This window comes from Anas acuta, chromosome 1 (genome assembly GCF_963932015.1).
Source record: "Anas acuta chromosome 1, bAnaAcu1.1, whole genome shotgun sequence".
Taxonomy (NCBI): domain Eukaryota; kingdom Metazoa; phylum Chordata; class Aves; order Anseriformes; family Anatidae; genus Anas; species Anas acuta.
The window spans coordinates 172,053,462-172,197,640 of record NC_088979.1 but is presented as its reverse complement, the minus strand read 5'-3'; the positions used below and the strand labels follow the sequence as shown (position 1 = coordinate 172,197,640).

The window sequence follows — 144,179 nt, the reverse complement described above, 5'->3', positions numbered from 1 at the left end:
AAAAAGCTGTAATTACACTAGATGGTCAGAATCACCAGAGTCACCAGGTTGAGGAGAGAAATGTTTTTTCCATTAGGAAAAGAACAGAAATTATATCAGTTTGATTATTTGACAGGAGTCTTGGGAATGCTTGACTAATTTTGTCAGATTTCCCCACTGTATTCAGCTGTCTTAAGTAGTTTGTAAATCTGAGATACTGTTCTTAAGAAGACAAGTAGAAAAGCAACTTGAGATACCTGATCACAGTGCATTGATGAGACACTTTTACCCTGGAGCAGCAAACACTTAGGAGGACTCACCCATTTTAAATTGGTGGCCTTGGGTCAAAGGGGCTTTTTCATTGATTTAAAGAAAAACAAATCTATGCCCTATTCTGCTAACCTTGGTTTCTTTGAAAACTCATTATAAAATCTTTAGGGAGTTCAAATACTTCAACAGAACCCTGCACTGAAGCTCAGTTTGAAATTGCAACTGCTGAGTCACAGAAGTCAGAGGGATCACTAACCTATTACATTGTTTATTTCTCAGCCTCTCGGTGAATTAGTCCCAAGGGATACCATCTCCACTTCTTCCACTGAGTGATTATTTTCTAATCATCAAAGAGTTCATTATCAAGAAGTTTTTCTTGATATTCTGCCAAATTATTATTTTTGAGCCTTTTCTTTTTTTAATCTTTTTTTACTCCCCCCTTTTTTCCCTCTCTTAATGTAAGTATATCACACTGAATGCCCTAAAATTACCCCATAATGTTGGTAGGAAAACTCTGAGTCAGAGAATAGCATTTTTGAAAAGGAAAAAGTTGTCTTATTAATTACAAAGGAGGAAACTGGTGATTAAGTTTTGCTAAAGCTTGAGCACCTGTGAGAAAGCAACAGAACTATTTATGTGGTTCAGCTGCTTTATATATATATATATATTTATTTATTTTTATTAACATATTGTCTTTAAAAGCATCTGATTACTGTCACAAAAAATACCGCCTGCTTTGTTGTACTTACACTTTAATTTGGGAGTTGCACAGCTTAGTATTTTTCCCAAATATTAGTTGCAATACAACATCGTCTCCATCTGTTCTGAAAAAAGCAACATGGATTCTAATACCCTCCCATCTGTAGGTATATTTTTAGTCATGTATTCAGATTTGTAATCTCTATGGTCCAATCTGACAAAAATCTCTCTGCTCCACTCCCAGTACAAAGCATAAATCTTGTTGTTTGTTTTTTTTTTTTTTTTTTTTTTTTTTTTTTGTTTTGTTTTGTTTTGTTTTGTTTTTCTTGTGTATGTGCATGTCCCAATATTTTAAATTCTTTTCATACCTTGGTGGAAATTATTTAAAATTCATGTGTCTGCCATTAGACACTTTATGTTTCTCTTAAACTTTCAAAAGTTTCTGTTCTTGACTGGTGAGTCATATAGTTCCTAGATAGCTGTTAGGAAAACACCACAAGATGGAGAAATGAGAGGAAAGAAAACTCTGAGCTGAAATGTCACTAGGCAAGTGTATCAGTAAGCACTTTTTAAACATAGTCCAAGCTATTTTCTTTTCACCTTTCCATACCTCTGACTTATTTATAAGGGTTTGAAGGACAAGCCTAAGGATTAGAGTGATTGACAGATGACCAAAGGTGGAAAACAATCCCAAGTGAGGCTTTTAGTTTTGTTTTTGGTTCAGAATAAGGAAATAGTAAACCTTCTAGGTATCTGCATATGGTATGAAAGGAAATAAAGATTTCTACTGAATAAAGAAAATGCAACCAAAGGAGAAAAGCAGCCTGTGTTCAGTACTCATACCCTTTGCATTGCCCCATGTTAATTTTGGTGAGACTCTTTCTACAACGTGAAAAACTGCCTATTTAATTAACAATGGGAAGCAGATATTCCATCAACTGAGATATTAGTACAGCTCTTGAGAACCCCAGGGTCAGATCCCTGGGCTACTTTAAGGAAGCTGGAAGCTTCCTGTATCCCAAATTCACATTCCCCGGGGACCTGAGCTTTAAGACAGCCTTCCACAACTTTGTGAAAGGTACTTTTGTGGTTTTCAAAGAGCTACCCAGTCTCTGTGCTTCAGTTTCCCGCCTCCTTATTTTAGAGAACTGATGAGATGATATATCCTCAGGATTACCTTGCCCTGGTGTGAGGTCCTTAGTCTCTGATGGTGTAGGGTCATCATTCCCTATAAAACATCCCAGTGCAGCCATCCATCAGAATTCTGGCCCAGGAACCAGCTCATGCCATGTGTTTTATAGGAAGGAGCATGACACTGGGTAATAAAGAGTTACACAAAAAACTTCCCATTAAGGTAGTTGTTCTTTTCACATAAATTCACAGTTGCCTTATGCCCTGAAACACAAGTTTTATATCCCTTTATTAACATAATTTCACAAGTATGATGGAAAGCTCTCGTAACCAGAGTCATTAGCTAATCCTTTCCCCACCCCAATCTGCTGAGGCAGCTATGGGTCTTTGACAGACATCTAACACTAAACAATGCATAAATAAATAAAAATATTTCTCTTTCTCCATTATAAATTGTAGCATTTTACTGGAGTTTCTTATGTCTTTATATTATAAAAATACCAAGCATGAAAATCTAGTTATATATTTTTTTAATCTCTTCTTGATTTTTAGTGTCTCTGTTAAATTATTTCTAATAAAATGGTCTTTCTCCTGAGATCTTCTTCATATTTGCTACCTCTTATGCTGCTTCTCCACACTTCATACTGGGGTGAGGTTTACAGACTTACACCCTGTATTGCAGATATACACGTCCAGTGATAGAAGCAGTGTAGAGGCATGTAAATATATTTTTAGGTTATTTTCCATTTAACTACCTTACCATTCTTGTGTTTCACTAGCCACTGCACTTTGGGTGGAGTTTTCCAGCTGGATATTGCAGATGTGCTGGAGCTCAGAAACTCAGAAAACCATGTGTCTGAAGAAATTGTATAGTAAACTTAGCAGAACACAAATGTTTAACTTCCAGAAACACAGGGATCTTTAAAAACACCAGACCATTGACCAGATACCTTCTCCCTGAGAATGGATACTACCAAATATTTTGGCAGAGACTCTTGGAGAAGAAAAGCAGAAAATTAAAAAGAGAATTTCAAATGACTTCTCTGGGCTTTGAACCAGAACATACAGAGTGCATATTATTCAGAAATATGCCAGTTATTTTAAAAAAGATACCAATTATCTAGAAATCATTTCTACTACTCATCAAGTTTTTCCTTTTCTTCCATTCAGCACTTTAATTATTTTAGGTTTAAATGCCACAATCAGCTTTGAGAAGTGTAAAATTAAACCCTAGCATTTGTAAGTTTCCACTTAGAATAATTACCACAACTTTTTTTTTTATTTTTTATTTTCTTTTAAGGAAACTAGAGACTTAGGAAAAAAAAATGAAATAATACAGAAAAAAAAAAAAAAAAAAAAGCAGATGCAATAATTTTACTTGTAGCATGCTCCAGATGAAGTATTTGAAGTATTGTGACAATAACAATACATTGCTACAGGTACTGACTAAGCACATTGTGACTTAGAGGATGGCTTAAAAGGAAATGTCACAGGCAGGTTAAAATGTCAATTAGTGCAACATTTCCTAATATCCCACAGATGCGTTTCTTCCCTTGTGAATTTTAGAGAAACAGATAACATTGCACATTTAATCTAGTCTCCACTAATTTGATCCTTTGGGGCTCTTCATAGTATGTTTTGTTCCAACTTATCAGAGTGCAAGTGAGAGAGGACTTACAGATGAACTGCTAATTCACTATGACAGCATGTGGGAAGAAAAGTTCATTCAGATGGCAGATCAAATATAAGGTAAACAAAGCCATATCTTCTGCTTGGTTCAGGTTTTGCTCATGAAAGTAGTGGATCAGAGCATGGTGGGAGGTGGAGAACAACTGCCACCATCAGTGCTGAAGGCACCAAATATCACAGCCCTGTGGCTTCTGTTCAACATTTCAGGTGTCTTCAGTGCTCTAGCTACAGCCCTTTTCCTAAGCTGTATCTTGTTCAAGAAAGTAGGCTGTGACACTTGGAGACTACTTTCCTGTGTGCCTACGGGAAATAGTATGAGTTGGTTTAACTGTGATCTGATGAAATACTAAGAAAAGATTTTTTATTTTTATTTTTATTTTTTTTAACCTGTAACCTATTATAGCAGTGAGCCTGTCTATACAGGAAATTATTCAGAAAAGGCTATTGTGGTGGTACAAATTCACACTCAATAGAAATGGGTTTTAACTTTCAAGTGTGCTTTATTACCTACATAGGGGAAATAATTGGTGTGAAATCAGCAAGAAATAAAAAACAACAACAACAACAACAAAGGAAACTAGGCTTTGAACAGGAGATGCACTGAAAAAAAAAGCAGTTATTCAGTTTATTCTCCCATTTGAATAATAATGTTTTATTCAGGTGGGAGAACTACTGATTCGCCCTTCAGGTAAGATGACCACTATGACGCTGTGCTCAGCAGAGGTAAGTGTTACCAGAAGCAGTTATTGCTGCCCTACTGCAGTGCTGGCCTTATTTTAGATACTTAAGAAAAGACTGTACGTGCAGCTAGACAGTTTCTAGGGGCATGACATGTTGTTGTGTTGTCTAGCTGCGTTGTCTGCTGCTGTTTACAGCTTGCTGAAATCTGCAACCTGACCAAGTCGGGAGATCAGGCTTTCACAGAAGAGCAGAGAGTGCATGGACTCTAAATGGATCATGTCAACAAAACCTTTGGGTCTTAAGTCTGCAATGATTACTGAGCAGTCACAGAACAGGTCAGCTGAAGATATTTCTGTGTTCATGCCCTTCCCATTTGCAGTGACCACAACAGAGCTTTTGGGGTGTCCTCAAGTACCTGCCCTTCAGGTCCTGGAAAACTTGCTGAAAGCCACCAGGGTACAGCCCATAAACTCAGCTGCAGCACAACATGACCTCTCTGTTGTCTCTCAATCTGTATGACTTTGCCTGTGCCTGTACATGTTGTAAAATATCTTCTGAAACTTGACAATAATAAGGCAATTTTTTTTCCTTGATTAAAAAAAAAAAAAAAAAAAAGATCTTAGATTACCTGCATATAAGCATGCTGCAAACATGTTTGTCAGCAAGACTGCAACAGTAAATTACTCTGCTGCCAATTGTGACTGTTTTTTTGAGTCTTGCCTAGCAGCTACTTTCCTTCAGGGCTCCAAGAGGCCTGTGGAAATCTCAGCTTTTACATAAAAATAGGTTTCCACCTGGGATCTGAAGGAAATCCTACACAGAAAATGCTATGGAGAAGGATGGAGATCAGAAGTTAAGCAGAAAGAACCCCTAATGCCTTTCTTACACTGTCAAGATTAAATAAAAATCATATGATTCTGCACTGAAAGACATTCACCCTGAATTTCAGACATTCTGGGTGAACAATACTGAAACTGGCTCTATGGAAACTATCTCAGATTCTCACTGAGTATTTTTAAGTCTTCCTACAGTTTTACATCACTTTCAGGTGTTTAAAAAGATCTCAGAAATATTTAAAGGACTGGCTTCAAAAGTTTTGGGGTGAACAAAGTCAGCTGTCCAAATTTATTGCAAAATAGCATGGCATTTTAAAGGAAAAAAAATATGGCAACGTGCAACATCCAGTTTAGTCCTACTTCAAAGAAGAAAAGTTGATGGGAAGAGCAAACATGGAAATGAGCTAATGTAGACTTTCAGTTCTGCTGGAAATGATGGACGAACTCTGCTTTGTGTTTTGGCTCAAAACCAGTAGAAAATGTGGCCAGCTTTTTGGAAGGTCCGTCATTCCTCTCTTGGAATTTCTACTCTCCCAAGCCACTAGAGGGCCCCGAAGTCCACCTTAACTTGGCTTGGCTTGGTGTTCTTGAAAACACCATTTGAAAAGCAAGTGCAGAGCTCTCACACATTCAAGTATTGCTCTTTCCAACGCAGTTGTTGTGTAGGGTGAATACAATCACAAGGAAATAAGGATGTAGGGACAAAGATGCCTTGAAGGTAGCATCACCAAATGACTTCTACCCACTATGGAAGAGCAAGTCTTTCTGGAGTTTGGTGGAGAACCTGTGTCCTCTCTCTTTTTTAACTGTCACACAGCTGCGTAGTAGATTCTGTGTGTGTGCAGGAGGCCAGTGATTTCATAATAACCCCTTTGAAGATCTTCGCCTGACATTAAGCCTTACTTCCATAGCTTGTCTTTTGGTTGTGGAGGAGCAAAAATGTCTGTTTGCCCTTGCTTTTGAGCATGGGGCATGGACTGAGCGAATGCTTAAAGAAACGAGAACTGAATGTTGTGGGTGAGCATGCTGATCTGCTCTACATTTGAGTAATGAAAAGGCTAATGTATGCATGCAGAGAATTTCTCCTGTGTCTTTGGTCCTCTTGTCAGAAGACTACTGCCTTGTGCTCTGTCTCCTTGTAATCCAGAGAAACACCCAGGCCTTTGAACATTCTCAGAAACAAATGGTTTAAAAATAATTCCAGAAAATTGTCCTTTCTATTCCTTTTTCCATTTATTTTTTTTTTTTTTTCCTAGCCTCTTTATTAAATAGGCCTGATATCTTACTTGCCATGGTCTCAACTCTAAGAAATTTAGACGGAGTTGTAAAATGCTATTAAATTATTGGCAACACTTTCAGGACTGAAACTGAACGCTGGATGATATGAAGAGAAAGGATGTCAGTGGGACCAACCATTCACTCTCTGTTGTCCTGAAGTGTTGGGCACTGAAGTACAAAAATGTCACAGTGAGTTTTATGTTTTTTGCCAAAACCTATATCATCTGACGGATGAAAACTAAAGGAGCTGACTCCACAGTCCAGAGAAGGCAAACTGGGTGCCAATAATAAAATGTTAAAATTGCTAGAAACCTTCCTAGAATACTTTGCCTGTGACACATAAGGAGACATACGACAGTGTAGAATGGCTCTAGTGACTTTTGCTTGAAATTACCTGCATGATACCTGTGACCTTTTCATCCTGGAGTAAAAAGTAGCTGTTCACAACCTCACTTATTCACTTGAGATACTGTAGATACATAGTCCAGTTTCTTGGAGGTCTGTTTCTGGATACAAATGAGGCATAAACTCTGTGCTTTCCCTCAGGGTTAATTTTGTCTTTCCAGAGAAAATGAGTTACATATTTGCATAAGAAAGTATGCTTCAGACAAATGTATGTCTGCCAGGCTAGTGATTGTGATTAATGATAATGAATGAATGCATGCTAAAGGATAAAAGTCCCCTCCTGTTCTTTCTAAGCAAATCTTCTCCTCATTAGCAGTGATATGGAAGACACTCATGTATATGTGAGTAGACTTTGATACCATCTTGTTTACCCTATACAAAGATTTGCTAATTCTCCAGCAAGGTAAAATGGATGGGATTTATCTCAGGTAACTTTAGGATCTGACTCAGTCACCTGGACTCCTACTATGGTAAATGCAGAAAGAAAAGAACTTCTGAGAAATTATTCACTTCATCCTAATGTGATGTAGCTTACAGAAGTACTTAGAAGTACACGTTCCTGTCCTTTAACCACAAGAGAAGTCTAGATGCCTACGTGGTTTGTTCATAATATACATCTAACCTTTGTCAAAGATGAATCTCACCTGCCCTGTCCGTGTGGTCATGCAAATCTCATATTTGTTTGTGTTAAATCGCTAGGTACAGTCTCTGTGCTGTGTATGTGGTAGCTGCAGTAATTGGGACAGACAGGCACAAGCAGCAGGCAGCTGCTAAAGCAGATAGGGTCTTGGGAGAAACTGCAGCTTCTGGGAATATTTGGATAGAGCTCAATTATTTCAAAGGAGATTCCTTTCTCAGTTTAGGACTCTTTGGAGATTCAGGAGCATAATATGGAGTATTTGCAGGAACTTTCTGGCCAAGTGAAGTACGGCCAAGCTGAGGCGTAAGAACCTTCCTAAGCTTGGCTTGGATCATGGTAACTCATTTTCATGTCACAAGCACTTTTTTGGGTTCCCTCTCATGGCCCTTCTCAATCCCACCTGGACTCTCAGTCCGTCAAGGAGTGATGAGTGCCCTCCGCCCAGCTGCCTGCCTTGGGACACAGGGTATGCAAAGAGGGTGACACAGGAGGGAGTGGAAGGATGGAGATAGGGCTCTGGTAAATCGTTTAAAATACTCTGCCACTCTTCAGAGAGTAGTTTAGTGTGCTGTCTCCTTTTTTGGTTAGTCTGCTATTGTTCTATTTGTTTTATGAGTAATTATTTTTTGAAAATAATAAAGCTTTCCTACTAAGGATTGGTTTGAGTTAACAGTAACTCAGAACATATATATATATATATATATATATATATATATATATATACGCATATATAGAACATATATATATATAGAGAGAGAGAGAGAGAGAGAGAGAGAGAGAGTGCATAAATGGAATTATAAAGTGCTTTATATTATTTTAATTCCTTCTGGATTTCTTTCACAAACACTTTTTGCGTCTTGAGGGATGTTCATACCAAACATGTGGCTTAGCTCCAAGTAGCTTTCTTCTTAAAAACCTTGTATTTTGGGGCAAAGCCAGACAGGATGACAGAATATCTATTATTTTTATAGCTCATATGTTGAATTGACAGCATGAAAAATGTTTTATCCTTCAGAGAAAATTAAACATTCTCGTCCAATTTAAAAAAGGGGTTTTCTGAAGGACTTGCTTCCTCTAGGCTCCCATATGCTTTTGGGATCCCCTTCCTGTTCTTTAGGAACTATTATCTGTTCTCTTGAAAGCTGCACTCATCACTTAGGAACTCATTTTGTCATTTCAATTGTAAGTGGTTTACAAACTAAAAAAAACCTCTGTGGACATTTAGTGCATTAAAGGGATATGGAAGAGGTGTTTTTACAGTGGGATATTAAATATAATATAAAATATCCCTGGGCAAGATACTGCAGTTTAGTGGCTGACTATATAGTTCATTCAATATTGTATGAGGAGCAACATTTTCCTTCAAGTAATGGGTGTTTATTATGTGTTGTGTTTTTTGTTTTGTTTTGTTTTGTTTTTAAATGCCCCTGGGAAGTCTAGAAAAAAATCAGAAGCACATTGAATAAAACTATAATTGCATTCCCGGAAAAGAGAAAGCTTTCCGAAATAGCAGTGAAGTTTGTCTCACCCTCCTTCAGGCTAATGAATGATAATATATTCAACTGGCAAAAGGTGTCTTTAGAAACATGATATCATCACAGATAAATCTTGTTGATTGATTCCCATGCAGTAAGCAAGACATTTGTGACATTCTCGTACAAACTAGTCTCTCCTTGAACTTCACATCCTCATCACATTTCTTTTGATTATTTCTTTCATTGCCAGAGGTCACTGGGCAGAGTTTATTCAATTTCCCTCTGAAGGGACTAACACATTTTGCAAGATTGCTGCCATTCACCCCTCAGTCTTTTCCTCCCCATGCTGAACACCCCAACCCCCTATCCTCTACAATTCCTTCAGACTTTTTGCACTAAAGATACAGAAAATATCACTACAGGGACTTTTCATCCAAGGACTGACACATGACTATAAGCTGTCTGCCTAGTCTTAAGTGCTACCACATAACTTCTCACATTTCTCAAACTGGCTTAAAAACAGCCCATGGTTTTGTGTGTGACCAGTGCTGAAGCAAATAATCTGCCAAACCCATTTAGAGACTACAGGAACATGGTATCAAGACTACAGTTCGTGGTTAGGTCAAAACTGTGTGTGGCCCAAATGAAACAGTATTCCCCACAAGGGAATATTAGTGGTGGCTGTCCAGTCCCTGGTGTCCCTGTGCTCCCCACCTCATCAGGTGGTACCTGCATCTTAGGAAGGTGATTTCACTCTAGGTTCCTAACTGGGATGCTTCAACACCTTTCTTTGAGGAGGAAGCTGCCTCCCTCCCTAAGCTACACCAGAAGTATGGGGAGAACTGCCTCTTGCTCCAGGCATGCAGCTGTGTCCCCAGAGCTCAGGGGGAGGTCTCATCCCCAGAGGCAATATTAGGCACTGTTGCAATGTGGAAGCATGGTCACCCATGAGGTGCTATGAGTTGAACTGTGGCCACAGAGCCCTGGAAAGTCTCACAAACCCAAAGCCATGGCCATCTGCCCTTCTCCAGGGGAGGAAATAGCATCCGCCAAGCACTTGAAGCATTTTCTCTGCTACCTCAGGCACCTTTTCCTCCAGCCACCTGGAGAAAGTAGGAGAAAGCAAATGGATGAAAACAGGAAAAAAAGAACAGAGGAAAATTTATGTGGGGAGGAAGCTCCCTTCCTCATGCCCTCTCCTCTCAGCCCAGTTAGTCAATAAAGGCCTTGAAGGATGAATTTTACTTCTGTATTTGTTCCAATACAAAGCTGAAGGAGTTATGGATACACTAAAGTCAACACAAGCAATTCCACTCTTCCTCAGGGACAATAACATTTACAGGTGGACAACTTAAAAAAATACAAAGAGATGAGGCTTAAATGCTGAGTTAATGAAACCTGTAGCTTCTGTAAAGATAATTGGGCTATAGACAATAAACCAGGAAAACCTGTAAGAATTTGCAATCACAAACAAACAAAAAGTTTCTGATAAGTGGAGTATCAAAGAACAAGAGTCTGCTCTTATTAAAGTCTGTGTGACTTTTTTTTTTTTTGCTGATTTTGAAAACTGTCATTTTTGAAAACACTTCAAGAAAGAAGTTAAAGTACATTCTGACATCAAAATTCTGCAAAATCAATATAAATTCACAAGACTTTTCAGTGTCACCAAATTTGTGTTTTTATTCAAGTGGTCTCATTGAATAATAGCAGACAAAAGAGTCCTAAAGTGCTTTAGTAGTTGAAATAATGTACATGGAAACTGTGGTCTATTAAAGTAGAGCACACAGTTAGATGTTCAGAAATGTACTGATGCTTTCAATTTCTCTCACATTTTACTGAAGTGTGCATTATAGTATTCAAAGAGCTATGGTCTAGTTCTTTTGTTAAACTCCATTGATTTTAATAGGCTGTCACTGTTGTGCACAATTAGTAGAAAAAATGTTCTAATGCAGGCATTTACTTTTACAGACCACTTTTAGATGTCCTTGATAATGATTTGCCATGATCTTGCACCTTCTCAACCTACTCTGCAGACCTTATGGGCTTATTCCCAAGCCCCCTGGGCTTGTAACTGGAAGTTCTTTGAAATGGGCTTATATGGCAATTTGCAAAGTTTGCATTTCTCAGGATACTAAGTGCACAGGCTGTGACTTTAGGTGCCTATGGATACAACAGCAGGACAAATAGGCTTTGTGGGAGAAAGCCTACGTTTCTACATGGAACTTAGTGTCTGCTTTGACTTCTTGTTATGAGACCTGACAGAAGAGATGCAAGATCAGGAAAGCAAAGGACAAATAAACTTGATAGTCCAACAGAGTGAAAATTATTCAATAATGGTAAAGGGTCTGAGCTGTATTTAAGATGTATGGGGTTTAAAGTTCTCTCTGACAGAATGTCAATTGTAGTATATTTATAACTTGAGAAAAAAATATATATATAATGTTACAGTAGTTTAAAGAATGAGACATTGGGGAAAAATGCTTCTAGAACAGAGAAAAAAAGGAAAAAAAGGAAAAAGAAAAGAAGAAGAAGAAAAAAAAAGCTTCTGACATGGTGACATGGACCAAAAGCTTTTCAAACCACAGTCACCTCACTTGCAGGAACTGATGGTATCAGTGCTCTATCATGAAAACATATTTGGAACTAGCACTGGGTTGATTGATTTCTTTCCTCTATGTCTTACAAAACGCAGTGCTGTGTGAAGGTAAGAAAACAATTATAATTAATGTTCCTGATAAAGTTATTGAGCCCATGCTTTTCATTTGGCATCCATAGCTAACCTTTGCTGCTCTCAACAGCCAGGAGAAAAATAGCTATACACTAAATTGTATGGATAAGAATACAGAAACAGAGTTATAGAATATACTTTGAATTAAAAATATAGAAAAGTGGTTTGGGGGAAAATGAAATGAGAGATATTGAGAGATATTCTGAGCTTGTGTTATTTGGCAAATTTGAAACAGTAATCAAAGGCACATGTCACAATACTTCATTTAAACTTTTTTTTAAGTGAAATCTTTCACTTTCCAAGCTGAAATGATTTTTCTGTCCTTTGACTTCATCAAAACCACTACATTGTTTTAAATGAACAACACTGAAAGCACATTGATTTATTGTTTCTGGAAGAAAAAAAAAAAAAAAAGAAAACCAAACACATAACAACTGTTCAATTAGTAATAATTCAAACTCTTGATGTTGCAACATTTTCAAAAATTTCAGTGTTTAAGCTGGCCAGAAAACACCTCATTTTGTAGCTGCTAATGAATTAAAAAAAGTAAATCTGCTGTTTCCTTATTTGCTAATGTTAGGTGGTGGTAACATTGCATATTGCCATGAAGAATAAAACAAGCTACACTCAGAATTAAAAAGGGGAAAATACATGGAAATACATGGAAAAAAATCAGCATAAAGCCTGATAGTAATCAAGTGTGTGGTAGGAAAAACAGTTGCATTGATTTTGAAGGTAACATAAATAAAGGAGTGATAAAAGTGGTACAAAACTAACATCAACAATCCTGTCTTTTTTGAGAGAAGAAAAACAACTTTGTGACCTAGGGTACAAAGGGGAATGCTCAGGATGTTCTCTGTAGCTGTCTCCATATTTGCTAGCCAAGGCCATCTTCTGCAGCCTTTGCAGGATTTTTGTAGCACTAGAAAAAGAACTAAAATAAAAAATATGAAAAAATAAAAATAATGAAAACTTTTCTTCAAAGATGCAGGTCAAGAGGCAATGGGCACAAACAAACACAGGAGGTTCCCTCTGAACTCAGTATCATTTCTGTACTGAGTGGGTTCCTGAGCACTGGCACAGTGGAGGTTGAAGAGTCTTCCTCCTTGGAGCTCTTCCAAAGCCACCTGGACATGGCCCTGGGCATCCTGCTCTGAGTGTCCCACCTCAGGCAGGGGTTGGAGCAGGTAGGCAGAGGGCTCTGCCAGCCTCAGCCATTCTGGGATTCTCTGGTCTCTTGACAATAAATTCTTGTCTTGTCCCATCCTTTCATGTGGTGTGAAGGGACCTGAAGCTGGAAGTGGTTTCCCTATTACAGCCTAGAGCTGATAGTGTCCCCACTGCATGCCACCTCTGCATATTACACTGCACAGATATCAGAGAGCAGTGGTGTTAGGAGTGTTGTCTTCTGAAATCTTACATGCTGTCTACGTGAGTAGACTTCACTACTGTTGGGCTTTCTTGCTTTCTACTTATTTCTGTGACATAGTAGCATAGGTGGTCTGTATGATGACTGTATGGGTGTGCTCTGTACCTGTGGGAAATCAGAAAAGTTAATGCAGCTAGGTCTTTTATGAAACCTATGGGATATACATATATATATATATTATTTTATTATTATTATTATAATGGTTTACAAGGTAAAATTAGATTAGATAATTCTCAGAGAAGAAAAATTTCCCTGTCATGATGGGAGTCACGATATTTCTCTCCTAAAAATATAAGACACCTAACCTAGGCAGTATAAGACAAAATATAAGACACCTAGACAATATAAGAACAGCTAAGATATTTTGATGGGATTTTTCTCACACAACGCTGGGCAGGTTGACAAAGAAGGAAATGAAGAAACAGTGTTCCTATATACTTTCTTCAGTGTTGGAAGTTGGAGTTACTGGAAGAAAAGCTGCTCTATGAAGTTTTTGATCAATATCTAAAAATTTGTTTGACATGTAATTAAATCTGAAAATGCAAGTAGAAAATTCAGAAAAGAGTAGGACTGATCCAGTTTAAAGAACAGATTTGACAATATTATATAACACAAGGTACAAGAATAGCACTTTGATTCAATTCTATAGTACAAGAACAAGGAAACTTATTGTGAAAATGAAAAAAAAGCCTTTTTAAAACTGATAAGATAAAACTTGTTACACATCACACTGTTGACCTGTACTCCTCATGATCCCTATCATGGGCAGCTTTTGGCTGGACTAACCATAGCTTTCTGGAATACTGAGCTAGATGATGGTAAAATGCTGAAATAAAATCAGCACTTAAATACGTAGATACTAGTGATTATTAAATCAAACATTCCCATGTTTTACAATCTCCTTATTAACAAAGGTAAATGGATTTTGCCTTCAATGAAAAATAAAATAAATCAGTAAAAGACACTGCCCTTTGATGGAGCTAGTCCTTGTTTGTGTGAAAAGCTTACAAAAATAGTTATTTTTCCATTCTGCTCTAATTTCAAGCCTGTTGCTTAAATTACATGTCTAAACAATAGGAAAAGACAACTCAAAAAAACATCCTCCCTGGTATTTTAGATGACAATAATAAACTCCTACAATAGCAATGTAAATTTTTCTATTATTTTCTTTTCTGTGTAGGAGACATATTATGCTATACTTCTTTTTCACATTTCTAGACTTCTACATGCCTTTTTTTTGTTTGTTTGTTTATTCAGGGTTTTTATCTAGTATGCAAAGGATATTGTATACAATTAAATATATATATATATTTGACAGCTGAGAAAGCAGAAAATGATAAATCTCCAACTACTTTGGCTTTTCCATGGTTAAAGGAGTCTATAAAAGAGAGGTGAATCTACAACATTGTTCATTTCCACTAATTTATGTTCTGTACTTGTTGTGTCTCACTGCCATTCCCTATGTTTATCTGAAGTGTCTGAACAAGACACATTGGAGACCATCTGCCATCGATTTTATTTTCATTGTACTGCACTAATAGCAAAGTTGTTTATCTTTCAGGGCCTTATTCAATAATAATAATAAAAAAAAAAACCAACAAGTCTAGCTGTGACTGCATGTGGGGTGGCTGTCTGCTGCTGAAAACAGCTCACAGAAATAGCTTGCCTTTCCATCTAGTACAATGAAGTTAAAATCTGTGTCCAGACAACTTGTGAGCCATATGTAGTACCTGTATGTTTATTGACTGAATGTGGAATGTAAAGATAAATGGCTATTCTGCCACTGGTGCTCAATGGGATGAATATGAGGCACAGGGTCGTGGCTGGGCTCCATGACTGGTGCTCTGCACTGCTTGTGTGAGTACCACTGGATGTGCAGGGAAAAGCAGAGGGCCACCTCCAGTTCAGCTGCTCCTGCCCAATATCCAGGTTTGGAGATGGACAGAAACACTCCATTACGTCTTCAGATGGAAAAGTCTTCTCCTTCTCTTCTCTCAAGCTCCCTGCCTCAGGGAATAGAACAACTGCTAGTTTGGAAAATATTGTTTGGAAATTTGTCTGGTTTGCATTGCTGTTTGTAAACACTTAAAGAAAGCTTATACATATATATATATATATATATATATATATATATATATGTATGTATATATATATTTAATCTTCCTTTATTGGTGGAATTCTTTAATTAACAGAGAGGGGTTGATTTTTTTATCTATTTCCATATTTTTCTGTGTTCAATGCAACCATTTATAGTTTGTTCTATATATACTGTTTTGTAATACGTGACTACATATTTTGTTTAATTCTATCTATTCTCAAAAGGAAGTCAGTTCACAATTACTCATTTAATGCTTAATTTTCAAATGGTTGCACAAAGAATTTTCTTGGTAGGAAGAGTACTTACAGAGCACTGGGCAGCATTAAATAGATCAGAAAGCAGCTGCTTCCAAAGACATTTTTGTTCACCTTGCGTTTCCAGTAAGCCAGATGCAAAATATCCTTTGCAAAAAGCTCTTTTGGTAACAGAAGACCGTCATACCATTATTCTCATCTCCTCTGGCCTCTTGATAGACCCTCTCATCTGTGTGGACAGGCAGCGATCACCAGGCAGAAGGGCCAATAAATTTGGTAGCTTTATCAGCAGGAAGAATAGGATGCAGAAGGTGATGCTTGTCTGTGGGATTAACACATCTTTGCTAGGAGAATAATGTTCTTGTGATGAGCAGCCCCAGGCCATGGACACACCAGGGTGATCTCTCTGGCCATGCCCACGGACCAGCTGGGACTGCAACGCCTGGTGCCCTGGGACACCCAGTCGCACTGATGTCTAGGATCCGCTCTGGCTCAGAGGGTGTTTGCACCACAGGACACCACAGACTGTCTGCCTTTGTGTTCCCTGAACAAAGCATCATTGATTTCAGGTACTTTTACTGAAATAGAGTGAAAAATCTGACTTCAGTAGCCTGTTGACCTCCTTTCTTAAAGTGCTCAACTGGTAAAATAATAAACAGATTTAAGTGGTAGGGTACTGAATTCTAACACAAAAGTGAAATACCCTGGAATTCACCAATATCAATATTATTTTGAAAAATACTTATTTACCTATTTTGATTTTTTCACTTTCTTATTTATACACTGATGTGCAGTACTTGGAAGCACTCCTGCATGATTGAAAAACTATGGTCAGCAGAGTTCAGTGAGCTAAGCCTCAATTCTGAACTAGTCATCTGTGTGTTTATTGTTTCTACTGTAAAGCCCATGTGTTAGATTTTAGATTGTTTAATCAGAGGCATGACTAATTGCAGGCAATGAGGTAAAACACAGCAAGTGCAACACCACTATTTTTTCATATTAATCTGTGTGAATGCACTTGTCTTCAAAGCCTCAGTGAATGTGGGTAGCACACACATTTTGAAAAAAAATAAAAGTAAACAAAGTAAATATGTAAAGAAAACCAGTAAAGGAATAAAGAAGACACACTGGCTACTCCAGTAAAGTCTTTGTGGTAACATGACCTGTCTGTGCCATACCACACTCCCAGCAGTAGCCCATACTGGTGTGAAGCACCACTTGGAGCACTGCCCTGTGGGAAAAGCCACCTGAGAAGTGTACAGACTAGTCATCTTGCTCACTCTGCACACAGGGAGTTGGGGAGAGAGGTTTGCCAGAGGGACTTAATATTTTCCAAAGGAAGAAATGGTGCAGACCACACTAAAGGTGATTCATATTTGCACCTCTTGTGACCTTTCAGTAAGGCCCACTGCACACAGGCTTGACCTTTCCATGGTCCAGCTGCTGCAGAGTTTGCAAAGAACGTGTTTAACTCTGCTATTTGCAACAGGAGCTGTGTATTTGTAATGCAGGGTAAAGTCTTGCACGAAGACCAGAGGGCCAGCCACCCTGTGTTCTGGACCAAGATTGCCTTAATTTGGTTTTACAGCTGTGTTCCTTAAAGTAACACAATTATTTTTAAAAAATAATCCTGGGTTGAACTATATAGGCATGCAAACATCTCAGATGAGTAACATTTAGTGTACTATTTGCATTAAATAGGAATACCAATAAAGTTTAATTATTAATATAGCTTATTATTGCAATAGAAATATTGTGTAATATATATTACTAACTAATGCCTCCTAATTGGGGTAAGTATTGTTTGTGCATAATAGTGATGCTGTAGTATCTCAGGGGAGCCTTTCACATCAGGCTCATTCCTTGTGTCCATCTCCATCCCAGCTGTCCCCAGCATGACCCCAAGCCCTCCTGATATATTTTCTGCTGTTGCAGGGATTAGTGAGGACCTTGTTCTCTTTTGCTTTCCTCTTTTGCTATGTTTTTGTTGTGACTTTTAGAAACCTGGTGTGTGGCAACCTTGCGGGTAGTTGTGCTGTGCTCACAGGACTCCTGTTGATGTTGTTGATGACTCAGGTTTCCCTTTAGTCACCCAAAGAGAAGACTGGGGCCGGAGAAGTGAGCTGAGCTTTGGCTGGGTGCTGGGTTAGTGTGCACTTCAACCCCTTGTGTTGCAAGAAGAATCTAGCAGGGATCCATGCTACCCATATAGCTACAAATGTGTCTTATTCAATGGTGAAGCCAGGATCAGTTGCCAAAACAACTGGAAGCCTAGGTAAGTCCTGACTCATTCTATTCAGTACTACTAACAAGAACCACACAAATAATACACTGATGGATGTGCAGATTTGTACATACATAATACCACTTGGGGGAAAATTTTCATAGGTGACTTTTTAGTGGTGTAAAAAATGATCTGAATGTTCTTGTTTTCTCAAAAATACATCTGAAGCTCTAAACTACCACAACTGTTTTTGTGACTTTCCTTGTGTAAGTAGCTATAATATAAAGGATCAACACCTTTTCATATACTATGAAACTTTTTCTATATAATACTAGTCTGAATTCGTGTTATTGATGATAGCAGCAGTAAGAGAAGGAATTAGGCTGATGGAGACCCTACCTTTGGGAGACATTTTTTTGAACTACTGCTTGCTCTGAATTTTCCATTGGCATTCCTGTAAGAAGCTGGTTATGCTTATTTCTGCTGTCTTTATCGTAGAGTCACAGAATATGCCTCTGGACCTGATTCTTTGTTTGCATTGCATCACTAAGAGGTGGCATAGCTCTGAAAGGCCAATGTAAAGGGATAAATTACCCAAGCAACTGATTGCTTAGAATAATTAGTTTTAGGGGGAAGAAAAAAAAAAAAAGAAAAAGAAATAAAAGAGCTTATATTACATGTGCTAATTATAACAGATCACTGAATATAAAAGTCAATTTAATGTTTTAGTATGGAATCTGTCATGCCTAACTCTAGCTGTCAAAACTAAATTAGGGACACACAGGGGATCTAGACTAACAAAGATAGTCATTTAGCTTCTTTCATAAAAGTGGAGAGAAAAAAGATACCTTCACAGAGCAAGTTTTTCAAAAATATTTATATACATATTTTAAATGTACTTCACTAGTTATGGAAAAACCCACCTGATTAGCCTAGACTAAATGATCAACATATTTAAATTAGATGTAATAAATCAGCACTCAGTGCTATAGCAAAACAGATCAAGTGGCAAGAGAATGGCAAGTTAGAAACAGCCATTGCTAGCAGTAATGACATTTGAATTTCTGAGGTAATACTAATATTCAATAATCAGGGAATCAGCCATGAGGGATCAGGACAAGTGTGTCATTAATTTACCTGTTTACAATCTGTCTTCCTGCATCCATATTTGTATCATGGTTCATAACCGCAAAGTCATAATGTGTCTTCTGTCCCTCTGCATAGATATTATTCTTTCATTTTCTTGTCTGGTCAATAGGATACACTAGACACAAGGCTAAGCTGTGTGGAAATTAGTTTATTTGAATCTGTCTATGGTGTCTAAATTGACAGAGTTACGCCAGAAACATGCTTAATGTGAAAAGGGGGAATCGATTCAAGTGAAAAGCCAAAGGCTCATCTTGAGAATTGAGGAATGAGCCAATTAGCTGTGACTGGAGGAAACACAAAAGTGCTGATGTGTAACCTCAGAAGACTTTCAAATATCTGCTGTTTTCCTGCATTTTATTTTAACTCTGAATATGAGGTTGCCACAAATGGGGCATGGTAATTAAAGCGTATTACTGACCATGACTCAACAGCAGAGGTTTCTAGCTGCAATGAAATCAGAGATGCTTGTTTAAAAACCTTCTCCCAACATAAAATCTAGTACTGTATAGATAAAATATTCATTTTATGGTTTCAGAATGTAATGGCTTGATTGACTGAATGTTTAGAATAGAACAGAATAGTTCACTTGTAAGGAACATACAAAGATCATCTAGTCCAACTGCCTGACCTCTCAGATCTCAGAAAAGTTAAAGCGTATTAATGACGGCATTGCCCAAATGCCTCTTGAAAACTGAAAGGCATGAGCTTAACCACCTGTACAGGAAGCCTGTTCCAGTGTTTGACCACCTTCACAGCAAAGAAATTTTTTGTGTTACCCAGCCCGAACCTTCCTTAGTACACCTTTGTGCTGTTCCTGTGCATCCCTTCATTGGTTTCCAGGGAGCAGACAGGCAGGTCCTTCTGTGCCTCCCCTCCTCAGAAAGCTGTAGGGAGCAATGAGGTTGCTTCTCAGCCTCCTTCTCTCCAGACCAGATGACCCAAGTGTCCTCTGCCTCTCCTCACAGGACATGCCTTCCAGCCTTATTATGAACTTTGTTGTCCTCCTCCGGACACTTTCTGGATGCTTTTTTGTGATATGAGTTATTCAAGAAATACAAAAAAATTACAAAGAAAATTCCAATGGAACAAGGGGGATTCTCAGATTCTAAGAAATAACATTTCACTTGCACTAGATCAGCAATATGCTCTGTATACAGTGAAGGTATCCTGCTGGTTACTTTTGATTGGTGACTGTTTTTTTCAGTTGAGTGTTGGCAACAGAATTAAGGAACCATTGTTATTCCTCATCTTTGTGTCTGGAGGAACTTGAGATACTGAGACCATGAGAAAGGTGACATTTCTATAGCTTCAGTTTGTGGTAGGGAAAGGCTGAAAATCTTTGCTTTGAGTGTGGGGAGGCTATTTAAAAGCTATTTAAAAGCAAGGTCCCCAGTGTAGCCAGAGTATTAAATACAGATCTTGGAGACTATGGAGGGGTGGAGGGGAAAAGAAAGAAACAATAAGAAATTTTTGTGGCACAACTCTAACTTGCCTATGGGTAACATTTTGTTGAATTAGCTGTGAATCATAGGAACTCAGCACTGCATTGCACTGTGACTTTTGCCCTCTATCAAGCTGCAGTACGTGCCTGTGCATTTGGTGGCTGTATTTCCATGTTCCCTCTGATCACTTCTTGCATGTCAGTCGTTTTTTTATTGTGTTAGAGGCTAAGCTTGAAGAGCAAGCTATATGCAAATCCTGTGACATTGCTGACTTTCCATCTGTGCTAGAAATAACCAATAAAGCAAATATAATGAGAGGGGTAACCCTGCCAAATACCTGTATCACATATCCAGAAAACATTTCTATAAAGGCCATGAGAAGTGTGAGGTGCGGTAATAACTAGGAAAAAACAAAAACAAAACAAACAAACAAACAAACAAAGCACAAAACCTAATAATATCCTTAAAATAAACACAAAATGGATATCTGTTTTACTCCTCTGCCAGTCTTCAAATGTGCTGGAGACAAAACTGCTGTTTCCTCCAGAGCAGCACATGAGGAGAGAGAGGCTGACTTCTTTCCTCCAGTAATTAGGAGGGTTTCACCTGAGATGAGAAGGGCCTGCACTATCTCAGAACTGAAGGCATGCCTACTTTCTTTGGTGGACATACTGGTCCCTTCATACTCTTCTGCTGTGATCCCTTGAGGTTGATGGTCCTGCAGTTAACAAAGATACATCATACATTTCCCACCTTTCTGCTGTTGTTTCTTTCTGCCTATAGAAATTCTTTGTCAACTTTGCCAACTTTATTTTCAAGGAAAGACTTCCCTGTTTTCAAGGATTTTTTATTTTTTTCCATTAATGGAAATCATGATTTAGATATGAACACATGTACCCAGAAGCTAGGTCCTATGGGCCTCTATAAACAGACTGCAGCTCAACAGGGCCACCTATACAAGTGGATGGAACTTGGGAATCTTGAAAATGCAACAGATTTCCAGTGCCTGACCATACTTTGCCTATTCTGCTTAACTGCAGAATCCTATGTTGGCAGGGGATGGACATATGATGTTTTGCACAATGACAAGCCAGAACTATAAAATGTGTTGTTCTAATGTCGCCAGTATCAATGGCTTATAGTGCAAAATTGATGAGTCTTTTACTAATGTAAGTTAGGATAAAGAATAAAAATCAAATCAAAATCAAGATTGTCAGTCACTAAGCTGGAAAGAACTGCCTAACACATGAATTTCATTTAGAAGCATGAAACATTTTTCTGGTTGTCAGTCTCTTTGAATGAAAGACACTACAAATTTTACAGTACTTGTATAAGAACAAGTTCTATATTGCCTATGGAAATCATTTCTCTAGTCTGTAAGCCTTCATTTCTCCTGGTTTGATGTTATTCTTCTGGAGGATTGTCTCAGATACACTTGACTTGGAGATAACCAAAACTTGGGATTTCTTGTTCCTAGTAAGTTTGGTCTCTTCAGATTTTGCTCTTGAGTGATGTGGAATAAGAAAATATTTTCTTAAGACATTTTTTTGTTTTCCAAAAAATTAAAAAAAAAAAAAAAGAGATGATAATTTTTAATATTATAATTTAGAGAGCATTAAAGCATTTCTATGCAGCATGTATTTCCCCAGACTCTGGCAGCAACTAAAAGGAACTGACATTTTTGACAGCTGCCTGCTTTAAGCAAAAAAAATAAAAATAAATGTAAAGTAGAAAGTTTAGGCAACAACTGAGGCATTTAGGTTTCCAGAGTTTGGAAGATTTTCCACCACAAGAACTGACCTTCATCACTTCTGAGGAGATGAGGCTTCTCTGCAATCTAATGACCGTGTTTTCTGTAATATTTTACAATCAGTGAAACAGTATTTTGTAATGAACATCTGGGATTTTTTAGTGTAAACACTTTGGTTCTTCTGCAATTATGAGTGAATGTACCCCATAAAAAAATGTGCCAAAGCCTGATCCTGTAGATGAGCCTCAAATCACAGACCTATGTCTACCACAGCAAGACTAATCCTTCTCCTCCATCTGTGAACAGGTTTCACAGTCTCTCTTAGACATAATCCTGTGCACAGAATAGAAGAGGGGGCTGATGCTTCTCCCATAGGTAGTCTTGTACCCTGGTACCTTTATTAGACTTTTGTACTGGCATATGTTTCACTGAAGTTCAGACCTCTGCAGTGCAGATATCTATGTGTGACCTAATCAAAGGATGTGTTTTGTAGTCAGCAGAGCATCCTATGACCTATGACCTGTGTTGGACAAGTGTTTCTCTTCACTAGCTATAAAGGAAATCTAGACAACCAGCTCAGATGCAGACATCAGCCAAACACAGGGCTGGGGTTGTCCACTGTATTTCAGTGTGTGGGTCTTGGTGTGCTCCCCTGCTTGCACATTGCCTGATCTCTACAGCTGTGAACTAGACACATGCCCCACATCAACAGAGTCGCTTCGCATGGTGTCTTTGCTTTCAGTTGTCATACAAACACCCCATGGCCCTGGAGACACGATGCCCTCAGTGCTTGCATTGGTCTGCTGACAGACTGACTTCTCTGATGATTTGTTGGGGTACATTTGAATATGTACTTACTGTGAAAGTTTCTCTATAAAGAATAGCATGCGTCAGTAGGACTTTGACAGAGCTCATAACAAAGCAGCTCTTTCATAATTCTGCATGTTTAGGGTTTCTAGGTAGATTAGATGTTATAAATTCTCACAAAAGTTTTGTGAAGTAAGACTTTTTAAGCTTTATGTCCAGGCTCAGTACAGATGGAAGTGTATCTGGTCTGCTTGCCTGGCTGATTTGCTGGAACATCTTTCACTACTGATCTGGAAAGCAGAGGCTTTTCTTTTGAAAGATTGGCATGCAGAGGCAAATCTGGCCCCAGCACTGCAGATGCATAAAGCACTTTGGCAGAGGGATAAATGTGGTTCTGCTGCACAGACGGTGCTGCTTCTCTCTGGAAACCAAACTCTCCTCTCCAAGTAGTTTTTGCCGAGGCGATCGGCTCCGGGGCAGACGCGTTCTGCAGCGGAGCGGGGGATCGGGCCAGGCAGGGCTAACTTTCCGGCATCGAGCCGACTTCAGGGAGCCGCCAGGAGCCGGCAGCCCTCGTGAGGGAGGCTGACGAGGCGAAGGCGGAGCCAGCAGCGTCAGCGGCGGGCTATTTAAACCGGGCGCCACCGCCATTTCACTGCCATTTGCCGAGGCGATCGGCTCCGGGGCAGACGCGTTCTGCAGCGGAGCGGGGGATCGGGCCAGGCAGGGCTAACTTTCCGGCATCGAGCCGACTTCAGGGAGCCGCCAGGAGCCGGCAGCCCTCGTGAGGGAGGCTGACGAGGCGAAGGCGGAGCCAGCAGCGTCAGCGGCGGGCTATTTAAACCGGGCGCCACCGCCATTTCACTGCCATTTGCCGAGGCGATCGGCTCCGGGGCAGACGCGTTCTGCAGCGGAGCGGGGGATCGGGCCAGGCAGGGCTAACTTTCCGGCATCGAGCCGACTTCAGGGAGCCGCCAGGAGCCGGCAGCCCTCGTGAGGGAGGCTGACGAGGCGAAGGCGGAGCCAGCAGCGTCAGCGGCGGGCTATTTAAACCGGGCGCCACCGCCATTTCACTGCCATTTGCCGAGGCGATCGGCTCCGGGGCAGACGCGTTCTGCAGCGGAGCGGGGGATCGGGCCAGGCAGGGCTAACTTTCCGGCATCGAGCCGACTTCAGGGAGCCGCCAGGAGCCGGCAGCCCTCGTGAGGGAGGCTGACGAGGCGAAGGCGGAGCCAGCAGCGTCAGCGGCGGGCTATTTAAACCGGGCGCCACCGCCATTTCACTGCCATTTGCCGAGGCGATCGGCTCCGGGGCAGACGCGTTCTGCAGCGGAGCGGGGGATCGGGCCAGGCAGGGCTAACTTTCCGGCATCGAGCCGACTTCAGGGAGCCGCCAGGAGCCGGCAGCCCTCGTGAGGGAGGCTGACGAGGCGAAGGCGGAGCCAGCAGCGTCAGCGGCGGGCTATTTAAACCGGGCGCCACCGCCATTTCACTGCCATTTGCCGAGGCGATCGGCTCCGGGGCAGACGCGTTCTGCAGCGGAGCGGGGGATCGGGCCAGGCAGGGCTAACTTTCCGGCATCGAGCCGACTTCAGGGAGCCGCCAGGAGCCGGCAGCCCTCGTGAGGGAGGCTGACGAGGCGAAGGCGGAGCCAGCAGCGTCAGCGGCGGGCTATTTAAACCGGGCGCCACCGCCATTTCACTGCCATTTGCCGAGGCGATCGGCTCCGGGGCAGACGCGTTCTGCAGCGGAGCGGGGGATCGGGCCAGGCAGGGCTAACTTTCCGGCATCGAGCCGACTTCAGGGAGCCGCCAGGAGCCGGCAGCCCTCGTGAGGGAGGCTGACGAGGCGAAGGCGGAGCCAGCAGCGCCCCCTCCCCGGCCGTTCAAAAGCAGCCCCTAGGGAGCGCGAGCGACCAGGAGCGCGGCGAACAGGGCGGGCAAACAGGGCGTGGCGCGGCAGTTAGCGCGGCAGTTCGCGCAGGCAGGGCGAGCAGGAAGGGCGGAGAGCTACCCCCGCCCACACGAACGCCTGTTAACGACAGTCGTTAACTAGGCGATAATGGTCTCCACCAGGCAGGGAGCGCTCTGCAGGAGGTCGGTACACACCCAGACCGAGTACCCGCTAAAGAATGCAGCGGTTCAGGTCACGGGATGCAGGGAGTGTCAGAGCCTGTTCCTGCCATCGGCGGGAGGCAGAGACGCTGCGTGTGTTAGGTGTGAGCAAGTGGATGACCTGATCCGCATGGTGGCGGAGCTCAAGGAGGAGGTGGAGAGGCTGAGGGCCATCAGGGAGTGTGAGCGGGAGATAGACTTCTGGAGCAACTCCCTGCAGGGCCTCAAGGAGAGGTACCGGGGTGAGACACCCCAAATGGGGGTGGACACCCTGCCCAGTCGCCGTCGGGCAGAGGGAGGGGACCTGGGAGTTGAGGAGGAATGGAGACAGGTCCCTGCTCGACATCGCAGGCGATGCCCTCCTCTTCCGACCCCACCTTCCCAGGTGCCCTTACAAAACAGGTTTGAGGCCCTGGAGAATGAGAGATCAACAGCAACTGAGGAAGAGGTAGAAAGTGTTCCCAGGAGGATTCCTAGGGTGAGGAGGTCAACTCCACGCATCAGGACTGCCTCCACCAAGAACGAAAGAAGGGTGATTGTTGTGGGAGACTCTGTCCTTAGGGGAACAGAGGGCCCTATTTGTCGGCCTGACCCTACCCGTAGAGAGGTCTGCTGCCTCCCTGGGGCCAGGGTCAGGGACATGGCCAAGAAGGTCAAGCGCCTGGTACGGCCCACTGACTACTACCCGCTATTGGTCTTTCAGGCTGGTAGCGATGAAGTAGCAAAGAGAAGCCCGAAGGCGATCAAAAGAGACTTTAGGGATTTGGGGCGACAACTTAGAGGTTCAGGCGCACAGGTTGTGTTTGCCTCTGTCCTTCCGATAGGGGGGATGGAAGCTGAAAGATGCGCTGTTCGCATAAACTCGTGGCTTCGTGACTGGTGTGACCGGCACAACTTTGGGTTTTTTGATCACGGGAAGGTCTATGCTACACCGGGCCTGATGGCACCGGATGGGATGGGCCTCTCTCGGAGAGGGGTAAGGATCTTGGGTCAGGAGTTGGCAGGGCTGATAGATAGGGCTTTAAACTAGGTAAGAAGGGGGATGGGGCTGAAACAAGGACTGTTGGGGCTGTGCCAGGGGGAACAATGGCAAGGCCGGAGGATAAGGTAAAGGCCCAGCTGAAGTGCATCTACACCAATGCACGCAGCATGGGTAACAAACAGGAGGAGCTGGAAGCCATCGTGCAGCGGGCAGGCTACGACTTGGTTGCCATCACGGAAACGTGGTGGGACCAGTCTCATGACTGGAGTGCTGCGATGCCTGGCTATAGGCTCTTCAGAAGGGACAGGCAGCACAGAAGGGGTGGCGGTGTGGCTCTCTATATTAGAGAGTCTTTCGATGTTGTAGAACTCGAGGCTAGGAATGACAAGATCGAGTCCCTTTGGGTTAGGATCGGCAGGGACAACAAGGCTAGTGTCCTGGTCGGGGTCTGCTATAGACCGCCGAACCAGGATGAGGAGACGGATGAGGAGTTCTACAGGCAGCTGACAGAAGTTGCGAAATCGTCAGCGCTTGTACTCGTGGGGGACTTCAACTTCCCTGACATATCCTGGAAGCACAACACAGCCCAGGGGAAACAGTCTAGGAGGTTTCTGGAGAAAGTGGAAGATAGCTTCCTGACGCAGCTGATTAGTGAACCTACCAGGGGTGGTGCCCTGCTAGACCTTCTCTTCACAAACAGAGAAGGACTGGTGGAGGATGTGATTGTCGGGAACAGTCTTGGGCAGAGTGACCACGAAATGGTGGAGTTCACTATTCTTGGCGGGGCCAGGAAGGGAACCAGTAAAACCACTGTATTGGACTTTCGGAGGGCTGACTTTGGGCTGCTCAGGACACTAGTTGGTGGAGTCCCATGGGAGGCGGTTCTGAAGGGCAGAGGGGTCCAGGAAGGCTGGGCGCTCTTTAAGAGGCAAATCCTAATGGTGCAGGAGCGGTCTATTCCCATGCGCCCAAAGATGAGCCAGCGGGGAAGAAGACCAGCCTGGCTCAACAGAGAATTGTGGCTTGAGCTTAGGAGAAAAAAGAGGGTTTATAATCTTTGGAAAAGTGGGCAGGCCACTAGGGAGGACTATAAGGATGTAGCGAGGCTGTGCAGGGACAAGATTAGGAAGGCCAAAGCTCGTCTGGAGCTCAATCTGGCTACTGCCGTTAAAGATAATAAAAAACGCTTTTATAAATACATCAACACAAAAAGGAGGACTAGGGAGAATCTCCATCCTTTACTGGATGCAGGGGGAAACTTAGTTACAAGAGATGAGGAAAAGGCGGAGGTGCTCAATGCCTTCTTTGCCTCAGTCTTTAGCGGCAAAACCGGTTGCTCTCTGGATACCCAGTACCCTGAGCTGGTGGAAGGGGACGGGGAGCAGGATGTGGCCCTCACCATCCACGAAGAACTGGTTGGTGACCTGCTACGGCACTTGGATGTCCACAAATCGATGGGGCCGGATGGGATCCACCCAAGGGTACTGAGAGAACTGGCAGATGAGCTGGCCAAGCCCCTATCCATCATTTATCAGCAGTCCTGGCTATCGGGGGAGGTCCCAGCTGACTGGCGGCTAGCAAATGTGACGCCCATCTACAAGAAGGGCCGGAGGGCAGACCCGGGGAACTACAGGCCGGTCAGTTTGACCTCAGTACCAGGGAAGCTCATGGAGCAGATCCTCTTGGGAGTCATCATGCGGCACTTGAAGGGCAAGCAGGCGATCAGGCCCAGCCAGCATGGGTTTATGGAAGGCAGGTCCTGCTTGACGAACCTGATCTCCTTCTACGACAAAGTGACGCGCTGGGTGGACGAGGGAAAGGCTGTGGATGTGGTCTACCTTGACTTCAGCAAGGCTTTTGACACCGTCTCCCACAGCATTCTCCTCAAGAAACTGGCTGCTCTTGGCTTGGACTGGCGCACGCTTCGTTGGGTTAGAAACTGGCTGGATAGCCGGGCCCAAAGAGTTGTGGTGAATGGAGCCAAGTCCAGTTGGAGGCCAGTCACTAGTGGCGTCCCCCAGGGCTCGGTGCTGGGGCCGGTCCTCTTTAACATCTTCATCAATGATGTGGATGACGGCATTGAGTGCACCCTCAGTAAGTTTGCAGATGACACCAAGCTAGGTGCGTGTGTCGATCTGCTCGAGGGTAGGAAGGCTCTGCAGGAGGATCTGGATAGGCTGCACCGATGGGCTGAGGTCAACTGTATGAAGTTCAACAAGGCCAAGTGCCGGGTCCTGCACCTGGGGCGCAATAACCCCAAGCAGAACTACAGGCTGGGAGAGGAATGGTTGGAGAGCTGCCAGGCAGAGAAGGACCTGGGAGTGATGGTGGACAGTCGGCTGAATATGAGCCAGCAGTGTGCTCTGGTGGCCAAGAAGGCCAACGGCATCCTGGCTTGTATCAGAAACAGTGTGACCAGCAGGGCTAGGGAGGTGATCGTCCCCCTGTACTCGGCTCTGGTGAGGCCGCACCTCGAGTACTGTGTTCAGTTTTGGGCCCCTCGCTACAAGAAGGACATCGAGGTGCTTGAGCGGGTCCAAAGAAGGGCGACGAAGCTGGTGAGGGGCCTGGAGAGCAAGTCCTACGAGGAGCGGCTGAAGGAGCTGGGCTTGTTCAGCCTAGAGAAGAGGAGGCTCAGGGGTGACCTTATTGCTCTGTATAAGTACATTAAAGGAGGCTGTAGCGAGGTGGGGGTTGGCCTGTTCTCCCATGTGCCTGCTGACAGGACGAGGGGGAATGGGCTAAAGTTACGCCAGGGGAGTTTTAGGTTAGATGTTAGGAAGAATTTCTTTACTGAAAGGGTTGTGAGGCATTGGAACGGGCTGCCCAGGGAGGTGGTGGAGTCACCATCCCTGGAAGTCTTCAAAAGACGTTTAGATGTAGAGCTTAGGGATATGGTTTAGTGGGGACTGTTAGTTTTAGGTCAGAGGTTGGACTCGATGATCTTGAGGTCTCTTCCAACCTAGAAAATTCTGTGATTCTGTGATTCTGTGAAGTATCTCTGTAGGAAAGATAGAGCAGTGTTGATGGCAGTGCTGAATCTGCAGCTCTTCACATTCATCTCTGGGACTGATTCATTGCATTTGTCCAAAGACTGTGAAAAGGAGAGCTCTGAAACCACTTCTGCATTTAATGAAGATGAAAGGCTATTTGGAGACTTCAGGAGACATATTGTTATTAGTCAAGGGTTGGAAGAAACATCTGTCATCAATGCTTTGTATAAGACAGCATTTTGGGCTTGTTTCAAGTCTCTGAAAATATGTCTGTGAAGGGTACCTTTAAAAGACAGGAGACTGGAGAGGCAAATTTTGTTTTAATGCATTACCGTGAGGTATATCTGAGCAGTAACATTTCAGATTCCCTCTGAATAAAAGACTGAATGTCAGAAAACTAGGCCTAGGATGGGCACAGCATTGTCTTTAAGTGGCTTTCTTCTCAAATTATTCTGGGCTGAAGTGGAAAAAATGCTTTTCTAATGGTGGGTTGGGAATATAGAATCATTATTTTGTCCTCATGCTATTATGACCAAGGCTTAATGATTCTTCAGATGAACTGCCTCAGCTGAGAATACATTAATACAAATGTTCTGCTTATCCTGATTTGCTGGACTTTCTGAAGTAGAAATTGGGAATAGCTTAGGTTTATCTATTTCTCATAAAAAATGCGTTGAAATAAGTTAATGTTGCTTACAACGGGCATTGGAATCAAATCAATGAATAAAACATCACTGTTCCTACACAGTTTTGTAACTGAACAGAATTATATTTTAATAGTTAGCATATAAATATGAATGCACTGAGAGACAGGAAAAATAAAGGGAATTTGGTGCTTTGTATAGAGATCTTCACTAGCAAGAAGAAATATGTACAAACTTTGACCAGATGTGAAAATGCTGCCCATCATTTTGGTCAGAGCACCACATGTTGTCAGGCAGGGAGAAACAACCTAACATGACAATCATCTCACTCAGACAGGATGGTAAGAAGTTAAATATCTGTGTCAGTGGGATTTGTTTCAGTAGGGAACAATGGGCAATGGGAAGAAACAGGTGCCTTCAGTAAACAATTTATCTGCCCTGTTTTTAGGATTAAATATAGAATCCTCTGGAGATACCTAAGTTTTGTAAGGAAATTACCACAGTATGAGATGATGAATTTAGTTGTAAATGATATTATTTTAGGTCCTTAACTTGGGGTGAATCCCACCACTAAACTAATGTGAGATGTGGAATCTCTTTGAGATTAATTTTTCAAGCTTAAGCATTTTATGGAACCAAACCAAACCAAAACAACACAACAAACTACCAACAACAAATCTTAACTTTAAAGTGATCAGTAATGAAGAAACTATCTTTTCTAGTAAGTCAATCCAGATGTTAATTATGTTAATACTGAGTTTAAAGCTTTTTGCTGTACTTGTAGCTGAAATTAGTATAGCTTCAACTTTTAGCTGATAGATGTCATTGAAGCCTGGCCTGCTCCAGTGAGCTATCGCATAGCTTTGTTCCCATAGAGTAGAAGTGGGGATTAATCTTGCCTTAATTCACTTGTCTCAGAGTCAGGTGCCTTCTCTGAATGAATCATTTAGTTTCCACCAGTAGCCAAGGAAGACAGATAATGATGTATCCAACCTGTTTGGGACATTTATTTTATGCCAGAGGAAAAGCATTCTGTGATGATGATACTTTCTCTTTCCATTGGTTACAGAGGGGGCCTGAAGTGGGTGGCTTATGAGAGATGACTAGCTTTAAACAGCTAAAATCAGGTGGAATAAATTCTTCTCTGAGATGCACTCACACTATCCTTGACCTTTACTTCACTAAATTAAACAGACTAAGCTGGTGGAAGCAGCCTTTAAAGAATCTTTTTTTTGTCTCTTTTTTTTTTTTTTTTTTCCTTTTTTTTTTTTTTTTTCTTTCTTTCCCCTCTTCCTTCTCTTCCTTGGTCTGTTATGTTATTCTTCTTTGAACTCCCAGGAGTTTCTTAACACTCCTTTTGAGCAGATGCCAGACCTGCACACTGTTCCCACAAAGTAACATACTCTCCTTCTCCTACTTGGGATTTCCATTTGAAATTGTAAGGAAAGGATTGTGTTAGAATATTGCTTTAGGACCTCAGAATGAGTAAGTGGCTCCCATGACCCCCAAATCCTTTCTGAATAACCACGTCCTGGACCGTGGTTGTCCATCCGGTGCACATGGCCCACTTTATTTGAAAAGATAAATCTTTTGAGAGACTAAGCTAAGCCGATTTCTTTTTAAATTCCAGATCTCAAGACACGTAAGGCAGGCATTTTTTAGAAGGGTAATACTTCATCTGTAAAATTTGACCTTAACTGAAATCACAGGGATGTGGATCAGAGAAGGAGTAGTTTTTGTAAACCGTATAATCTCATCTCTCACATATTATTTTTCTGGATTTTCAAAGGGAATGATTGATTTTTGCCTCGGGAGACAGAGTGCAGCCACAAAAAATGGTCATAAATTAACTGTTGGAATACCTGACAGTCTCTGCTGCACAGGAATCCTGCAGAATTGGCCTCACGTTCACACATACCTCATATTCGCAATGGCAGTTCTGTAAAAGGAGACATATATTTTCTGTGCACATACAGATTGATTTGGCAGGAATCCGATCTCAGCTAAACTAGCCTGAATGCAGAGTAACACCACTGACTGTGCAGCTGTTGCTTTAGGTTTGTACATTTGTAACTCAACCTGTGCTGAAATCTCAGAGTTGGCATCTCCATGAGCTGTTTACTGGCCATTTGTTTGCTGAGGGAGGAGATAGCATAAAGGGAATACTGAAAAGTTTCTCCATTTAAGGGACGTCCTCAGAATTTTAGAAAGCTGTGAAATATTTTTAAAGAAAAGACACAGACACTAATCTGGCATGCTTTATTCCAGATTGTTTTACTAAAAGTGCATGAGTATTGCTGGGCAATGCCTACATGCCCAGTGGCAGACAAATGCAAACCTGATATCCTTCAGCACCATCCAGGAGACAAATGTCCATTACTGTTGCCTGTGCTCGAAATATAAGATCCTGACAAGTTTTTTTATTACCTGGCATTGAGTATCAGAATAAGCAGCCTATGGTGAGAAGAAAACAATTCAATGTTTCAAAACCATATTTTTAAAAAGAAGCCTCAAATGCTCTGCCACAAATGTACAGGTATGTATCAAAATATATGTAAAGTCTGGGCCCCTACCCCCCTTCTGTTCCATACTACCATACTGAGGTCCTGGAGATTTTTTATTTATTTATTTATTTATTAATTTAATTTATTTATTTATTTATTTATTTAATCTATTTATTTATTTATTTATTTTTTAAGCCCTATTTCTCGTATGTTCACTAAATCCTTCTGACTACAAACAACAAAAAATGTTCATGTCAATAAATGTACTGTTTTAAGTACCAGTTTTGTACAAAATAATTTTGTCAGAATATTTCTTTTTGTTTATTTATCGATCTTCCCTCTTCTCCTTTCCATACAGCCTATTATGCAGCTTTTCCTCTCATGGTCAAAACAGATCAGTTAGAGATGAAATTATTATTAAGCATTTTATTTCTAATCCATAACCTTCACAGCTTCAGACTTATTCCTTTGGGAATGCATTTTATTTTACCCAATAAAGTTTTGACTGTAGTTACAGAAGGTTAGCTTTAATAAAGGTGGCTGGAGAATTTTCTAGTGAATAATTTTCTTTTGGAAATGCTCCAAAGAACAAATCTTTCCCCAGAATGCATCAGAAGATGAATGAATTGTAACAGGAAAAAAAATTAAAACTGTCACAATAACATCAAAATGTTTTCTGCTGGTTATGTGGAAATACAGATTTTTGTGCTTCATTATTTTCATTTCAAATATGCTGTGAGTTTGGAGTTTGTGTATATAAAACCAGCATGAAATCTGTATCTTCTATTACGTAGTACTATATATTTTCAAAAACATGTTAAAAGTATGACAATAAATTAAAATAAAATAAATTATAGCTACCCAAATGCATACAAAGAGCATCCAGACAACACGAGAACAGCTCCTTTTGTACAGTGGCATAATGACTGAATCTGTGCATGAAAACAAAACCTGAGCCCCAGCACAGTTTCAGGCATCTGGAACAGCTTTTTTTTGGAGCTCAGACCTGAGCAAGGCCTTCTCTGAGCACTTTTTCTTTACATATTCCTTCTAGCATGATAGCTTTATTCTTTTTGTTTGTTTGTTTTTCCCCAAGCTGTCTCTGCCTTTCCTCCTGGTGTCTGCTCCCATGGCTGTCAGCGGAATGAAGCATACAGTCCTGGACTGCCCCGTTTCTCATGTAGGAAGCCAATGATGCCATCTTCGAGCACATGACAAGGACTCTGACAGTTGCTTGACAAAACAGAGAATTGGGACTGGCTCTGAAACATATTTTCTATAAGAATCTGGGCTTGAGGAAATACAATGAGAACAGGTGGCTTTAATGAAATTTGTTGTGGCATGATATGACTCAAAAGCCCTAGCTCTAGCCACCATTTGCCCTTGGTTATTTATATGCTAGTATCTAAAACAGGCAGATTTGAGCCAATTAGCAAGCATAAGTCACAACTGACTTGGGGAGGAATAGCTTATCCACTTGAGACTCTTTAGATGTGTAACTAATAAGAAGTTGTCAGCTTACATTAATTTTTACACATCTTGGCTACATCAGAGATGTAAAGGCAAAATGTAGCATTCAGGAAGCTGATGTGGAGTTGAAGACTCCACAGGGAACTTAATCAATGCACACATTACATTGATCACAAATAGTTTTTCTTTGTGTCAGGCGAGGTTTCTCTCCTTATATAATTCTTTCAGAAAAAAATGTGTAGGAGAAAAGATAATAGAATGGAAATTGCATCTGCAAAATACAAGAGGCAGTTGTAATATTTTGTGAAATGCTGCTAAGTGAACTGAAACATCTCTCACAAGATGAGATCTCTGTCGGGAAGATGCATCCAATGTGCATAGAGGTGAGTGACATTCAACCACAGGAACATGGATTACTTACGAAAGGCTGGAGTCTGATCTCAGCTACACCTGCACACCCCGAAATAAATTATTTGACTGTACTGTTGTAAACTGGATCTGAGTCTGACACCATTTTTAACCTGAGGATACTGTTGCCCTTTTCTGTAAGTGTTACATTTTCAAGATAAGTCGGTAAACATGAATATTTTAAAAGAAATGTTATTTATTTACAAAATAGACAGAAAATTGAAAAGTTGTCCAGAACAAACTTCCAGCCACCTACCTGACACCAGGAAGCAGCTCTTCTGCTCTTTTGCATCTGGATTGGGAAGACACGCAGCATGGGTTTCACACTTCCAGGTGGCTGGCAGAAAATTCTGAGTCTGGGTCCCACTTTGGTTTTGGATTGAGCTGAGGGTATCTGTAGCTGGTGGCCCCAGACCGGCTGCCTGCACAACTGCCCCTGTGCCCCCACTGCTGCCTCAGTTCCTGGGGTCTGACAGTCCTTACGAAGGTTTTATACCCACAGCACCACTGTGAAGCAGTACATGAACGTTCTTCACATTTTATCTATGGGAAATTGAGGCACAGGTGAATTTAGGAACTTTGTCTGAAGTTACAAAGATCATCTCAAGGTAAAGGCACATTCCTTGCTTAGAATACAGTTTCAGCGTTAGTATGGGTCTAAAGAGAAGCCTGGACCAAAATAGAGTCTTCTCAGCACCATTTTGTGCTCTCCAGAGTTGGCTTTATCATCTATCATGCTCATGTACAGCTTTCTGCAAAAGTGTCCCAGAGTGTCACAGATGTAAAATGTCCTTAATGTAAAAGATAGAAAAAATCATGTCACATAAAAAGACATAATTCAGCTGAATGTTGATAACTCTGAGCCTTTTTTTACTCCATCAAGTATGAAAAATAAATTATTAAGGAGCCTAATGTCATGCTTCTGATGACTGAATGTGCCCTGAATACTTCAGTGTACTAGGATATAAATACTGTGGGAAATCCAAAATGTCTCAGTCAAAGTTCACACTTGGGGTAAAAATTTAGAATAATATTACTAGTTTTGCAAATCTCCATCACATTGCTGCTTTGCTGTCAGGATCTCAGAAGAAAACAGACTGCACAGTGGGCCCTAATTCTGCTTTCAATCTAGTTTATTGTTGTTTTATTATGTTTAGTAGTTTCTTCTGAAGCAACCATATGAAAGAGAACAATCAAGCCCTAAATCAGTACGAGGCTAAAATATATCTTGTATTCTTTATGAGTTTCCACTTTAAAATGAAATGTAGCAATTAGCTTTTAATAAGGTCTCATTATTTTAATAGAAAGATCTACAGACATTAAGTTTTCAGACGTGTTTAAAATCACAAGCTTGTTCAGACTCCAGCTCTGTTTTTGTTAGATGATAACAAGATTTTGAGACAGGTCTGACTGCTTATACATGTACATGCCACTTATTATGGACATCTTGATGTCTACCACTGACAGGGTGAGAGATCTCTACCTCTGTTGTGGTTCCTCATTACTTCGCACTGTAAAAAGAAGTATATGATGTGAGCATAAGGTTGCTTTTCCTACAGAGGCTGGACCTCAAAAAAAAGGCAGAAAAAGTGGTAAAGAAATAGCTGTAGTGAGGTGGTTCTGCCTTGCTCACCCAGCAGATAATGCCCCATTTCAGTGAAAGTGCTAGTGGAAATGCAATAGGACTTGAGGATGAAATATTTTAATACCTGAAAGCACACCTACAGGCTATACCAGTAAGTAGTCAGCAGTTAAATGAGGTGTACTGTACACAATGAAGGCAACCCTACAGTCACATTGTTTTTGAACACTTTTTGCAATCACTTTTTTTTTTTTTTTTTTTTTTTTGTGGGAGAAGGAACATTTCTGTTCCATCTATGGTGACAGGCCCATCTTCTGAGCGAGGAAGTGAACATCTTTCATTTTCAGAAGCCCAGCCCAGACTGTGTATTTTCCTCCTTCTGAGTGGCACTAAACCAAACCAGCAACCCCCCTCTTTCATACTAGGCTTCCCTTACTGCAAGCAGACTCCAGACTTCCTCAAGGTCCCCGAAGTGTTTGACAAGTTTTCCCATCTCTGTACCCCAAAGACAAGTTAAACCTACTGGCTCTCACAGAGGCTATGGAACAGAGAAAGGTTCATGTGGAATGATCAGCATTCTCAGCCATGGCAATATCTTGGTCCAGTGACTTGGAAACATTTGAAATGTGAACCCAAATGACACTTGGTTTGTGGAGCTGCTTCCCACGGTGGCCCATGCCTTTCCCAAAAGCCTAATGTTCAGTGCAAGATGATTTCAGGACAGAATTGCATTCACTCTGGTGATGGAGTGACCACAGTTTGCCTGACAACTAATTTATTTAGCATCCTCTGGTACTATTTCAAACGCACTGTTGGGACAGAGGAGATTTCTGAATTACCATTTGTATGAACCTAAAGAGCTAAACCATCCCCCTTCCCCCAAAAAAGGAAAAAAAGATACTTCCATTTGCTCATATTTCTAGAAGAAGAAGAAGAAGCAGCATACATGAACCATTTCAATTTCCAGTCATTTTTATTCAAAAGAATTTGTATGTAATCCTAGACAGTCTTCAGTTGCCAACATCCAGGACAAGTAACCTGCAGGACAAGTCATGGGACAAGGCTAGGGGGACCTAAACAAACATCTCTTACAAAGAGCTATAGGGCCAAAAATGACATTACAGATCCTCTAGACCAACACCGTACACTGAAGAGAGATCAAAGATGCCTACAGCATTTCCAACACATGTATGTCCTACATACACGTTTGTATGTTTTTAAAAAACCTCTACTTAAAAAAAAAAAAATAATAATAATACAAGAGCCTCAGTCAATATCCTGTTCCACTGTTTTACTGTCCAGGTGGCCTGAAAGCTGTTCCTATTATCCAGCCAAGGCCAGTTAACTTGTCAGAAGGGAATCAGGTCAATACAATTTGTTCTTGTCAAATCTGTCAGCAGCTTTTATCATCTTAGTATGCTCCAGGCACTTATAAATTGGTTACCTAGCCACTTGTTCCAGAATCATTCCAGGAATTGGCTTTACACTGAATAATCTATAATTCCTGGGCTGTTTTTTAAAAGGCAGGTATTGTATTTGATCTCCTTGTATTATCTGGGAGCTATCCATGTTTTGTGAGTTTTAAAAAAGATAATAGTGAGTACTTCAGAGATTTCTTCCTATTTCTTCAAACAAGCAAAGGTGAAAGTCATCAGGCCCTTGTGGTTTCAATTGCACTTAGCTTATTCAGACATTTTTTCACCTAATTTCTCCCTATTCTGGCTATGTTTCTATTCTCACATTAAATGTGGTTAAGTATCTGATCAGAAATTAAACTTCGTGTGTGTAGACAGTGAACACTTCAGTACTCTGTTCATTGCCTGTTAAGTAAAGAGCTTTTACTTTTCCTTTCTTTTGTTTCTCATGTATTTATTACATCTTACGTATTTTTGCTGCCTTTATGTCCCAAAACAACATCAACACCTTAACCATTGTGATCTCTCTATGTTTTGTTTAACTTCATATCTAATTATATTCCTTATTTCTACTTGTTGTATGACTCCTTTTGATTTCATGTTCTTATCAAGGTCTCGATGCTGTGTAATGCACTTTGCCCCCCTATTTTTTAACTTGTCTCCTCTAAGCTTATTGTTGTGCATTTGATGTAGATATCAGCAATTCCTACCTTTCCTGATGTCCTCCATCCCTCAGATTACCTAATTCAGAGACTCAAGTCACACTTAATTTTACTGATTTTTAGGCTTCTCTCATTGTCCTTTCTTCTAAAATATGGTTGAAATCTTTTCTAGCTTTAACAGCTTCACTGATGTTGTGATTGCTAGATAGTGGGTGACTAAATTAGAGGGTTTTGTTACTTATATTCTTAAATTGGAAACAATGATAGAAAACTGCAGTGGTTTTGTGCTTCAGCTGCCAAAATTAAAATTGCTCACAGACACAGTGCATTTATATATATTATTCGTGTCAATCTGACAATCTCAGAGGATTTTTGAAATGTTCAAAAAATCTTGCTTTGAATACTAAGAGATGAATTTGGGCTTTGGCTTCAATACAGAATGATGTGTTCTATGTTGTCAGACTTTACCTGGATATTTCCAAATTATTCACCTTTACAGGGACTCCTCCAGGGTAAAAGACCTCTTTGGACCTCCTGAGTTCTCTTTGGACCTCTTGCTAGGTGCATGTCTCAACCTCAGGCTACCATGAGCAATGCCCATGAGATACAGAGAAAAGGAGATAAGGAATAAAAAAGGCTGCACAGGAGCAGTGCAGTTAAATCTGACTTATTTTCATGAATTCATGTAGAAATCAAGTGAAAACAAGAGCTTAAAAAAGTACTTCCAGATTCTGCTATTGTTCATAGAAAGAAGCAGAGATGGTGGAAAGCAAAGCCTGAACTCAGATTCTGTCAGCAGATTGGTGTCACCAGTGCTACTCCATGAAGCAATGAGTACTGACCGCTCTTTCTCAGCAGTGAAAGGCTTTGAATCCTTGTAGTGAAAATCAGCATTTTTGGCAGCTGGGAAAGGTCAGCTGGCATCAAATCCTCACTGATCAGCAGGGTTCCTTTCTGGCTACTGCAGCACAGATCTAGACTTCAAGGGCTGGCTTCATATGTCAGGTCTTGGAGAGTCTTTCAGCATAGATGTTAGAGAAACACATGTGCCACTGCCAATAGCATCATGACCTTCTGATTCAGAGAGTTAGACTATAGCATCATTTCCATAGGCTAATGTACATTCAATGACATTTGTCCTCCTAGATTTCCTCTCTCTACTTTAACTCTACAGGAAACCTAAGCAGATAGCAGCAGGCTACAGTTAAGAGTCTGTTTTCGCCTCTGTGAAAATATTATGGTCACAGCAAGTAAAGTCACCATTTATTTGAAAATATAGTCATTGTATATTGGTAACAATGGTAACTATCCATGAAATTGGTAACTGTGAAAGATTTTTTTTTTTTCCTGTAAAGTAGAAGGCAAACTTACTGTGCTGCCAGGAGACATTCAAGAAGCATCCATGGTGTGGACAGATCCTAATATAACATGAGCTATTGTAATGCTTTCTGACCCAAGAAATCAAAATGTTTTTTAGCTGTTGATGAATCAAGCTCCACAGGAATGCTCTGTGTCAGATATTAAAGCAGGCATTACCAAAATATCATTACACAGTATTTCTGTAGTTGTTATCCAAGGAGTCATAAATTGTGGCTTCCAGTTTCCTATGCATGCATGAAGATCCTTTTTCAAATCTTACAGGCCTGATCAAACTCCACTCATAAGTTCTGGGAAAGAGAAAATTTCCTCATCAGAAAGATAACGCTTATCCTAGTCTGCTTTATATCAGTGTATTAGAATACCTGAAATTTGTGCCATTTGTCAATTCTGGTGACAGCTGCAGTTGGCAAAAGTAGCAGACAGAAGAGCTGTGTTTCTTCTGGCCTTTATGAGGACATGCTTTCCCACACTGGCTGTTTGGGGAACCTTAGAGAACCATCCTTACCTTTCTATATTTAGCCACCAGGGATGTACACATTTCCCCATTAATGTGTCAGCTATTTTCCCACCACGAGGGTGCAATATTAATTGGTGAAGCTGACAGCAGCACACATAACCCGTTGCAATGTCACACAATCTAGTGAATATATTTTTAAAGAAGAAAATGTTACATTCTGTCTTTAGGGCACAATTAAGGTAGCTACTTGATTTTCTGTAGATGGAAAATAAAATCCTAAATGCTACTACTTCATTAATGAGTTTTTAGCATCTCTCCTGAAAGTTATTTATTTTTATAAGCAAGAGCTTGGAGATAGCTAGAGGTCTACTCAAAAGCACAAAAACTTAAGGAAATACCTAGGTCATTAGTCCTGTGCCACCTCTTACAAATCACTCCAATTATTCACTGCCTCTTAGGGAGATCATAGATTAATATTACAGTCATTTTCCTACTGTGAGCTAAGTTGCCTAAGCCCATGACATGATGACAATTAAAGATAAAACCCAGAAAGTATAAGGTTTGCTCATTTATGGGATTAAATGATCTGTATCTGCATTATTGAGACAACAAATAATGTTTCAGTTTGGTATACAGGAGGAAATCATTAAGGCAGTATTAAAATTTAATATATTTTCAAAAGCCTGAGTTCCTCCCAAGGTTCAGGTACTGCTCTTACTTTCCAGTTTTCACATCTGACCCCTGCATGTTATTTTCTCACGTTTAACTCAAAGGGTAGCATTTCCTCTGACAGAAAGGCCCCTGTATGGTGTTTCTATGTTTAATGTTATAAATAATAATAATAATAATAATAATAATAATAATAATAATAATAATAATAACAATGGCAGTGCAGGGACCAAGCAGAGCTCACTGCTTCTGGGCCACAAGGGAATGGGGCCATCCCTGAGCCTCAAACCTCACTCTGCCCCTTGAGCACCATTTCAATAAAAAGAAGTATTCACACATGTCACCCTAATGAAATGCATCCTACATGGTACAGAAGAGGACATGCCTGCAACAAGAATGAGAAATAGTCCATAATTCTTTATAATAGTTGAATGTATCCTTTACAATGCTTATGCCTTGTGCCAGGCTGTACAAGAGCTGTGGGAAGTTTGTTATTCCCAGAGAGCGTAGTATTTTGCATAGGTCTAATTTGATATTGTTGTATATACAAGAGAGAGAGCTCTATTTAAAGTTTTGAAGAATATGAAAATGGCACAGTAATAACAGGGTAGATTTATAACCATGCATCACAATGATGAGAAATTTAAAACTTCCTTCTGTTCCATTTCTTTATTATGAAACAATTACAAACCACCATGGATGTGCCAAGTAAACAGCATGTTGATCCTTCTGGCTTGCTTTCCAACAATTTCTCTCTGCTGAATGTGGAAGGAACAGGGTCTGGCCGCTTGTGTTCTTATCAACCCCAGGCACTTATGTGCCATGACAGGCACATGACTGAGCTAGGAATTCATCACAGGGACTCTGCATATAGCAAGAGGCACTTTGCAATGGCAATTTTAGAGGTGGAGCACCAATGAGAATTCATTTTCTCTAGTACAAAACAATGTCAGCAGCAGCCACAATGCTAACGCTATAAAATTCTTGCAGATTAAATGATGAGAATATGGCTTCTCCAGACCTGCTACATTTCTTAAACAAGACACAGACTACACCTAGGATGAAATTGTATGACAGACCTTGCAGATGTGGGTTAAAATATTGATATTCAGAAAGAAAAAAACCTGTTTGCATAGCTAGCTTAAGAGAAGAAGACTGTTTTCACAACTGATATGAAGTAGGTGTTGCTGAAAGCCAGACTGACTCTGTATTAGGTGCAAATTAATAGCTGGGACTACCAACGGAAAAAAAAATAAAATAAAATAAAGGACAAAAAAAAAAAAGATGTTTTTAGTAAATGCCATGATTTCTGATATATTTTCTCTCTATATATTTTTGTAGTGGAATAGAAATCTTAAGAAAATTATATACCACAAATGTAGCAACAATAATAGCTGCATGTCTAAATATATTTTTAAAATGTGAAAAGATGCACAGGACAACATACTCAACAAATCAGCTTATCTCTACAGCACATATGGATCACAGATACCATTCACTGCAACATGATCATTCTGCTTAAATTGTATGCAGTAATTATCTGTGCTTGAAAATAAACAAGCAAGGGGAGGCATGTGCATTGAAAAGCAGATCAGCTATCTTCTTTATGGAAGAAGAGAAAAAATTAAGGGAAAGTTCTCTCATTCCAGAATTACAAATCACTATAACCAGGTTGGATTGCAATAATAAATGTCATTCACTTATCCTCATAAATGCTAGTTTAAAAATTAGGGTTTGAAAGGCTTTCAGGCTTTAGTTCGAATATACTTTCTGCTTTAAAAAACAATATTGAGAAACATTTATACCCTCTTCTACTTTGATAAACATCTTCAGCAGGACTAGCCTTGATTGACAAACCTGAGCAGCATGCTAGCAGCAATAGTAACATCAGACTAATACTGTTCCCTCCACAGCTTAAATCAGAATCTCAGTTTTGGCACTAAAACAGGAGAAATCTAGCTTTGTTTCCTTTCCACTGAGTTTTCAGCAATAGCTGACTGCCTGGGGAAAGACTTGAGATTTTTTACTTGTCTTAAATAGTTAAATATATATATAGAAATACAGTGTTTTTCACTGATTCTGGTGCCAGTTAAAAAGAGCAAAGGGGACAAAAGTCAGATGTAGTCTGGTCTAAAGCTCTATCTAGTGCTATAAAACCCTTCAACTCCAAGTGCAAAAGGCTAATTGAACTGCTCCAGGCAACAGCGGTGCTTATCTGAGTTAATTTATTTTGTGGTGTATTATTGCCAACAGCACCTCAGCTACCAGGGAAAGTGCTAGAAATCCTTTCATTTCTGTGAAAGGACATTGTGTCTTATGCAAAGGGCAGTGTTTACACTAGCCAAGGCTCTGTGCTCTGCAGAAGGAGCACACAGCAGAGCCTCTAACCCCTTCTGGAGTTGTTGATTATGGCTTTTTTGGTCCTGGTAAGCATTTTGGTTTTAGACTCCATTGGCTATTAACCCTGGAGGAGAGAAGATGGCAGCTCTTGAATAAACATATTCCATCCCTCCCTGCTGCTTTTCCCATCTACTGACCTTCCCATCAGGGATACATGCTGTAGCAGCCTGTAGTGCTCCACACATAGTTCAAAAGTGCAAACAGAGGCACCGAACTGGAAAGGCAATCTGTGGTAGGGCTAAATGAGGATTTCAATTGAGTTTGTTGATTGAACTAATCTGATTGAAGAAAGCATCTTCCCACATGTCTAGGAAAGGTCTGCATGATGCAATTTGGCTCTAGCTTGCCAAGGAAATATTTTCAGATGATCCTTGACTGTCCTCAGAAATATTCATGCAGACTTCACAGTCTCTCTGCATACCAGAGTTGCAAAAGTTAATAAATGTTAACATAAATGTTAAAGGAGTTGTTTCACGTTATTGATGGTTTTTAGATCAATGAAGTTGATGCAAAAAGTTGCATGAATAGTCTTATTTACCTGAAAAATAAAAGGCTTAAAGAGACTAACTCATAGTAAGTTAGTCAAATGAGACAGAAAATTTCAGTTAAATTAACATAAAGTTCAGGTTGATGGCTGGTTAATCTCATGTCTGAGTAAAGAAAACAACTCAATTGCCAACTGACTTTTCCTGATACCTGTGTGTCACCAAACTGATTGTGCCATTCTTGACTGTCCTCTCCTCACATACCAAGCGTAGGTCACTTCATTAGAAGAAATAAATGAGAAGATATTTATTCCAGTTGATTAAGTTATTCTGCAAAGGAAGATACTATTTGTATAAGGAAAAAAAAATCTACCTAATATAACAGGAGAATAAAACAGTAATTCAAAAGAAAAATGTGTTCTCCATTGTATCGGTTCAGTTCTTTAATATTAAAATTAGAGCTTTATATTCAGTAAGGCAGAGCAGCACAGTCCTTTTACTTATGACATGATCTCCTCAGCAAAGTTAGGATGTTTTTTCTTCAGAAACAAACATTTATATTCTTACACTTTGATTTTTTATAAATCACTTTCATATGTGTATTATTGACAGGACCCTGTTAGAAACACCAATACCTTCCAGAACACCAAAAAAATCTGTATTTAGGCAAACTCATAAAGCGTTTGATCTAATGATTTTATCGTGTGCCCACTGAAGGTAGAAATTCAGATATCAGCTCTTCTAAAAATACTAACTTAAATTTGATCAAAATTATTTCTTGCTCTTATCCCCCTAATTCTCAAATTCTCTCTTATCCACATCTGAGCCCTACTGCACTAATTGCAAGGTATAAACATAGTGGAAACACAAAAAATGACTTGAACATGCACTTTTCCCCCCTATATATATAATGATTCAAGCATCATTTGCCAAAAAGATGAAAAACAAAGTCAGTAAAATCTAAATTGTCCTATCTGTAAATGACATTTATCAATTTATAAATTTATCAATCTATAAATTTATCAAATTTATCTATTTATCAATGCCAGTTCCCATCATTTAGAAGCCATTTGGAAATAACTGTTTGGAAGTATCAATTTAACTGATCCAGCAACTTTGTAGTAGGTCCAGACGATATTGTCAAAGAATCAGTCTTGACGTAGAGAACTATTAGGGACCAGACTGGAAACAGTCCCTGCACCTGCCACAGCCAAATGGTAAAGGATCAGCCTCTAAAGCCCCCTGACCTCACTAAAGAGAGAAGTGTGCTGGGAGGAATGGATAGTGTCTGTCCACAGAGGACTGTCACTTCGACATTGCTTTAGAGAAGGCCACAATGTGTTTATCTTCAGTGAAGTGGTCGCCTTCAGATATTTTATTGAGTTCAAGAGGAAAAGACTAGCAGTCTTTCACCTGCTGCTCTAGGTGCTGAGTAGGTGATATTGGTACAGTTACGCTTGCTATGCAGTTATTGGTACAGTTATGCAGTTGCTATTGCACTCAGGGAAGGCTGGAGAGGCTCCACGCTGGCCTCACATAACTGCTTTCCAGCACATGCACAAAAACTTATGACTTGCAGACATGGGCAGTACTAGAAACACACGGCAGCAATGACATTGCCTCCAAGAGCCACCTGTAGCTGTTATCATTATTTTTGATCTGTGACACAGCCGGAGGTGATGCAAGAGATCCTTGAGTAAAAGAAAAGCCACTCACCAAAATTAAAGTAATGGAGGACCTAGGTTTAAGGGAGCCCCGAGAAAAGATCCTGTATTCATCTATAGATTAGAGCCCTTTCCTATGACCTTCTGTGGCAAGATCAGGCACTGGAAGTAGACAAAACAGAAAAAAAACTCAACCAAGGTTATCTGAGCTGCACATGGAAGGCCACCTGCTGGACATCTGGCAGAGGCAGGGAGCAACCCCACACCCACCCAGAGACATTTTGCCAGTGGATTGGTACCTCTGCCTTCCTGCAAATGAGATTAAACAGCATGGTTGGATTGGAGCCAAAGCACTCGGCACCTTGCAGAACTAAGCTCACTCTGCATTAAAAATAACATCCAGCTCTTTGGAGCTTGCTGGAAACAGTAACTTGAAAACCAACATGTGTGCTGATGGGGATGGCAGAGCAGTAGTACAGGCCTGCCAGACCACACCAGAGCTTCTGGGGTGGCACCAGCCTGGAGACCTCCTGTCTCTGCAGCTCCCCTGGGTGCTGTGAGGTTGTGCAGAGGCCCAGCAGTGCCAGATCTCAGCTCAGAAGCCTCAGTGGGGCTGATTTCCTGGTGGGAAAAAAGGAACAGTTGCTTTCCCCAGGAAAAGACTGGGATTGTATATCCGTGGCATTTTTTAGGTATGATGAATATTCATTAAAGACTTTAAAAATCTTTATTAAAGCTGCACCTACTGAACTCAAGAGACTGTGATATGTAAAGCAGCAGCAAACAAGCCAACAGCTCCTCCGAAAATTCAGTTTTACCACCTTGCTCATAAATCACTATTGCAATTCTGAGCGCTTTGAAGCAGTCACTGAAACACAGTCAATTAATAACAACAGCAAATATCCACAGCTTAGATCAACACTCAGCTGCTCCACTCATCTGGCAGCGTTACTCTGATCCCAGAAAGCCTTATGCTCTTCCAGCAGGATAACAGCCCCACAGGCAAAGAAAGGGTGTGGGATCTCTCCATATTTTATAAGATTACATAGAGTTTTAAAAAGAATAGTTCAGTGCTCTGTGCCCCACGAGCAGGAGAGGGGGCACCTGCTCAGCCCCAGCTGTGCAGGAGATGACTGCAGCTGGCATTCAGCCACCAGGCACCAGGCTGCTTGCTTTTCCACTCCAATTTGGAATTGACCGTCAGCACACTTGTAAACACGGAAATCTGGGTCAATTAATGTTATGTATGACAACAGACCATGACATCTGTCCAGCACTGTTACTAATACACACAGCTTTCCACAGGAATATTTGCCTCTCAGTTTCCTACTCTGTCTCCTCTCAATTTCAGCCCAGTCCCTGATTCCCTCCTTAAAGAAACTGGAGTACAAGCAGCACAAGTGGGGCACATCAGAAGACCATGCAGCTTATTTAAGTCTTTTCAATTATTAAAAAAAATAATAAATCTTAAAAAGGAATCAGTGTCTTAAAAGTCAGGCCTTTCCCTCATTGCTAGATGACCCAATCGTAGTACTCATTTCAGTTTTTCCATCAGACCTTACATGTAAGCTTACTGATTTTGTTTTAATGTGTCTTTACAGATAAAAAAGAGCTTTATAAAAAGGACACTGACTTGCTTGATAGTGGAAGCTAGTTTTAAATTGACATAGGCATAAGCAAAAGACCCAAACCTTTAGTGATCCTTCTCTCCTAAATATTTATTTTGAGCCTAGAAAAAGAATTCCTATCTTCCCTGAATATCTGAATGAAAATCTCATGCAGTTTTTTAATTCCATGTACTTTGTGCACAACCCAGCAACACTGTTTCCTGATCTTATCTGTTTTCCAGCCAGCTTGCTTTCAAACAATTAGCTACATCAAGCCTTCCACTCAGCAAATCAATTGTTGATAGCTTTGGCTCAGCCAGATGTAAGCCTGAGCATGACAACAGGCCTCTCAAAAGAAATCATGAAAAATGGCAAGCAACTATTACAGTAAGCCTCACAAAAATAAATTACAGTTGCCATGTCCTGTGGCCCTTTGACTCTGATTTTGTTTATCCTTCTCCATTTCAGTATATTCCCCAAAGAACTAACAAAACAGACACTATCCAATTATTCTTTGGTAAGCTGTAATTCCTTCTAAAACGCCTTTGAAGTTGATAGTGTTCAATGTGAGAAAGACTGGCAAAGCCCAGCCCAGTCCCAACATAAGCAAACTTTAAGCAAACAAAAAAAAAAAAAAAGAAATGGAAATTATAAGAGTAAGTTCTCTACAATAACATGACACTTCATGTAAACAATGCTGCATGACCAGTCCAGGCCAATATTACTGAGTTCATAAACTTTGGCAGTGATACATTTGGGCAAGGAGGGAAGCAGTACATATAAGACTGGGCCAAGCATGGAGGAAAAGCTGTAATTTCTGAATTCACTGTGTGTTCTGCACTTTTCAGGAATTTGTCCAAGCACTTTTTCCTCCTTCAATAAAAAAGTTAAAAAAAGTAAGAAGCAAATTTTGTGAGACTGCTGGAACCAAGTACTCTGAAAGGATAAAATATTACCTCTCTTATGTGAGGTTACCCCTGAACAGAAGCAGCCCACCCCTAGGATGAAGCAGGAGCCCTGGTGACAGCATCAGGCTTGTTTACCACACGTGACACCAAGCATACTGTGAACACTGCAGGTTTAGACAAATGATAACAAGCAAACAGGTTATTGCAGCTTAATGAGTTACTGCAGATTAGCTTGAGTCCCCATGACTGAGAACTCCCCTAAGGCAATTAAAAAGGAGGTAACCTGTTAACTTTTACCAGTTTTCTTTATGTGTCAGTATTTGTAAACAAATACTACTACATTTCATAAACAATCCCTTGATTAAGATTGGAATAAAATGAACACACACATTTAAAGTTTTCACACAGTTCTCAGAAAACACATTATCAGTTTATGGCCATAAACTTTTATCCAGTACTGCTAGGCATCCTGGTGGCAAATCTAATCTTTTTGTTAAGATCAGTCTAGGAAAATTATTTTCCTCTATGATTTTAATGTGAAGATTTTATGGACCTGTGAAAGGAATAGCAGGAAGGCTGGGCACTTTCCTCTGTAGCCACCTCAGTTTGCTCGTATGCTCCTTGCAGAGAAGGGGAGCACTCATAAGAACCAAGAGTCTTGTGTGGGGGTCAGCATCTGCCCTGAGAAATCAGCTGTATGCACTGGAAGTACCTCTAAATAAGCACAAGAGATGGCTGCATACATCCTAGAGAGTAAAAACCAAGGCTAGGCTTTCACCAAAGGCATTCACATGAATGCCATGCTGTTTGCTTTTCTCAAGGTATCCCTGTTGCATGGCCCTGCACTCACAAAGGAGAGGAGATGCAGTTCAAGGACTGACAATAGATACTTTTTTTAAAACATTTTCTCTCTTTATTTCTTTTTCCTGATGACTGCTACAAGCAAAGGAGGTATTCAGAAATGTGACTGCACAATACGAACACAGGCAGCAAACTAAGTTGATGGCATGAAAGGTGTATCTGAGAACACAGAGTTGACAGAATCAGAGTCGGATTTTGTTCGAGTGGTTTTTAAGATACTCTCAGCTATGGCATTGTCATTAGGAAACAGTTTTACTTTTCCATTCTGACCGTGTTTTGGTTCATGTACAGGTTCCAGGAAAACCACACGTTTGCCAGTGCTGGCCTTCTTCTCATCGGCAGGCAGCTCTTGAGGTGGTGTGGAGTTCAGTATGGATGAGTGGGCACTGCTTTGGTTCAGCTTCCTCTTCCTCCTCTTTGTCTTGCATTGACACGGGCAGGGGGTCAGATAGAGATAGAGCAGTACTAAAACAATACTGGCTACACAGGCAGCAAGGGTGGTAAAAGCTGTATTAAATGCTTCATGAGCATGGGACCTGTTAACTGTGAAATTGCTCACATTTATTCTAACCTCTATGGTTTCATTCAATAGTCTTTTCTTATTTATTGCAATGCAGGAGTACAGCCCAGAGTCCTCTAGCTGGGCATCTGTTATCTCCAGGCTCCCGTTATGAAACACCCTAAAGTTGCCTGTGTCCCTGTCTGGCTCCAGCAATTTATTGTCTGGACTAACCCAAACAAAGTGTGTGCCTGCATCACTGATTCTGCTGTCACAGTGAATGATCAGCCTGTCACCAACCTGGGCATCATGAATAAACCCAAAGGCTTGGAAAGAGCTGTTGATGGTGCTTTCTGAGCAATTCAGAAAGTTGTCATGCAGTAAAGGCAGTTTATTGTAACCTCTTGGGTCCGATCGCAGCAAACAGGTATACTCGCTTTTGAAGTCCATGACAGAGTTGAAGTGCCTTTGATACCAGAAGATCAGCATGGAGTACAGTGTACAGTCACAGTAAAATGGGTTGCCGTGAAGATAAACTCCACTGAGATGCTTGGCTGGCACCGAACTCAGGCGCTGGATAGGCATTGACTGGATGTGATTAAAGGAAACATCCAGCAATATGAGTTCTGTCAGCTTGTGTTTGCCAACGTACAAGTCCAGCGGGAAATGCGAGAGCGAGTTATAGCTTAAATACAATTTCTGCAATTTGTACAATCCTCCAAAGGCTGAAGACTCTATCTGCGTTATCTGATTGTTGTACAGCAGGAGAACTTCCAGGGCCTTCAGCTCCTGGAACACGGGGCTGCCCAGCGTCTTCAGGCTGTTGGACGACAAGTCTAGGTACTTTAGATTTGGGGTTGTGGAAAAGCTTCCAGTGATAATGCTGCTAATGCTGTTATGATTGATTATTAAAGTGTTCAGCTTCTCAAACAGCACCGGGACCCATTCAGGCTCTAAGAATCCAATTCTGTTATAACTCAGATCCAGCCTTTTCATACTTTTATAGAGATTTCCTGGCACCCGAGAGAGGTTTTTACTGGTGCAGCTTACGATATCGCTGGCACAGATGCAGGCTGTTGGACACATCCCCGGGGCACTGCCACAGACACTCACTGTGAAGACCAAGAGGCATGCCAACCCTCTGCAGTTCACCTTACAAACTCCAAGTCGAGTAGGAAGCGTCCGGCAGTTTAAAGACATTGTCGCTGGCTCTTAGCTGGCTCCCAGTGCTTCTTGCCACAGATTACATGTGCAGCTAGCTTTGCACTAATCGCTGTCAAAAGAGGAATACAGAGGTACAGCACATTAACATTTAACATTCATACCCTGCCTGATTTCTTATGCATGCCTTCTGAACAAACACAGTGAATTAATCAATGCTTCATACAATTAGTTAGAAAATCTAGTTGTTAGATGATTTTAGCTTAGCGCTGGCTTTATGTAAACATGACGTTCTTCACTCATCTGTAAACATTCACATTAGAGACATGTTTTGCTCTTCAAAAAAATGCAACCGTTCTTCAGTCTTGGACTAAGGAATGCAATTTCTGACAATTTAAAATATATGTAAATAAAAAAAAAAAAGAAAAAAAATCTGAAATGCTCATCTGTGGAACTTGAATGGACAATGGCATCTCCTAGCTGTTTCCAAACCAGCCTAGGCAAAAAAACCTATGGTAGAGAGAGGAGGAAAACAAAAACAAACAAAAAATCTTATCCAAAAATATTGCCTTGTCTAGCAAGGAGCAGTTATGATATGTGTTTCTTCCCAGAGAATGCCTCACATTTTTAAGCAAAGAATTTTATAAGTCTCTTTAACTTTAAAGGTCATATGATTTATTATTATTTTTATTGTTAATTCAGTAACTGATAGTTCAGGAATCAACAGTCCATTTTTAAAGTTATTCAAGTTGTTCAACTGGAATGCTTCATATTCTGTTACTTCTACCTTTGCCAAAATAATTGTAGGGGAGGAAATTTCCCATGCCTGTGCCTACCTCAAGCAGAAGTTTTGGGACCTTTCAGTTAGGATGAGTCAGCCATTTCTCAAAACTCATTAAAGGGGAAAAAAAAATGTTTTGCTAATTTTTCTTCTCAAGTAATAAGAACAAAACCTATCATACTCTTCTGAGAATATTTTAGTGTCACTATAGTTTGAAGCAGGGACTTAAAATTTGTCAGGCTGGTGGTTCCATGCCAAGGTATATGTTTTTTGCCATCTCCTAGGAAAATGTACACATAATTAGCAGAACAATGAACATTTATTTTCACTCTTGCTCTCCCTGGATACCTGTTAAGAGTTTGCCAGTAAATTCCCAGGTGAATCCATATGCATTGATTATCCCCACCCCTTCACAGATCAAGCGTGGTATTCAGCTCCCACATATTAAACTTGAACTCATTCCTCCAGTCTCACCCACCCATTGGTACAGTATCTGAGCAGGGAACCCCACACCGACAGTTGCTCTGGGCTGCTGACAGTGATATGTCCCAGAGCTGGGAGATGGAAGGATGCCAAGGGGCAGCAGGGAGAATCAAATGGAAATTAAATAGAGAGAAGCAGAATAAAAGGAGTTGTATTCGTTGATGAGGGGAGATGGATGAAAAAAGGATTCAGATGTTAAAATCAAGACCTGGAAGGTGGAGGACTAATGCAGAGATACAGGCAAAGAAGGGGTTAACGGGAAAGGGAAGATAAGAGATGCATGGAAAAGGAAGGGCAAAGCCAGGAAAGGAGGATGCTAATGGAGCATCATCATTGTAGCTAATGGAGCAAGCGTGAGGTAGTTTGGATGCCATCAGGGCACAGAACTCAGCTAAAGCATACAATAAGCCTGGGAAAGCAGATAGGGAGGAAATAAATGACATAAAAGGGTTAAGCATAAGAAAGACAAGTGTTTCAAGAGGTGAACATTAAAACATACTTTTATGGAGAATTTGCATCTGGTACTTGTGAGTCTAAGATTACCTATGCAATCAATTAATCAATGTGAAATGCACTAATTTCCACTTGTCCCTCAGTTCCTTACTCCCCTCCTCCCTAACACTCTGCCAACCTGACAGGCTGCTGTCTTCTGCCAAGTCTTCTATTCTTAAGTCAAATGGTAGAGGTTGTGCTATGAATCTAGAGAGCCGAACCCTTCTAATGACCCATTAAAAGAAGAAATATGAAGGCAGCAGGAGGGGAGAATTCACCTTGCAAAAGAATTTATATATACATTGGATTTAAATGCTTGTGTTACCCAAAACTATATTAAGAGAATGACAGGGCAGCCATATCAAATATTCAAAAATTAGTATCACAATTAAGGTTTTCTGTGTCATTTAGATTTTTATATACTGCCCTTAGTTACATGCTCAGTTAGATTTCTCCCCTCCCAAAACCTTTTCTCATACTGTGCAAAGGATCTGTTGAAGAACATGGAAAAGAAAGGGTGATTAGGGTGATTACACCAAGAACTAAGTAAATGCCTGTGCATGACAACTGCAACATATCCTAGCTTCTGCTACACAATTCCTGTGACATCAGGCAAATTATGTGAACTGGTGACTGTTAGAAAATCATGAGCTTATTGCAGTCATCAGCCTGAGACTCAGCAAATAAGGAGCTTGTATATGTTAAATCTGGGAAGGGCTGATCTGAAGAAGTGTCGAGATGAAAGTCAAAATTTTACGACTCTAGCTGACAGCTTTGACTATTGAGTTTTCTCCTTGCTTCCCTGTGTATAAAAGAGATATAGAAACATAATGTTAAGTATAAGAATATTGTAAACATAAATTAATTGATTATGAATCTTGATACTAAGATTTTATTCTAAAGTCTTATAGGTTTTCAGGTCATTCTGAAGTATCTAACAATATGGGGTTGTCAGTGGGAAGCTAGGAACCAAGAGGAATTAGTTTTAACCAATCCTAAACACCTACCTGGGGTGTTTTTGCTAGACAGCTCATCGTTTATGGAAACAATTAATAGATATAAGTTCATCTAGAGAGTGAGACCTATGAAAGCATTAGAGAATTGAACATAAGGAAATGATTCTGTACTCCCTCCACTGTGGATTTGTGTGGCAAGCAGTACATAAGGCACAATGGAAACACTGAAATATGTAAAAAGATTTTCCTAACTGCTCATTTAGTTAGCACACTGCTCAAAACAAGGTATGTGAAAACTGTATATCATAAAACCAGGTGCATAAAGACTGAATTATAACACATTCGCAAAATGGGGGATAATTTAATGTTGCATAGGTTGCCTTTTCCACTAATATTTGACTGTCTGATTTTGCAGCCTCTGCAGACTAATTTCTCATGGAACTGCACTTGTAAAAAGATGAATGGCACTTTCAAAATCATCTCCTCTGTTGAATATAACTGCAATCCTGGAGATACTCCAAACAGAAAGTACTAGGTCAATGCCCAGCTTGAGAAGGCTTACCAAGTTGAATACACTAAATAGCCGTGCATGTTTGTTTCTGTCTACACCTACAATTAACTCACTAGAAACTCTGAGCTCACCTGCATCCAAATCCCAAGGGCAGATTTGGGGCTGGTGTAAATCATCATAACTTTGACTTCAGATGGACAAACTTGTTTGGCTTGCTTGGGAAGGCAAAGCCAAATTATGGATATCGCACATATACCAGGGGCCAAACCAGGTTATTCTGAAAGCACCCTACCAAGCAGAAACCTTCCTTGCTGTGCCCAAATCACAGTGCAGTGTCTTCAGTCTCAACGGGGCCTTTCCCTTTCTGGAGGTTTGGGCTGCTGAGATGCAGCTTGTTCCATCCTTTGAGTACTTGTGTTTCCCCAAACTTCTGCATAACTTACACAGGCTGGTAGCAAAGCTAAGCATACTGAACACAAATATTTATAATCTATGTGATCATCTGAACCCTTTCAAAATGTCTGCATAAAGAGTTAGGTGTTGGTTATGTGCAGCTGTTAACTGGCAAGGAAGAATAAGGCTTACAATCAGCCTTATGTTAAAAAGCATTTTGTTTCATCCCAATAACATTACTTTGGGTCTTATAAAAGTATCACTTTGTAAATTTCAATATTGCATATTTTCTCAAGAATTAATGTTATTAGATACTAGCAGCTAATGTGTCAACAGGCTCTGGCTAAGTACTTCACCATTTTCACTTCATTTCTGAATGGGCTTGGTAAATGGCTTTTTTGAGTGAAGGGCATGGTTGGGGGGACTTGCACTTGAATTCTTTACAAATAAATCATTTCTTTGTGGTGTTAAGTGTGATATTTTAAGTTAACTGCCAAAAACACAGTACTTCCTGAGATGAATCATCTGTGCAGTAATGGTGCACATGTTTTTTAACCATTTAAGAAGAAATGCAGGATGTATTCTCATATCACAGAGAATATTCTCTGTTGTCAGTAACAGTTGACTACAACAGATCAGCTCCTAGGTGATTTGGCTCCTGGTTTTGATTTTTTTTTTCTCATAAGTTTTTTGGGATTAACAAGCACCCAGAGCTGCTTATGGAAAGTGGCAATGCTGGATGCCTGTGAGTTTCCTCATTATCAGTTATCACAGCAAAAATCAACTAATGTCTTAAACAGTCATTACCATTTTCTCTGGGTTCTCTCTCCTACTAATGCTACATTTGTAATCTCTGCACCAGCTTTCTGTTTCTTCCAGGAAAACCTATATACTGAACTATCTCTCTCAGTTCATTTGAGACTTTGCTTAAAAATGTATATATGTGGCACCGTTTTTAATTTAAGTAGTGAAAGGGACTGGAGATTACAAGTCACCTGAATGCTTTTGCAAACACTGTCACTAGTCTTTTCAGTGTTAAAGTGGATCGATCTGCTTTCACAGTAGGAATAACATCTTCCTATACACTGGTGATGCAAACAGTCTCACTCCTGGCTGGCACTTTCTGCACAGTGAAAATGCAAATATTTGTATACACCCCCCACTCCCCCACCCCAATGTTGAGTTTATAGAATCACAAGCTCAAACACTAGAAAATATTAAAGACCTCAGTACAGACTTCTAAAAGGTCTGTACTGTTTCCACATCTCCTAGCTCTTTTTATGCCACATCCTTGCACTTTATACAGTCCCTTAGCCCATCTCACCAGCCCACAAGTCACTCACCCACCTCTGCACCTTCCCATTGAATTGAATGCCCACACAGTTGCTCTCCCCCTTTCACTTTTCTAGATATCAGATGAATTAAGGCCTTATTAGTTAAATAGAATAACAGATGAAACAAAATTGTGGTGTCTCAGGTGTCAAAACAGTTTCCTCACAGTCCTTTTTTTTTATGAAAAAAATCATAATTAAGAAAGCTTTCATCATGAACAATGGGGGGGGAGGGAGAAGACCATCAAAATGGGGTTTCAGTCATTTATAGCAACAATACTATAGAAGTACAATTAGTAATACTTTTAAGCCTAACTTTACAAATCCTGCTTAAGTACACGATAGAACCATTAATTGCAAACAGACTAGTGACATCTCACATGATTAATCTTTCTAAATGTTAGACTTACTAGGAAGGTCTGCACACACTTCCATTCTGTGTGTGGTGGGGAAAGAGTCCAAGGAAACATTGCTGTAGTGGCCACCTCACATATCTTCAGGTTTTGCTCTGCTTTTAACACTATAGGATGCGAAGGCAGTCTGTGTCGAACCTGCCTGTGACAGCTGGGCTCAGCATTTCTGACGGAGCAGATCTGGATTACCCAGACATCATAATCCATGATATTCAGTGACATGATGGATTGGGAAGCAGAGCCTGTTTGTGATCTACATCTGGGTGATGCCTTGATATACTGGACTAAATCCCTGAACTGGGCTAAGCTGTGCTTGGTGCAGGACCTAACAGAGATGAAAAAATGGCTTTACATCACCTTTGCAGCAAGCCGATCCTGAGGTCAGCCTGGCAAATGGAGTGATCTCTCTGGCCAGCACCTGGCCAGACCTCAGCAGTGCTGGACTGGGGAGGAATTTGTCCCAGCAAACCTGGCCAGCTAAAACTATTTTCTCCCACACATCCCTCACCAAAGACCGAATCTCTCTGAAGACAGACTTGTTTATTTCTTTCCACCCGTGGCAATTCACTTGGCTTAAAGAAAACTGAGCAGCTGGGTGACGTGCCACGGGTCTGAGCTGGGCTGATCGCGGCAATTTGGCTACGGCACCACCATCTACGTGTCAACACCCCACAGCTCCTGCTCCTCTTTAAGAGCGCAAGGGAAATATGCTCAGCGGACCAGCAACGCACCCCTTTCGCCATGCTTCTCTGTAAATCAGGCTGCGCCCTAGCTCCAACCTCGCGGACGACTTCAGTTGCTAAGGAGATCGCCCAACAATTAAGAAAAACGCAGTGACAAGCAGCGGTGCCTCACTTACAGCACCACCAACCAGTCTCCAAGCGATGCCAGATCCCACGAAAGTTTACTTGCCCAGCGGAGCATCCCCACCGCCTCCAGGAGCTTCTCCCACAGCCTAAACTTCAGAGCCCCCACCCCCGCGCCAAGGGGGCTTGGGGCAGCACCCCGAGGACCAGTGCTGGGACCCGGGACAAAGTTTTGGCAACCCTTTCGGAGGCGAGCCAGGCGGGGAGCAGCTCACCCCGCAGCCCACTGCTCCCTACTCTCCTCTCTTCTCCTCTCCCCCCGCCGGGCTGCGATTGCCTCCGGTCTCCCCCCCGTCTCCCCCCGGCGGGCAGCGTTACCTGCAGCGCCCGGCGGCCGCCTCATGGCCGGGGAGAGCGGTGCCGGTGCCGGCCCCGCCGCCAGCCCCGCATGCTCCGCTCCGCTCCTCTCCTCTCCGGCGGCTGGGGGAAGTTTGGGGCCGCAGCCAGCGCCAGCAGCACGGCTGAGGATGGTGATGATGATTATGATGATGAAGATGATGATGATGAGGAGGATGAAGATGATGAAGAGAGAAGGCAGGAGACTGCCAGCCACAGCAGCAAGCAGCGGGCTGGGGCTTTTATCCCCTCCTGCCCCCGCCCCTGGTCCCCGCCGCCGCTTCCCCTCGGCGGCAGCGGGACGGAGCCGCCGGTGCCCCGGGGAGGGCCGCGCCGCCCGCCCCGCTCCGCCCCGCTCCGCTCCGCACCGCCCCGACCCGATCCGCCCCGCTCCGCTCCGATCCGATCCGCGGGGATTTCCGCGGCCCTGCGCGGGGGGGCGCGCCCGATCCGCTCCGATCCGCTCCTCACCGAGCCGGCGGCGGCCCCCCCGGCAACTTTCGGGCTTGCCTTGAGCTGTGCGAGAGCCGCTGCCAGGTCGGGGAGAGGGAAAGCTGCAAGCTGCAAGCATCCAAGCACCCTTCCCTCCGATCCTGGGCGGTTGTTAACCTTCCCCGGTGAAGTTGCTGCCTAAATTTCCTCCATCGTTTCGAGCGCCCTGCGTGTAGAGGCTGAAGCTGAACAGGGACTGGCTTAGCGAATAGCAGGGGTTGGGGATTTATTGTCATCCGGGCATACAGTTTATAGAAAAATTCTCAGCAAAGAGGGCTTGTGTCTTAAAGCTGCTGTAAATCACACTTCTTCTTGCAAGGGCACATATCGAACTGGTGTTTAATATCAGTGTTTGTGGCTACATGTAATGCTCAAGGGATCCTTCTTACCCTAAAATTCATGCTACAAGCAAACTGAAATTTTTTAGTATAGTACAAGAAATCTGTTAAAAATTGGATTCCGTGCAGATTAGAGCCTTGTGAGCTGTGGGTGATACTGCTATCAATTTCAAATACTTTTGGATCACTATCTTATGATAAAAAATCAACTTTTTATTAATCATTCATATTCTGTGTTTATTTTCTGCAATTCTGCGTGTTTAGATGATGCACCATATATAATAATAATTTCAATCTCCAGGTTACTGATTTGACACTGTTTGGTTTCAGACACTCCAGCTGAATTTGTTTAAAGAAGCTAGTTATCTCCATTTAGAATAAACCATTAAGCATTTCTAGTTGCCTCAATATATAAAATAATGGGTAAAATTTAAATTGTTCACACTGTCAATAGACTCTGAGGAAGATGATATTAGTGTTCTGTTTCCTTCCCCTGCTATCAAAACTGAAAATGTTAAGCCTGAATTCTTTTTACAGTCCTTCTTGTGGAATGGTGATGTGATAACATATGGAGTAGCCATCCATTTGTACTTTGCATGCTTTCTTTAAATAACCTGGTTTTGAAATGATAACAGTTTTAACTGCGGTTTGTTCAGACCATAAGTGTGAAACACAGGTAGGTGCAGTGATGGCACTACTTGTAGCCAACTTAGATTCCAACCATGAAATCTTGGCATAGTGATAATTACTTTGGGGAGGCAGGATCCAAATCATAGTGAAGTGCCTAATACTTAAGGAAATAAAAATGTTGTTTTCCAGGATTGTTTTTTCTCATGAATGCTGACTGGGATTTGCTTTTGTGTAGGAGATGTCAAGGCCCAGATGCTCAAGAAATCAACGGGAGTTGTGATGATCTTTACATGACCTGCTCAGCTTATGGATGGAGGCCATCTGCCAAGGAGCAGACTTTGCACAGAAATCGTGATCAAGGGATGCATCAAACAGGCTGAGGGGAGTTCAGAGCTACAGGATTCTTGTAAGTCTGAGAACAGCTGGTTGTGAGCCCAGCAATTCTTTGTTCCTACTGAATGTTGACAAGTTTGCTCATGGCATGATGCAATCTAATGCATTGTGCTAATTCACAGCCTAAAGGTGCTTTTGACACTTGTTACGTACTAAATTACAATGAATATTGTTTTTAAAATTCTAACTTGGATGGGAACAATTAGTAATTATCTTTCTTCTAGCAAACAGTACTGGTGTGAAAACAGTACCTATCCAAAATCTTTGTTGATCGTATGTGGGCACAAGCTGTGTGAAGCTGACAGTCCATTAATTAGGACATGAAGCCTTTCTTGTGATAATCTGTACAAATGTAAGGTTTCTGGCACCACCAGTAGAGATTTTTTATTACAGAGAATTGCTGATAGCTGTCTCCTTCTTCCAAAAACATCAGGATCCTGCCTGTGTTTCCCTGCCCCTGTACAAAACTATCTATTAGTCAAAACTATCTATTAGTCAAAGCTTTTCGGTGATGGAACTGTTCTTGCTTTCATGTCCTGTGTAGTACCAGGGAGACTGATGGGCTTGAGATGGGCTTTTAATAACAGTATTTTCCCTGTGCTCTTGAAAGCCCCACAAATACTTAAATGCCTGTATTATCTTAAAAACAAAAAAAAACAAAAAAAAACACGTGTATATCTCTTTTTAGTAAAACAGTAACTTTATTACAGTTATATCATTAAACTGATCATTAAAGGACATTTTTTTCAAAAGCAGCATCCTGATTTGACTTGGCTTTAGGGAATTTACAGTCCCTTCATGAACAAGCAACAAAACTGTTCTGCTAGGGACTGACTAGGAGAAGCCAAGGGGCTGCTGAAAGAAAGAAATATCCTCCACCTCTCCTGTCATGCTCTGCTTCTGGCTGGAGCATGGTTTTCTACCATAGTGCTCACACAGAAAGAAAGGGTGCCAGTCTCCAGTCTAAGGTCTGCTGTATACAGTTACAGCCACTGGGTAACATGCAGTAAAAAGGGTTAGACAGCCATCTTCCTTTCTGTGATTCCTCTGCCTCAGTACTGAATTAATTCTGTTCCAGCGTAGGTCTACTCGGATGGTCAGTGTAATTCAGTGTGCTGGGGGCCATGGGCTGCAGTCCCACATGAATGAACTCAGAGCTGCTGCCACATGAGGATTAAACACTGATTTGTGTGTACCTAAGAGGAATAGTATCGCCTCTTCCCCCAGCCATGTTTTAGGAGAAAGCAATATCCAACAATATATTTTGTCTAAAACCAAAGAGCTTGGACAACACCTAGTGGATCAAGCCTCATGGGAGAGAGCACTGGGTCCATGGATTCTGTCTGAGCTTCAGTGTGAGATACATGCACAGGCACTGAGTCCTGTCAAGACCGTAATGCTTTTGGCATGCCCTGAAGCACAACATAACTGCTGTCATGTCCAGGGAGCTGGAGACTGGAGGGTCAAATACTGCCGTGCCTCAGGGATTGACAAGAACAAAGAGGTCTGGCAGTGATGGAAGAGCCAGGCCTGGGTTTTAAGGCTGTCCGTGTATGTCAGATGATGAGCAGGACTGTCACCTGAGGGTTGTAATCACTCTTTCCGGCTCTGTTTTCTGCCCAGTTTGGAAGAGCTGTGCACTGGGCCCAGCTTCATTCCACCACTGCTTACCAGCCTTCTCAGTCTCTAAGGGCTCAGCCTCTTTTCTTCTTTCTCCTGCTGAAAATGTCCTTATCACTCCCCCATGTGAATAACTATGTCGTTAGACTAACTTAGTCATTAGACTAAGGAGAAAGAAAATAAAAGCCCAATTCTTTAGCCCTGTGACTGGAACTCTTACCTATCAGGATTGTACTCACTCCCTAAAGGGACAAGCTATTCCTTGCTCCCCATCCTTACATCAGAAGTGTCTTTTGTTCCTCTCTGTCACTCAAACCTATTCTATTGCTCTTTATTTTCAGGTTTATAGATCTGCAGGTCTGGAAGGGATGCTCAAAGAGCTATGGAGTATCATCTGTCTGGAGTATCATCTTTCCCCACTCCACTCTCAGACTTGCCACCAGCTGGTAAGTACTGTTGAACAGGGAGACAGAGTGGCTGGCATTAAGTTGAGGTTCTCATTAGGGGGGGAGTATGCTACAGGATAAAAGCTTTTCAGTACTTCTGTTTATTGATTTGGCCCTGACTTCTTGCCCTTTCTCCATTCAGATGTTCCTTTAAAACCTCAAATGTCAGTTTCTCAGTTGGGCAGGTTTGCTGTTGTCACTTGCAGTCTTCTCTGATGTCTTTGCTACCTCTAGGATTTCATAGGACTGAGGATGGGAAAAAGACCATCAGATATATCTTAGATGTCTCTGTCAGTTAAATAAACTGATTTAGTTTAAGGGTTGTCTTATGTGCTAGTCCCATTTGTATAACTTACAGAACACACAGTTGATTTCTGCACGGTTGATTCTGGTTGATTTCTAAGACAATCAAAGAGCTTATACCTAGGTGTTCACAATACAGAGGTGTGCTTCCTATGTGTTACAAAAAGAAATGAGCATTCTAAGACACGTGTCTATTTGGGACTGGATTAGCCATTGAAACCTGAGGGTTTAGAAACAACACAAGTGAGTAAGTGTCAGTGGCTTGTGAATCCTCGTGTATTGTTAGGGTCCTTAAGACTTAGAGTCTGCAGATCTCAAATACACATAGAAACTTTGTTCAGTAGTCTTCAAGTCTTTGGATCGCATTTATATGCAAGGAAGGCATCTTTAAGCACTGGAGGATAATTTATTTTCATTTTCTATTCCAAAGGCAGCACTTCAGAAAATGTTACAAATTAACAGAAAGTTATTGGTTCACTGAATTTAGCCTTTAATAGTAAGAACATTTGGGAAAGTAATTTGTCATGGCCTCAAGCACTCTCTTTTAAAGCAGTACGATAGCATTTGTGTGATAACAGGTAGGTAACCTAACCTTTAAAATGCAGTTCTCCATGCAAATAAACCTTGCTGATGGACTTAAAAAGGTGATTTTTGAATGCAGTCAGATGTTACTTATTTCTTGAGACACCAAATGTCTCTCTCATACCCAAAAGCAGGAAAGCTTTTTAGAATACCAGATTCATTTTGCTGTATAATGGGCTGTAGTGACTTACTGCAGTAACTCTAAACATCTAAAAAGAGAATATGCAAGGGGATTTTTTTATTAAAGCATTAATACTACCCCGTGGCAATATATGCAGTATTTGTGAATAACCTCTAGATTTGCAATATGAAACAGGGAAAAGGAAGAAGAAAGATCTCCCCCTCTGGACTTTAATGGTTCATGAATGCAGCAGTGGGCTTCTTTGCACTCCAGTGGCTACACTTCTCAGTGGAAACCCATCTTGTGGATATGCAGCACTGGTAGGAAACTTGGGGAGGTTCTGTGAAGTGTCTCATATTGAGCGTGTGACTCATTTAATTAGCTCCTACCTCCTGCTCCCCCTCACACTTTTCATGGAGTTTCTGCACATTTTCCCTCCCACACCAAGACCCCACATGAAGTTATGGCAGTTCGGGAATGGTCAGTCTTAAGTCTGATCTCTCAGGTGACTCTGGCTTGTGCCTGGACTCACAGCCTAAGGGAGAGCACAGGAGGTGACATGTTGCAGACAAGGGTCCCATGCAAAACTAAAAAAAAAAAAAAAAAAAAAAGGATTTTGAAAGCTTGTCTACAAGATCAGTCCCCCCCCTGCAGCCTTCCTCTGCATCTTTTCCTTATCATATGACTGGAGGCGCTAGACGTTGGCCACCTCTCTGTGACCAGCACAACTTGCCTGAGAGCATGATGCTGAGGGTGTGTGGAGGCTGATGCGACGACTAGGTCTGGTACATCAGTGCTGAGAGTTTGCTCTGGGGGATGTAGTTATATGGCTGCAAAAGACAGATAATTTTCTGCCCACAAATCTCTACAAAAGGCAGTTATAGATCTGTGACTCCTCATAATCATGCACTATGGTTGTAAGGGATTGAAAATGTTCTTTGTGAGATGTGGACCAATGTCATATTTTTACCTTTTGCAAAACAACAAATTGGAATTCCTAACGATTACTATGACATCTTCTGCCAGCTGGTGTTCTTTTGTACTTTTTTTTTCTGTCTTAAGCAAACATTTTACTACTGGCACTTAGCAAGCATTTGCCAAATAACATAGGAAAACTATGCAGGAAATAAAGAAAAATATACAGTACTTTGGTGAACAACACATACTTTGCAAAAGCTTTTATGATCCGTATTAGTCCAGGCCAAAACTGGACTTCACTTGAACTAATAACAGGGATGAGAGCAACCATCCATTATCATTACTCACTTTTGAAAAAAAATAAATTTGATATATGAAATAAAGTCAGGAACTGACACTGTGATCCTGGATATGAATGCAGCTTCCCTGCTTATTTGTCTTGGCAATATATTAGCTGAAATAAACAAACACATTTTCCTGTTATTTATAGCCAAGCATCTTGAAATCAACAAGAGTTACTGTAAGGGTAGACTTTTGTGCTGAGTGTGCTGCTCATAAACAACATGGTCCAGCACAGCAGCGTGTCTCCATAATGGCCATGTGGTGCCTTTTCATTTGCAGTGCCCATGGGAGTACTGGTGTGCCCCATCACTCATTTGCAGTGCCCATGGGAGTACTGGTGTGCCCCATCACACTAAGCATGCTTCTGACCCATTTCAGATTTTGCAGAGGACCTTTCTGTTCTTTGTCCTGAGCCTTAGATTTCAGGGCTGAAAAGGTCAGTGTTATTCAGAACAGTTTATTCCAAAGTTTGAGTTTGCAGCAACTGGAATCTCCTGCTTTCTTGGTCTGCCTTGTGTCTTGCACTGAAGTAAAAATCACTGTCAACATCTAATCTAGGCAAAGTTTCATAATGAGGATTGGCTTTAAGTGTCCTCTAAATTTTTTATTGGTATAAAGGGCAAGAATTACATATGTATACATGTGTATATATATATATATATATATATATTTATTATTTGACTGTGTTTTGAGGCATATGATCTGGCAAAAGTTGAGACCAAATTGTGGACTTGACAGCATACCCTGTGATATATACATGGCTGATGGCATCTGAGTACTTTAGTTGTGAGAAACTGAGAACTGAGAAAAAGATAATGTATTCAGAATAATTTCAAAATATTTAGAAACGTCTTGTCATTTCAACTTCAAGTATAGTTGGAAAAAAACTTGACAAGCTTAGGACTTAAGATCAAATTTTAAATGAGGGAAAATAATATTCTGAAAAATGATTAATATTAAAGCACCATTTGTTCTTGCGCAAGAATAATTGCTGCAAATGGAAGCTTCCACAAGCCACTGCTGTAGCCACCCGTGGTAACATTAAGTAAAGCAGAAATGTTTGGGAGCGTGGAAGAGCATATGGTAAAGACTGGTTTGCTGTGCCTCCCCTTTCTATTCTCATTTTGGTGTCCTGAAAAAGCAACTAGTTCTTTCAACACCTGAAACAAGAAAGTTATTTATTTATTTTTAATCTTTGTGTCTTAAATTTGATTGTAAACTCCAACTGAAGCTTTTCATGTGATCAGAGCATCTGCCATGTGTCCTGTCCATATGGAGTTGCTAGTAAAGCCACAAAGCTCGCATTGACTTTGTCAGTATTTTTTCACACAATTAGAGCATTTGCTTGTTATTTCTACTTTATCTAGGTAATTATTTTTATGAGGCTTGTAGGTCTACCATTATGACAGAAGCTTCCACTCCCCTGTAAGTTTCACTGAAACTTGCAGTCCCCAGGGAGACAGAAAGCTACAGAGACAGACAGCCTGTCTGCATAAACCTTATTTACTTGGGGGTACCGCCTTAGAAACAGAACAGATGAGCATAAGACTACAGTACCCAGAGCCTGAAGAAGAGAAAGTGGAAGACTCCATGCATCATCTGTCATTCGTGCCTTTAACTGTGCAATCAGATGTGTTTATAGCTATATACATATGGCATAATTTATTTCAGTGGGTACCTTCACTTAGGAGCCAGTGTAGCCTCATTTACAGTTGAACTGATTGGCAAAAGGGAGTTACTGTGGCAGATATTTCTGATTTTAAAAAGTCATTGGATAATTCTGGTAAACAACTCTTGACAGTCCTCTGACCTGCTCAATTCAAAAACCTTTAAAAGTGCAGGGCAAAATGGACATCCCTCCATCCATTATTCATTCAGGTAAACTCATCCAATCATTACCACTATTCCCTGAACTCAGTTTATGTTTTCCTTTCTTGGACTATAATTTCACCTGTAATGCTTTTGAGATCTACCACAAATTTAAAATGCAAAATTTGAGACTGTCTAAGATCACGATGCCATTTTTTGCCCAGGACACAGACATCTCTATCATTCATGTCAGTAAGTAACCAGAGGGAAGAGATTTATAAAGCAGCAAATCTTGATGTTGGAAGAATGTCAGATCTGCCTTCAGATGATTTTTATAAGTTTATTATCGCATGTTCTACTGTGCTTAAGAAAAAAGAAAAAAACAACAGTAGTGCAATGTTTTATTTGTATTATTAAATAAAACACATTAAACAGGTATCCTGCATTTGAAGAAGTGGAAATAAATTGCCATTGTGATCTTTAGAAGGAGTTTTGCTCTTTTGCCCCTAGAACTAGATCAGCTTTTTTGAAGCAAATCCTTTATTTCTTGATCAACTCCCTGTGCCCTCATGGATGACCATGTTTTTTCCAGAAGACAGCTGACTGCTAGAAGCTTGAAAAACAACACACGTTGAAGTAAAATAACTGCTGTGCTTTAACCAGCCAAGCCTGTTTTTCTATTGCTGCAAGCTTCTGTTCTTTTGGCTACAGAGAGCATCTGCTTTTAATGAACACAAATAAGGCAGTACAATACATAGGTATGTTATTACGAACTTTCTTTCCCTTTCTATGCAAATATGATTAGCAGCATGAATTCCAAATGCCTTCTTTGTAGTTTAAAAATAACTCCCTATTTTGATGGCATAGCTACAATAATTCTGATCATACACATTGGGAGAAGCGGCAAGATGACAATCTGGGAATCCTTTCCGGATTCCTTTGCCTTACATAGATCCATTAATACCTCTCTGGATTTGCTAGTGCTGATTTCTGTAGTTGTGTCTGCATTCAGTAGGACATCATGAAATCTGGTATGGGTAGAGACAATGGTAAGAATCTGATTCTGTTTTTGCTAGTAGGGTTTTTTTTTTTTTTTTTTTTTTTTTTTCCCAAGTGAAATGAAAGAAATTTTCCCAACTCACAGAGTTAAATTTTGAGAGCAAGATGGATTTTTATACTGGAACACCTTTGTCTTTTTCCAGCTTTGGTCATTGTTACCTTTCTTTTCTTGAGTCATCAGCACCAGCAAGTTTTCTTTTATCTTTTTGTTACTTATGAGATTTATGATGTGACCCGTGGCTTGGACCCAGGTAAGCATCAAAGCATGTCCTCAGATGGTACATAAGAATGGTTTTTCTGAGGCTATCAGGTCATCTATTCCATAGTTTGGGTAGTGCTGTTAGCAACTGCAGGATGATTTTACCTTTCCATTTCTTTAGATCTTTTGGCTGGGAAACTGTGAAGATACAGTCAATACTCTATTTTCTGACCCTGTCTATTCACCTCTGGTGGTTAGTTTCCAGCAGTTATTTACTTCTCTCAGACTGTTCTGGACCCTGTCATAACGGTGGAGGAATAGTTCAGTTGTTTTTGAGGGGAATTTAATTTGGTATGATAGGAAAAAAAACTATTCCTGGAAGCTCTGTGTTTAGCAAAGCCACTGCAACTGCTAACATTACCTGAGCCAAGACAGTGCTTGTGAGATGCAGCCATTCTTGTTTAGAGCTTTCATTTAATGAAGACATATCAAAATTTAATTTTAGCCAGATTTGATTTTCAGTTTGGTTTGGTCTGACAGCATGTACCTGGAAGATACTTGAAGTTATAGAAAAAGTATGTTCTCATGTGACCTTATGGTCTACATTATTAGTCTGTCCTATCAATTAGTAAACAGAGACCAAGGGATTAATTTTGGAAGGACTGCTAACACCATTGTTTGTTATGGGCACTAAGCACTTACCACTGCAAGTCTCTATTTTCAGTTCCTTATAACCTTGTGAAAATCTCACAACTGGAGACGCAATATTCCACACTGGCCTAATATTTTTCTGGCCTAGTTTCCAGCTTTTCTGAGCAACAGTTCCTGTGTCCCACTTCAACTTGTCCAAGAGAGACCTAGATCCCCAGTCCTGGAAGAGGTGATTTCTCCTAAGCAGAAAACCTCTGAATCAGTCAGTGCTGCTTTGGTTAAGAATGTTAATTTTGGTGTAGGTATTCGCAGGAGCTAGCAGTTTACTATGAGCTTTCTGACAGTGATTTTCTGAGACAACCACTTGCATAAAGTGAAGCAAATGGGTACAGCACCTGTCTGGAGTCACAGAGCTCCTCTCTGTATTCCCACCATTTTTGCAGAAGACAGAAATGTACTTTTCTCCCTGCCTTCTCTCCCTTCTCCCAGTTTATGTGTTTCTAATCTAATGGGAAGGAGATTTTACTGGAAACTAAGCATTTGTTCAGTGAAGTCTGGCTCTGCATGCATTCAGCATTGGTTAAGAGAACCTCCTTTTGTTCCCAATAGCAGCCCCATTCAGCCTGAGGATTTAACTTGGGAGAACTCAAGGTTCTTGGGGAAATCAGCTTTACAATTTATCTTTACATCCACCCAAGCGAATCACAAAACACTGCCAGGTAGCAATATTTTTTTAAAAGTACACTTGGAAGGAAAAAAAAAAAGAAAAAAAAAGCTAATTTTATCTCCTTCCTAGTTTTACAAACTAATTAAGAATGTTTGAAAATCTTCATCAATATTTTGATTAGCAGTATTTGATTGTTTCAATGTTGTATGACAAAGCCTCCTAAATAAAAAAGAATGTGTATATGTCTTGCATCCAAATATTGCAGAAATTTACAAGTGTGAGCAATACTTACATCAACACATGGTTTGATTATGGCAGTAGGGTCTAAATAGACCAAAAAAAAAAAAAAAAGAGGAAAAAAACCTTGTTAAGATTCTCTTTGAAAGTGTAAGGTGATGCATGCAGATTTCCTGCATGGGTTTCATTAACACAGAATCATTAAGCAGGTTTCCTAAGGCAATAAGGATTACGCAGTCCCTAGGTCCCTGTGTGCATCTCTGTTCTGTGGTAACAAAGTTTTACTCTACTCTCCAATGTTAATCACATTTCTTAGATGAACAGATGCTTTGTTATTAAGTTACTAAAATTTATTGCATATCAAACTGTGTAAAAGAAACCCTTCCTGAGGGAAAACCTGTAGGACGCTCTTTCTGTCTGCTGGTCACCAGGTGAATGCTGAACAACTGAGCACAGCAGAGCTGTGAACCAGTCCCAGCACTGGACTTGGAGGACATGGATAGTGAGGGGTTGTGGGGGAAGATGGGTGGCATCATGGGGAGGTGATGGGGCCTCATCTAAAGGAGAGAACCTGGCATTATGACAGGGCTGCAAGACCTGTGAGAAACAAAGCCTCAGGAATTCTATCATTGAAAGAACTCAATACTTTGCAATTTAAATGCAAAATATGAAATTTAAACTATGGTGATGCTTTATAGTGAGATACCCCCCCACAGTGAAATGCAATTCTTGCAGCCTTCTTGCAGTTAGCTCTGAACTCTGATGTGGGACTTTGCCGGATTTGGTATGAGTGCACAGTTCTGCTTTTATAAAGCCTGTGTTTGGCCTGGGATCAGTACACTCCTTCCAAACCATTTAGTATATTGTGTGGTAGTAAATTTTTATTCTGAAACACTTAATTTACAATGACATTTATATGCTTTATAAGCACTTATAACCTTAAAAAACATCTTCCTCTTCTGTCACAAAAAGATCACAGATGTGACTGATGTCTCATTTCTGGTTGTGTTGTGGTATTATATTGCCTTGTTTCTACTTCCTTTTCTGATAGCTCTGGGAGCTCTCCACATAGTCTTCATAAAAATTTGAGAAGCCAGAAAAGTCCCTTTGGAGCCATGTAAGGTTCAGGCAAGGAAGGAGGATATGCCTGCTCAAAGTCATACTTTTAGGTAATGGCACTTTCAGGTCTAATTGCCTTCCAGAAAGGAAAATAACATGGAGAAATCTGAAGTGAACAAACTTGAAAACCCTCAACTTTTCCCAATCAGATCAGAAAGAAAATTCAAAGGAATTGATGTCTTGACAAAGCTGGATTACTTTTTCACGGGCAGTCAGAGAGGACAAAGTGCTTTACAAGTACTGTGTTAGTACCAGACTTTAGTATACTGGATACTAAATTTATACTGGATTGGACCATCCAGTATAATTCTGGAACTTTTCCAACATACTGGGGGGAAAGAATGAGCAAAGAATCAATTGCTTCACTTTTATTAATGTTGTTTGATTTGTGTAGTTCAACATTTGTTCTTTCTGAGAGTTGAGCACAGAGGAGTATAATGGTGGTATTGCTGAGCTCATATATAGATAACAATGCATGGATTTGCAAGAGTTTTATGAAGATGGTTCCTATGATTACTATCATTTCACAGATGAAAAGCATGAGGAACAGAGACAGCTAATGACAGATTTTCTAAATGAACTGGGGTAAATGGGGAAACTGGTCGTATACACTTTTATCTTTTCCTCTCCATTTTTTTCAGCACATTTTAGGTAAAAAAAAATCTTGCTTCAACTTTGAGGTAAGAAATGTAACTTCTAAAGTACTTTTTAAACCATGGGTGTTATGTTACAATGTGAATCCTTTCTTTGCAAGTTAATTAAGTGATCTGTCACTTTACTTGTATTTAGAGGTAAAGATTCCAGAAAGTGAAGCTTGAATATAGCACACACACACACACACACACACAAAGTAGCATACGTTTCCTGAGCAGGTTTTGCTTTGGCGTCTGTTCTGCAGTGAAATAAGTATTTAAGTAAATGTCTTAAATGAGCTCTGCACAGCAACAAAAACATCAGGATTCCTTTATATATATATATATATATATATATATATATATTAGAAAAACTTGATTTCCTTTTAAATATCTGGTAGTCAAAAGCTAATTTCCCAACTGTAAAGTTAATATTTACCATCATCAAAATTATCATCAATCAGCAATAAATTTACAAGAATACAGACATGGACATAATGCCTGATCAAATAGTGAGGGTGAATGAAAACTGTTGGAGTTTCAAGGGGCAAAGCAAGGGGCAAGGTAATTTCTGTGACACTCAGCACTAAGCTGCTTCTTCACTACATACACTTCAGGGAAAGAATGGATTGTGACGCCTTGTGTTGTCTATGCAAGCAGCCTAAGATACATACCGATCTCCTTGTAATAACACAGATACTTCCTTGTAATAACACAGATACTTGTACAATCTGTTTTTCAGAAATGCATTCAGGCACAATTTATCAACATTAATAATGTTGATAAATTTAAATTTAAATGAGAGGGGCGTCCACCACTCTCCATGATAGTCTTTTCCAATATTTACTCATCCTTACCCATAGTAACCTCTGCTTTATTTTAACCTTGATTTTGTATGGATTTAAATCATTGGCTCTGTTTGCATCTTCAACATGTGCATTTCACTGATAGGTGTGGAAGACAAAGGCCTTCCAAGATGTCAACAGTTTGGCATGACCCTGACAAAAACCCATGCCCAAATCCATTATCATGCCTTTCTGTTACATCATACCAACACATGACTCAGTAAGCCTTCTCTGTCTGGGAATTTAGCTTCAAGCTTGTGTGTATCTGAGAGTAGAAAAAAAACATGCTTTTGCACGTAATAAATAAGAATGTTATTTTTGTTTTATGGTTAATTAGAAATTGACCTAGCTTTGCTTAGGAGTAATAAACATTACTGATACTGAGTCTGTCTGAAAAAGACTGGAACATGCAATTGCGAGAAATCCTTTTGATTCTGAAATTGTGTGTTTATCCTGGATATGTCTAACATGCATATAATTTGATTCAAGCTTAGTGCAAGCCAGAATTAGAACAGCAGATTGCTTACTTTTAGGAAAAAGTGTAATCCAGGGCTTTACTGCTTACATTATTTGTGTAATTAGAAAAAGACCATGGTTGATGTCACTGGTTTAATCTCCAACAAACTGGAGCATTTGATAACCTACTGACATTGAGGTCCAGAAGACTCTGGAACAATTTATCTAATCCACCACTGAAGGAAAAAATAATTTGTCTTTCACATATCATCATTACACTGCAAATGGAAATGAAACACAATTTTCGAATTATTTAATCTATTTGATTACTTCTTTGAGAAGTCAATATTTTTATTCAAAGGTAAGGTGAGGATCATGTCTAATATTTTTAAAACAGCAGTTCAGTGTTTGGATTTTCAAAGAAAAGTATGCTTGTTTCACTCTCAGATCTTGTTTAAGGATATATTCTTAGTTATTATAATACATGCTTCAGTCTTTGTCTGCTTTATGCCCATTAATCAAATTGAATTTAAGCATTTTAATTCACTGATTTTTAATCATGATTTAAATCAATGATCAGGAAAACTTAAGTATTTGTTTTTAACTTTTTTTTTTTTTTGCATGGTAATTAAGATTCTGCATAATAGTATGCTAACTATAACTCATTTGAATCCTGACTTTCAGTGAAATTTGACCTTTACACTTTTATGTTGAAGATTCATCTTGATGTACGAAAGACAAAATGCATCTAAGCTGAACAACTTCTGCAGTATTACATGTATTTATAAATGGTTTTAAAGTGTTTACAACATAGAAAAATGCAAACAATACATTTAGTCTTTACTAAGTAACTAATGTACAGTTCGCAAGTTGTGGCAAGCTGTATTTGATTGGAAATTAGGATCCACTTACACGCAAACCAGATTTCCTTTCTATTGAATTAGAAACCCTTCTTCAGTTCTTTAATAAAAGCAATAAAAATATCAGGTACTTAAATTGCTCTGTCATATGGAAGAAATACTGGTTGTGCTTATTGGCTTAACTGAATCAGGAGATGACTGAGTCTTTCAAAGATTTAGAATTAATAGATCCTCTGCATCTCTTTTTTTATTTCTGAACTGGAAGAATACAGGGTTTATCACTTTCTTGACTTTTGGTTTCTCAACCAAATAATCTGATTCATGGGCAAAAAGACAAGGTCCTGAAAAAATGATAACTTTTTAGTCACTTTCTGTTCCAGGCAATTAGCCAATATAGTCCATCATTGTCAACTTTCTTTAAACTTCCTAAAATCTTGTACTACTTCATTGACTACCATTTTAATGCTTGGTTTGAGTGATTGCTAATAACTAGGGACATGGAACTCTTTTTCCCTTTTGCGTTTAGGCATTTAATTTAGTACCTTATATCTATAGTAGTGGCAAGTGCTTTGTTGATCTACCATTTTGCAAACTGCTATTTAATGTCAACCTTTGGCAGTTCCTTCATAAAATTTTTTGGAGGTCTTTCCACATCTCATCAACATTCTCAGCAAAATTAATCCAACCATCACCTAAAGCTTTGTTTGGTAGTAAGTAAAATATTGGATAGTAAAGCACTATTTTAGAAATTCAGAAGGAGCTTTGATATAGAATAGCTAGTATCTTTAAAGTAACATATATAATTAATAATATTTCCAGTATATGTATTAATAACACAAAGATAGACTTAGGAAAATTATTAAGTTTCAATTAATATTATTTTTTATGATAGTAGATGAGAGGAAAGCTATGAATATGCTTTATAATAAAGAATAAGTAAGGAATTCAGTTAATTCTTTCACTCATGCTAACACCATTTCCTAATCATTGCTTTCAAAAGAATAATTATCCTAATGTCATTTCATTTTTATTGCTTGTTTTAAGAACATTTGCATTTGCTGTGCAAAGAAATGCATACTTCTTTTACTTTAAAACAATTCACGACAACAACATAAAAACAAAACCAATCAACCAACCAACCAAAACAAAACTTATTGAATCTCCTCGAGAATTCTCCATACAGGATCTTTATGGATATTTGCCAGTGTTATAGGAACTCTGAAGAATGACAAGAGATTCCAATAAACAAAAAACAGAAATGAAAACTTGAGCTTTTAAACTGGAAAAAATAATGATAAAGGTTGGTAAAAGGAAAAATACCAATGTTATGTCCATTACTGTGATTTAAATCCTCCATCAGTTATATGGAACTGTATCATTTTCATGAAGCTAGAGTTGACATAAGAGATTAAATATACATTTGCCACTAATTCTTTACAAAATTCAAAAAACACCCTCCATCCAGACAATCAGGGATGACTCTGTTACTTTGTACAAGGTTATGTATTAGTTAACGAATTTTAGTTTTTCTTTCATCTTGTTTAAACCAATCATAATTTGAAATCCATTTTAAACATATTTATTTAATAGAAAAAATCCTAACATTAAAAATATTTAAATAAATGTATAGGGAATTTTAATCTTTTAGGAGTCCAAAAATATAATGGCCCAGCAACTTAGGCCAGATAGCATCAATGAAAAACTTGCTTTCTGTAAGAAGCATGGGGGCTTTTGGAAGTTCACCTCTTGGTATGTGGTTGGTGAGGGGCCATTATTAATTTCAAATATTGAAATTAAATCTTGTTTGTTGTACTGAATTCAGCTGTTGGTGAAATGCTTTCTATATTCTTGACTAGATAGGTACATTCCAGCTTAAACTGTAGAATGCAGAAGATACATACATTATTTTACTTTTTTTTTTTTTTTTCTTTCTAAAGGTTAGTAGATGATCTTTTTATCTTAGATATACACAAAATACATGCAGATAACAAAGTAAACAATCTCTTCCAGAAAAATCTTTGTCCCTAATACACTCTCACATGATGACAAAATATTCTGGGGGAACAGCTGTCATTATACCCTCTCCTTTGCTTCTGGAAGAGGTTAAAACTTCAAGAAGGGAATGAGAAGCCTCCTAAGGTATGATTTCTTGTTTCTTTTTAGCTGTTATCTGCTTTTACAGGGACAGTTCTGCCTCCTCACCTATCTGGCTGTATATTCCTGCTGCTTCCCTCCAGCTGGGTCTAGTGCTTGTCCAGTCTCTAGAAAGCCAGTTCTGCTTCCCAAACCATCAGCAAACTAACTCAGGGATGAAAAGTCTACTGCTTCTAAAAACTTCTGTTTCAGTGAGCTGCACTGGGGAGCCAGGCAGAAAACGAGATGGAGAGGGAAAGAGTAAAAGTAGATTGGGATCTAGATGGGAGACAAGAACCAATCTGCAGGGTGTTGTGTCCAGCCATCTCTTTGGATAAATGTGTATTTAGGAAGGTGGATTTGGCATTGGCTGAATGAGGAAAAGCAATTCATTGCAGCCTTCATTTTGAGTAAACACTTATTTTTGAGTAATCTGTATGGAAAAAATACAGGCTAGGCAAGGATGTACTTGTTGGGGAACTCAGAAAGAGGTTGTACAAAGGAGTACTTCAGAGACAAATCCACCTATGTAAGTGCACAGCTTGACTTCTTGAGACTTCTCCATCTACAGCATTTCTGTAAATAATTTCCTGAGTAGAGACCTTGACATTCTTTTATGTTGTTTCAGTATACAGTTCATGAACCACTGAGGAGAATGAGTTTATTGTTGCATCAGAGAGACCTGACTGAACACAAGGTAGAATGTATGGTTCAGCATGTTTGTTATGGGTAGGTACCAGTATTACATTCACAGTTCTACTGAACTTGTTATTAAAGTGTAGTTCACAACTGGACAAAGATAGATTGCACACCAAAACAGTAAGCAATTCTTAGTTGGCTAAAGCTATATGTTGAGTGCAACATAAACTGCAGTAGCTGATTATGAAGAAAATGAAACTGTTACAAATGTTATGTTACCCCTTTTTGAATTTGCATTTTCAAATAAAACATTTTGATCAACAAAAAATGAATTTAAAATTGTCCATTAAACAAAAAACAAAATGCTCAAATGTTTGTAACAGTCTTGCTATATGAGCTTTCTCTGCTGGAACAAAACCCTATAGCATGTAGGATTTTGAAATGTTTGTGTCTTTTTCTCTGAGTTTCTCAAGGCTTCTCCACCTGAAAACACTATACATGTGGGAAAGGTGTGGAGATTCAGCGAAGGTAGTTTCTGTAGAGCTATCTACAGAGGTTAGTTTAACCAGAAGCTGAAAGTAGCCCCTCTTTATTGTAGCCCTAGCTATACTTAGGCTTTTCTGTATGTATGACAAGCTGAGTAAGACTGCAGTACACAGTGAATGCTGCAGGTTTTCTCCTGACCCTCTCTCTCTGCCTTTTGTATACACTGTAGAAGGATAACTCTGACATGGAGAGAAATGGTTTGGGCTGGAGTCTAAGCTGTGAGGTTGGGAATGAGGAATGGGAGAGGGAACAAGGAAGAAGAGAAGGCATATGAAGTGAGATGTATTGTAGGAAAGCTGGAAACTATTGCCATATAGTTATTAAATGTAGGTTTGTAGAGCCCTTTCCGAGGCTAAATATGAGCAGAAAATGAAAGCTATTCCGTCTAGAGCTCTACTAGGGAAAAATAGGAGCTCAAAACTGAGCTCTTATCCATCTGCAACCTGAGAGCTCTTATCCCTTTGTCTTCATTGTGCTAAAATGTAGTGTGAGAACCTGCTGAACATATTGACAGCAAAATACTCTAAAATATTATTTATCATTATTAATTAGTCCTTTTTGTACTGACAGTGTCTTTGTAACAGGAGAAAGAAAAATTTCCTTTTTAGGGGAAAAGGAAGACAATGGGCCTTTCAAAAGAGTTCAATGACTTAAGCTTTAGGAAAACAGGAGGACAATCTGCCAGAATTCTGTAAAATTTGCAATAGAAAATGCTGTTACGTGTGGAAAGACAGATAAATTAAAAGTTTCAGAAGAGCTGTTCAAATAGAATTAGATACTTTGCTAAAATACAATTCCTTTCCCCTAAGAAAAACAAAATAAAAGTGTCTTAGTTTTATAATCTTTCATGGGAAAATTAGTCAGGATTTGTCACCTGATACCTGTAGAATTTTTCCTAGATTTACTAACAGAGCCACAGTTAAAAGCAGGAATAATGAAGTTTTATCTTCAGAGCCAAAATCTTTTCTTAATTGTACACAAATGCACCATCTGTATTGATGTAGACTGTGAATATTTGCTGGTGTAGATTCTCATTTATTTGTTTGAGAGTTTGGAATGTTTTTATGCATTATAAGCCATGTGTTACATGTGTTACATACATTACTGTGTATATAATAATTATTTAAGTTATACTGTATACTGGTAATGACATGTAGAAATGTTTTGCTTAAATATATTAGTAACAATGGAACACTTCAATGAGCTGGAGGTAAAAATAGCACAATGTTCAATACTGTTCATCTTGCAGTGCTTTAGACGACCTGCATTACATGCACAATGCCTCAGCTTCACAGCAGCTAATACAGGTGCTGTGAATGTTTTCTTTGATCAAAATGATTATTATTTTTTTAAAATCTTGAAATTTCAGGCTGTTTATCATCCTATGTCCTGAAGGTCTCTAAGATGCCTTATATTTCTGTTAGCCTAGGAAAAATCCACAGTCAGTCAATCAGGTAGAAAAATAGGTTGTATTTTCATCTCACAGAAGATCTTCCAGAAATGTTTTCTCCATTAGGAAGCTTTAAAGTGACCTGTTCCTTAACAAGAGAGCAGTAACCATCAAATTCTGCATGTTTAGAAGAGCTTTTGTATTCTTGATCTCCAGCATTGTGACAAAGATGTAGACCTGTCCTGAGGGCCCGCAGTTTGAAAGCCGCTGTATGCTGTACTTCAGTGATGTGGATCAGTTCTAGACCGGACCATCATTTTTAATCACAGTTTCTGGAAATGGCCCAAAATATTCTTATAATATCTACTTATTGTCTGTGATGAGCTTAGAGGTTGGAAATATTTAAATTCAACTGGGAAGAACCTACCTAGCATGTGAGGGTTATTGTTTTGGGATATTTGTGCTGATAAAGAGTGAATGCAGTTTGAGGTATTTTACAAATTTTTGAAGTGTTTGACATGGAAAAATTAGTATTTGCTATAGATGTTTTACTTTGCAAATGGATAAACTCAGAACATACACATACTCATTTGTGGATCGGTGATCAGCTGATCAGGAGGAACATGTTAAGTGTCTTAGTGTGATCATGTATGTATACCCAGAATCACCCTTAAAATTGTTTACCTCCACCTGAGAGTGCTACAGAACTGTAAATGTAAGGCAGTGTATGGGCCCTTGGCCACTTCTGCAAAACACAATCTTCCACATAAATAATCTAAAAGACTATTCCCTGAAATGGACATGTCTGCAAATGTAACAGACTAAAGTAAATCATGCTTCTCTGGATCAAGAGTCAATCAAAACCCCTTCTGCTAATGAGAGACAAGAAACCAGAACAGTAGAAAGCATATTGTGAACAGTCATCAATTAATAAAAGAAAAATGTCTGATTTGGGTATTGAGCCAGACGTGCTGTGAATGGAGTTGTCATGCACAAGTGGTGCTGAATAATACTAGTGGGAGAGAAAGAGGAAATTGTAATCATCTTAGTCTCTGGTATATCTTCTAGCAGTGTAATCATAACTAGTTGGCTAAAGACCTGTCTAGCCCTGGAAGAAGCTACCTGCTGAAATGCTCCTCAGCCATTCAGAAAACAAGGAAAAAGGCAGGTTATACAGTGTTTTGACCACATTCATTTGAGAGGGACTAAGATATTATAAAAAATAAATGAAAATCAATGTAACAGAAGTCAGTTGACAGTGAAAGTTTAGGAGCAATTTTCCTTTCTATAAAATGAACCTCGACACTGAAGTATTAGAAGACTTAGATCACAATAGCATGTCCCAGACCAGGTTGTCTGCTAAGGAAACTATACTTCCCTTAAGGTAATTAAAGCCACTGGTAGACAAGTTTGACAGTACTGCTAATTACTCAACTGTATTCACTGAAAGAGAGCTTGCAAAATATAATGTGTAGTATATTGGAAATGACGAAGACTCTAAGTTCAAGAGAAAAATAATAAGTTCAGAATTAGAAGTGCAAGCATCTTTGTTTAGTTTCTCCTTGTATTTACGTAGACCTGAAATTCATTCATCAGACAACTGAGGGGAACAAAGAGCTAATGTGACTCATGAACATTGGCTTTTTTGTTGGCTTGATTTTGTTTTTTATTCGGAGTACTGCCTTTTTCCTCAGTGAACCCAGTGAACCAGTATTGTGTGCTTAGAAGTGCCACTCCTCATCATGACCATGAGTCAGGCTGCTAGAATTGGGTTGGCCTTGCTTAATAAAACATCATTTTTATAAATCTTTCTGCCTTTGCCTTTTATCAATAATGAAGTATGCACATCAAATTGCTTTTTTTTTTTTTTTTTTTTTTTTTTCTCTTTTCAATTACCATAAGCCAAGAGCAGGAAGAACAAATAATGGGATAAAGGATTCACATGTCAGGCTTGAATTTCTTCAAGCATTCGGTAGGCAACTGATTGTGCCCACACACCCATCTGCATTTTTAAACGTTCGTATGTCATGTTCAGTGGAAACAGTATTGTTTATTTCCTAAAGGATGAGCAATTAGGAATGAATATAATTAATACACGTGATACAATTTTGGGTCTTATCACAGTTCCAACAAGCCATCCACATCTATGCTTCAGTAGGTTTTTTGAAACATTTGCAAATGACAGGCAGATGGCCTCTTTGGGTTGTGGTATTAAACAACAAAGATTAATATTACCACTTTTCATGCAGTATGTTCAGTCACATCTTGTCTGCCAGAAGCTGGTTGTTTTCAGTGCCTCTAACTATAAATACTTATGGTCTGCTCTCTAAATGAAAAAATAAACAAACAAACAAGCTTAAATCCTTAAGAAATCTCAACCTATAGATACACAGCCTTTGTCATAAGGTAATATGAACCTATCTTCTTTTTTCTCTTTCTCTTTCTCTTTCTCTTTCTCTTTCTCTTTCTCTTTCTCTTTCTCTTTCTCTTTCTCTTTCTCTTTCTCTTTCTCTTTCTCTTTCTCTTTCTCTTTCTCTTTCTCTTTCTCTTTCTCTTTCTCTTTCCCTTTCCCTTTCCCTTTCCCTTTCCCTTTCCCTTTCCCTTTCCCTTTCCCTTTCCCTTTCCCTTTCCCTTTCCCTTTCCCTTTCCCTTTCCCTTTCCCTTTCCCTTTCCCTTTCCCTTTCCCTTTCTCTCTTTCCCTTCTCTCTTTCCCTTCTCTCTTTCCCTTTTCCCTTTTCCCTTCTCTTTCTCTCTTTCTCTTTTTTTTTTTTTTTTTTTTTCCTCTTTTCCTTATTCTTTTAATCATTCCTTCCTTCCTTTCTCTCACTGCAAGTGGCAGTTTGGGGATCCAGTTGGGATCATCCCCATCCTTGGAGAGATCAGGTGTTATTTTATGGTTCTGCTACCTATCTACCTTTTTAAGAGACCAGAGTGTCTTCCTGTGATTTTACTGACTGTTTCTCATTGAAGAAGAATAATGCTTATTGTGATACCTTGTCAGCTTAGTGAAATTAACATGTGATCATACACTAAGGTTTCAACTTGATAGTGTAAGAACTACTTCAGGTCAGCTGGAAGTACTTTTAGAGAAGGTAGCTCCTTCACCTAAAAGCTTGAATTCCCAACACTTGGAGAAAGCAAATCTACATTGTTAGGCAGGAAATAGGATGGAATTGGATATTTCTAGCTTTGTGACACTTTGGAACATACCTGGCTAACAATGTCAATGGTAGGGTGTAAGCTAATACCTTAATTTTACTTTACCGTGACTTCCCAAAGTGGAAGAGCTCCAGATGATTCCCATTTAGAAACAGGAATTTCTACAGAATAAAGCCATCAGTGGAAAATGTTGAGTAGATCTATTGAAAAATCTACTTATAGTGGCATATACTAATCTCTGTTAATCACTGATTAGAAAACTAGTTGGAAATGTCATCTTTTCTCCCACTTCTGTATAACCCTATGCACATTCTTAGCACTTAATATAGAGTAAATGACTGCAATTTCATCTCCTCTGCACCCCTGAGGAAAAACTTGCTGGCTTAATTATTTTTATACAACCATTGTCCCAGTTTTTATCCACTTCATTTCATTTTTCTGTTTTAAATGACAACAAGGAAATAATTCTTATGTCTTATTACTTTGAAGGCATTGCATCTCTGTCATTTAGTAAACACCTGCCACACTAAACAGTCCCATTAGAGACCATAAAAGTATCCAAGAAGCTGTCTCATGCTTTATTCTGTAGCTTTTCCCTTCCATATATATTCTTGCTTGTGCTGATTGGTGGGTTCATTGTGATACTATAAATACATCTTTCAGTTCCTATACAGTTAGTTGGAAGACTTCCTGGAGCAATATTCGATACTCAAATCTTCATGAATAAGAAGCTGAATTGGCCGTATCTGTGAAAACTGCGTGTTGGAAAGTTCAAGCCATTTACATTGAGACATTTTATTTACTTTGACATTTTATCATGGATTATTTTTGCTGAGGACTTCATTAAATGAGCTTGACTGGATAATATGAAGATTCTTGGCACCACATTTTCTTAGTTCTCAAGATATGACAACTGGGATTAAACTCAAAGTAAATTAAAAAAAGACAATTGCAGTATTATCAGTGTTATTAAATATAGGATACTGTTTATGATACTGTGCCAAATATTGTTACTTTGTTCAGTTCTATTTCTGAACTGTAATAGCAGGATCTGAAAGAAATGGGGAGCTTGTGTTTTAAGAATATGGAGAATCTAGGCTGTGTCTTGTACACTCCCCAAATGCTGTTCCTAGCATTAAGTCCACTGATATTATTGAGCCTATGTAATGGCAAAACACCCATGCTGGCACTCCTCCTTTCAGTCATTTGCATGTTATTGAACTTCTGAAGTGAGATGGTGCTTAAGGTGAGAGAGGGAACCACAGTCCCTCTGGATGAATAAGTGGATGAGTAAGAAGAAAGTGGCCAAATATCTGAGAAATGGGAAATTAGATTTGAAGGATGTAACTACTTCACTTTTTATTTAGGGGATTTACATGTTGCAAAGCCTTTGTTATTGACATTGTGGCTCAGAATCTCAAAATTTAATCATTAATCTTAACATTTAATCATAACACCCTGAAATAAAAAATAAAAAATTGCAAAAACTTCAAATGCATCATCATGTTGTTTTATTGATAATTTCTTTGACTATAAAGAATACCTTTATTTTAAAACTGAATGTATCTTACATCATCTTTCAGATCTTGTTGGATCTCATATGCTCATTGACTCAGCAAATATCTGTCACACACATGTACTTGATATATTAAAAGCTTATTCAGTTTAGACATTGCAATCCCTAGTTTAGAGACATCACTCTCAGAGTATTTTGGTGTATATATAGGTCCTGTAGTTGTAAGTTTCTGTCCTTTTTAATCAGAAGTCTTGGAAAAGTCTCTTATGTCTAAACTGTTTACACTTGTACTAATGTATAAAAAATTAATCTTTCTTCTATTAAAATAAACATGACATAAACACAGCTAAGTACACACCCGGGAAAACAACTTTGAATGAAAGAAGGTAAATCATTCAGTGGTTAAAAGCAAATATTTCACTGTTGTTGATTTTAAACAGTTGTCTTGTTCTCTCTCTCTCTCTCTCTCTCTTAAATTAGAAATTAGTTCTTCCCAGAGGTAGATGGTTTCATTACATCTGCCTGAATAGCCTGACTAATTTATTTTCATGCCATATTTAGCAACTTATGTTGCTAAAAATAATTACAATAAAGTTATAACAACTATGCTATGTTTTGGCAGTCACACATATATAGAGAGAATCAAATGGAATGGAATGGAATGGAATGGAATGGAATGGAATGGAATGGAATATGTCAGTTCTAAGGGACCTGTGAAGACCGTTGAGCTGGACTGCCTGATCACTTCAAGGCTAACCGAAAGTTAAAACATATTACTGAGGGCATTGTCCAAATGCCTCTAGAACACTGGCAAGCTTGGGGCATCAACTACCCCTCTAGCAAACCCGTTCTAGTGTTTGACCACCCTCACAGTAAATAAATTTTTCCTCATACCCAGTATGAACCTCCCTGGATTCAGCTTTGTGCTGTTCCTGTGCATCTTGCCACTAGTTCCTTGGGAGAAGACTGGCACCTCCCTCTTCAGGAAGCTGTAGGGAGCAATGAAGTTGCCTCTGAGCCTCCTTTTCTCCAAACCAAATGATTCAAGTGTCCTCAGCCTCTCCTCATAGGACATGCCTTCCAGCTCTTTTAGCAGTTTTGTTGCCCTCCTCTGGATGCTTTCAAGTACCTTAATGTCTTTTATTATTGTGGAGCAGAGACCTTTACACAATATTCAAAGTGAGGCCAGAGCAAAGCAGGAGAATCACCTCTTTTGACCATCTGGATACACTGTGTTTAATGCACCCCAAAATGTGTTTTGCCCTCTTGGCTGCCAGGGCACACTGCTGACTCATGCTGAGCCTGCTACCAACCAGTGCCCCCAGGTCCTTTTCTTCAGTGCTGCTCTCCAGCCACTCGTCTCCCAGTCTGTACCTGTGTCTAGACTCTCTCCATCCCAGGTGAAGAACCAGGCATTTTCTTTTGTTGAATTTCATGCCGTTGCTCATTGTTCAATGCTACAATCTATCTTGACAACTCTTCAGGCCTCTTGACTCTCCAGGAAGTCAACAACACCTCCCAGTTCAGTGTCATCAGTGAACTTGCATTCAACTCCTGCATCCAGATCATTGTTAAAAATGTTGAACAGAACTGGCCCTAGAACTGATCCCTGCTAGTGACTGGCCACCAGCCATATGTATATATATATAATGCTGTGTATAGTATTTTTAATTCTTTAATGGAGTTCAGTGTTCTTATTGTGCACCAGGTGTGCACCATTGTGCACTGTGTGTCTGATTCAATGTCCACTGTGCATTTCCTTTAGTGAGATTTGGTTTATGAACTATTGTGAAATGTTTTACATTTTCACAACTTACTCCTGTATTGGGGCTTTATATACATGGCTAAAAATGCTTGCAATCATAACACAACTGAGAGTGCAGATAAATTAGTCTCATATTGAAGGAACAGTATATTAAGCGGGACATGCTTACTAAATGTTGCATATGTGAAAGCAAAGCAAAGTCTCATAAAGCTTCAGATTCCTCTGTGTTGCTCATCTTTAGATCTGCAGATGTTTGGTTACTTGATTATGGATTATTGCAGTAGTTAGAATAATTCTTGGACAAATAGGTTTTCCTTTTTTTTTTTTTTTTTTTAATTTCCTTTAAAAAGAAAAAAGAAAGAACTGTAAGGAAGAATATTTCCCCCCTTTCCCCCCCCCAGAATTTAGGGGTAGTTTCTTTAGCAAAATTGTTCTCTGAATAGCAGTGTTTAAAAAAACACTGCGATAAAATACAGTGTGAAGCCTATTCAGAGAAGGGTGTGTATTTCTGCATCAAGGACGTTGAAAGTTCCTGTCTATATTTTCTGCTTTACTCCCCCTTTTCTGTTCTGTGTAGCACACCATGTAATTTCCAGCCCATTTATATCTATAATCAGAAAGTGCATAACATAGTCTACCCTTGAGTGATTGTGTGGAAGAATGTATCAATGTTAAATAGCAATGTGACTAATTTTATTTTGAATTCTTATAAAAACCTAAATTAGATTATGAAGTACAGTCTAAAAATAGTTTATAAATATGATAAGAACTTAAAAATAAGAAATGGAAGACAATTTGAAGACTTGTGTCTCATAATATTCAGGTCAATGTTAATGCTAAAAAGGGCTATTGTACTTTTTCTGTTTAGAGTGTCCCATAGTGAGAAACTTTGGTGCGCTTCTTCTTTAGATGGCCTGGTTATTACCTCTCAGATGCAATAAAATTAAATTAAGGAATTGTCTACATGAGTTTTGTACAGAATGTAAAATACGTGGTAGTAAAATGTGCTTTAAAATGCACGCTTAACTCACTTGCAAGCAAATCAGACTTATTGCAATGACACCTCTCCTTCAGCAGCTCCTTGACTGTGCTCTGTGGGCCACCAGTCTTCTTCAGAATGTTCTGTGGCTCTCTCTGGAGAGCTCATGGGATCGTGCAGTGCTCATTCACTTTGTTTCCATTCCTTTAATTGCATGAAAAGAAGTTAAAAACCTGTCAGTACTTTCCCAGTGCAGTCTAGTTTCACTATAACAAACCCAAGGGAGTCCTGGAGAATTGTTCATCCTAACAGGGTTGTTTTGCAATTTGCTGCACTGAAATTGTGAAGAAACATCCGATTTCTAATACCCAGTAATCAGTTGTGCTTTTATGGCAATTACTTCATGCTGTTTAATATTTAAATGATGCTTTAAGAAGAAAATAATGAGGAAATTAAAAAGGGAAAAACAAAATGCACATTCAAAGGCTAAATCCTGCATGCTGTGATAAAGACAAAGAAAATAGAGCTTATATGTAGATCAGCCTTCTGTAAGCACACACTCCAGTAGGCCTGATGACCAAGGAGAACATACCTTTTTTCTGTTGAAATTATTGAAATTAGGGGGAAGTCATGACTTACTTTTAATGAAGTTAGTCCATGCTTACTTTCTTTGTAAACATAGTCTGTAGCTGTGAAAGGAATGGAACTTGTTTTCTGTTAAAAGAACTGATGAATGATGAATGCAATTGCCATGATCTGTAGAGAAGAGGTCCCACAGTCAATGTTTTCTAATGTCACCTGTGTTGTAAAGCTTATGACTCTCTGTTCTACTTCTCATTGCAACATCATATAGTATGTACTAGCAGGGAAAATTCATGGCCCCCATTTAAAGTCAGCCAGACAACATTTATTCCAGAGTTCTGTTTAGTTGCTCTTAATCTCAATAGGCTGCTGTAATTGGTTTATTCAGGCAAAACCAACAAGCATCACTCTTTTTTTTTTTTTCTTTTTTTTTTTTTTTAGACTGTCTAGTGATTGTTGCTCCACTTTAATGTAATTTTAGCTAAATTTAATTTCAGATCATCTCAGCTGAATTACTAAATAATAACATTAAAACCAAAACAAGCCTGAAAAAACAGATACACACTCAGATCTTGTTGTGATTGCAATTCAGGAAAGCTAAAGCCAGACATAAAAGAACTTGAATTTATTTGAAACAAGGTATATTTTTTGAATAAACTAGATGTAGGTATTACATTCTCAGTATTAATATTGGATGTATGCAGACAGGCATCTGCTTTCATTTGATTCAATCACTTTAAAAACATCTTTAAGCTTTAGCAACTTTATATAAATTCATTATTTTTAATGTCTTTCTTAATATCAGCATTTATTATCAAATTATCTGTTAATTAAAAAGGAATGACATTGTCCTAGTATCTGGCATGTTCTAGTTGAGTTACTCCTTCATGTATACCTGTAGATATTTACAGTTTCCATTTGCTAGTTTCAGATTTCATGGTTTGTTCAGTACTCTAGCCATGACCCACTGAATTCTCTGGTAGGGAACCTAGTAGCATCTTGATAGACAAAGAAAATAAAACAGTTATTTACCCTGAGCTTTTATTTAGCTATGGTGTCACTGGCCATCCCTCTTTCTTTGGGCACAAAAGAGCTGGAGAACTGGCTTAACACTGAGATATACATGTAATGTGAAGATGCATATGGCCCTGCTGTTGGGGACCGATGCTTCTGGAAATTACAAGGTGAGGAAGCAGCAGATCTCCTCCTGCTGTCCAGCACACAAGGTGCTCCTGTGGGGGTGAATCAGTGGGAGCATCCTCGTGAGGTCACGGCAAACTGAAACAAGTCTATGCCAGTCAACAGTAGCTCTACCTTTTGCTAGGACCAGAGTAGTGTTTGCTCAGGAGAAAGAACTAGTTAAATAAAAGTTATATGTGTAGAAATGGCAAAAGTACTGTCCTTCCTGAGTCCGTTCTAATTGTGTGCTGAGCTCTTGTTAGAAGCTGTTGGTCCAGCTGTAGCCTATTCTCTTTAGATATTGTTTATATCCTAAATTTTAGATATATAGTGCCTCTCTTAGACCCTTGAAGCCCGTGATCAGCATAATAGGGCAAGTCCTATGCAAATTTCTGTTTTGTTTAGATTTAAATATTAGCACATAGCAGACAATTAACAGTGATGTCACTGGTCTGGCTATGCAGAGGGTAAGGAGAATTAATGGTAATGCTAATGCTGACTGAAACTGTTTAAAGCCCTCTCTGGTTCCACATCTGCTGCTCTTTTGGTTTGGAGAATTTTTGCTAACATAACAACTAGTTGAGCAATGGTTTGGTGTTTACAGTTAAAACCATAGCTGCCAGGTGTTTGTAGTAAATCAGTGACTGGCTCTATCCAGATACCTGCATTATCATACCTTCTGTAAAACCAGACAAAAGTAACAGTATTGGACAAAAAAAGGCCTTTATGACTTACCATGATGGGTCATGAGTGCAATATGTGCAGTTTGAGTATCACTTCTGACCACTCTTTAGTACTACAGTTCCTGTTCTGCTTGTTTCTGCATGAAAATAATAAATTTGCACTACCCTTATTGCTTGCAGATAGGAATACATATCAAGAAAGATTGCAGCAAATGCTGTTTTAGATCTCATGAAGTGCCATGTGATAAATCTAAAGGTGATCATCTGTGGCAGTAAAGAATATATAAACTGAAATAAACAGAAATAAACTGATCTAGTTAGCTGCCACTGTCATAGACATACAACATTCATGACTTTTAGTTTTCACATTTATTTTGCTATTTGTTATACTGTACTGATATTTGTGATGTTTTCTTGTTCCAGATCATGCAAAAGAACTTTAAACAGTGCAGGTATGATCATGTAACTTTCTAAAACTCACTGGTGGTTGATAGAACTGTTCCAGTGTTGCCTCAGGTGCTGCTCAGAGAGAGGTTACCTGCATGCTGGAGCACTTCTGTAACAGAAATGGGACAGTGGTTATTTGTTTGCAAATACAAATTTCAGCATAATGACTTGAAATGTGCCTTGGTTATTTAATCATTGATAATACTAATAGCATCCAAATAAAGCAATATTTTACATCTGTTATATATTTAAAGTTTAGTCATTCTCTGACAGCTGAAATTATTTAATAAACATTTTTTTTTTTCTGAAGATTTTTTTTTTTTCCTTGTACATCAGTTTTCATACTAACACACTATTTCTTTATGGCTTTGAAAACAAGTACTTATTTACAGAGACAGAAACTTGTCAAATATACAATACATATGCTACTTTAGCTAAAACATCTGTAATGTAAGTTGTTCTAAGTCATTCCGCTTCATCATGTGTTATTTTATACATCATTGTACTCTGCAGTTGTCACAGAAATTTTGCAAACTTTTCTGAAGTAATAAGATAATACCCAGCTATTGTTTTCCAGTATTTTTTTTTCCCCATGAACGTAGGAAAAAAAATTATATATATATCTAATTCCCATTTAAAATGTGTAAATGTAACAATGTTTACCATTGATACAGTGAAATCTAGGATAGTCTTGCAACTTAGATTTTAGTTACCTAATGTCCCTTTAGACATGCTGCTTTCTAAGAAGAAATTAAATAAGATTTTATAGTATAATTACTTTTTCTATGTCTTGAAAATCATTGATCCTGCTTCCCTTTAAATCTCTAAAAATGCCAATGATTTAAAAAGCAGACTCATGTCTCAGGTTGATATATATCACTGATCACGTTTAGCCAACTAGGGTTCAAGATGAGAAAGATTTGATATCTCTGATCAAATGTAGGCACCTGTTTATGGGCAGGAGGAATAATTTGTCAGGTTCTGCTGGCTGATCTCTTCATGAACACAATGGATAAGAACTAGCTCTTATGAAGACATAAATTTTAGACAGCTAAAATAACGTAAGATTAGTCTTACCTGCCATTCTTCACCCTCACCTCAGTTCCAGGCTGAGAATTAAAATCTCTTTGTGTAATGATCATCATTCAACATTCAGCCATCCACCAAGGACTGCACATTTTACTAGAGTCATTGCAGTATAAACAACTCATGTTTCAGAGGACTAAGATACTGCCTTAAAAATGCAGTTTCGTAAGAGTGCACAGTTCACAATTGTTGTTTATTTATTTTTTTTCCACAGTTCATCATGCTGGATTTCAAAACATCCAGCTGTATTTGTCTGGGAAGGGTCTGTTACTGACTGTAAGGAGACACTTTGAAGATGCTTGTTTAAAATAAATATTTATGTGAGTTTATAACAGTTGTGAAGATAGTTAAACAATATAATTCTCAATATGATTTAGACATACAATACACTTGGAAGGAAGAAATAACTGATTTTGCTCTAAAGTTAGAACTATGCTGTCAGCTGGTTAGTCTCTGGGAATGTCAGAAACTAAAGCAGCCCAAAACAAAAGAATGAAGTTGTTAGCAATCTTGTCTCATGAGCTCTCTCTCTGTATCTTTCTCTGTCTCTCTGTCTCTCCAAACATAAACCTAGGGTAAGGATTGCTGGAGCTGCTGCTTCTGCTGAGAGACCAGTCTTTTAATGATATATGTGGAAGAACAGTAGTATTGTGTCAATACTGCCATGTAAAAGCCTTTTTATTTGTTGGGGGTTATACATTGTAAACAGGTCTTTCACTGTGACAATGGAATATTTCTTCTAAGCTAAAAAAAAAAGTGTTCTGTAGTGATTAGGCCAAGTACTTCAAATCTCATTGCGTGGTACCTTCTTCTGTGTCTTTCTAAGAAGATTACTGATTTAGAAGATTTTCAGCAGAATTTGTTGCTAACTTCAACACAGTCACAGGTGTCTGTGTCACCTTGGCTGAGAGGGGAGCTGTACATGAGCTAATCCCTGGTAATTGACTACATGCACTCCAAAAGCACTGTAAACATGCTATGATAATACTGTGATTGCACTATCACACCACAGTGGAGGTGGCTTCAATGACTGTTTCACTTCTTAAGAAGTACACACTAGAGAAAAGTGAAGGGCAGTTTGTTCAGCAGCCAGTTTCTAGGGTTTGCCTGTAAATTTAGCCTAAAATAGCAGAACCAGCTTAAGTCCTCTGGCTTTTAAAGCCAGTCAGTTATCTACCAGCTTATCAAATAGATTCCTAAATCACACCATGCTGTTTGAAAAATAATCATAAGAAAACTAGATTGAGAAGGAATAACTGGAAATGTGACAACATCAGTGTGTCTCAGTTGATATAGTACCTGGTGGCAGTGAAGTGAAAAGATAAGAAGAAAAGCAAGCAAAAGAAAACTGAAATGTTATTCCAGACTTTGAAGAGGTTAAGGTTCACAAGGAATGATGAACTGAAATCCAACTGGAAAATTTTATATGATAAACTGGCAGAAATTATGTAATTTTGAAAGCTGCTTTGCTATTGTGCGACTGCAGTATGACTTGCATATGAATGTTCTTTCTTGGTAGCAGCATGACAAATTCATAGACCATAAGGAGCAGAGACTGGGCATGTGTGCTATTATGCAACCTGAAAGTATAAAAGGTAGAAATAAAATATTTATGTTACCTAATGATAACATACTCTTTAGCCTAGGCTTTCTAAATAGGCACAATTAGATCTCAACAACTCGCAGATCAGTATGGCAATGGTTAACATATCATTGGCAGCAATGAGAAAGGAAAAGGTGATGGTTCCTAATATTGTGATTAACTTGCTGATCATCATATTTTGCTGTCTCTTTTCCTTTCCTTAGGCAATTTCTTTGAAGAGTCATGTACTAGAAGAAGAGGGGTTAATATGAAAATCAGAGAGAGCTGAGGCTGTATCAAGAAGCCAGTGCAGGTTGAGTGGATTTTTGCACAGGGGAAGCATCTGTAGACAAGATGAAACAACCACTGTATAAGCAAAGACCTGAAAGGTATCACTCTTTCTAATTATCATAAGTATGACAGCCACCAAAATCATACATCATAAGAATGACTACTGCCCTTGAGAATTTAAGACTTAATGCTCATCAGGATATTTATGGCCTCATTGAGTAAAAAGCCATCTTACTTTGTAAGAGCAACACTGAGCTCAGGCTGACATAAAGTTTGATGAAAAGTCAGGATGTGGTTTTGTGGACTTGGTGCCACATGGACGTGGTCAGAGCACTGGAAGGGGAAGCTTAACACCATGATTTTGGAATCTGAGGAACACAATTACAAGGCTGAAAACCAGCAATGGTTAACACATCATTGACAGCAATGAGAATGGAAAAGGTGATGGTACCTAATATTATGATTAACTTGCTGATCTTATAGTACCTATTATAGTATCTGAAACCTATAGTATCTATTCCTCTTTTTCAGTCCTAGTTAATCTCTTCCTTTTAACTACAAGACTGCAGTCTATCAAATAGAAAGCAAGTAAAGAGAGATTCTCTAAACATGAGCTAAATTAAAACAAATTGTTTCGGGTTTAGTAGCAAAGCAATTCCCAACCACTGCAAAGGTGAATTTAAGAAGCATAAGTCAGTTAAAATCAGCACCTTCTGAAAAGATTTATTCTTCTCATGTACTTTCAGAGTTTTGTAAGGAATAGCAGTCCATTATATCAACGGAGCAATCCTGTAATCCTTGTGAAGAAGCAACATTAATCTCCAGTGATGTAAGGTATGTCTGCAAGCCTGATAAGGTGTTTCTGCAAGTTAGTTCCTGCTGAAAGGCCCTGTGATTCTGTTAAATTGTTATTCATTCCAAAGCAACCCATCTGAAGAGGCAACGTGTGCTAATGTGGGTTTGCCACTTTATGGCTATGACCACACAGCTGCTTTTGATCTGCTTGGAATATGATCAAACCTACTTGCTCTATATTATATGGGTGCATCTATCGTGAAACATACCTTTTGCAAAGTGCATATAAAAGCACTTCAGTGTAAATTAGGCCAAACTCAGTCGTTGAGTAGGTCTGAAGTCCATTGAGGTTATTCCATTGAACAACTAAGTTAAATTTAGTTTTCTGTCTTTTTAGCAACTCAGCAGAACTCCGTGCAAGCAAATGACATCATCCAAGACTCTTAGCTAAAACAAGGATAATAGCCTTTCTTCTGCATAGCTGTTCATATCATTGCAAATGCTAATTGTATTTTTGTGCACAATAATTGGAGTGAAACATAAAAAAAACAAAAACAAAAACAAAAACCAAAAAAAACCTGTTAGGGCTGTGTGTGCTTGCATTGGGGTTGTTATTTCAGTGGGTCTGGAGAGGATGGTGAAAACAGTGAAGCAGGCTTTATAAACCCTGTAGGAGCAACACTAGTACTGCCACTGAGCTTTCTATTTTAGCACTGTTGCAACTGGTTTCTAAGTGGAAGAAATGTAAGAGGCACAATAAATATTAGAGTGGTAGGAAAGCAAAAGCAAGCAAGGACTAAAACTTGTGCAGCGGTAGGCCTGCCTCTATACTCTAGGGGGGCAAAGGGTTGGTTCAAACATATCATGGCTGTGCTTTATGCAGGAAAAGAAGACTTGCTTTCCCAAAATAGTGAAAGCTTATAGTGTAAACACAGCCCATGGTGTGTGTATATCCTTATGAAGCTTTCTTTACAGTGCAGTGCCAGAACTTACTTCCTTGATAAGCTACAGAATGTAGTACAGATGCAGGCCTGTAGCTGAGGTCGCAAATTAGAGTTAATTTGGATATCTCTGCACTGGGTTGGTTTGGTGACATTTGTGTTAGTAAATAAAAGAGGACAAGGCGTGCTCTCTGGTCATGTGGTCAAATGTCCATGGCATAACTGATGTCCATATGATAAATTGTTTTTGCCTTGCCCTTTCTGCCTGTGAGGTGTAGTCCCCATCTCATGTAAAACCCTCAAGCTGTGTGTCCAGTTCTATGTGCAGGAGCACTGCTGAGTCCTGGCTGGTTTCTTGGTATAGCCTTAGTGACCGACTTCCTTTTTTATCCTATAAACTGAGTTAAAAGGAACCAAGGTAAAGCTGAAATGTAAATACTAATGTATTTACATTTAATGTAAATGTAATGTAATTAAATGTAAATCTGTCTAGATACCTGTCTATACTGCTGCTGGTGTAGTGGTGGCTCTGTATAGCTGAATACCGGAGAACTGCCTACTGAAGACATTAGCTCATTTGGCTTCACGAACCTCTTCATGACCTTCAAGCCAAACACATGGTTAAGTGTTTGGCTGGAAAGAGACCTCTTTTATACTGATAAGAAATACTGTTTTCAGTGCAATTGGACACTCATTCTCTCATCTCTCCTTTAACCTTTCTTTTCTGCTGTTGCCTATAATAGATGCACAGTCCCACTTCACTTTCCTACCTTATTACCACAGTTGACATCTCCATCTTACCTCTCTCAATATAGAGATCAACATTGATCTCTCAACATCTTTCTTTATTTTATTTTATTTATTTTTTTTTTTAATTTGAGCCTTTCCTATACATTCAAGTCCACCCTACATCAGATTTTTTCCTCAGACTGGCCTGTGAAAGACTTGTCATATCCATCCTAGATTTCTCTAGTTACTTTTCACAGTTGTGTGAAGTATTTCATGATAATGGCTGTTCATTGTATAGACTGTTTCTTCATACTAAATCCAGAAAGTTAAAGAGGTTGTTGTAGAAGAAATAGAAAGAATAGAAATAGATGAAATCCTATCTCCAATCAGTCCTTTTTGAGGTACCTAAAAAGAGTGAATATTAGAAAATTTTTAGTTTTATTTATTTATTGTTAGTTAACTGTCACATACCAGAACTTAGAGACTGTAGAATCAGGAAACTTCATTTATACTGCGGTACATGGTTGAGCTGATCCAAAGAGCCACACTTTGTCAGAGGTTTTTTTTTGTTTGTTTGTTTGTTTTGTTTTGTTTTGTTTGTTTTCTGATAATTTATAATTTGGGCTATTCTACTATTTCCCACACACCTGGATGATGTCTGAGTAAACATGCACTTAAAGAAATGCATTTCTGATACTACTGTCTCTAAACAGATCACCTGTAGAATTTCTTCAAATTTGTATATACTGAAAACATAGATATATTGCACAAGCTTGAGAATGTACCTTCCAAATTATTCTAAAGATGGGTAGAAAAAAACCTGGTGGTATTCAAGAAAACACAAGACTTCACCATGTACAATTTAATACTGTATTAAACACTGAACTGAAAGGAATTTAATGATTGGAAGTAGAAAATGTCTAGTCTTTTAATCCTATCTGTTAAACAGAAATGTTATTAAATGACACTGTAGTTACCTAAAGGATTTAATATCTTTCTTAGATGGCAATCAGACAATTTAAGCTAATTAAAAAACAAAAATGTACTGCTTTTCCTGTTTGGAAAAACATCTATAGAATGTAATGGGAGAAAGACAAGACCTTATTTAGGTTGTAAAATGCAATGAATGATTTCTGACATGTAGAAGATGTTGTGCTTTCCAGTAAAAGAAGAAGTATGGCTAATCTTTCACTATTTAATGAATTGATTTATTTCTTTAAATTGTTAGAAAGTGCATGGGCATCATTTCATTACTCTGCTGTTTAAATGAAACATCTAGATCCTTAGGGCAGGCTCTGTCTTCCAGTGATATATACATATAAAGGTTGGTCCTCTGGACTTGGACTGCAATTTCTAGGCACTGCCATGCTGCAAATTATAAACATCTATGCGAAAATGCTTTTTATGCTGTTTGGCTCTGAATCAAGAATGAATAAGTCACTTCTAAAGATTCTGGCAAATAAATTGGATCTCCAGTCGCCTCTTGTACACATGTTCAGCTTCCAGTAATCTGCTAATTACTCTTAAAATTAGCACTGCCTGCAGCCTGCAGGAAAACATGCAGTAAATCTTCAGTCACGTGAACTTTTGAACCCAGACTTTTAATAAATATAATGAGATGGTCACTTAATAAAGACTTTAATCAAAATTTTAGAGTGCTTCATTCTGCACTAAAATGCAGAGAGGATTTACAAATAAGGAAACCAAATTGTATATAATGAATTGGGAATAAAATATGACTGATTATTCCAGCTTCAAATGGCTGGAATAGAGCTGTGAGAGAACATCCCTTACCAAAAATCCTTAAATCCCCTTATATTCTTCCTTGAAAAAGTTGAACTTCTATTTCTGAAAAAACTCTTTGAAGTCTATTAGGCGACTCCATCTTATTCCAAAAATTAACTCCAAGAAAACTTCTGACAAGACATACAATCACTCTCTTTTTAGAAAGAATCAAATGTGCATTTTCAAGAGGGAAAAATACAGAGGAGTTTTTCTTTCATAAGCTGGGGGAAATGGGAAGACTGCAAAGAAGCTTTTATGATGGTATGGAGTACAGCATTGGGGTGAAGTGGCTGAAAAGGATATAAGAAATTAGTGCTGTATGGACTGTCATGCCACAATATCTGATTTTTTTCTTGTGGTACCCTACTGGGATGATCCAGTTTTGAGAAGCTTTGACATGACACTTCTGTTCGTATTCACATTCTTGTTGGGGTACACCTGCATTATGCCCTGCACCACCATCCCCTTCCCTTTTCCCTCATTCAATGTTCCTGCATAGTCCGGATCTACAGGACTACACTGTGGGGAAAGAGGCATCTGGTGCTGAAGTTCTGCTGATATGTGTCTAAACCCAGCCCAGATCTTTTGTATATGGTAGTAGAAAATCAGGCTGATTCCCTGGGCACTCACACTCTCAACATTTTAGCCTGGTGTTTATTTAGTGTTCAGTATTTAAAACAAAACAAAATAAAACAAAACAAAACAAAGCAAAACAAAACAAAACAAAACAAAACAAAACACCAGGAAGCATTTTAAATATCGGGAATTCAAAATCTTGTGCATGGTATCTACCATGTTTGGATTTTGAGCCTGTTTCAGCTGGTAGGCATGATTCCAATCAAAACAATTTGTGAGTAGAATCAACCTTTGGCAAGGTTTCAACTATTTGAAGATTTAGAGAGCTGGAACTCTATTTTTACAGCTGTTTCCATATGAATTTATGGATTTGAAGTAAACCCCTTTTTGGTGTATAAGCACTGTTCAAAATGGCATCTTTTGGACCCCAGTTCAGAGTTTCAGCTAGTCTTGAGCAATGCATCTTTTTCAACTCTGTGCAATTAGTATGTATAATTTTACAGAAGCAGCAGTGTAAAATGTAAACTGTGTCTGTGTGACCATGGCAGTAATCATTTGATCAACAGTGGTCTTTTGAAAACTTTCAAGACTTTTTCTCAAGCTATGAATGCCTAAAGGATTCCTACTTTTCCTTTTCTAAAATACAGTTTAAAAATTATGTTGGATTTTTTCCTCTATTCAGCCACATATTAGAAGTATTTTTCATCAGTTCTACTACTGTTCACTTTAGAATTAAACCTGACATTACAAACACTGAATGTACTTTGTTAGTAGAAGTCGACCTTTTAAGCTTTCATTTTTCAAAGTGTCTGCTTGTCAAAAAACAGAAAGAAGGTGGGGGGATTGGGGGTGGGGATGGATCACATATTGTATAGTAACAAACAAAAAAGCAACACAAAAGATTTTTCTTTTGAAACCTGGCATGTACTCCAGAATAGTTCTTGCCATGGGAACATTTAATTAATCTCAGCAGCTTCCACTTTTCCCAGTTGGGTACTGTCCTGTCACTTCTCCTGGTAATTGCAAATACAAAGCTGTTTTACATACAATAATGGGTGAGTGAGTTGGTGTTCCTGCTCATTTTGCTAAGCTGCAGAAGCATATTCTCAAGTATATTGCACATTACTGGAGAGTGCATTTACCCAAGGGAAAATATGCCCCAAAATAATTTATGATCAGCCCAGTTCTAGCAAAATGCAAGGAACATGTTGTCCTCTATGGAGCAGTGACGCAGTTTCACTGATATAAAATTAGATGAGGCTAAGACTGGGTGCTCTGAACGGCTGCATGATGGACACATGGCTTTGAGTCCTGCACTGGATTTGTGTTTTCTTTGTGTGCATTTAGCACAGCTGTGGGGTGAGGACCCAAGCCCATCATATACACACGGGATAGTAATGCCAGCTTCTGCAGATTTTTTTTCAAAAGAGGTGGGAGGTTCATGACTTGAATACACACAGAATGAGCCCCATAGGTCATTTGATTGAATTGGGTAATGGTCTGATTTTTGTGGTGAAGGGGAGAGAAGAGAGAGAGAAAAAAAAAAAAAAAGAAAGAAAAGGAGAGAGATGAAAACAATCATCCTCTGATACCTTCAGACTTCAGCAGAGAAGATGGGGCTACCTGTCACTTGTCTTTCAACTCTTTAAAACTGACCTCTCTAATTCTTATATACAGTGAGGACTTAGACAAGAAATTAAACTATAAAGATACAATTACTGGGGAACAGTGTGTGTGTATACATATATATATATATAATTATATATACTCATATATACACTACCTATATAATACTTTTATATACAACTATAAAATAAAAGGCAGACTTCACTAATAAAAGAGAAGTGTTAAATACTTCCAGGGTTCTTCCACTACTGAAGCTACTGCAAATCAGTATACTGCTACAGAAAAGCAGGATAATTAAAGTGTTAATTATTGGGTTAATCTACCATGAACTGCCTGCTGGAGTGCAGTGTTGAGGCTTGACCATGGATGACCATTTGAAAAACACAACTGGATTGTGAGAGCTGACCCAGCTACCTCAGTCTTAGGTTTTCAGTTGTAATGAGTTTTTTTTATTCAATTTAAAACATACAAGAAACCCTCAAGTATGCTTAATTACACTTTCTTATAACACAAGAACCAGCTCTTTTCAGTTCTTTTAATTAAGAGATACTTAAGGAAGCAGAAGCCAATAATTTTATGTGTGTGCTGGGCCTGGTCTCAGAAACTGGAGCTATCAGCTGCCCACTGTGAAGAACTCCCTACTTTCTACTGCTTTCCAAACTTTCATTGTGTGGGTTGAAAGATAGGCAGGAGCTTGCCTTAGGCTACAATTATCATTTTTACTGTAGCATCCCCAATAGCATTTGTACACATCATAATGTGATCTTTAGCAGTGCAGTTACTTTTCTTCTCTTCAACGCACATCTTTGGATGGGACTTTTGGGGCAGAGGAGTGGGAAGTGAAATGTGACAGCACTTCACTATCTTTCACCTGTCTTGGTGCCGGTGTTGGTGTTCCCAGCCTTGCCCTGTTGTTTTCTCCATGGAACTAGGAAGAAGTGATTGCTCTGCATGGGGTGGCCAGGGGTGCTGCCCACAACCAAGCTCAGGAATGCAGATTCTTCACAATGGTCATAAAGTCTTTGAGTCAAACCCTCTTGTTTCTGAGCTAACCAACATCAGCTTCAGGGGGGACCCAAAGAATGAGGAGCCACTGCCAGAAGGGAGCAGGGGGAGACAGTATCTGGTGTAAAGGAATATATAATTATGGATTGCTTGTACTTGCTTCCAAAAAAAGTATATTAACACATGGTCAATGCTGACCAGCAGAATACATTATCAGCCTTCAAAGCTGTGCATTGAAAGCTGTGCATTGACTGTTAATGATGTTGTAAAATTCTGTGTAAAAAATCACCATATATTGTATTTTTAATAAAATACAATAGAAAATAAAATACAGAAGCAGAATTAAACATACTTCTTTTCAAAATCTGAAAAACGTTTTCAGATGCATTTTTTCCCCTTCCCTCTTCTTTCCACCTACTGATTTTCCACCAGCAAAATGACAGTTTGGGGCAAAATGTTGGGTTCACAGAAACCAGCTTTGCATTCACAAACTTCAACCCACAAAAACACCTCTGAGACTTTGTATTTATGCCCTGTAGAAAAACAGGATTATTTTTTGTTTGTTTGTTTTTTGCCTTTTAGAGTAACAATGATAAATGTTAAAATGAAGCTGCTTTTCAGAAGATGTGCCTTCAATACAACTGTTTTGAGCTATTACAGGAGTGAAATACTGCAGCCTGGCTGAAGGAGGGCTGGTCTTCATGATGCAAGAGCCCTTCCTGATTTTATCAGAAAAAAATGATCTAATTGTGGTGAAATCACTGCCAGTCTGAAGTTCATTTGGATAGATTAATTGATCTGGATTCTGACCCTAAAGATGGAAAAGTCACCTGAAACTTTGTCATTGTTTTTGAATGAAAAGTATGCTGACGCAGTCCATGAAAAAGCAAAAGAGAAAGTGACTGAAGAAAAGTAAGACCAGCTACACTGTTCTGTTTATAGAGATGTGAATAGTTGGGGGGGGGGGGAGGGGGGGAGGACTAACACAGCTTCACCTCCTACCTCCCTGTGCTACAGGGTCTTTCCTCCCAGCATCTCAGCACATGGTCACTCCAGCTCTGAAAAGTGAATGTAAATAAGCTAAGTGGTAAATAACTGAGGAAGTGGGCTTTAAAAACAAAACTTAAAGCTGTGGGTCTAAAAGTCTATGAGTAGCTTTTCATTAAAATATATATATATATATTTTAGTGTGGCATCTTATTTGTCATTGCTGATGCAGGCTCCTGCAAGTGGCATTTTGGGGATCCAGCTGGGATCAACCCCATCCCTAGAGAGATCAGGTGTCATTTTATGGTTCTGCCAAGAAAAGCATTTTCAATAACAGCCTGGCCTCTGTGGGAACTTTGCCAGCAGGGGCTGTCATGAAGATATTTAGATGTTGTGCATTTCATCCCCATCATGTTCATGATCTCCTTGCTGATTTGCCTTGGGCTGGTTTCTCTCTTGAAAAGGCACCTGTTTTCCTTCTTTTCAGTTCTTTCCAATTTGTTTCTGCTTGAAAGTACTAGTCTATAGTTTAGAGCAAAGTGAATAGCTAATATACATTTAGTTTTGCTGGAAGAACAAGTATTTTTTTGTTTGATTTTTTCTTGACCTAAGATAAACCATTTTACTTTGGAAATACATATATTCCAAAGTGTAGTGCCTTTATTTATTTCATTCTTTATAAAAAAAATAAAAATCTGAAGGTTTAAAAAAGTGACTTTTGTTTTTTTTTGTTGTTGTTGGTTTTTTTTGGTAGTCTTTCTCTCTCATTCTCTTTCTCTCTTTTCAGAACTATTCAATAATTCAACACGAACTTGCACATACTATAATTAATTAAAGTCTTAATTTCTGATGAACAGAGGATCTGTCATCATGACATCCTTCCATATGAACATGAACATGACATCCTTCCATAAGAAGATTTCATGTTAGAGAGCATGACTTGATTGATTGTTCTTTTTGATTGTCATGGTGTCTGATAACTTTGGCTAGGATTCTTTCTGCTTGCCTGAAGAGAAATAAAAGGTATTGGGCTTTTGGGCCTAGAGTTACTTTACATGTCAGACCTTCTGGTGTGACAGTATGCCATACTCCATAACACATGCCTATTCTTTACCAATTCTCTTAGTAGAAATGGTAAGAAAAGGCTAGAAAAGGCTAATGGTAAAAAACTTTTAACCCGGGGGGGGGGGGGGGGGGGGGGGGTTGCAACTTTAGACACTATCCCTAATTGCTTTATTTTCATTGTGCTTATATTCTGTAGATTTTCTGGATATTCAGATTTTCTACAGGACTTTGAATAGATATATCTTCCAAAAAGATCGAGTAAGTACAGGATTTGCATGTTTCCCTGTCAGTTTTGTTGTTGTTGTTGTTTTCATTTTCTTTTTTCTTTCCCAAACCACAGCTGCACATTAACTTGGGGACTGTTCTATTTTTTTAGCAGACAGTAGCACAGCTGTGCCCTGGGGAGTATTTAGCAAATACAGATTACCGGACAACTCTAAATTAGTTCCTTGTATATCATGATCCCTGCCCCGGGTTGAAATGCCCCATTATTAAGTGGGACTATATTCTATTCAGATTTAATGTTTACCTTTAGAAGTAATGAATAACAAAGATAATGTGGATTCAACAACTTATTGGTAAAATCCTATTATGTAAAGTGGCCATCCTTCACATTTTTCTGAGGTCAGACCATGCAGTTATTTAGTGACACTCAAAGCCAGTCTAGCCTTCTGTACTCAGAAGTATGGCTGTCATCACCAAAACATTGGTCATTACTTGATGGACATCTATCCAGCTTTGTGTTAGAAAATAGGGAGAGCCCAAACATACATTTCAGACATGTCATGTAAGAGCTTGCATTATTGTTTTTTGGTGGATACTCCATTCCTCGTGACAGGAAAGAGTGCTGGGAAAAAAAAAAAAAAAAAAAAAAAAAAAAAAAAAAAAGCATAGTAGAAAGGGATCTGTAGGCTGAATCTCAGTTCATTCTTCTAGAATTAATTTGGACACTTGTGATGTGAAATCATTGCAATTCATCAGGCTATTTCTTATCTATTATATTATCTACATCAGATTTGATGCGAACTTCTGTGTCAGATTCAGTATCTGAGCATCCTAAGTGTACTGCCTAGAAAACAGTTTATATTTGAGATAATACATTTCAGGTGATGAAATCCAAGAGTAATTGCAATACTATTTTTTCTGTTTCTAGGAATTTGACCTAACCTATTTGATATGTAACACGGAGTTTAATTCTACATAGATTGGAAACATGATCAAATCATCTTGCAAGCTCAATATCAGTTATTAGAATTTGTTAGTTAACCACAAACATGGTAAAATATTTCTTTGCTACTGTACCTGAGCTGTAATAGTCCAATGGTTAGCCAATTTTTAATTTAATTATTATTATTTTTTTTATTTAAAACTTTGAGTTTTAGACGTTGTGTTTGGAAATGTTGTAAAAAAATGTCCCTTAAACGTACTGGCTCATCTGATGGAGTTGCCATAAGAATCTATTTGCACCTTGGTGCTAATGCAGCAAGACCACAGAGAAGCCCCAGTTATGGGTGCATGGGGAGAAGGACAGGGATGCTCCTTGGTGAGGCTTCTGTGGAGAATTTACTCAGCTGGGCATCTGAGCTCCACCACAACCACTCTCTCACTCCCCCTGAAAACACCTTCCCCCATCCACCTTATTCTACATCCTCCTCCCTGAGTGGCACAGGGGAAGAGGGAATGGGGGCTACGGTCAATACTTCACCTCCACTGCTCCTTCTTGGTCACTCTCTACCCCTGCTCCCTGCGGGGTCCCTCCCATGGGATGCCGTCCTTCCCGAACTGAGCCTGCGGGGGCTGCCTACAGGCAGCAGCTCTTCAAGAACTGCTCCCACATGGCTTCGTACCACAGGGTCCATCCCCCAGGATCAAACTGCTCCAGCACGGGTCCCCCATGGACGGCAGTTTCCCCCAGACCTCCTGCTCCTGCGTGGGCTCCTCTCCACGGGCTGCAGCTCCAGCCCAGGGTCTGCCTCTGCAGGGGCTCTCCATGGGCTGCAGCCTCCTCCAGGCCACAGCCACCTGCTCCACTGGGGGCTCCTCCACACATGGGGGGGCTGCAGCGTGGAGATCTGCTCCATGTGGGACCCATGGGCTGCAGGGGGACAGCCTGCTCCACCAGGGGCCTCTCCACAGGCTGCAGGAGAACTGCTGCTGCGTGCCTGGAGCACCTCCTGCCCTCCCACTGCACTGGTCTTGGTGTCTGTAGGGCTGGTTCTCACTCCTCACTCTCCCAGCTGCTGCTGCACAGGAGTTTTCCCTTTCCTGAATTTGTTCTCACAGAGCTGTAAACAGCATCACTTATTGGCATGGTTCTGGGCAGCAGCAGGTCCCTTTGAAGCCATCTGGAGCTGGCCCTCATCTAACATGGGGCAGCTTATGGATTCCTCTCGCAGAGGACACCCCTGCAGCCCCCTGTTACCACAACTTTACCACACAAACCCAATACAACTTGGGTCATGGCTCGAGGGAGAGAGAACAACAGCTGAGGATGACTGTCATGCAACAATTTCTAGCAGCTGGATTGGGGGTTCACGTTGCCTTTAATAGCCACCTGTACTGAATCAACTCAGACTAATACTAGTACAGGCTCTTTGAGTAGTCCTGTAGAGAGCAAATCCTCTGTGGGACAGAACCTCTTTGTGTTCATGACACATCACCTAAATTCACAGTTTGCTCTCGTATAGCTTACAGCAATTTCAAGCTAGACTGAATCTGGAACTGTATTTTTCTTAATCTGATATTTGTTGGGCTCTGTTTATCAGTATTTTAAACACGAGATCCTTTAATAAATGTATTGAAGCTGTTTGCATAATAGAAATTTAATTGGAGCTAATTAAACCTGACTAACATGAAAGATTAAGAATATAAAAAGTATATTCTCTCAGCAGTGCCTCTTTCTTCAACTTTCATTGTATTTATTTGTATTTATTTATAATATATAAATGGTGCAGAACTGCCTATACAGATAAAAGTGAGGTTTTGTTAAGGGTTTCTAAATACCATATATAGTCCAAAAAAGCTCAGATGAAAATGCATCCATGGATTTTCTATTTCTATGTCAAAGTGAGCATTCAAATATGTTCAGAAATAACTGTTTTTTTTTGAAATTAATGTATTCATAAATGCATCACTGGATTATTCATTTCTGAATGCTACATCTGTTTTGTACAGTAAACATTCAGCTAATATATTTTCACTTGCTAAAAACCCTCTAAAATTGTATACCCACTAGCAATTGTTTAGATAGATATGACAGTATCTGTAGCTGAAAATATTCAATAAAATTCCCTTATTTTAATCCTATACAGATATAATATGGTATGAAAATATTTGATTGAAAAATGTGTATGGTGTGGAGGCAAGCTAGACTTGTGTCATGCTTCCTTCAATGTCTGGACCACTCTGAGCTCTCTCAGTTGGCTGTGTGCAGGGAAAACACAGCATGACCCAAGGAGAAAAAGTCATGAAGGCATGAGGAGCTTTGGGGGCATCAATAATATAAGCATTCTGCAGAAAAGATTAATGCAATCATAGAATAATTTTGCCTGGAAGAGACCTCTGGAACCACTTTATGCAAAGCAGTACAAACTTCAAAGCTACACCAAGTTGCTCAGGGCTTTTTTCAACAATTCTATATATTTAAGGGTAGAGATTGCACAGCATTTCTGGACATTGGTTCCAATGTGTGGCCACCTTTCTTGTGAAAGCTATCTACTATCTAACTGGATTTTCTCTTGCTGTGAATCCTTTCCTAAATTTATCCATCTTGATGGCAATTATCTAGTTTACTTTTGCAGTGAATTGAAAGAAAGAACTGCCCCCTGAAGCCCTTAGGGATAGTATTTAACACCCTCAGGAGATGTCTCCTCTTCCTCCTTGACACAGAAGGAGACCATATAACACAAAGAAATGGTCATAAAGCACTTCGAGGAGGTCAAAGCAGGAGAGGAGCATTACTTCTGTTCTATTGTAGACACCTCTGCTTCTGCTGTAAGTAAACTCTCATGAAGAGTGGTATTGTAGCACCTTCTCACTGGGTCTAAAGGACTCTATATAGTACTCCAGCAAAATGCAGTGATTTTTGCTATTTGGATTGTTTCAGTATATTGCCTTGTTTTTTTGCCATCTTAGTTAGCTCCCACTGCTCGACTCATGAGCCCTCATGTAAGATGGTGGCTTTTTTTTTTTTTTTTTTTTTTCCTTGGCTGTCTGGCTCTGAAACCTTATTTTTTACAGAATAAGCAGTTGATGTGTTTCCTCCACAGAATAAGTCTGTAATTTGGAAGTCTCTACCTTTTCTAAGTAGACAATTTTTAATGGGATAATTATTTCATTATACAGTCCATTTATTACTCATTGATACTATAAATGGCTCAGTCTGTGGGTAGGTACCATATATATTAGTATTCTCTTGGAATACTCTCAATGCTATTTTTTGCTATTTCTTAGTTCTTAATTACATATTGTAGTCCATACTGCGTGTTGAAAATGCGATATATATATATATTTGTTTACCATTTGTTGATTCCTTATACTTTACTGCACATTCATTTCTGTTTCATCTCATTGTGAAATTCTCCAGTACTGACATATGAGTGGTACAATTCATGTCACAGGTCTGAAAGGATGAAGCTGAATTTAGTGTTCCTTCTTCTACTAGCAGAATACTTTTTGTTTTAGTCCAAATGGTCTTTAAATCATTTTACTTGCTTCATTTTCACACTAAGAATTTTATCTACAGAGCTTTTTATTTAGAGGAAAAAAGGTTGCTCATTAAGTAGTAAACTTCTGGAGGAAAAGCTGAACAAAGAGAAGAACGAGACAGTGGAACAGCTGTTGAGGAAGAACTGGCACAGGAGAACAGTTTCATCCAAGAGCTGAAAACTCTTGCAGGAGCATGGCTGCCATCATAGAGAAGCAGTGGTGCCTTTGTTTTCAGGGGAGCATCCCTTCTGCGGCAGATCCAGGGAGAAAGGACCCATGCTTTAGCCACAGGATATAGGCATCACTGGTTTTCTTTTAATAGTAGGAAAAGTAGTCTCATACTGCTAAACATGGTTTGACATTTCAGAATTTTAGGAGCCATCATCAGCATAATAACAATAGAGTCCTTACTGAAATATCTCATAGCAAGAAAGCTAAGATCTGTGTTGGGCTGAGTTATGAACTTCAGGCTGGATTGTGTTCAAGGGCAGCAATCCAAGTTCTACACTTTCTTCTCATTTACATATTTTGTAGATTTGAGAAGGCAGTTTGTTAACTTGTTTCAGAAACAAGCATCATACAAGACCATATAGAAAATGTTGATTTTTTTTTTTTTTATTATTGTGTGTGATCTGAATCTACTTATACAATGACAGTTTAGATGAAAACTTCAACACTGAAAATTTTAAGGAAAATATGTTTGTCTTTGACTTTAATTTCTGGGTAAATGTGCTGACATTGAATTCTTTGCTTGAGAAGCTATTTGGGTTTGTTTTGTTTCATAGTTTTTTTTTTTGTTTGTTTCATTGTTGTTGTTGTTGCTTTTTTTTATTTTTTTTTACTATCCTCTTAGGTACCAGGAAGCTTAATTAAAGAGAAACAAAGAAAATGGTAATAAAGCAAATCTGGAGTTGATAGTCCAGATGCATTTATGTTGGAAAGGGGAGAATAAATTACATCTCTTTTCCAGTGCAGGGCTCAGAGGAAGGATCCATGGTGTTTCCAACAAACAGTTCTCATTACAGCTTCCACTTTTGGAGGCAGCATCTGGTTCTGGATTGCACTCTGTTCAGCCTGCCAAATTAATACAATGAACACATCCATTGCTGACAGCTGACATGGTCCTGGCACAAGTAGCGCAGGTGAGTGGAGGGACTGTGGCTGAAGTCCTATGCATGCTTCATCTCCTCCAGACATGTATCCTTATTGCAAAGGTGACAGTCAGGAGAGGACGTGTCCTTCTTCCTCTGTCCTTCCTGCTCAGCCTCTTCAGTGTCAGGCTTCCCCTCAGCCTGGATGTATCTGTCCTCAACAGTATACCCAGAATCCTTACGTTTACTCCAACACCTTTCCCCAGTCCTTCAATGTTACTATTGTCACAGCCATTTCAGTCTTCCCTGAGCCTTCCCAGATGAACCCCTTGTCCTTTTTATCAAAGTCCCACAACTCCATTTTTTATTGCTCCATGCAACAAAAATGTTTTTTTGACTTACTTATGGCAGTATTCAAACTAATATTTAGCAATTACAGTGAGTGCAAAACAACATGAAGAAATAAAGGCTGTTGGTAATTCTAAATTGTCTTTGCAAAAAGGCAGGTTATTAACTGCTTGTTCAGACTGGTATGTTGAAATATAAAACCAGTAGGAACTTCTGTAGGAGAAACTTCTCTTTTGTATAAGATGTGGTGATCCACCGTGGGAAGGTCTAATGTACTGTAGTTATAGATCTACCCTAGGCTTTCATATCATTAGATTTTCCAGAGAAAGCAGTCAAGTTTCATTGGCATTGCAACACAAATCTTTTGAAGGAAAAGTTAGACACTAGAGGTTGTTTTGTGGCCATCCCATATGTACCAGTGTGGAAACAGCTCATGGACCCAGGAGGCAGCAAAGAAACAAACAAAAAAAAGCCAAATAAAATCAATCCTGCATCAAGAGGTACACGTAAGCCAATCTATTGGGTCTGTGCTCTGTTTGGAGTATAAGATAAAATGTATTCTGATAAAATTTATAATTTTGATTTTTTTTTAATCATAAGGTTTATGGAGAATATCATCAATAATATCATCTGATAATACTGACTTTTCCCTTCTGTAACATTCAGCTTTGCATGAAGTCTCACCTCATTCCCCAAACAGTTCAGATGTTACAGGAAGGTAATGGAAAAAAGATAATAGGTTAGATAATGTGTTTCTCTCAGGAAAAGACATTTATAGCCATGCTTGAAAATCATAAGATGTTGCACATAGATGCACCTGAGGCATTTAATATTCAAGCTCTTAAGTTAATTATATATGTTTAAGATAAGGCTAATTTAAATAGTATCTTGACTTGAATATTGAAGCAATATCCAAAACTTGTATTAAATTAAAAAATATAGACTTTAAAAGACCCAGAGAAATTTCAAAATCCCTTATTTTTCTCAGAGAACAGCTTTAAAAATCCTAAAGCCTACATATCTCCTTCATATTGAAAGTGATCTAAGTGTCTACATTTGAAAGACTTTGGAAAATCTTACTTTAAAGCCACATAATTAGGAACTAATGAGCTATTTCCATCCTACTATGCTGGTAGAGACAACGTTTAAATTCAGCATCCCCATACCAGAATGCCCAGGGGAGGGCAGTTTAAAGCTTTTTGTCTTAATTCCTTCTCCTCAAAACCTTGGAGTAAAACAGGCTTTTTTTTTTTTTTTTTTTTTTTTTTTTTTTTTTTTTTCTTTTTGCTTGTTTTTTATTACATGACCTGTAGTTCCAGGGATAGGTTGAGATTATCATAATGATTATGTTGGACCATAATGTGTGTTAATCCAGTCTGAAGTCCTCTGGTGCTTAATATTTTCTTATCAGGCACTGTGCTTATGGTGTATACTGTCAGCAGAGACAGAGTTGTAGTGGTACTCTTTAAATAGAAATGCTTGCTTTGGTACATAGCTGGTGGCTCATGTCTTCTTTCATCAGTCTTTTTGCCACTTTAAAACTTAAGGCATTTATATATATATAAAACAATATTTTGTGCTTGATATTTTAATCACTTTGCTGGTCGTTATGTTATTCTTGAGAAAAAACAAAACAAATAACAACTCCTAGAAGGTGATCAGAACAGGACTGGAATAGTTCAGCATTTCCTAGGAATCTTGGAAAAATCCCTCTAAGTCCAACATTAACAACATTTTGAGACAAGGTTTTTAGACTGCTGTAGCTATGGCTCTACAGCAGCCTACCAACAGATTTAACAGTATGAAGAGATGAGAAAAAAAAGATGTCATTGTAGTTAATAAAATTCTTCATGCAAATAATCATTATAATGCTAACTTCAGTGAGGATTCTGACTTTCAGTACGAAAGTGTGTGCAATGTCTGTTGTCAAATTCTTACATGGACATGGTATGGCTGATGTTTAAGGTTTGTGATGACCAAGTCTTAATAATTTATCTATCAAAATCAAAATATTTTTGTTATTTGGCCCACAAGATAATCCTGATTATAAAAAAATATTGCGGGCCATATGTATATGGTATCTAAGTGAGTGTGAACTGTGAATAAACAATGTGTTTTTATATGTATGTATAAATCCAAGGTAGCTATCAATATTTTTTTCTATAAAATATTTACATTATATAAAGTTATGCATTTATGTTTTTATTCCATTTCCAATTCCATGATCTTTTTTATGCTGTATTCTATAAAATATTTTCAATATTGCTTGCTCAATTGCAAAAGCAATGTACAACAAAGTACAAAATAATAAAGGATCTGTACTTGGCCTAACTTTTTAAGATCTTATGCCTTTTGCCATGTGTAATTCTTTATTTAATATCTGTCTTCAAATCACACATTTTAGAGCTGAATGTCTCAGAAAATGAGTAATCATTTAAAGAGGAAATTTACTGGAAATATTTAATAGCTATTTGTGCTCTGTGCAAAAGCATCCCACTGACAGTACTGTCTGTGCATTTCTCTGTGATAATATTCATCCTCCTTCCACTCTTCCTACTTGTTTGTTACACCTAAAAACTTTTCCAGAAAAAAAAAAAAAGAAAAAAATCTGTGTTTTCCAAATCCCATTCTATTGGAGGATTTCTTTCCATTAGAATTTTTCTTAATCGTTTGATGTGAACATCTCTAACAAGCCAGCTTCCTACTGGAAAGCATCAAAAATCTGTAACTTTCATTACATCACCCTCTATTACTATAGCAAATGACCAACATGGCATTATTACTTCTGAAAATAAATGAATTAGAGAATTAATGTTATAGAGAAATAAAATTAATAATAAAGCAATCCTTCCTTTGAGCAGACAACTCTCTTTTAGTATGACATTAATTTTTGCCAAAGTCTACTCAATAGCAGACAATTCCCCAAATTTACCAACATTTTCCTCAGGGCATAAACAAGGACTGAAGCCAAAAACGAGTGAAATGCAAATGGATTCTGTTGATCTGTCTGAAGTCATTATTTTGGAAGTGCAATTTGCCCTGGTTCAGCCATAAATAACATTTATAAGCAGAATTGAAGAGAAAACACAGAAAAGCAGCAGCCGTGGTGGCTCTGCTGTGTTTGTTGCAGATATAGGGTCAGAAAGGGAGAGGTGTCTGGCCTCAAATTATGGTTCCATGCAGAAACATCTGAGAAGAGCTGTGCCTTTCATGCCCTCTCAGAGGCCACCTGCCCAAGGCTGCCTGCCTTACCTGCTCCACAGCTCCCTTCTGTGGTGTCATCTGCACAGGATCCGTCAGCTCCCAGTCTCTCCTGCTATGAGTCCCTGCTCATTTCCTGCCAGTGTGCCATTCCAGAAAAAGGGGCTCCTTCATGTCCTAAAACTCTTCTCTCCCAATGCCATTCTGTGTTTTTTAAACACTAGTCCAGCCTTTCCTCTCCTACAGTATAACTGTATATATATAATATAATATAACTACAAGTGGAGTATTAAAGGAAGGAAGGGAGGAAGAGAGAGAGGTCGGGTTGTTCCCTTTGCTTACCTTTGTGTTGGTAAACACATCCTCTGGGTCATGCTGTCAGGTTCAGGACAGGCTGGTGAAGGCCATGTACATCTACTTTTCTTTTGATGTTATTCCTAGGAAGGAGAAGTTTCAGAATACATAGAAAGAATACATAGATAAATTTCAAGTCCCAGAAAACAACACAAATGCAAGAAAATTACTCATTCCATGGGTTGCTTCTAAAGTCCTGAAGAAAATCCCAAGGGGTCAAATTCATGTCTATTCGTGACTATTTTGTTCAGAATGGATTTTCTGGTCACATTGATACTGACAGACTGTGCAGAGCTCATTTTGATGGGAAAGCTTTTCTTTTGGTTGTTGTGTACAGTTTCTCTTCCCCTTATGTTTTTCAAGATTTTGTGTTCTTCTGCTTCCTCTGTAATGTCTTTATTTCCAAAGCAAACTCAATTTGATTGTTGGTCTCATTTGATATCATTTCATGGTTTGATAGTAATGCAATTTTTCTTTAAACTTATTTTGGCATCTTAATTATTAGAAATGTAAGCACTTTTATCTGCAATGCAACTTTAGTGTATGGGTTCAAGTATTTCAGGGAAAATTTGCTTCACACTGTGGACATCCGCATGCCATTCCATGGAAAAAATGAAGAAACTAATGGTTGCTGAAGTATCCAGAAGTACTGCAAACACTGGACAAACATTTTAAGATGAACAATTACCTGTTGGCAATTTTCAGATAATGTGGACTATTTAGGACTTGACAGCTCTCAGCTTAGGAGTTTCCAGTTTGTTTTATTCTGAAATAAGTGATGGGAAACCACCCATTTCTGTTCATTTTTAACAGAAGAGCATAACATAAGGGACCCTAGGGCTTGATTTAAGCAAAAGTTTGATTTAAGCAGGGGCTTTTTTAGCTTGAGAAGCATACATCCCTGTTTCTTTGGTATAAGGGTATTCACCCCTGTTCTCTTACTGACACTATGCTTGAACTAATTAAGTTGTTGCTCAGTCTGAACTACCACTGAGCAAATTAATAAAACATGCTCTTAAACACGGGACATAAGACTCAGCTTGAGCACAGTGGTTATAAATGCTACACATGGTTTAAAGTCACCTTATCTTTTTAAGAATAATTTCCCTACAGTATTCTTTGCAGTTATGTTGTAAATTTATATTATTTTTTCTGATTTTAATTTTAATTTTAATTTTTTGCTTTAATGTTTCATGGGAAATATCATTACATTTTTCTCATGTCTATTTGTTTATTGGAGAATTAAAAGCTAAGAGTTACAGTGAGATACAGTCTAAATGACTGAGTTTTTCTCAAATTGATAGGCAAAGTTGTAATTAGCCTGTCCTAAGCACACTTCCATTTGCTTCTTTATTTCTTCAAGTTAAGTAAGATAATAGAAGTTTCAAAGTGTTTATGATTAGAGAAATGAAGTTAGCCAGAAATGAAGCTCTTACTTATCTGCTATAAATTCGATGGTGAAGATGCAAGAAGCTTGTTTAACTAATTACCAATATTTCTTCTTTGTAATTGAACAGTCTATAAATTCTAGTGACCTTTTAGACAATTTTAACTTTTTGCTTCATAAACCCGTCCAAGGAATAGATAGTTCAATGATACGATTACTTTATACAGCTGAGGATCAATAAGGGAAGTCATTCTGAAACTTAATTACTTATTTATTATCAATGAAATAAAATATTACAGACTCATTAAACTGTTGAGATTAGGATTATATGCTGGCACTATTAAAGAGTATTGCACTCAGTGATTCACAAAGTTTTTTGATATCCTCTGTTTTAAATGACGTACCCAGAAGTTAGCAACTGAGAAGTCTTTCCTTTAGTTGCTATTAAAAGCATGGACATCTAAGCAAATCTTTCAGCTACTTATACTAATACTTATGAGTATGAAAGGATGTCTAAAACATATCCTTATATGTCGAAAATATCCTCTCCGTGACTTTGTCATTCTTGGCTCTGTGGAAGAAAACACTCGCTTACTCCACAGCATGATTTAATTTTTTTTTCAGTATCAGGAATGCTTCTAAAGCATAGTAAGTGGAACAGCTTTGAAAAATGAAACTGCTTGTAGGCAGGGCTAGCAATATCTCTGTGGTGAAACTGTATAGTACCTCCCTCATCACACTGTTTTGAGCACTATCAAGCAAAACTAACAGGAGGCTGCAGCCCTTCTCCTTCTGTCCATGTGTAAAACCACTCCAATGAGCGTCTGCTTGAACTGCTTGTAAATTGACTATTTGCCTCTGGAAGTAAGTCAGTTGTTTCCTCAAACCTTCAAACACTTCCCTCTTGGTGTATTTCTGTGTGGTCAGTTCTACGTCCAATTTCTCTACTGCATGCAACTCCAAATTCAATCAAAATATCAATCAAAAAATAACTTCCTGATCACAGGAAGTATGAATTAAGTAGACTGTATTGAAGAACATGGGAAAGCAATAACAGGCCTGGTCCAGAAAAGATGGTTTACTTGTCATCCATTAGACCTCCATCTGTGTTATGCAATGCAAGAAGTGTTTGCGCTGTGGGGGAGCTTAGCATCTTGATATTGCTGTTCCCCAGACCCTTCTTCAGTGCATCCTTGAAATTTAAATTATGACGTTATTAAACTTAACGATGTTAAGTAATGATGAGCTACTTGGTTTCCATCTTATGAGCAAACTTGATAAATGATCTGATCACACTTGCAAGAAGGAGACACAGCTTTGACACTCTGGTTTGAGAGGGTTCAAAACCATCTTCCCAGGAAGGTTCTGCAGTCAGAGGATGGCAGGTGGGCTGGGGAGTAAAATCTAGATTCTTTGAATGAAATGTTTGCTCAGGAAAGCTTAAAGAATATAGCATTAGGTAGCTAGCAAGGCTCCTAATGTCTAAGAACTTTCCCTCAGGTACCTAGGTTATGGGCCTTATGTTAGTCTATAATTCAGACAAGGAGAAAAGACCTCTAAGGGCAAAGTAGAGATGTATGTTTTCTACTCCTAGAATAACTTGTATATTTGGAAATTCTCCTTCACGTGCTTGGCTTGAACTATCCTCAGGAACAAAATGAAATTAGGGTCCCCCAGATTCTGGCTGAGTACCAAGCCCCTTTTTCCTGTTGCACACACCATAAATACAGTCAGGTGCTGTGAAAGCTGATCTTTGATCTTGGGACATTCTGAGTTGTTTTGGAGAGGTGCTAAGGGAGATCACTGACACAGAAGGGGTCTGGGTGAAAATGTTTACCTTTGGCTTGAGCAATCTCATGATGCAGATTTGATTCTGTTTTGAAAGTCAGTCAACCTCTGCTCATGAATATTAGCTCGAGAGTGTACATTAAAACATCCGAGGGGAACATTCAAACCTTTTGCAGTGTTATCTCTGGCAATTTTCATCTTCAAAGCGCTTTGCAAACATTAAAGCCTAGCTTTTGTCTGAAGCATTTAGAAAGAGAGCTGGTACAAGTGCAGCCCATACTATTGCTGTCAATGCACAGGTGGGCAAACTGAATGCTTCCACCCCAGAATTCAGTGAATGGAGGCTGGTGTAATGAGCTTCTACTCCCAGAAAATGGTTATGGCCTGCCAAGGAGGTAATATGTTATCCCACTGCCTTAGATTTTGGATTAGGTTTTGCCAAAATACGTCTTCTGAGGAATATTCCTATCCTTTCCCCACTGAGAACAGTGGTTTTCAACCATGGGCAGTTCTGAGTTATTTAACCCACATAGCCAGTACAGCATCTTTTTTTTATTTTTTTTTTTATTTTTTTTTTATTTTTTTTATTTTTTTTTTGTAGCTGAACCTGTGTGTGTGAAATAATATCAAAACTTCCTTAAAACCAATAATTCTAAGTGTTTACTGCTGTTACAGTCTAGGAATGCTTGCTTCATCTATTGTGGTTGTATCATATAAACTTTGTTTTAAAGGAGTTTTAAGTCCTGAAATATCAGAACAGGGTTTATAGGATAGATGTGTGCTCCTCTGTGTACCTAGTTACACATTACACCCTTATGCTTTACTCTTCATAAGATTTACTGATTTGTACTGTACAGAAACATTTGAATCCTGGCAACAGGCTTGATGACACGTTGCATGAATATGCTGCACTTGAGAAAATACATTCACTAGCTCACCGTGTTTATAAGAATTTTCATAAAGTAATAATGTTTTCTCCAGGCTGGTAAATCCTTTTGAGTCACATTATTTTTCCTGCTGAGAGCCTCATGCTGTTAATTAGTGCTTTGTTGACCCAGCTCCCTCACAGTGTTATGTGTAGGGCTTATATTCTCTGTATATTTATTTTAATACCTTTAAAAAATATATATTAAATGTTTAATTTTTCATTATGTTGCTTAAACAAATTCATAAAATAGCCCATGAGAAATTTGTCTTGTTTTGTTGTGCTTTTCCTGTATTTCTGGCATGATGAAATTATTCAGATTTTTTAGTGCACTTGTACAAAAACATGAAATGATGACACCAAAAATATTCTCTGTGTCAAAAAGTAATCTGGAAGAGATCAAAAAGAAAGGCCTTCACTCACTGTGCAAAACACCATAAATGTCATGAGTTGAAAAGTTCCTCAGTATTTTCCAAAACCTCATCTGAGCAAAAAGTTAATAATAGAGATGTTTGACAAAATTCCATGTTCTGAAAATTAATTTGAGAAAAATGCAAAATTCTCCTTTCAGTTTTTACAAATTCCAAGTTTTTTGGTGCCACAAAGAACTTTTCAATATAAAATTTAAGGAAGATAATCTTAAAAAAAAAATAAAAAATCAGTGAAAGCAAATTGCTGGACCTAAAGCACATTTTTGGGGGGGCGAGGGTTTTAACCATAAACTTTTGGTTTTACAGCCATAATCTTTTAGTGTATTTCACCTTTTTATTCCAGTTTGGGATAGGAGAAAGATGTGAAATCTCTTTAAATCTTCTGGGATAGACAACCCTTTTCCTCTGCATCTCAGCTGATCCACCATGGTATATCAGCTTCATTGGCATCTATATGTTGTCCTTCAATCCTACAGAAAATGGAAGAATTAAATCTTAAGAATTTTTGAGAGAACTTTTTTGAGAACTTTTAAAGTATATTTGTAAAAATTAAGATGATGAAAAAAGATATATGATGTTATATATTTTGATAAAATCTAAGATATAAAATGTATTTGAATGTATCAAAATAACCACTCTGTTCTCAGGGAAAATGAATTTATGTAAAATATTATTTTAATGAATTGGCATTTGAGTTTCAAGTCAGTGAACAATATGGTCCATTTACTCTGTGCGATCCTGACTTTTTTGATCTTTTTGACTGCGTTGTTGTCTGTTTCTTTGTTAGTGGATCTTAAGTTATTCTGAAAATTTGCATGTACTTAAGCATGCAAGCATCTTAAAACTTTGATTGCTTTTTTTTATTTTTTTATTATTTTTTATTTTTTTCCTCTTGACATCCACAATACTTTTACTCTTTAAATTCCTGAAAATCTGAAATTGGATTTTCTTGGGAATATCAGGTCTTAATTTTTATTTAGTTATTGTCCTCAACTCTCTGAGGTTTTAGTAAGAGAACAAGCTGCAAAACTGTAGAACCTTTTATTAAAGCCTATCTTTTTCATTGTTGTGCTGTCAGACTCTGCTTTCTTCCTGTGATATATATCACAAATTTATGGACAGACAAACATCTCAACTTCAGGCACAAAACAAGATGTTTATAAACCCTTTGAGGAATAATTAAATGAGGGATAAATACGAAAGGCTTTCTGCTGCTGCTTTAGGCTTACTTTAGGACTCATTCTTATCTGGGCAAACAGAAAAGTTTTCAGCCATGGTGACTAAATGACAAAGATTGGTGCTGAAGGCATTGGATACTGCTATGTGAATAGTGCTCAGGCAGATGTGGACGGCATAGCGTAAAATGAAAACTGAGTAAACATTTATGCTTTTCTTGCTTTGTCAGCCAAACTATACAAAGGCAGGGGGAGGGAAAGAAGACTGACTTGGCTTAAGCCACGTTTGAACTCTTCAGGATTTCTGTCCAGAGGGAGGGACTGGAAAAGAAAGAAAGAAAGAAAGAAAGAAAGAAAGAAAGAAAGAAAGAAAGAAAGAAAGAAAGAAAGAAAGAAAGAAAGAAAGAAAGAAAGAAAGAAAGAAAGAAAGAAAGAAAGAAAGAAAGAAAGAAGAAAGAAAGAAAGGAAGGAAGGAAGGAAGGAAGGAAGGAAGGAAGGAAGGAAGGAAGGAAGGAAGGAAGGAAGGAAGGAAGGAAGGAAGGAAGGAAGGAAGGAAGGAAGGAAGAAAGAAAGAAAGAAAGAAAGAAAGAAAGAAAGAAAGAAAGAAAGAAAGAAAGAAAGAAAGAAAGAAAGAAAGAAAGAAAGAAAGAAAAAAAAATTTTAGTGTTTAACAATGAGCTCTGTCTACAGAGGGCTAGAGGAAAGCACCAGCAGCTCCTGCTTCTCCTGGTTTCCCACAGCCAACATGCTCAGACTGGGGAAAGTGGGCTTGAGGACAGGGACTGCACCCTTCTCAGATGCAACTCAAGTCTTAGTGGCTCTCACGGCCTGAAGGGCACTCACTCCTTTACTGCCCTTCATCAGGTTGAAATCTTTCAGTTCATTTCTTTATTTGTTTATTTATTTTGCATTGTTCAGCTAGGTGTTATGATGCAAAAGATCCTTATATTCAAGGTTAAGTGCTGTGGCCTACCTGCATTCTCCACTGGGCCAGAAAGGGAACATGGCTGTGTTGGTGAATATGGCGCTATACATGTATAATAGAGAATAAGACATGGTCTAGAAGACACTGAGAGCACCCAGAATTATCTTCTTGTAATAAAGATGTGGTTTCCAGGTCCTCAGCCACAGAGAGACTCAGTCTATACACTTATTGAGAGGCCTAACTCCTTAGCTTTTGGCACAGTCTTTGTATCTGTCTGGAAAAGTTTTTGAGCTAAAGGGACATGAGGAATACAGCCCACTTTTTTGAGTGTCTTCAGCATCATCAGAACAGCTTTTTAGTGTATATGCTAAAAATAAAGAAATCACTCAGCTTTAGTCTTGTGCCTTTGCTCCTTGCTGCCATCAGTTGTGGGATTGCTTCAGGGCAATAAGCAGCTTTTCACCTAGTTACTAGACAAAGTGTCCTATCATAGGAAATTTTATAAAGACTAAAATTATTTCCTATGTTAGTGAAAGGCACACAGAGCAGAGAACTGCACACTATGTAAAAGGTCCAGAGGAGGAGTAAATCTTGTTTTTCCTTCTGATGGTGGTGATGGTCTTTGCAAAACCTACCTCATCACTTCCATCTCAGATCACGGATGAAGATTCAACTAAGTTCTGAACAGGGATGAAAGCTAGTCTTCTTTCTACGAGTCCCCAAGCTCTCCAGAGGAGATGAGTAATGTTTTTGTTCTAGTAAGCTACTGTGCATATCATCTCTCATATATTCTGTTCTTTTGTTTCTGCATCATACAGATAGAGCAAGGAGCAGTGAGAGTGGGAGGACAACTAAAATGAATGGTTTGGAGACAGTAGTCATCAAGTCTGAAATAATGGTAAAATTATCATATTTTCTACACCAAACTTAAATATTAGGGTCAAAATCCTGGCAAGTGGAAAGGATGGCAATCTTCCCTCTTTCTTTTAGCTTCTGTCCTATGAGTAGATCTGAGCTGTGTGTGTGATGAGGCAGAAAAAGCTCACAATATAGCAAAATCATCAGCTAAACTAGTGATTTCAGAATATTAATTAACCCTTCTTAGCCTGGACACTCTCCCAGACCTAAAAAAACCATTTCTATTACAGGCAGTAGTGCCTCAAATGCCTCAGTAAAATTCTGCATAATTGGGGTCCTTCTTCCCTATGAGGAAGCCAATATTACTCAATATCCATATAGAGAAGCATAAGCAAGGAACATTTATTTTCCTTAGGATGTGACTTTTCCAAGTCTCTTATATCTTTTTTAAATACTGAAATGTTTGCCTATGTAAGTCATCAGTTTATTGCTAAATGAAAACTGCCTATTAATATAAAAGAGAACTTGCTCCTGTATACTTAACTTAATAATTTATTTATTTTTTTTGTCGTAGGCAGTGCAAGGCAGTGGAAAAACAAACAACCCCCCTCCCCCTCCCCAAAGGATATATAGAAAAGAAAAAGAAAAAAATGGCTAACTCCACAATAAACCAGTCTAGCTACATGTGTATTAGGTTATTTTTTGTGTTTGCCTCAGAATATAAATATTATAATAGGCCATGATTTGTTCTCCCCACCCTTGTCTGCAGCTAAGAAGATAGAAGCACTATATCTACTATGGCAACAGAAAGCTGTGTTTGCTCTGGATAATCTCCATGAAAACTCCTGCTGTTGCCTCCACAGTTTCAAGCCCAGTGTGTGGAAAGGCTGTTGGCTAATTGTAGTTCTGTCTTATCCTGTTCTGCTCAGAGCAAAGCCTGTCTCTTTGATGGGCTGGTTTAAACCCTGGCAGCTGCTATTATCTTGTGTGTGTGCGATCCTGCAGCCATGACTGCAGGAAAATTTAGGGTTTCATAAGGAAAGTTTTATTCTTGTGATGTTTTCCAAAACAATGATTAGAAACAGTCTTGCCCTGCTAAGGGCTAGATTTTAGTATTGTTTAAGAATCCAGTGACATAAATAGTCCCCATAATCCCACACAGTTTATGAACTGAAAGATAGCAATATAAGCAATCAGGACATGGGTCTTATCTGCTCCTGTCTTTCCATCTCCCTTCTCTGTTGCTCCAGTCCCACAAATCTGAGCTTCCTAGAAGCTTCCTCCACGTATTGCATAATCTATTCTTTCATTTGATGCTTCCAGAAACTTGATCCAAGAATAAAAGTGTGATTTTCCTGTTATTTAAACACCATACCTCTCCTTCTTCCATTGTGGTTCCATTTCATTTCCTTTATTTTCCTTCATGACCTGTGGGCAAAGTAGTTTCATTGCTTGTGTATCATTACTTTCATTCATGGAAATATTGCAATATTTGCAGGATATATAAAAAAATCTGTCATGGAAAAGGCAAATGTTCCTTGTGACTCCCTTGAATCTGGAAAGTGATAGCCTCAGGCAATAGAATGCCTTTGTTCAAGGCTTTTCTTAAGGGGGAAAACTATCTCATAATAAAGAAAAATAATAAAATATCATAAATTATGCCTCTTCTTTAGCATTAGGAATTAAAATTAGCCCTTTTCAATTACGTTTTCCATCCTGGACCTTTCTCTTTCAGGGAGGTATTATAACTGGAAGAACTGTATTTCATGTAATGTTTATTCTGAAGAAATTCTACAGAGAATGCATTTTCTACCTCTTAAGTTTCCTATATTCTGGTTGTAGTTCTCACTCAGGAAACTGAAGGTATTAATTCATTGATCTTAGTCTATACCTACAGGAGAATTAAGTTATGATTAGACTTAGGCTCGTTTGACTGGGAGACAATTTTCCTCCTCTCTCCTTCACTACATACTTAATGCTGAATTTGTGCTCCAGTGCGGAAACAACCTGTGATTCTTGAAGAGGAAAAGAGACATGGTAGTGGTTAAAACAACTAGCTGGAAGAGGTTAATGCTGGGGTTTAGTCTTGGTTTCTGATATTGCTTTTTAGTTTATTCACTGCAAAATATGTAGATTAGCATAAGAAAAAAATGATTATATTTCTGTTTGAATATCATCTTAGTTTCTTGTAGTATCATTCAGGTACTTGAAGAGAAATTTTGTTTGGTTTAATCTGAGCAGGAGGAACAAATTGGTTCTCTTTGTTTAGTTCTCCCCTGACATCATGAAATGTATATGGCTCTGCCAGTCCACAGTTTCAACAGAAAGGCTGAAAGGCAAATACTAGACCTGAGAGATGGGGACATTTTCTAAAGATATTGTTTTAACCTAGGCCAAAAAGTGTGTTAACTACATGCCAACCACAGATTAAGCAGCCTTTAGGATAGCCAATTGTTCAGAGCAGGGTTATGGGTCTAGAGGAAGGCATAAAGATGATCAGAGTGCTGGAGCACCTCTCCTATGAGACTGAGAGAGTTGGGGATGTTCAGCCTGGAGAAGTCTCCAGGGTGACTTTATTGCAGCTTTTCAACACTTAAAGGGGGCTTATAAAAAAATGGAGAATAACTTTTTCTTTGGATAAACAATGACAGGACAAGGTGGGATGGTTTTAAACTAAAAGAGGGGAGATTTAGGTATGATTTTAGGAGGAAATTCTTCACTCAGAGAATGGTGAGGCACTGTAACGGGTTGCCCAGATAAGCTGTGGATGCCCCATCCCTGGAGGTGTTCGAGGCCAGGTTGGAAGAGGCCCTGGGCAACCTGGTCTGGTGGAAGGTGTCCCTTCCCATGGCAGAGGGGTTGGAACTGGATGGTCTTTGAGATCCCTTCCAACCCAGGCCATTCTATGATTCCATGATTGTTAGGCACCATCACATCCTGCTTATTGAGGAACTTGGGAGCCATGTAAGAGGACAGAGTGAGCTGAAAGGCAATTCTTAATGGCAAAAAGAAGAGGGGAAATTTGCTCAAGCAAGCAAAGCTGAGCCTCTAGAGATCAAAACATTTTTGGTGATGTAATTCAGCTTTTTGTTTGTTTTCTTTAGGAACTGTGGGGAGAGGGGTAGGGTGTATGGGACACAAATATTTGCTTTAGAACAGTTACTGTCTATGAGTGGTGATGCCTTGAGAATTATGGCAGGATAATTTTCTAAGGGTACATGTAGTAGCAGGTATACTTAGATTCAGAAATAGCAAATTGTAGCTATCAATCTCTGTAAGTGTAAGATTAGATACAATAGCTATTGATAAGATCAGTACTGTTTGAGTTGGCCTTCTCAGAAACTCAGGGACCGTTGTAACCTGTACCACCTGAAACTAGCAACCACAAATAAAAATAGGAAGAGGCAGCAACATGTGCTGGCAAATGGAAAAAGGACTTGGGTACAGCAAGTGCTATAAAGTCACAAGCCTTGCTAAGTAAAGATTTGGTAAAGTCTGTATCACTGTGACTTTACTGTTGCTAAGAAGTTGGTTAGATTGTGCTGTGCAGTTAACATGAGCCAAGTATAAGATTAATTTAATGAGACCCTGAAATATCATATAGTCCATTGTTCTTTTTCTTGCAAGAGGCTCAATGACTCCAACACCTTTCTTGACAGGTGTTTGCCAGGTCCTGAAGACAACTTTAGGAAGTGCAATGACCACCTTAGTAAACCTACTCCCAACTCCCTGCTCCCAGCTCTCCCTGTTTTTCCTCTGAGGTTTAAATTTCCTCTTTTACAATTTCAGACCATTACCTCTTCTTCTGTGCAAGACGAACACAGAGAAAAAATTACTATAATCTTTGGAACAGCCTTTTATGTATTTTATTTTTTTTTAAAGTATTCATACATTCGAAGCCAGTCAGATTTTTATTGCTGTGAAAAATAATCCCCAATCTCTCATTCTTTCCTACTTTCCAGAATTTGATTTCTGTTGCACATTTCTAGACTTTCTCCTTTTATTCACATTTTTATTAAAAGTGTGGTGCCCTGAACTTGCCACTTATCTAGTATTGTCTTGCTAACATTGGGCAAAGCATAATGGTCATTTAATATCTCTTTCACAGCAAATAAGTAAATAAATAAATAAATAAATAAATAGCTCATAAATCTGAAAGAGTGATATTTAAGAAAGTATTCAATAGAACTTAACAAATCAATAGGCTGTATGTATCTACTTCCTAAGAATGGAAACCTGCTTAAATATAACATTTTTCCTATTATGCTAAATAAGGCATTTATTTCCAAATATTACTAAATTCTATAACTTATTTTGTTTTAAATTAGTTATGGAAGAAAGGAATAAGCTTTTTGTTGAAAACAACTCTAAACAATTTATCTTGTTCAGCATATTCTACTAAACATTCAAAGCAATTTGTAAATCGTAATCATGACTATTGCTCTCAGAAAAGATTAACAGTGGACTAATACAACGAGAAAATCATAATCTGATTCTAAACAGGTCATATTTATCTGCTTTCTTTGAAAGGATTATAGCTCTAGCAGTTATAGCTCTAATTTATGGTGCTATGGCTGAAATCTTGAAACTTGCTGAAGTCTTCTACTTGTATCATCAAGATTGCCACCTAAAACTAACTACATTAATTTTACTTTTTTGCATTGAATATTCTAGAAAATTGCCATTGTAATCTTTTACTATCACACAGTAGGCAAAAAAAAAGAAACAAAGTATCACTTGAGCTAAAAAAACCTGTTGCTTTCATGTGAAGTGGACCAATTACCATGCTTGCTCAATTTTAAAAATAGACAAGTATGAAAAAAATAGTAAAAGCCTAAAAATTAATCCAAGTATAAGTCACTGTGAATTAGAAACTATTAATGAGGTGGCAACTCCTTTAATTCTATCCATAATAGAGCAGAATGCTAAAGAGGAAGCGAGACATTAGGAGGTTATTAGGAGGTTTTGTATATTACAAAAATTAGTGAGTATGCTTACAGGTAACACTAGGCTTCCCATTTCATAGAATAGATGAGACAGCAGTGATGCAGTGTTTAATTTATCTGTATCAGTATTGCTCTGATTCCTCACTGACATCTGTAGCACTAAGTAGATACCCTGTTAAAACAAAAAACAATAACAATAAACAAGATAATTAATGGTTCTGTAGTGGGGTAATATATACAAAAACCTACACATCTGTACTCTGTGTATATAGATAACTTCAAAGGTCTATACTTATCTATAAATAGTTCAATAAGCATATATAAAATGGTTAAATAATCCCTGAACCAGAATGATGGTGTACTTACATGACTTCATCCAGGTTTTTCCAGCAAACAGCTGTTATTAGACAATCTTTTAACGTCCCTTCTAACCCAAACCATTCAATGATTCTATGATTTAAATTCAAAATCATTATTTTTGTGTGGTATAATGGCTTCATATTCTCAGAGTGGAAAATCCTTTATTTGTTTTAAGAGAATTGCTTCACAGATCTGTTCTGTGGCATAGTCTTACAAATCGGGTTAGCTCAGGAAAGAGCTGATAAACTCTAGGAGATATAGCTAGCTTTTTAATTAGCTTTATTGCTGAAGAAAATTTGATGGGGAGCTGTGTCCTGCCATGAGCATTCCTTGGGAAGGAGGACAGAGGAAACTGTGCTAACAGAAAAGGCTTTGGAGTAGATGGTGTCTATTGTTTTCTCAGATGATATTGTTTAACATTTCTCAGAAGTGCAGTTCTCAGGAAATTATAGCATCTAGGAATACATTTCAAGCAAGAGAGGAAAGAAGGGCAAACAGCTGACCATATAATCAAACTGGGATTTGCTGCAAGCATAAGATGGGTAAAGCATATCAAATGATTAAGCTATGACTTGTACAGTGCCATTGGCTTTTCTGTCTAAGGAAAATGATTCCAGTTTATAATACATTGTCCTAGAAACACTGATATAAATAACCACTAGTAATCACTTATAGTTCAGAATTCATTGTGGTATTTGTGGTATAGAGATTGTGTGCAGGAATAAGTGTAGGTAAGTTTGGAAGTATATGAAATCTCTAGCAAGTTCAGCTGAGAAATTAGTTTTTAGCTGGGGATTCAACTAAAGCCTCTTAGTTTAAATCATGCATAAAAGAGCTGTAAACATCAAACACTCACAGCCCAGATAAGAGCTCTGATTGTTCAGGTGTGAATTTTTCTTCACTTATACTCTTCCACTGTGAAGTTTTCCTTTGCTTCAGATGGAGAAATCTCATGCATTACCAAAATAAATAAATAAATAAATAAATAATAAAATCATATTTGATTGTTTGATGCAACAGCATTTTCTGACTTAATGTTTTATTGAGAAATTCTTAATCAATCCTATATAGCCTTTCACGTCTCTAATGCAGCTCAGCTTCCAACTGTGCAAGCCTGTCATATACTTGAGCCTGTTTGCATCAGAGCAGCCCAAGGGAAGTCAGTGGAAATACTCTTTGACTTAAAATTACTAATTATTTACAATGTTTGAAGTGCTTGAAATAAACAAAAAGAAGATAATATCTTAATCTAAACACTATATGTGTGCATTTTATAGATAGGTACTCTTTTGCTAAATATAAATGAATTATAAGCAACAGTTTAAAGATCATAGATAACTTTATTTTTTATTCTGCTTTTCTTCCACTTCCATTCAAGTGGTATACTCCCTGGTTTCAAACAGCAGATACAATTAAAAAAGCCTTGGTAACCATTGGATAGGGGAACTAGGAAATGGCACTTCATGTGAAGCAGTAAGGCTGTCTTCATGGGTGATATGGTTAAAAGATTTCTGTTTCAGAACAACCTTTGGAATCTACTTTGCCAATTCTTAAAATAGGAGTAGTAATTTTTAGCTAGTTGAATTATTTCCTTATTATCTATTTAATTATTTCCGTTTACACATAAAGTATGTTAAGAGTATAGCAATGAAACTTCATAAATGCAATAAAGAAAAATATGCAGAAAATCTTAAGTGCAAATAAATCCTATAACTTAAAATTATATCGTTTCCTCTCTTACTCAGTAACAATCTTCTCCCAAGGGAAACCTCAACAACTTTTCTGAACCCTTGGAAGTTCATTGTCTTCTTTCTAATACTCCTACTAGCTTGGCTAAGATCCTCAGTTAGAGGTGTAATTTCAACCCAAACAACATCCCCTATTTTATGAATGCTGACTTCAGATTGTCTCAGCTTTTATCTTGCTTTAATTGAAAATGGGGTGCAGAGACAGTTTTTCGTTTCTTCTGATATTCATGGCTTATCCTGGAGTACTCAGTTCTTCCTAAGAGTCACCTTCTTGGTAGGATGTCTTTTGCATTTCTGCTTCAGCCAGTTCCTCTCTGCCTTCAGTGACATCATACAAATAGTAAAATCTTCCTTTCACATTTTTCACACACCACACCACTCACCACAGGAAAGAAGCGAGTGTTAGCCAACAGTTCTGCTAAGCAAATGGTATGTTGCTGGCTTTTGATCAAGACCACATATGACACATTAGCCAGACACAATACAGGCTGAATAAGCAGGCACTCAGACTAAGCTTCCTTCCCTGAAGCTATCAAGTTGCTGGATTGTTGTTTCCCAGTGTTTTCATGCTGACAGCAGAGCACATGGTCACAGTTTGACATTCATAATCCAGAGGTTATCAGACTCACCTTGGCCTTGTGGTGTGAGTTTATTGCTGTCGCTTACTGATAGAATTGAATAATTATGTCACCCATGTGTTTAAGTCAGGAATGTGACTAGGCCCCTTGATGAACAAAGACCTGGATAGATCTGCTCTTTGAAGACAGGGTTCTCCTATAAGGTAATACTCCCTCAATACTAATAGACCATCTGTGAATTACTGAGATAAAAGCATTATTTGCACAGGGGAGGAAAAAACTTCCTTTGCTCCTACTGCTGGCAGAGCACCAGGCTGTGGACACTATTTATATCACAATGAGCCAGAAACAGAAGTAGCTTCTCTCCGAGCTTCCTCCTTTCTGATTCATCCCTCACATATCTGCAGCCAGCACAGAAGCTTTGAGGGAAAATAGAAGGAGAGTGCTTAATACCCAGTGTTCTAAAAACTATGGACAAAAGGAGTTACACGTGATCCCCCGTGAGACAGCTGTCTGATGGAACATCTCAGGATCATATGAAATCACGTCCTCTCAGGACAGACTTTTTTCTCTTCCACAGAGATTTTGATCTTTGCTATTTAGCTTCTATAAAGAAAAAATATAATTTACTTTTATTAAAATGCATTTAATACAAAAGTACTAAAGTAATTCTAAATATACTTTAAATAACCCCCACAAAAATTTGCTTTCTGCTGTTTGTGACATTGGAATTTGAAAATATTTTCTATAGAGTACCTTTTTTTAAGTTTGTAGAACAGTTCAGGATTTTTTTTTTTTTTTTTTTTTTTTTTTTCCCCTGAGCAGAACAACTATTCATTGAAATAAAGCCTATTATCTTGACAATTCTTCTGAAGACCCGTAGTCCCTATTATTAAAAGAAACTGCCATCAGGAGACTGAAATTCAGTACAAATTTCTGGAGATCATAACCTTGCAACATTAATCTAGTGCTTTCTATATATGCTTGTATGAAATGTGTGACAGTGTCTTTCATAAACAAAGTTAATCTTGCTAATTCATTTACTCCTTTTAATATACTTCATTTATCCAGAAGTAAATCCTAAGCCCTACATTTCTGAAGAACTGAAATGTGTGAACATATCTGGTCTTGCACAGTTTAATGATTCTATCTTTATATTCATTGAATATATATGAAGTAAAATAAACCAATATGAAGAAGGATAAAAAATCTGGTCACGGATTATCTGACTTTTATTAGACACAAGGTGAATGGCAAGTTTTCTGTTCCCTAGTTAGAGAACTGCAATTTTAAGCTTAGGATTCTGTTAAAATATACAATATATGATATTAGTTTTTCTTTTCTGTGATTATTCAGCAATGTTCATTTTACATCAGCTCTTTTGATGATGATCTTATTATTTAGCTCTTTCATTCAGAAATGCACTTCAGTGTGTGCTGTGTGTGAGAGGGCAGTGGGGTAAACTTAGACCCATGAAAACTTTAAAACAGATTTGTTGGGGACGTCTAAGATTCTTCTATAAACATTGTTTTTGTTTGGCTTTGTTTGTTTGTTTTGTTTTGTCTTTCTACCCTATTATGACGAATATGAGTGTTTTCTGTAGACAATGTATTCAATTATTATTATTGTTGTTGTTGGTGTTATTATTATTCCTGGTTTTAATCCAAATTTAATTGAAATAAACAACGTTGATTAAAAAAAAAAAAAAAGGCTAACTACATTCAAAATATCAATTCATGACGCACTCATCTACTCAAAGTAAAGTCTGTGTGTTTAGCTTCTCTGAAGAACAGACTTTCCAAATACCAAAGTTGTTTTGAAAAGTGATTTATGAAGAATTCTATTTTATATACTTAAGAAAATCTCCGCCCACTGTTGCATCTTCATGATACATAGAATATGACTTAATTGCTTCTCTTTGTATAATCTCTTCTGGAATTGTTAGTATTACTAACAATAAATTTATCTAAGGATTTTGTCTGACATGCCAGAGAACTCAGATGTTTAGGTGTATTAATCCTTCAGTAAAAACAGAGTCACAGAGCAGATATTAGATATGTCCTTTCTTCTGATTTGCCTGGCCTTGAAATTGAAATAATAATTGTAATGATAAACAGATATACCCTCAAGTTTCTTGAACAGGGATGTCTCAGTAATATTTCCTATCTTCTTGACCAGGGTAAATATCTCAATTAAATCTGGACTCACTTTTCTTCCCCTCTGCTCTGCTTCTCTTCCTTCATAAGTTTTAATTTCCTTATGAAGAAAATAGAGTTATTTTGCATTAAATGGAGCCAGGCATTGCTATAGCTAAGCTGAGCCTCCAGGGCAAACTGTAGAGTTTACCGGTTTGATGTCCTAGTGTTTCAATGTAGACATAACCTTCCAGGGTAATGGAGACCCTGAGCCTGTAATACCAGAAAAAAAAAAATCAATAAACCCAAACCAACGGAAGTTAAATTCTATTTTTTTGCTGTTCATAAACCTGCCAAATTCTTTTTGCAGAGACTATAAAAGCCATAAAATAATCCTCTCCTTTAATTCTCCCTTTACCCTTGAGTCCGGCAGGGAGCTTGTAGTTGTACGGTATTCTCAGATACAATTTCAGGTTGCTCACAGAAACTGTGTTAAGGTTGTCACAGCAACCCAAGGCAAGATTTACCTTGCCTTTGAAGATTCTAGATTCAAACCAAGCATTATTTTCAAATGAGGGGAGGCTAAACTTTGTGGAACTTTGTAAAAGCCACATGCCTATTAATTCATTCTGTTGCTATTGACCTTCTTCACTCTAAGTGCTCAAAATCAGCAATTTCACTATAGCTAATGTAATGACTTAGTTGGTTGGCTGCAAATAATATTTACTCAGCTGGATGAAATGCACAGCTCAAAGACAAAATTAGTTTGTGAAATGTTCTCTAAAGATACTTTCTTACTCCCTAGATGTTTGATACAGAAGCAGAGACTAATGAATCCCAAAGGCCAGACTCCCAGTCTGTTATTCTTCTTTCCTACCTCAATTAATGACTTTTTCTTCCAGTTTATTTTTAGAGCTTATAAAACTCAGCAATGCAGACATTTTTTTTCATGTTCCATAGAGAACAGGAGAATAGAAAAAGCATTATAGCTCTTTGTATTTTGCTTCAAATAAAACAAAACAAAAACACAGTTATTTTTAAGTTATGGTGTTAACGTCATTGAGCTTAGCTCTGTTGCTCTTTCTAATTTATCTTTCTTTATATGTTCTTTAGGTACATGCTCTTAGGACTGATTCTCACCCAGTTTCAGCTAGAGCTGTTCACAGGCAGGATTAGAAATGAATGGGAAAGGTTCTTTGAGCTGTGTAATGGAGCTCTGTTGTAAATGAGAACATGATCCTCTGTTATGGTACAGATGACTTTATCTCAGAAAGAAAATCCATATAAAGAAATCCAGAATAGTACAGATGGCAGGTTTTTCAAATGAAATCTATTTTTCTCTCTAAAAGTCCTCATGTCTTTACTAGTTTAAAAACAAAAACTGTCACCACCACATTTCTTTACCCTGAAAAGCACTTTAATTTCCTTTTCTGGGGAGAGGGTTGAGTGGAGATATTGACTTTCTGCTACACAGTGATTAAATCACTAATACATGCAAGAGGGAAACATATCTATCCTTATGCATATAAATATATGCTTTCCTTAACTCAAAGCTGGCACTTCAATGTTTATTTCAGTTTTAATAGGTTTCCTTATTGTCTGTTTTGACTTCTTTCACATCATTTATTGCAAGTATAGCATTGTCCCCTCAATCAATCCACTGTTCAGAACAGTCAATTGCTGATCTGAAAGAGCCTAAAGTAATTTATCTTGTGTAAACTAGCCAAGAAGTTTTTCAATGACAGATGGTGAGTCTTTATATATATTAAAAATTATTTATTTATTTATTTATTTATTTATTCTAGAATTTCCTTTTGCAGTTAGGTTGTAGCAGGGAACAAGAAATTTTATTTTCCTCTGGAAGTATGAACATTGTCTTTCTCTTTTATGACAAGATATGAATATTTTGTGTAGATGATGCATTTTTTTCCCATTATCTCAGAATTTTCTCTCTAGTTATGAAATGTGCTTCCTGTGAAATTCATACACTTCAATTTTTCATGAGCTCCAGGGACCTTCTACCTAAGTAATGTTGCTTGGCATCTCCTCCTAGTTAATCTTCGCTATGTCAGTGAATGTAGTTTTCTTTCAAACACTTATTCATAGAATAAATAAATTACTCAAACGTGCAGATTACTCATAAGGTCTGTCTTTTGTACACCTATGCCCTGCATTTGCTTTTCCATGTTAAGAGAAATTTAAGAGGTTTCTGTTTCATGATCCTTATGATACTTATGATACTTCATGATACTTATACTACTTATACTGGAATAAGACCACAGTGGTATCTGGAGAGCTACTGAGATGTGATCTTAATGAGATATCAGAATTGGTTCTAAATAAGAAGGAATTATTCTGTTTTCTTCTCTTCAGGATAGTTTTTTTTTTTTTTTTTTTTAAATTAAGTGTTTATGCACAGACTGGAAAGGAATGAATACAAATCTGCATTCTTCCATCCTTTGAATTTGAATGAGAAATAAAGTTGTAATTGTTGGAAATCGTCACCTGTACCATGCAATTTGCAAAGTTTTAAAGAGTAAACAGATTATTGCATGCATCCAAAATCTTGATCATAAGGATTAATACTTGAGAAGATGAAAGGAACTGTCTAGCTATAAGGCTTTGGGTTAATCTCACATTTAATATAAAAGGGAGAGAGCTGGTTTCTTATTTAAAGAAAAGCAAAGTAAGTAATGCAATCTATAAATACTTCCAGTCATAACAGTACATGAAACTTTTTTGATTACTGTTACTGCAAATGATCTCAATGTTAAATCCGATTTGTAATCTGATAAACCCTATATTAAAAATAGTTAGATTTTAGACCTGCAGTTCTGACTTTTTCTGTCTGTTTTAACATCTCACCATTTGGTTAATTAGAAAATTTTCCTCATTTCCAGGCTGAATATATTCATGGATACTTCCATTTGTTTTTCTGAGGTAATCTAGTAAGTTAAATATCTCCTAATGGCAAGTTCTCTGGATAGGCTGCACCGATGGGCTGAGGTCAACTGTATGAAGTTCAACAAGGCCAAGTGCCGGGTCCTGCACCTGGGGCGCAATAACCCCAAGCAGAACTACAGGCTGGGAGAGGAATGGTTGGAGAGCTGCCAGGCAGAGAAGGACCTGGGAGTGATGGTGGACAGTCGGCTGAATATGAGCCAGCAGTGTGCTCAGGTGGCCAAGAAGGCCAACGGCATCCTGGCTTGTATCAGAAACAGTGTGACCAGCAGGGCTAGGGAGGTGATCGTCCCCCTGTACTCGGCTCTGGTGAGGCCGCACCTCGAGTACTGTGTTCAGTTTTGGGCCCCTCGCTACAAGAAGGACATCGAGGTGCTTGAGCGGGTCCAAAGAAGGGCGACGAAGCTGGTGAGGGGCCTGGAGAGCAAGTCCTATGAGGAGCGGCTGAAGGAGCTGGGCTTGTTCAGCCTAGAGAAGAGGAGGCTCAGGGGTGACCTTATTGCTCTGTATAAGTACATTAAAGGAGGCTGTAGCGAGGTGGGGGTTGGCCTGTTCTCCCATGTGCCTGGTGACAGGACGAGGGGGAATGGGCTAAAGTTACGCCAGGGGAGTTTTAGGTTAGATGTTAGGAAGAATTTCTTTACTGAAAGGGTTGTTAGGCGCTGGAACGGGCTGCCCAGGGAGGTGGTGGAGTCACCATCCCTGGAAGTCTTCAAAAGACGTTTAGATGTAGAGCTTAGGGATATGGTTTAGTGGGGACTGTTAGTGTTAGGTCAGAGGTTGGACTCGATGATCTTGAGGTCTCTTCCAACCTAGAAATTCTGTGATTCTGTGATTCTGTGATTCTCCTCTCAATGTTTGCTTTGTATTTTTTAAGATCTTATTTCCTCCCATTTTTATTTTTATTTTTATTATTTTTATTTTATTTTTTATTTTTATTTTTATTTTTTGATTTTAATTCTATTATTTTATTTTAATTTTATTGAGTTTTGTAATAAGCAAACAAACTAGGCTGCTTTATCTTGTCGCTATAAATGATACCCTTGTGCAAAACCTGATATCTACCTTTCTTGTTGTTGTTGTGACCAAGGTAAAGAGCAGAGATATGTGAGCAGTTTTTAATTAAATAGGTTGAATGTGGGTAGCAAACTTTACAGTAACTTAGCCCATAATGAACTGTTTATTGTTGGAGTTGGGCTGTTGACAGTATGCAGGCTTTCTAGGTTAAAGCTAGTATTTCTATGGAGCACTGTGACTGTAGTTCAGCAATATATTTGGACTCTCAGATTCATGTTGTTCCTATGAGCAACCTTCAAGCTCTTTCTTAATACTGGTATAATTTGGGTAAATCTTCTTGAAAATTAGTGTCCAGAGTGTCAAAAAATATCCCCCAAAAGTACAGATAAAATGAAAATAATGTGCTCATTGAAGATACTTTTGCTGTGCTTCTCCATTTTCATGGCCACATCCTAACTTTTACTTTGTCATCTATTACTTTTGTCTATCTATTACTTTGTCATTCACCAATATATCAACTATAGTTTAAAGCAAAAATCCTTAGGAATATACTCATGGGTTTTCATTATTGCATTAATAAATTTGATGATACTTCTGTTGCTCACATCCTTGAGGTTATCCAGGTTTCTCTTGCTCATTCTTACTCTGCATTGGCAGGCAGCTTTCTTTTACTGGCAGATTTCATTAGCAACTTCCCAAACTTCATGTTGCAGTCAGTAATGAAAAATTAAGCTGTTGTAAGAACATAAGAAATACTTCACTGAGTCAGACCAGTCGTCCATCTAGCCCAGAGTTGTGCCCCAGTAGTGGCAGGAGGAGATAACATTTAGGGAGCCCATGTGCCTGTGGACCATAGAATCCTATAATCCTAGAATGGCCTGGGGTGGAAGGAACATCAAGGATCATCTAGTTCCAACCCCCTGCCATAGGCAGGGACACCACCCACTAGATCAGGTTGCTCAGGGCGTCATCTAACCTGGTCTTGAACCCCTGCAGGGATGGGGCATCCACAACGTCTCTGGGCAAACTTTTGGTACTAAAACTAGTTCCTCAAGCGAATCTCCTTCCAGGAAGATCCCATTCCTATCCAATGCAGTGCAAGTGCTCTAATCTTTCAGTTCTTCTATACAGTTCATATTTATTTATTTTTTTTTCCAACTAATATTTCCCACGTATACTACTTTCCCACGTTTACTATCAGCCGTCAGCACAGTTTGAGTAAATGCTTCCCTATTCCAGTTTGTTTGCATGTGCTAACATACATGCCTCTAATCCCACACAGAATGTTTTAGTGTTCAAATTCCATGAGGAACTTTATAAATGAGTGCCTTCCTTTTACTCACACCCCAAGGCAAATATTGTGTATTCCCCTTCCCCTTTAACTTAATAAAAGAAGACCCCTTTTCCCTAAGAGATATAGAATAGTAAAGATTATGGAATAATCTAAAGAGATATGGAATAGTAAAGTTACAAGGAGATCTGAGAGCTGCACCCTAGGAAACAACAATAGATGTCCTGTGGGCCTAGCCCATTTTTAGATGTTTAAACCAAAACCAGAACTTGGTCTCTGGTACCGCAGTCTCTCCTGAGTAATCTTTCCTGTTATAGGATCTTATAATCAATTTCAGTACATAGGAAATGAACAGAGGATCTTCAATGTGGTTAAAAATCACAACTAGTCCTTAGAGAGAGATGACAAAGCAGTCTAGCCTCTCTGGAGAAGATTGCCCCTTGTCACTGAGGAAATCTGTGACTGTGTGAGAGTCACAGAGATCACTGACAGTAATTAATTTGTGTGTGTGTGTGTTTGCTTCATGCTTTGCTCTAGTTTATGTGGGATTATGGCATTCTTTTCTCCTTACAAAGTTTTATGATTAAGATTAAATAGAAGTTTCCTATAGAGGTATAGTTTTTAAGGTTCTGCCAAGCCAGGCCAAATGCCTATGTGTCATAAACACAGCTGGTCAGCACACAGGTCAGCAGAAGGCATTCCTGTTGATCTAGCTCCATTTCATTAATACCAGCAAATTTATCCGCCTCTTTTTTCTTTTTTCTTTTTTTCTTTTTTTTTTTTTTTTCCCATCAATTTTAACATTAAGCACACTGTGAAGTAACAGCACAGCTGAAGTAACATTATGCAGCATCAGATACCTGGGTTGTTGTTGTTTTTTTGTTTGGTTGTCGTGTTCATTTTTGTTGTTGTTTGTTTGTTTGTTTGTTTGTTTAAGTCTCTGTCCAACAGGTTTGGCATAGAAACAGTTAATCAAATCAAAGTGACCATATCTAGATGACCTTTAATCTCATTCTTACTGCAGAGTAGCCCTGTGCAGTCCTCCTTTTTCTTTTATTATTTGCTTATTATGCAAATAGCTGGACACATTAGACAACATCACTCATAAAATCAATGTGATGTGATTGTTTCCAGTGCTTCATCTGGAAAGTTGCATTTGTTTAACTCACTTCTCAGATGGTTAGAAGCAATTTAAAAGTTTTTATTTCATTTTATTTATTTTATTTTATTTTATTTTATTTTATTTTATTTTATTTTATTTTATTTTATTTTATTTTATTTTATTTATTTTATTTTATTTATTTTATTTTATTTATTATTTTTATTTTGGTAAAATGTCAATGCCAGTTGCACATCTGCAGCAAACTGGATGTATTTTAGAATTGAACTTGCTTCATGACATGTAGTTCAATATTATTCCACAATCAGCTTGTAGGGTTTCAATCTTCTGTTAATTCCAGCAGAATGGAAGAAACTTCAGTTCGGTTAAGGTTTAGTAAAATAACACTATACTTTTAATACAATGAAGTTATACATTTCAGTTTCCTGTAAAATATTCTGTGCCTCTGAAATCATGGTAATGATGTTTTTGACTCTGTCTGTGTGACACAGAGTGATGCCCAGAGAATCCTGGGCTGCATAGTTGGTTTTGTTTTAAAATTCATCACAATATTTCACTCAGTCTAGTAGTTGCCATTCATCACTATTTTTGTCTTCTTTTGAACCATTTCCTTACTGACCTCACAATTTTCCTAATTTTCCATAGTATAAGCAAGAATTCTCTACATAAAATTTTATGTTATGCCTAGCCAAATGCCAAACATAAGTGCAGTTTTCCATCTCTCACTACACTAGATATTCACTTACCTCTTCAAAGGCAGCAGATAGATCTGACGTGACTGATCTCTGGTAAACCCACATAATATTTAGAGATCCCAGTTTTGATGCTCAGATTTCTGATTTATGGGGAGAAAGAGATTGCCATACATCAAATGATAGTGAGTAATCACAACACACTTAGAGCTGATGTGGGTGATATTGTGGTGGTAGTGTTGTCCTGACACTTGCAGAGACTTAGTTCTAGGAAGATTACTTGATGAACAGGGAACAATTTCTCTCTCGCATTTGTCTTTGCGTATGAGATGAGATCACAGAGATTACATGGTAGATACTGGGATAAAAGATTGACATGAGCTTAAAAATATATTTAAAAGGGATTTATAGGTGAGGATTTTGCCCTGAATATCAGCCTGAAATACAATGACTCAGCATTACTTGAGAGAAGTTACGCAGCCTCCAGCGCCCCTTTGTTAGTTGATATGTTTTTCTGTAGGGACAGGTTTTAGCAGCTGAATATTTCTGAATCTTGGTCTATACCATAACTGGTATGCAACAGTTGCATGTTATTCCTAAAAATGTTGTCTTCAGTATACTCATAGAAAACACGCCTCTTTTCATTATCCTGCAGTACCTCCACATTTCAGAATTTACACCCTATAATAGCAGCACATATCTTAAAAATATATATATTTAAAATATAACATTTTCTTTAAAACTCAATGTGTGTTTTTTTCTCTGTTCTTGCACCATATGGTTTCACTCACATCAGAATATCCATCAGATTCATACCATTATTGTTACTATTAATCTCACTTAAAGTAAGAGTTAAAACTGACATTTGATTCACATATCTAACCTTCTTCTAAAGAGATAACATTTATCAGTTCATATTACAGCTAGTCACTGTATATGGCCTTCTTCAACAGAATGGCATTTTGTGGCAGTTACTATAGTTATCTTTATACAAAAGCTTTTTTTTTTTTTTTTTTCCTCCTTGTGGAGTCTTGTTTTCCCTAATTAGTCTTCATTAATTTTAAAAAGGAGATTAATGTTGTGTATGTGAGGGCTCAGCTGTGGCTGTATGAGGCAGTTAGAAAGGGGTATGGTAATTGCCTGTTCTTTCTGTCTCACTGCTGCTAAAAGGGAAAAGAAATGAAACAATAACTTCTAATATCTGATTACAGGAAGTTCTTGATGCCTACATTCGATTTTGCTGCATTGAATCTTCATTAACCCAGTATCTGTTCTCATACTCTGAGTCTGGCATAGAAAAAATTGAATATATTTCTTTATGAAGCAACTTGAGTTGTGGTTAAAATCCTTCCAGGGACAGACTGAATCTTTACTGTCTCTGCTATCATCCATTTGGATTTAGATTCCTAGAAGAACCTAGGCACAGCATTTTTCAGTTTCTATATACATTTGAAAGAGCTGAAATGCAAGTTGCGGGTGTATATGTGTAGATTTAGGGTAAATTGAAAATGAACCCAAGAAGCACATCTTGTGAACTAATGGTTTTAGGACAAATGCTACAGTTCTAACTAGAATATGCAATGTTTATAATCTTGATTCTCCACTCTCTTGCAACTATATATATATATTATTAAATGATGAAGTATCAGGTTAGCCTTTTGGCTTTTCACTGAATGCCTCTGCTTTATCTGTATGATTACATCTGTGTTAGATTTGCCACATGAATGTTTGTTACTGTGTCGTTTCTTCTTATGTCATAGTAGGCTTTCTATCTCTGCTGCACCCAAAATCTGAAATGCATTACAAAGAACACCCATTTTATATGGATTACCTTTCAGCTGAACCATTCTGCAGTAAAAATGACTGAATTGTAAATTGTGATACAGTCTCTCTGTTATTTAGGCCATTTTTTCTTAGGGACTTCTAATTCTCTGTACTTTTATTTTGGAAGGGGGAGGGAAGTAGGAGGTTGCACTGCAGATTCTGTTTTGCCATGGGGCTCATCACACAAAAATCAAGTGGGTGATTTCAGTACAAAGATATTTGATTATGCAACACGAAATCATGTAACAACACAATTGCTTCAAATTCATGGAATTATTTTAATTATCTCAGAGTAATGCTTGCCTTTAAAAAAAAATTAAAACAACAGCAACAACAACAACAAACTTTTTTAATGTTTTCATGTATTATCTGATTATTTTCCCTAGGCACTCTGGAGTCCATTGTCTCTTGAAATGGCTGTGACTACAACATTAGCATCAATGAGAACTGAGATTCAGAATTTTCATAAGGCTCAGCCAAGGAATACAAAAGAGGTGGTATTGTGATTAAACTACAAAAAAGTCACAAAACGTGACAGGAAAAAGGAGCCAGTACTAGCTTCTGCAGTATTTTCTCTGATGATTTGTTAACTGAATGAGGCTAGAAATTTAGCTATCTATGCAAAGCTGAAATTTCAATGAGAAACCATAAAACTTGTTTTGCTGTTTTGTTTATTTTTGATTTTCCCTGGGGAAATAATAAAAAAGAAAAGGAAATTCCAGGAGATTACCTAAACCAACTGTGATACACATCCTGTGGGGAGAGAGAATTTAGCATACAGACAGCTGTATTTCTTTAATTTCTATGGGAAATTACACTCTGATCTGAAGAAATATTTTGTGGGGTGAACTTTTAACCAAAAAGGATTGTTCTTGTGAAAAGTTTTTACTATAAGGGTCATTTTTTTTCCTTAACTCACTCCATACCCAAACCCACTCCTTCAAAAAACAATGTTCAGCACCTTCACACTTTGAGTGAGATGGATATTTTTTTAGAGCTCCTTGTACCATCTTCATTAAAACATGTAAATGTATACTTCTACATCAGTGGTGCTATATTCTACAGCTGAACATCCTAATATGTTATAGACGAGATCCTTATGTACAACAATATATAGAGCTAAAACTACCAGTGATTTGTAATTGATGTTAATAACATAATGCCACAATATTTCTCAGAAAATAAGCCACCTGAAACTATCACAACAAGCACCCACAAGCACCACCATTTATTAAGCTAACACTTCTCATTGACTACCGCATGTATAAAAATGCATATTTGAATGTCAAAAAAACATTCCATCAGTTATCAGGGATTTTCTTCCAAGTATTTGAAAGCCTGTGACATTACAAAAATGTATCATATTTTATCAACACTATTACTGTTTCTTGCAGATGACTGTGAAAAGGCCACTGTATAGCTAGCGGCTACCAAATATTGCTTTCTGTATCATAAGTCACAGTAATTCAAAATAATGATGACATTTGGCTTTGGAATAAGTTTTTCCTTTGGTGACCTGAATTTTTATTGTGTACTTGGCAGATGCTAATTTAAGAAAAGCAAAAGCGATGATCACCACTGGATTTATTTTTGCTACAGGTGAACCCTGCAATTTAGCTCTTGTCAGCATGCAAATTAAAATTGTCTTATGCTATTTAGCTTGGTTAGATGACATTAATGTGATTGCTTATGCACCTTCTGTCTCATGGACTTGAAGTGCTCATTTGAGGCTCATCAGCAATGAGCTATCTTTGGTGACAGCTACTGTAAATGTACTCTGGGAAATCTGATTTAAGAAACTGGAGCTCTTCAAGGTAAATGTTTTGTGGTGTTTCATTCCAATCCTCTGTGAATTCATCAGAATCCTATTTAAAGATCACTTTCTACAAAGTTTGTGGGCTGCCGCCTTGAAAGTGAATTCTCATCTTGCTGTAAGCAAATATGGCCTTAGGAAGAGTGAAAAAAAAAACACATGCCAGGGCTTCAGCCTCTAGTGAAAAATCCCAACAGGGCAATGCTAAAGGAGCTTGTCTAAAGCACATCAGAAAGCCAGCATTTTGCACTATGAAACCCACAACATTGTCTTTTTTTTTTTTTTTTTTTTTTTAAAGGCTCGATTTTGGACATTGTTAGGATTTTCTTACTGAAAGGCAGTGATCTTTACTCAAAATGTAGACATTGGTCTTTCTATTTAAGTAATGATAATAATAATAATGTTCAGCCACCTTTTCCTTCTTCTATTTCCTTTTATTTATATTTTTATAATGGAGACTGTGGAAGGGCCAGGATATCTGTTAGTTAGTATCTGGGTGGGATGGTGGTCCCCTCCCTCTTCTGTGTGATGCTGATGTTGAATGGTGCTGAGCTCTCATTCTTTTGGTCCAAAGGTCCAAAGTCAGTAAGTAAACAGATTATATTCTTTAGGAAATTCTAAAATTCTGAATAATTCTTTTTTTTTTTTTTTTTGGGGGGGGGGGGGAGTGTTTATTATTGTTATTATTATTATTATTATTATCATTATATTATAATATTCATAATGTATTATTATCATTGTTATTATTATTATTACCTTAATGAAAATATTATATTAAAATATTGAAAAGGTGAAATTGAATCTGAGTCTGCTGTGTGGAGTTTAAAGGCCAATTCTGGCATCCTATTGGTGTTGGGGAGCTGGGAGTCCTGGAGCCATGAGGAGCAATGAGTGTGCCTGGAGCTTTACAACCAACCTGCTTAGCCAGGGGGTGTTCAGTCTTTTGACATGATAGAAGGGCTGTCTGGCTTGGTCTGGGGTTGTTGGGTACCCCAGACACCTTGTTACACTACCTTTCTTATCTCAGTGCTCCCAGGTGGATGGGATATGTGCATGAAAACTGTGGAAGTTAGTGGTTTCCAGTGCTAGAGCATGACACATGGTAAAACTGCCCTGGATCCAGGCAGTGCTGAGACAGCCAGCATCTGTGAGACACACCAGCAGAAGCTGTGACAGATTTCCAGCCAAATTCTGCCTGTAGTTTAATGAGAGTTTGATGGGAAACTTTGTTTTCAACAAATTAACCTCTTCCATGCTTCTGGAAGCATTCAGGAAATCCTCTACTAGCTCCGCCTGATCAGAAGCTCCCACAAGCTTGCTTTTGTCATCAGTTTTGCTCAAGACTCACATGATGCCTCAGAGCGTGTGTGGAGGGGAAAACACTTAGCAATAGAATAGCATCAATCTGTGAGAGAGATTTTTATGGGGAAAAAAAAAATCAACTTCACCTAAACGACCGAGACTGAAAAAGGTATGAGTGATTGAGCATTTGAAAGGGTAAGACTCTGTCATTTTGAAAATGCTGCCTTCTGCTTTATTCTCATCAGACCCAGATGGTGTGGCTAATGTTTTACAGTTTCTAGCCAAGTCAAGGGCTTAACCAGTAGCAAACTGACTGATAAATCATGCAGAGGGATCGGCACACTGAACACTTGGCAGGTATTCCTCTGACTCTTTTGTTGGGGAATTTACCAACACGGTTTTCCCAAGAAAATCATAGCTCAGGGTGAAGTCAGGCTTTTCTTTTCTTCAAGTGGTAGTAGCTCAGGAGCCAAGAGTGTCTCTTAGCTGAGATGCATACCCAAGTACGTGCTTGACCTCTTCTCTGGATGCAGTCAAAACCAGAGTGATGCTTATTTTGGATGTTCTACTGTGTTATGGCAGCAGACAGGCATGTTTGCAGAGTATCTGAAAACTGTGACTTTTTTATTTATCTACGTTACTTAAAGGATTATATATTATATTTATTTCCTCTTTCATATATAGGGAAGTTCAGACAGTAAGATACTTCATATCTTAATTTATCCTGAAGGTAGAGTTTATCACTATCACTATACATGACAAGGTCAAAAGTTGTGCACAAGATAGACTTTATCATCAAATTAATTAATCCGTAGATCTGGGACACATAGTACCCACACATACTTTCTAAATGCAAGGGTAGGATCCAGGTTTATGACACTAAGTATTCAAAACTGCCTGTCCATCCTGCACAATGTGCTCTAGGTGATCCTGCTTGGCAGGGAGGTTGGACTAGATGATCTTCAGGGGTCCCTTCCAACCTCAGCCATTCTGGGACTCCTGCAAGGCTGGGGACATTTCCCATACACTGTGGAGTTTGTTAGCTTGGCTCTAACTTAATGCCAATGTTATGCTTTTGTGAAAACTATGGGACAAAAGGCAATCCTTAGTCTGAATTTTTTTTTTTATAAGGTTTATAACTAAGTTTGCAGTTCTTTGCCACCATCTAATGCAGAGCATATTTGTCTTTCCAAATAAGTTGGTAGTAAAAAAATCCTGTATCAATAACCATAGAAAATTGATTTTAGTTTATGTAGCAAGAAAACCAGGCTAATTTAACTTAGCCCATCCAGTGATAAACAATGTTTTGGACACTTCATGTTTCTCTAGTGAGAAATCCTGATAAGAAACCTTACACCTTTTATTCTATTAAACAATCATTTTCTACGTGGTTAACTTCACATTAGCTGCTTCAGTACATCTGCACAAAGAGGTTTCCAAACAAATCATGACTCTTTAAATGGTGTGTGCAATGAAAACATCATGTAACTTGTAACCAGAGCAATTTAGAATGTTTTCTTTACTTTTATTTTATTTTTTTTTAATAGGGTACTGCTAAAATCATACTACCCTGCAATTAATAAACAACTTTCTTAAAAATTAACTTTAGCAAATGGCAGCCAACATGAAACAAATAAAGCTTAAACACATTCATAGAGTCATAGAGTAATTTAAGGTCAGAAATATAAGCCGGGGAAGTGACTATATGAACATATATTAAAAAGTCATAAATAACACCTTTGATTTAGTTTGTTTTATATTTGTGCTCAAACGTTATTAAAAACTGTTTAAAATAATAGTAATAATAAAACTGAAATGCTCGTTGCCTCTGGTTGCACACATTTATAGCAGAAACAAAAAAATATTTTTTCTTAAAAATCAAGTTGAGTGCAAATCAATGGCTCGTCTTGGAAATACTGCAAAAATTCCCTACTACCACAACTTTTATTATTATTATTATTATTATTATTAGTATTAGTATTAGTATTAGTATTAGTATTAGTATTAGTATTTTAGGGGAAGCTGTGTTTCGAGAGACTTTAAAAAATGTTAAGGTTGCAGTGAGTGTTAAAAGACTGACCTTTATTGGCACTGACTCTTCCCAGTCAATCAAATTGAGAAACACGGAGTTTGTTCATTCCCCAGAGGCTTGCACTCTGCTGAGAGCCCAGCAGATACATTTTGTTAGAGGAAGACGCTGGTGTCTGACCACAGGATGGGGGCAGCAAGGTTACTGCACATCACATATGCCATTCCTTTTTGTGTTAGCCCAATGGGAAAATGGACAATAGCCATAAAGATGTATATGTTTACAAAATGTATTTCAAATAAGGTTGAGCAGACAGCAGCAACCCTGCCTAAGATTTGTGGAGTCTGAAGCACGTGCAATTCTGAAGCAAAGGGGTACTCTGCAAAATCTGTAATTCCTAAAGAATACAGATTTGTCTGATAGGTGGTTTGTCATCACCAGTCAAGAGGAAATTAAAAGGTGTAAAGGCTCAACAGCCAGAGCCTCTTGTCCTCCTTATTTCACACAAGTGATTCTGACAGACCACCCGGGCATGCACACTTTGGGGCTTGTAAGTACAAGGGTGTGAGAGCATGAGGGAAAGGAGGGTACGGATTTGCCTAGAGATTTCATAAAATAAGACCATCCCCCACTTTCCTAACATCGTCTTTTATTTTTCTTATACTGCTTTTATCCAGATCAGCTTTACAGCTGAGTTCTGTGATATTGATGAAGAGTGAAGCCACTATAGGTGAGCGAGAGCAGGGAGAGCTCCCACATTTTCTGCAGCAGTTTCTCTGCTCTAAGGAGACAACGATGCTTTGCAGAAGTATCCACTGAAACTCTCCTTCGGCTGCAGTGTGCTGTTGATCAGAGGTGAGTACAATCAGAAAGATTGATGGTGCTTTCTGAAGGGCTTCTTTAAAGCACCCTCCAACACACATCTTCATGGTTATATCACAGTGAATTTAGCTTGCAATTCCATATAAGTAGCTAAGAATAATAGAGTCTGATTTACTGCTGTATTGCTCTAACTCTGGACTCAATTGAGTTACACAGGCATAAAATTCAATAGTGAATAAATCCATAATATATGCCTACCCATATAAGTCATTTCCCAAGAAAACGTAAGCATCCTCAATATCATCTCCTCCATAAACAACAAAACCAGAAAAATGAGTTCTGCTTATAATCTTTGTTATACATCCAGAGACACATTTTAAACTGTTTCTTCCCTGCTACGTAGATTCTACTAGACACCATCCATCAAGTAACTCCTGCACATGGATATTGCCTCAAAAAGAGTGATTGTAGAACTATTTCCAATACTTATCTGTTTAAAGATTTCCACCCAGCATAAAACAAACGTACCACAGCTGCTTCTCCTGTCTGTACTCATCATATTGGCTCTAAACAGATTATGGTAATTATGATGGAAATTGCAGGAACTTGTCTTCTAATTAAAATGGAAATGGAATTTACAAAACAAATATGTAACAAACGCTGCTTTCTCCTATAGGAAAATAAACTAAAATACAATCAGCATGGTGCTTCCAGATGTGATTCAGTGCTGACATTATGGGCAGGAAGGGAAGGTTCAATCCCACTGTTTGTCAGCAATGGACAAGACAAACAACAACACACAGCTGTCTACCTGGAAGAGAGCTTAGCCAGGGAGTAATGGTTTTTGCCTTCCTGTGAAATGAAGGTTGTGCAGCATTTCTGCTGTAAATGTATAAGCCCTGTCTGTTTGATAGGAATTAAATGGAGACAAAGCAACTGTCTTTTTACCATGTATCTGAAAGTGTATTTCAGGCAATGAAAGCAGTATGGGAGAAATCAAGAAGAGAAGCAGGAAGAGATCCTGGAGCAGGAGGAAATCATAGAATCATAGAATATCCTGAGTTGGAAGGGACCCTTAAGGATCATCAAGTCCAACTCTTGACACCGCACAGGTCTACCCAAATGGTGTAGGAAAGAAATTGAGGGAACAGCTGGAGCAGAGTTGTGAACTAGGAAAGGTACTGTCTGTCTTGATAATTCGTTTGTGGTATAAGAGTGCTGACCTTCTGTGGAGATAGTGAATGCTCTTACAAAACTGTGGAAAAGTGTTCTGGCAAATGAGTGGCACAATAAGGGTTTCATCAATTAAGAGCTGTATTGAAAAAAACTTAAACAAACAAACAAACAAACCTACTAGTAGAAGATTCCTGTAGATTGTATCCAGCAGTGCAGGGAAATAGGAGCTTCCTCCTCAGTCACAATCTCTAAGGCTCACAACAGGACTGCCATGAAATGTAGCTGTGGAGCTCACTTTTCTAGCATCTTTCCTACCTCCACAAATTGCTATAGCCTGTTCTTGCTTTCCTATATAGTTTGAAAATACCTATATTACTGGACTGAGAACAAAGAGTGCCTTTGCTTTATATTTACTACTACTAGAGGAGCAGATATCTGGCTCTGACCCATATGGGTGATGATCAGAGCTTCTTGCCAAGTGTACAGGACATATACCGATACAAGGGGGAATAAATGTACACTCTCTTTAGGAAAGCAGGAAAAGGAAGGAAACTTAAAAGAGCACCTATGAATGACAAGAAGTGAGCATACTCCTGTCTCTTGTCCAGGTGTAATATCAGGCTTTACATTGATTTAACTTCCATCTCTCTCCCCCATATGCCTCTCCTTTGATAACAAACAGGGCTTGTTGACCCAAACAAAGCAGCAGGCAAACATAACTGCAGGATTTCCAGCCAAAGGAGCAGCACACTGAACCTTGCACAGTCTTGAGGGTCTATGGGCTTAGGTTTTTTATAAACAGGTAACCCAACCCTTTTTTCTATTTGTTCCACTAAAAAGAATATGGAAAAAGACTCAAGGCACACTGCAATAAGACTTTCTTGCAATTAGGACTTAAACCCAGATCCATAGCTGGAATGCATTCAGGGACCTTAGATCATGTTGCCTGAGAGTCTGATTCATCACCTCACAGACCTATTTATCATCTGCCTCAGACATGCATTCTGTAACAGCATGAACCCCTTTCTAAAATATTACACAGAACACGTAGGAAGTGGATGTTGACTTTATTTGACCCATCCGTAGTATGAACTCACTAGGATTTTTTTTTCTCTCACAAAATATATTTGCTTTGTGAACTACGAATGTCTGTGAAGCCATCCTGACTTAGCCCACCTTCTAGACTTGTTTTCTGCACTGAGGCCCAACTTCATCATGAACAAGGACATCTCCAAGTGGAACAGATTACTCTCCTCCCAGCTGGAGAGCTGATAGAGAGATTTGAACTCTTATAGTAAAGAAAGAAGCTTTTTCAGAAGTACCCTAACCTCTAGTTAATATGGAAAAAAAAGGCACACTAATGTCAAGAAAATATCTCAGTTTTTATAAACGCAGATTTTGTGCCCCAGATACAACCAAAGAAGAGATTTCTTAAGAAACCACATGAATATTTTGAATCACGCCTTCATAAAGGGCTCTTCATAAAGGTAAGGTCTATCCTAGTCCCTTACAAACAGCATTGTCATTTCTTCTATCATTGAAGCCCAAAATTATTGTTAGCAATAAAAATTTGCCTTCTGTCTTTAGAGCACAGTGAATTACTGAGAGAATTCATTTTTGATCTCAATCTGTAACAAATTAAATAAAAACTTCAGTGTCCTAAATTGTGGTCTTTTTGATTGTAACCATGCACAACAGCTTGCTTAAGATCACTGTGATGGAAATTAAATTATGATTTAAAATTTATTTTTTGTGAACATTTGTTACTTGGCAAAGTAAAATCAGATCCATATTGATTCTACCAGCTTCTCACTAGACACAAGTGTTTAAATCTCTAAAGCTTGTAATTTTTAGGACAAGGTGACCTGAATGTATTAAATGTATGAAACCAGGCTTTTTATATCCAATTATTTTATTGATTATAGCTCTCAAGCTCTCTTGAAATGTGCCTAAAAATCAGGCTTGATTCAGAAAATTTGTGTTCAAAATCAAAGACCAATAGACCAATTTAACATTGCCTGTTCTGTGGTTCCCACATTAACTGAAAAATTACTTTTCATAGTGTGGAAAGGTGAAAAAACTATATTACTTTTAATTTTTCTGATTATAGTAATTAGGGGATGATTAACAATGGACCAGTCAAAGTACTGTCATGCCACATATTTCTTGTTAAATCTTTTATATTCTGCTATCATTTTCTCTCTTTTTACCCCTCTCTCCCTTTTTTGCTTATTTTCCTGAGATTCTTCTACTTCTCACATTAATGTTTTTTACATTACAGTACTAAGGTAATACCTCTGCACAGCAGACAACAGCTTTAACTTGCCTCCATTTACTTAGCACCTGATACTCCTTCAAGAAGCTTGACTTTAGTCTGGTATTTTGAAATATTAGTAATACTGTACTCCATGATTCCATGTTGATAGTGCTTCTGTCTGGTTTAGCTTAAATGTATTGTAATTCTAGATTTGAATGCAGCATTTCATATTACATGTACTATTCAAATGTTCTGTATCAAAGAAGAAATTAAGCATGGGTTAGCAACCATTTTTAAGTGACTAATAGATATTGACTTCTTAT

General features: G+C 38.6%; 1 protein-coding gene and 3 long non-coding RNA genes across 14 annotated transcripts; 2 read left to right on the top strand and 2 right to left on the bottom strand.

The window, feature by feature from the left end:
- Positions 1 to 48,178: 48,178 nt before the first annotated feature.
- On the bottom strand, positions 48,179 to 57,001 carry AMIGO2 (adhesion molecule with Ig like domain 2). Of its 3 annotated transcripts, none has more exons than XM_068669344.1 (2): positions 56,862 to 57,001; positions 48,179 to 49,940 (listed from the first exon to the last, which is right to left on the bottom strand). In XM_068669344.1, exon 2 carries the CDS (start codon positions 49,865 to 49,867, stop codon positions 48,302 to 48,304), a length of 1,566 nt encoding a protein of 521 aa, XP_068525445.1. In that variant the 5' UTR covers positions 49,868 to 49,940; positions 56,862 to 57,001; the 3' UTR covers positions 48,179 to 48,301. The 3 variants fall into 3 exon arrangements, with proteins under 3 accessions (XP_068525445.1, XP_068525446.1, XP_068525444.1); XM_068669345.1 differs by lacking the exon at positions 56,862 to 57,001 and adding an exon at positions 55,186 to 56,284; XM_068669343.1 differs by lacking the exon at positions 56,862 to 57,001 and adding an exon at positions 56,373 to 56,753 and having other exon boundaries at positions 48,180 to 49,940.
- An 88-nt stretch (positions 57,002 to 57,089) lies between these two features.
- LOC137849590 (uncharacterized) lies at positions 57,090 to 95,780 on the top strand. The gene is made up of 4 exons (XR_011091978.1): positions 57,090 to 58,256; positions 60,205 to 60,309; positions 89,020 to 89,184; positions 89,833 to 95,780. It is a non-coding gene; the product is annotated as an uncharacterized lncRNA (long non-coding RNA).
- LOC137849589 (uncharacterized) lies at positions 80,471 to 89,032 on the bottom strand. Of its 9 annotated transcripts, XR_011091977.1 has the most exons (7): positions 87,205 to 89,032; positions 86,162 to 86,236; positions 85,733 to 85,817; positions 84,714 to 84,816; positions 83,876 to 83,992; positions 83,289 to 83,440; positions 80,471 to 82,620 (listed from the first exon to the last, which is right to left on the bottom strand). It is a non-coding gene; the product is annotated as an uncharacterized lncRNA (long non-coding RNA). The 9 variants fall into 9 exon arrangements; XR_011091972.1 differs by having other exon boundaries at positions 84,714 to 85,817; XR_011091975.1 differs by lacking the exon at positions 84,714 to 84,816 and having other exon boundaries at positions 84,851 to 85,817.
- A 1,965-nt stretch (positions 95,781 to 97,745) lies between the features above and the next one.
- Positions 97,746 to 136,906, top strand: LOC137849591 (uncharacterized). The gene is made up of 3 exons (XR_011091979.1): positions 97,746 to 98,853; positions 104,273 to 104,444; positions 134,844 to 136,906. It is a non-coding gene; the product is annotated as an uncharacterized lncRNA (long non-coding RNA).
- Positions 136,907 to 144,179: the final 7,273 nt, after the last annotated feature.

What these genes read in the sequence shown, in the direction of transcription:
- AMIGO2 (XM_068669344.1), bottom strand. Translation starts at nt 49,867, where the DNA reads ATGTCTTTAAACTGCCGGACGCTTCCTACTCGACTTGGAGTTTGTAAG.